General features: G+C 37.7%; 5 protein-coding genes across 6 annotated transcripts in view; 2 read left to right on the forward strand and 3 right to left on the reverse strand.

The window, feature by feature from the left end:
• Nucleotides 1-4,732: 4,732 nt before the first annotated feature.
• Nucleotides 4,733-15,456, reverse strand: LOC112050695 (uncharacterized). The gene is made up of 6 exons (XM_024089017.2): nt 15,254-15,456; nt 13,263-13,493; nt 12,386-12,534; nt 11,779-11,935; nt 9,123-9,387; nt 4,733-5,916 (listed from the first exon to the last, which is right to left on the reverse strand). Exons 1-6 carry the CDS (start codon nt 15,273-15,275, stop codon nt 5,745-5,747), a joined length of 996 nt encoding a protein of 331 aa, XP_023944785.2. The 5' UTR covers nt 15,276-15,456; the 3' UTR covers nt 4,733-5,744.
• Nucleotides 15,457-16,119: 663 nt separating this feature from the next.
• LOC112050696 (PBAN-type neuropeptides-like) lies at nt 16,120-22,033 on the reverse strand. 2 transcript variants are annotated; one of them, XM_024089022.2, is made up of 6 exons: nt 21,870-22,033; nt 20,098-20,198; nt 19,237-19,334; nt 17,723-17,864; nt 16,856-16,956; nt 16,120-16,283 (listed from the first exon to the last, which is right to left on the reverse strand). In XM_024089022.2, exons 1-6 carry the CDS (start codon nt 21,945-21,947, stop codon nt 16,222-16,224), a joined length of 582 nt encoding a protein of 193 aa, XP_023944790.1. In that variant the 5' UTR covers nt 21,948-22,033; the 3' UTR covers nt 16,120-16,221. The 2 variants fall into 2 exon arrangements, with proteins under 2 accessions (XP_023944790.1, XP_023944789.1); XM_024089021.2 differs by having other exon boundaries at nt 16,856-16,962; nt 21,870-22,032.
• A 10,590-nt stretch (nt 22,034-32,623) lies between these two features.
• Nucleotides 32,624-35,503, forward strand: LOC112050694 (uncharacterized). Its single transcript, XM_024089015.2, has 2 exons — nt 32,624-32,726; nt 34,304-35,503. The coding sequence occupies exons 1-2, from the start codon at nt 32,720-32,722 to the stop codon at nt 34,816-34,818; spliced, it is 522 nt and encodes a 173-aa protein (XP_023944783.2). The 5' UTR covers nt 32,624-32,719; the 3' UTR covers nt 34,819-35,503.
• Nucleotides 35,504-36,699: 1,196 nt separating this feature from the next.
• On the reverse strand, nt 36,700-64,456 carry LOC112050682 (filaggrin). Its single transcript, XM_052890048.1, has 8 exons — nt 64,417-64,456; nt 64,306-64,335; nt 63,272-63,304; nt 60,184-60,216; nt 59,216-59,248; nt 56,353-57,726; nt 48,862-55,047; nt 36,700-38,520 (listed from the first exon to the last, which is right to left on the reverse strand). The coding sequence occupies exons 1-8, from the start codon at nt 64,454-64,456 to the stop codon at nt 38,396-38,398; spliced, it is 7,854 nt and encodes a 2,617-aa protein (XP_052746008.1). The 3' UTR covers nt 36,700-38,395.
• A 65,868-nt stretch (nt 64,457-130,324) lies between these two features.
• The window catches only part of LOC128199673 (uncharacterized), a 40,587-nt gene continuing 26,732 nt past the window's right edge, over nt 130,325-144,179 (forward strand). Inside the window, exon 1 of the mRNA XM_052890178.1 lies at nt 130,325-130,590. The gene's annotated coding sequence lies outside the window, so the exon portion shown is untranslated. The remainder of the gene's footprint in view (nt 130,591-144,179) is intronic.

The following is a 144,179-nucleotide window of genomic DNA, read 5'->3' on the forward strand; positions in this document are numbered from 1 at the left end:
ATAAGTTTTTCCGTTACCAAATTAGGATCTTCTGAGTAGAGAAGTATATTCAAGTTCTTTTCCATGATAAGTTTTACGGCTTTGTCATAATCTAAGTAAAGTTTAGTTTTCTGACATTTATTCTTACTACATAATTTAGATAAGGTTAAAAATATCATAGAATGGTCAGTAATCGAGGTATTGAGAATTGCTATGAACGGAGAGACATTCCTAGTCTGTAATTTTAAAATGAAATGATCGAGGCAGCTGCTGCCTCGGGTTGGAAGTGTGTGACCTGGTACTAAGCCATGAATAGATAACATGTTTAGGTAGTTAGACCTATTGTTACATTCATTATTTGATTCATTTTGTTTCGGTATAAGGTTGATATTTATGTTTCCTGTAATTATAATGTTTTTATGTGATCGGATAGTTTCAAGGTGCGTGCTAAGTGAATTAATGAAGTTAGTAGCATTAATATTTGAAGGCGATCGGTAGATTCCTAGAATAATATATTCGTCAGCTTCTAACTGTATACACGATGCATGATCTAATTTAATTTCGTTTGTTTTAGTCAAAAAAGTATTTCTGGCATAAATAACTACGCCATCATTTTGATTAAGGTGCAAAGATGTAGAAAATGAGTTATAGTTTTTAAGTGATGGAATAGTTTTTAGGGGACTTAATCTACATTCTGTCAGAACTAAAATGTCTATGGTATACTTTAATTCAGCTAGTGAAATTTGTAATATTGTATATATTCGAGTAAATACTACGTATATTTTATGATATAATTTTTAGGTCGTTTTTATTTATTGTTTTTATTTCATTAAGGTCCGCTACATCACACTGTTTTGAGAACGAAGCTACATTATCTATTTCGTCTATAGTTGTAAGCGAGTGATTCATAGTGAGAGTTGATTTGTAATTATACAGGGTGCTCGAATAACGTAGTTTCTATTTTGAAATGGAAAATTTAATCCTGAAGTGACGTTGACTGACCCGAAAGTTTGGCGATAGCCGTAATGCAACTTATAACAATTATAACCTGTCGTTTCTATTTTACTTATATTATGTTTGTGAATGTGGATTACAGTTGTCATTATTAGTAGGTAATTTATGAATATATGGCGAGTGAGAACAGTAGAAATGTAGAAAGTATTGTAAGTTAGTAAAAGTGTGTGTGGTAAGTGTATCATTGTGAAATTTGAATAAAAATTACAAAAATCTTTAACACGGTAGATAAAATTAAAACATAACAATAAACTTAAAGCTAATACAATTAATGAACAATATATTTGAAGAATGGATACATTTAAAAAGTCATTTTCATTGTTTAAGATTGTCCAGATCAGATTCACATTTGATGAGATTGACTGGGGCACCTTCTTTTCTTCGCAAGTAAATTTTACCACTGGATGTCCAACAGTATTGATACTGATTAGTATTTGCAAAGTCTTTGGCAAGAAAAAACAACTTTTTAGTTTTCAGCGATAGACTTTCTGAAATAAAAATCCGCTTAGAGGGCCCGGCTAACCTTAGTTTTTCTGTAGTAGGTGGGTTATTTTCCTTATTTGATTTTCTGTACATACGAATAACTTTCTCCTTAGTTAGTAAGCTATTAAAATCCACAAGCACAGTCTTATATGTCGGATCACGTGAGCTAAAACGGAAGACATCTTTGACTTCATGTGGCTGGATATTCATATTTAGGATTTTTCCAGTCGCTATGATGGTGTTGAGCAGGCTGTCTTTAGTTTCCGATTTAACTGTCGGTATATTTTTTATTTCAATGCAAGTTGATCTAGACAGTCTTTCGTAGTTATCCAATTTATCCTGTAGGAGCTCCAAGCTTTGAAGGTATGACTGTCTTTCAGATTCCATTTTATTTATTTCAATGGTAATTGTGTCATATTTTGCCGACAAGAAATCAATCGAACTCTGGATTTCACTACCTTGCTTTCTTATTTCATCTACTGCTAAGAACATTTTTTCAAGTTTATCAAACTTTGAACTTTGCTCTTTTTTAAAACTTTCAAAGATGTCCTTGATCTCAACCATGAAGGAAGCGAGTCGATCGCCGACTTCATCTGAACGCCGCCGTTTGTTTCTAAACCCTTGTTTCGCTCTAGGGGTTTCCGTCATAGGACATTCTTTGGTGGCATATTCATTCGAATTGATATGTGTTGTATGAGTAAGTTGCTTTGATGGAGATAATGATTTGGTGGAAGGTGGGGTGCGATTTAGGGGCATTTTTTTAAAATTAAGTTCGATAAATATAAAATATTAAAAAATAATTATAATAAATAATTAAATATACAAAATAATCATAAAATAATAAATAATAAATAATTATACAAAATAAACATAGAATAATAAATAAATAAATATACAAAATAATCTTATAATAATAATAAATAAATATACAAAATAATCATAAAATAAATAAATAATATATAAGTAATAAATGAATAAATAATATATAAGTAAATAAAAAAATAAAAAGTCACGCCCTGAAATTCGAACCTCCACCACTCCTTTCTCTTCAGCAGTCGATGTCGCCGGTAGTTGCCACTAGGCTATCGTATCTGTGCAAAGTAATCTATACTAATATTATAAAGAGGTAAAGTTTGTAAGTTTGTAAGTTTGTAAGTTTGTAACAATTTTTTGAAATGGGGTAATCTTCGAAACTACTGGTCCGATTTTAAAAATTCTTTCACCAGTAGAATGCTACGTTATCGGGGAGTGCTATAGGCTATATTTTATATTTCTATCATATATAACTACTGAGATATCGCGGGTTTTCTCTTACAGGTCAGACCGAAAAACTTACTTATTCGCATGCGCTGCCTCAACCATTGCGTATAACTGAAATAATTGTATGGAGGCTTTTTGAACCTTTAAAAGTTCTACAAAAAAGTCCGCGACACCATATATCTATCTTTTATATTTTAGCAGATATAGTACCTTTAGTACTTTAATAAATTATTTAAATTTTAAACTAAGGTTTACGTCATTATTTACACAACTAAACTTAAATCCTTATCAAAATGAATTATTTAATAATCACAAGGATATTATAGAGATAAGATTTGCCCTTTACAGTATGTTAATTAGTTATATAGTTTCGGAGATAATGCAAAATTTCTGAAAGTTGCAGAAATGCCGCTATATGACGCCCCGCGGTTTCAATTACGTGGTTCCCGTTCCCGTATGAATATGAGGACCAAACATAGCCTATGACACTTGCAAATAATGTAGCTTTCTATTGGTAAAAGAATTTTCCAAATCGGTCCAGTAGATCCAGAGATTACCCCCGACAACCACACAAACTTTACCTCTTTATAGTATTAGCATAGAAGTCGCTTGGGAAATTATAGTTTTTTGGTCATTGCACCAAAAGGCTGGACCAATTTTGCTGAGGGTAGGGATAGGATAGAGGTAGGGAAGGGGTAGGATAGAGGTAGGGTAGGGGTAATTTAGGGAAAGTGTAGGGTAGGGTAGGGTAGGGTACGGATAAGGTAGGGGTAGTGTAGGGTAGGCGCAAGGTAGAGGTAGGGGAAGGATATGGAACGTATAGGGTAGGGGAGGAGTAGGATAGGGGTAGGGTAGGGTAGGGTAGGGTAGGGGTAGGGTACGGGTAAGGTAGGGAAGGGTTAGGGTTAGCGGTAGGGTAGGAGTAAGGTAGGGGTAGGGTAGGGGTAGATTAGGGGTAGGGTAGGATAGGTTACGGGTAGGCTTAGGGTAGGGTAAGGTGGGGGGAGGGAAGGGTTAGCGTTAGCGGTATGGTAGGAGTAAGGTAGGGGTAGGGTAGGGTAGGGTAGGGTTGGGTAGGTTTACGAGCAGGGTAAGGTAGAGGTAGAGAAGTTTACATAATTTTTTACGCGGACGAAGTCGCGGGCGTCCGCTAGTTGTCAAATAATCGAACTGTATCCCGTACGGCGTATGTTACTTCACAATGATGACGACACGGGTCACTGAACCGTGTTACCGCTGTGAGCGTTTCATCGATGCACATAAAATGTCAAATGTTTTGAATTCACAAACGGTTACAAGCAATGCAGTTTTATTGAAACAAATCGGTTTTTTGGTTTATTATGCACTTTTCTTTAGTTATGTTTACTAATAAAATAATATATTGTAGCTGCTTCCTTACTGTAGCTCTCGCCTTCGGCTCGAGCTTGCAATATCGCCTCGGCTGCAATTTCAACTTACCTCACTTATATCATAATAATATAATAAAATTAAACAGCAAAAATAGATTTTCATCATCATTATCATCTACTCCCACCCTACCTCTACCCTACCCTACAAAAATCTCTCTGTAAAAAACATCGTACCCCAAGGAATGTTTTAAAAAAGAATTAGCCAAATCAAACGTTCAAACGGTCTCGAGATTTGTGCATTCATTTTTATATATCAAATTTAAAATATTGAAAAACGAGATTTCTTTTGTATAATAATACTAGCTGACGCCGCGCGGTTTCACCCGCGTGGTTCTCGTTCCCGTAGGAATACGGGGATGAAATATAGCCTATAGCCTTCCTCGATAAATGGGCTATCTAACACTGAAAGAATTTTTCAAATCGGACCAGTAGTTCCAGAGATTAGCGCGTTCAATCAAACAAACAAACTCTTCAGCTTTATTATATTAGTATAGATGAAAGGACAAAATAATATGAAAAAAAGACTCATAAATTATAATAACTAACGCATAAAACAAGTTTTACATGTTTCAATTAAAACAACAAAATCAATTGTAATTAAATTATGTATTTTCTTTAATCTTAGAAATCAAATTAAACATTATAAGGTACATCATCAATATTTAGTTAATTAATCAAAAAAGGTACATCAATTCAGTTAATTAATAGGTAATTAATTTATATACACAAATATACAGTCCTTAAAATAGTTTCAAATCGTCCCCAGATCTAGGAGTGGAGCAAACCTGCCAAGGATACCCGCCCTAAGCCAAAATGATAATAATATTATGTTTTGAAGAATAGATAAATATATTTTTAAAAGTCCAAAAGTCCAAGGAATGCCCATCCCTGGCCCAGGCCTAACCGTCAACAATTTACTTATGTCCAAAATAATTTTGTTAATTCTACTTTAATAATGAAATAATTACTTTATCAAAACTAATTACCTACGGCCCTACATATTATTATAAATATAAAATATAGTACGGTTGGCAATCATATTTTCCATTCTGGATTATTAAGGCCCAAAAATATTATGGTTGGCAACCCTATTTTCTGTCCGGATTAACGAGGATGTAAAATAGTACAGTTCCCAACCCTATTTCCTGTCCAAATTAAATAGGATGTAAAATAGTACACTTGACAACCATATTTCCTGTCCGGATTAACGAGGCTATAAAATACTGCCGTTGGCAACCCTATTATCTGTCCAGATTAATGGGGGTGTAAAATAGTATAGTTCATAACCATATTTCCTGTCCGGTTTAATGAGGTTCTATTGTAATCAAAAAAAGAAATAGATCTATTAATCGTCACTGCTCTACGAGAACTGTATCTGGTTGCTCTTGAGAGTGTGGAAGGCGTTGAATATTTCTGACGTGGGCTGTATGACGCGATCCTCCACCCATTGCTGCAGTACCTTGAACGCGTCTTGTCCGGATTAACGAGGCTCTAAAATAATACGGTTGGCAACTCTATTTCCTGTGTAGATTAATGAGGCTCTGGAATAGTACAGTAGACAACCATATTCCCTGTCCGGATTAGCGAGGTTCTATTGTTCTATTCGTCATCACTGTTCTGTGAGAACTGTATCTGATTGCTCTTGAGGGTATGGAAGGCGTGGAATATTTCTGACGTGGGCTGTATGACGCGATCCTCCACCCATTGCTGAAGTACCTTGAACGTGTCGTCTGCTTTGATTTTGAGTGTCACTTTCATTTTTTTGTTTAATCTGCAAAATGAGTGAAAAATAAATCACTTAATAGTAAGTTAGCAATCCTATTTGCTGTCCGGATTAACGAGGCCCTAAAATAGTACAGTTGGCAACCCTAATAATATATCTAACTAACATATCGTCCCTTAGCTTACAACACCGCTCAAGTCATTTTTACAAACTTTACAGGAGACGTAAAAAACTGTATATTTTAAAAAATCTCTGGTTTTTTTCTAGTTCTACTCAATACATTCTTTAGTTACCGGTTAAGAAATAATTATTTATACTTATTTTAACAAATTACTTTATTTTAACTTTAATTTTATGACTTGAGCGGTGTTGACTGATATTTTATTAGATTTAGGCGGTGTTGTTTGTGAAAATGTTATGGATTAAGGTATTAAAAGATGATTTGCAAATAAAAGTTTTTATTAAGAAATATTTCAAGAAAATTAACATTCTTTATAACAAAGGCATCTTAACTTAAATCTAAAGAATCACATTGTTGAAATAACCTTAAGCAATTGGCTTAAGGTTATTTTCAGCTTTATGACTGCAACAAACGTCGCATTGATCTTTCTTTGGGTGGAATAGGCTCAGATTGAGTTTCAAAAATAATGTCAGTAATGCGACGGCATCTTTGGAAGATCTGCTAAAAACTTTTCAACATGTTTGATGACATGGTCTTAAATTTTTCCTGGAACCTGCGATTACTGGTTGAAGTAGACACACCGGGAGAGGCATAGCACAATCGGTTTTTGTCGACCAATATCTTATAAACCAATCTTTAATTCCAAGAGTGGCCAAGAACATTTTTACAGACTTGGCGACGTACATTATCAATCGTCAAAACGTAAGTTCGACTATCAGTTCTTTTGGATTGGATTCTGGATTTTTTGTAACTTTCTTTAGTACTTTGTTAACGTGAGAAGTTATAAATGATCTTCGCTGCTCCCAGTTCATGTTCTTCCAGAAATTTTCAAACAAATGTTTTCGCTGTTGCTCGTTTATGTTGTCACATGACCTGAGCTTTGACGGCCTCCGTGGCGCAGTGGTATGCGCGGTAGATTTACAAAACGGAGGTCCTGGGTTCGATCCCCGGCTGGGCAGATTGAGATTTTCTTAATTTGTCCAGGTCTGGCTGGTGGGAGGCTTCAGCTGTGGCTAGTTACCACCCTACCGGCAAAGACGTACCGCCAAGCGATTTAGCGTTCCGGTACGATGCCGTGTAGAAACCGAAAGGGGTGTGGATTTTCATCCTCCTCCTAGCAAGTTAGCCCGCTTCCATCTTAGACTGCATCATCACTTACCGTCAGGTGAGATTGTAGTCAAGGGCTAACTTGTAAAGAATAAAATAAACAAAAAGAGTTTGGATTTCTTGCAAAACGCAGAAGTGCACGGTGGTTTTATGTATCTTGCATATGACCACTTTGTTAGTGATGGAATAGCAGAGACACTGGATTGCTGTATATTGTTTTGGGTTGTTTTATCTGTATCTGTGTTAATTACTATATCCGAAATTGGGTCTTGAGTATTCCTAGGGAAAGCTTTGATGTCAATATTTTGTAGCTCTTGTACAATGTTCTCACTATCTACCGAGATATTGGCTACATTCAATGCAGAAGGCTGAAGATACTCGATGGTTACTGTAGCAAATTCGGGTGGTATATTTTGCAGATCAAAGAAGTCATCACCGACTTTTTCTACAACTTGTAGATTGTGAATGTCAATGTTTTCAATATTAATCATAATTAGTAATAATAGTCTATGTTCTGGTCAAATATGTGTTTACATTATCCTGGCTACTTATAATACTTTTTATGGACTCCCCAAAGTTTTGATTATTTATTGGTGTTGCAATAGTTTCATATTTAGTAAGAGAATTGCATACTTTGGTGTCAGAAGAACTAGTGTTATTTTTTTTATTCAAAATCTAAAATAAATAATTGGAATTATTGCATTAAAGTATTTTCGCGCGAAAAGTATGCCAGACTAACGACTTGTGCGGTGTTGCGACGCCAACCGACTTGAGCGCTGTTACTATTTTTTGAATTACGGCTTCTGATTTTCTGAAATCTATTTCATGAGACCAATGGTTCGACGCGCAATGCGCAGCTTCATCCAATGGCATCAAAATGTAAATACCGCCAATTTTCGACTTGAGCGGTGTTGTTAGCTAAGGGACGATATCCGCTATGACGGTTTATAGTTTAATTGTTTCATGACGTCACGTTAACACTAAACCAACCTAAACAACGTTAATAGTTAATAATTAGATTGACGTTTATTCCTTTAGCGACATCAATTAACATTGTGACGTCACAAAACAGCGTTTTTGACGTTTTGAAAAATTTATCTATACTAATATTATAAAGAGGAAAACTTTGTTTGTATGTTTGTTTGATTGTAAAGAACAGGCTCAAAAACTACTGGACCGATTTAAAATATTCTTTCACCATTCGAAAGCTAACATTATCCACAAGTAACATAGGCTAAATTTTATTTTGGAAAAAAATAGGGTTCCGTAAGATATTTGGGACACAAGGTGGAAAAAATCAACCAGAAAAGTAGGGTAGGGGTAGGTAGGAGAAGGGTAGAGGTAGGGGTAGGCTAGGGGTAGGATAGGGGTAGTTGAAAGTTTACATCGAGTTTCACGCGGACGAAGTCGCGGGCGTCGGCTAGTTAAGTATATAATTTTTAAATTAAGTTTTCTGAAATCCTAAACTTTTATTAATTAAAATTAATATTGTTTATATTAAAGGAGATGGTCCATTTCAGGTCCATTCTTGTACCCCGTATCATTGAAATTTAAAAAAATACAAGGATTTTATTAAAATCTAAATAAGTGAATAAATATAATTAGATAAAAAGAAATAAATAAAATAAAAACGCAAGTTTTTGATTTATAACAAGATGGCGCTTTTAAAGCAGCTATGACATGACAATTGACAGCAAACGTCAAATCGACTACTGCATTGAAAACGTCATCAATCCACCATTATTACCCATAATAGTGTTGCATTTCTTGGGAGAGAATGGATATTATTTTAAAACAATTAAAGTGAATTCATAGAATTGTATAATTAAAAATAGTTAATATAAAAACTTTTTTTTTTTTTCACTAGGGTACATACATCGTGGGCTACATACAATTATGGACCATCTTCTTTGGAACGAGCCAACTATTAGACTATACTAAAAAAAAAAAAAAACTGAATACATACATTGCAGGGTCATAGAAGTCCGACTCCGATTGGAGAGTCAACGTGTCCAATATTGGCATGCTTGGTCCAAACATTTGCGACAAGTATTCCCTGGACGCGTGGCGGTTGGTGAAGTCGTACCCGCCTCGTACTACACAGGGTACTCCAACGTACTCGGGCATGTTGGCAATGTTGGCCGTGTTGGTACCACTGTCTATGATGTTGAGTAAGGACGGTATGTCTTTGCCGTTCAACTGAGCGTCCTCAAACTTTCTGTAGCCTAGACCTGGAAAACAAAAGCAATGTTATATATGTTATGTTTTTGAGTTCCCGGGTTTGATCCCGAATGAGGTTGTCTTAATTGGTCCAGGTCTGGTTACCACCCTACTGACAAAGACGTACCCATAAGCAATTTAGTATCCCTGTACGATGTCGTTTAAAAGCAGAAAAGGGTGTGGTGTTTCATTCTCCTCAGAACAAGTTAGCCCGCTTCCATCTTAGATTGCATCATCACTTACCATCAGGTGAGATTGCAGTCAAGGTCTAAGCTTCTGGAGCGAGCTCGGTTGGCTGGAGTTACCAGTTGTGATCAGTACCAAATGGAAAAGGCCCAGGAAAGAAGAAGAAGATCATATATTTGTTTTTTTTGTATATGTATTGTATACTAGCGTTTGCATAATATAATGTTTTTACAAATTCCGCAGGATTTTCCATGGATTTTTCCGTAATAAAATAGTTTTTTATGCCACTGTCATGTAAAGGCCATTGTACGAGTGCTACAATGGCTAATTACGTGCAGTGGCAAACAATTTTTTTACAACCATGATAAAAGAAATAATAAAACTAAAATAAATAATATATAATTATAGTTGGGCATGGCCAGGCAGACTGGCCACATACACGTACTTGGTCACAATTATTATCATAAATAACTATCTATACTGATATTATAAAGCTGAAGAGTTTGTTTGTTTGATTGAACGCACTAATCTCAGGAACTACTGGTCCGATTTGAAAAATTATCTCAGTGTTAGCCCATTTATCGAGGACGGCTATAGGCTATATATTATTCCCGTATTCCTACGGGAACGTGAACCACACAGGTGAAATGGGTTAGCTAGTAATTGATATTATTCAACACATATTGGACAGTTAGTCGCAGCATGGTGGAGTGCAATGTGCTGACCAACGCCACATCCTGGCCAGGCGGACTGGCCACATACACATACTTGGTCACAATTATTATCATATATGTGGATATCTATAGTCGGTCTATAGATATCCACATAGACTCACCAAGAACATATCGCAAGTTAATTTTACTAGATTTAAACTAATTTTTCTTTTTGTTTATACCAATTTTTTGTATTATATAGTATATTCAAATAGTAGTTGTAAAATGTTTCTTTTTCTTGTTACTGTATGTAAATGTATTTTATTTATGTAAACTGATTTTATGTAATCGTTAATTTATTTCAATATTAAGGAAATGTGCATGCCATGTCTACCTTCATTTGATTGTGCAGAGCCTTGTGTTTGTGTTTTTTAAATTGTGATTGTGTAAATGCTGCAACAGTCACTGGTGGACCAAATAAATAAATATATAACTATAACTGATATTTATAGTTTAATAAGCCGTTAGTTAAGTTAGTTAGTATTAATAAGCCGTGATAGCCGAGTGGATATGACCTCTGCCTCCGATTCCGGAGGGTGTGGGTTCGAATCCGGTCCGGGGCATGCACCTCCAACTTTTCAGTTGTGTGCATTTAAAGAAATTAAATATCACGTGTCTCAATCGGTGAAGGAAAACATCGTGAGGAAACCTGCATACCAGAGAATCATCTTAATTCTCTGCGCGTGTGAAGTCTGCCAATCCGCATTGGGCCAGCGTGGTGGACTATTGGCCTTATCCCTCTCATTCTGAGAAGAGACTCGTGCTCAGCAGTGAGTCGAATATGGGTTGATGACGACGAACTGATATTATTCAACACACCTTGGACAGTGGGTCGCAGCATGGTGGAATGCAATGTGCTGACCAACGCCACATCCTGGCCAGGCGGACTGGCCACATACATGTACTTGGTCACAATTATTATCATATATGTGGATATCTATAGTCGGTCTATAGATATCCACATAGACTCACCAAGAACATATCGCAAGTTAATTTTACTAGATTTAAACTAATTTTTCTTTTTGTTTATACCAATTTTTTGTATTATATAGTATATTCAAATAGTAGTTGTAAAATGTTTCTTTTTCTTGTAACTGTTAAATGTATACTTATGTAAACTGATTTTATGTAATTAATTTATTTTAATATTACGGAATTGTGCATGCCGTGTCTAACTTCATTTGATTGTGCAGAGCCTTGTGTTTGTGTTTTTTACATTGTAATTGTGTAAATGCTGCAACAGTCACTGGTGGACCAAATAAATAAATATATAACTATCTATACTAATATTATAAAGCTGAAGAGTTTGTTTCTTTGTTTGTTTGTTTGAACGCGCTAATCTCAGGAACTACTGGTCTGACATGAAATTTTTTTTCTGTATTAGATAGCCCATTTATCGAGGAAGGATATAGGCTATATATTATCTCCGTATTCCTACAGGAACGGGAACCACGCGGGTGAAACCGCGCGACGTCAGCTAGTAACTGATATTATTCAACACACCTTGGACAGTGGGTCGCAGCATGGTGGAATGCAATGTGCTGACCAACGCCACATCCTGGCCAGGCGGACTGGCCACATACAATATGCCGCTTTGATGAGCACTCGTTGCCATCTGTACACTGATAAAGATGAGGCCATCTACTTTTATAGAATGCACCTGAAATGTAAAGTTTATTTTTTAATTGACAAGTAATTTAGTCAACATACATATACATAAGACATGCCGTGATAGCCCAGTGGATATGACCGCTGCCTTTGATTCGGAGGGTGTAGGTTCAAATCCGGTCTAGGACATGCACCTCCAACTATTCAATTGTGTGCATTTTAAGAAATTAAATATCACGTGTCTCAAAACAGTAAAGGAAAACATCATGAGGAAACCTGCACATCTGAGAATTTTCCAAAAATAGTTCAGACAAACAGACAAAAATTATAAAAAATCTTGTTTGTGATTTGGTACCTTTGTATTTGACCCTTTAAACCTACTAATTTCCAAAGTCACTACAATCCAAACTTCACAATTGGCTCCTCCTTTTTTTGCAGTCGGTTGATGAATAAAAAATCACAAATTACCAAGGCACAGTATTAAAGAAGAGGAATGAATTACCTGTGGTTTTTTATTAGCATTGGCCACATTTGCCTTCAGAGCATGAGCGATCCGGCCAGGTATCTTTCTCACAAGTGTATTCACAGGTTCATCTGTATCCTTGTCTGATAGAGTGATCACATACCAAGTCCTGGCTCTGATGGCTACAGCTGGAAAGTATACAAACATTTCAAATTTTAGTAATACTAGGAGACTAACATTCAAAGTTAAAATTCAAAATTCATTAATTTCAAGTAGGTAGGTACTTTTGAAACGTCAGTTGACTATTTATTATGATTCTACCACCAGTTCAGGAGGCAGGTTCTGCTAAAATAATCATACACCATTATAATTGACAATTGATAACATCATTATAATTTTTTATAGTTTTACTTCCTGTGTGTAGGTGGAAGCTGATCCAACGGCCTCCAAGTACCTTTATCATGAAGCATATCATGGTGTATTAACCTAAGTAACTAAGAAAATGAATTCCGAAGGACCACAATATAAAAGCGAATAAATATTATGACCTAACAAATGAACTAACTAAATATGGCTATGTGGCTAGTCTGTACGTTGTAGCAATAGGTGCAAGAGGATTACCAGCAATATCTCTCTATAACTTGCTTAACCTTGGCCTCTCTAGAAGTGCAGCTAGTTCTATATTAGAACGAGTATCCAAAACTGCTCTAATAGGATCTTACCAAGTTCGGCTAGGCAGAGAGAATAATACGAGCAAAGAAAAGGGAGTGTTGATCGATCGTCAAAATTTCCTTAACCCTAAATGCTGTAGTCACAAGTTCAGGACTCTGCTCGGAGTTTTTCTCTCTACCACGCGATGGACCCGGCACCCACACGCTGAACCCATGGAATGCTAAGATATTTGTCTCATACTTACATTTTAGTCTCAACCGTGCAGTAATGTCTGCAACTTCGTTATTAGTGAGGGCTTTGGTGGCATGCTTTTTCAGTACACTGGCAACACTGGCGGGTGTCATCGGCAGCCGGGCATTCCTCACCGCTCGGGACACGGCGCTCCAGTTCAGACCAAACTCCGGCAGAACCAGAGTGTAGCAGCCTTGCAGCGGCATTTTACTTATTAATATTTGTAGTTCATTTAAGTGATATTCTGGAAAATATATAAAAATATCAGATTGTTATCATAGACCAGGGTCCCCAAACTTCAGCTCCACGAACACCTGTTAAAATTTCCAAGTGACAGTGAACCTTACTAACTAATGCCCCACCCCCACCCCATCCCCAAAGAAAACAGCTAATTTGACTGTTGAAGAAACTAAGGTTTTTATTTGAATAAAAGGTAACACATAAAGTACCAAAACAAATGTGTTTGTAATATTAATGTGATGGGTGTGCTTGTTCCTTGTGGCAAATATATTCAATGTTAGGAGTAATTTTGGACAATTTTAATCTTAATTTTGACTTGGTATCAGTTACCAAGCTACCATTACGTAAATCAATAAACCCCCTACCGTCAAATGGCGAACCCCTAGGGGTTCTCATACCCCACTTTGAGAAACATTGTCATAGACCACTACAAACTCAGCCTTTTTACATTTTTATTGATTGAAGCATTTGTGTGTACTTGTATGTATTTACAATGCAATAATAAATACATGGGTCTTCTTCTTTTTCTCAACTAATTTTTTTTTTTAAATAAATATACTTAAACAATACACATCACTATCTAGCCCCAAAGTAAGCATACAGAGCAGCTTGTGTTATGGGTGCTAAGATAGTTGATATTATAATATTAATATACTTTTATATACTACATATAAATACTTATATAATGTATAAATACACACAGACACTGGAAAAAACCCACGCTCCTTCACAAATATTTTCCAGTTGCGGGAATGGAACCCACAGCCGTGGATGCAGAGAGCAGGGTCACTACCCACTGAGCCATGCAGCCGTCAATTCTTTTTTAATTTCATGTAGTTAATATTTAAGTAGTTTTAATGTAATATAAATAATGTTTTATGTAATTTCAACAAATATAAGAAAAAAATATAAAAAAGTAGGCTTTTAATGTTACTAATGGACGCCCACAACTTCATCCATGTGAAACCCTACCCCTACCCTACTCCCACCCTACACCTACCCAACCATACCCCTACCCATACCCCTAAGCATTCTAAATCCATCTCCTGGTTCTAAGCTACCTCTCCACCAATTTTCAGCAAAATTGGTCCAGCAATTTTTGAGTTATAAATAGTGCTAACACATCTTTCTTTTATATAGAACTAAATGATTTTTCTTTACTTTAATTTCTGATATGGTGTTGTAGGTTATTGTAAATTTTTTATTTATATATTGAATCAGAAATGAGAAGAACCGTCACCGACATAGCTCAACGAGTCACAAACCAAAAGTGGCATTAGACATAGTTCAAATGGACATTGGGGTTCCAAGGTTTGAGATGGAGACCGGAAAACACAGTGTTGATTGGTGAAGATATCGAGTGGACTTCCGGTAGCTTGATGCAGGCAGCTCAAAACCTTGTTATTTGGGAGTCCATAAGAGAGGTCAGCAGTGGATGTCCATGTTGATGATGATGAGCTATGAACCATTAATCCAAAGTTATCACCAACAAGGGAATTTCCAAGATGTTATCCAAACATTGTGTCGATTGTAATGGTGTAATTAAGCTAAACTGTAACCACTTTCTGACATTTTTTTGATTGAGATTGGGCTCAAACTTGGCTTACTTCTTAATGTACCATTTCGATCAAATTATGGCTCATTTTGGTTTGGACAACACCCTAATGCTACATATTAGAGCGTTAAAAGGATGTATATGATTTATTTTTCTTTAAATTTTGTGTATTACTATAAAATATAAAGTATAAAATTGTTTGTACTTACTGCTTACAGAAGTGCTCTGCATCGTGAATGTTTACACTTTAACTGGTAAATTCGTTAATATTTTTAATAAATATTTATTTTAAGTCAATATTGTCACAGGATTTCTCAAGTTATTTTTATTTTTATAATAATTACATATTTTATTCTTTTCGCAAATCAACCGTTTCCGTTGTTCCACGATTTGAAAATTCACCACAGACAATAAAAATTAGAACTGTCATATAAGACCAGTGACGCCAGTGACAGTGATGTTGCCAGGGCTAAATACATTATTTTTACTGTTACGCTTAGCACACATTAACATTTCCAACAGAAAAAAACCGGTAAAATGGAAAATCGTAATAATTATTTACTTCTCAGTCCTCAGACCAATTAATGTATAGAACCTGCCTAGCTAAACGTTACTTTTCTGTCAAAGCATATGAACAACGATCTTATGCGATTATAAAAACTGTCTCTATAGTATCGATGTTTCATAGTTGTAATCGTGTTCGTTGGTTAAAGAGCTCCGTAAAAATACCTTTTTGTATAGTGGAATGTCCCAATCTGAATCTTTGATCTGAATAAAGTATGTTCACGTGATATCGTGGGGGCCGGGCGTCTAAGTAAAACGGTGAGGAGGAGCGGGATTTATTAGGTGTAGTGGGTGTGGGTCTCAGACCACCTACATCGGTATAAATTGTTTGGGTTTTCTCATCTTGTTAACATTAACGGCGTTCGCCGTTAATGTTATGTTATGTTACAACAAGATATTTTACTGATAGCTTGCTCCTCAATATGGCCATTGGCTCTAACGATTCAAAATGACCAGAGAGAGTGTATAGAGGAATAATTTAGGAAAAAAGTCAAAAGTAATTCAATGAGATCATTTTAATTTATTTACTTAACACCTCAGTAAAGAACTTACAAATAAACAACTTTGTCCAAAACATTTTTTAAAGTGTTAGTTCATTTTAATTACATATTATTTAAGTCTCTTTTGTCTTGTTAATGCTTCTTGCCACTCTTAACTGGGTTTCTGGGTAGTAATCTGAAACAATATTAACAGGTATTTTTTAAGAACAATGCACATTCATAAACATAAATGAATTATTAAACATTGGGCGGAAAATATAAAACAATAACTGGTATAATAATGGAAAAATAAGTAATTAAAAAACAAAATCGTACCTTAAACAAGAATTTATTAAAAATAAACCAGTGTGCTACTACACAAATAAAATTAAACTTCTAAAAATGAACTGTTAAGCCTAGTTCGGACTACTTTAGTATTTTAGTCGAGTACGAACAATTTTTGTATTTACCGCCCAAAAATTGTTCGTACTCGACTAAGATACTAACTATATTCAATGTACTCTATGATACTAACGTAGCCTGTACGATTTATTACAGTCGAATAAAAAATTAAGCGCCATCTATGAGCCTCAAGTTTAACTGCATCGCAAGAGGTTCTTGAAATATACAAAATGGGATTGTTTCATAGTTCTCAAAACCGCCATCTACTGGTAGTTTAAAATAACAAACACTGCTTTACTATCCCTGTAGATGGCAGCACGCATCGCTTGATTACTTCGTAAAGAATTTTTTTCACAAAAATCTTACCATAGACAAGTTGTCTGCCAAGTCTTGGCTGGAAGTTGAATGTTCTGCCAAGTCTGGGCGAAAAGTAGTTAGTCCTGGGGTTCACCATCACTGGGTCGGGCCTGAAACTGAACTGTATTATGAGTGTTAATATCAGCTTTGCCAGACGTTCCCATTTTAGCGGGACGGCGCAATTTTAAACTCAAAATTAAATGTCCCGCGCGGCAAAGGGCTCAGTCCCGCTTTTGAGGAATAACTCGACCGTGCACGTGCAGAGTAATAAGGCAGAGTGCAAGGGCAGGTTGCACACAGATTACCTATTGTTTGAAACGCCATATTTTTCTTATAAATAAAACTTTTTTGATTTTGATTTTTGTTTATTTTATTTATTATTTCAGAAGACACAACTATTTGACAATAAGGTAAATCTGATTTAAATTTTTAGTAAAATAATTAGTTAAGAGAATTCTCAGTTATGCAGGTTTCCTCACGATGTTTTTCCTTCACCGTTTGAGACACGTGATATTTAATTTCTTAAAATGCACACAACTGAAAAGTTGGAGTTGGAGTCGAAAAGGCTACCCCTGTCTTTTCTCTTTACGTACTTGTTAAAAAAAAGTAATATTTTTTTATTCCTTACAAGTTAGCCCTTCAACACAATCTCACCTGATGGTAAGTGATGATGCAATTAGGATGGAAGCGGGCTAAAATGTTAGGAATAGGATGACAATCCACATCCCTTTCGGTTTCTACCCATCGCACCATTTTGACCTCATACTAAAACTTTGTAGTGTGGTACGAGGTCGATCGACCTCGTAACTCTTAAAGACGCTAAGTGTACGAGGTCAATTGACCTCGTACCGCAGCGGAGGTGTTAAAATGACTCACATGTCCTCATCAGAAGTCGTAGAGGGGCTACGCTCTGGCAGCTTTCTGCCCAAACGAGGAGTGAACTCTACGTTGTCGTATCTTTTCTCTTGATTGTCTGTGGCGCGTCCGAGCTTCGGTGTGAATATAACCTTCTTTGATACTGAAAAATGTAATATTTTTATAACAATACCCTTTCAACTGAATTTTAGGGCAAGACGACCATTCTCATGTTGAGTTCGATGTAATCTTTACAAGTTAGCCCTTGACTACAATCTCACCTGGTAAGTGATAATGCAGTCTAAGATGGAAGCGGGCTAACTTGTTAGGAGGAGGATGAAAATCCACACCCCTTTCGGTTTCTACACGGCATCGTACCGGAACGCTAAATCGCTCGGCGGTACGTTTTTGCCGGTAGGGTGGTAACTAGCCAACGCCGAAGCCTCCCACCAGCCAGACCTGGACAAATTAAGAAAATCTCAATCTGCCCAGCCGGGGATCGAGCCCAGGACCTCCGTTTTGTAAATCCACCGCGCATACCACTGCGCCACGGAGGCCGTCAAAAAGGTACAAATGAAGGGTAAAGATTTCTCAGACACAAAAATTCTTTAAATTAATATGACAGTGACTTAAGCTATGTTGAATGTTTGGGCGAGCGCAGAAGCATCGCCTGATGTGACCCGAAGACTGAAAGAAAGATAGAGGACGGAACGGCTCTCTAAGGGCGTCTCCTATTAGACTCGGACCTCGGCTTAGAGGGCCATTCTGGAGGAGGTAACCGTGACCTGAGTGAATCAGTCCGGACGCCCCCAAGATCGTGAGTTAGAAAACCCACGTCCGGGTGACGTTAGATATCGGGGACCTCGTCTTCGCCGGCGAAGACGCTGTGCAGCTTGTGATTGTGTTGCCTGGGAAGCGTTGTCGGTTGTTATGTCATCGTCTGGATCGTAAAGGACGTTCTTGTTTGTCATTTTGCTATAAAATGAAACTCTATAGACAGATTTTTGTTTTTTTTTCCCGAAACCACTAGATTTAGTGAGATTGTAGAATACATTACTTTCATGCGTAAGTGGCCCCTGCAGTCTGGAGCCCCGTATCATTAATATGGCTGATACGGCGGTAGCGCCCCTGAGTAAACCCTTTCATTTGATACCCATATCATGGGTTGCATTTCAAATAGCCAATCCGCCATCTTGAATGTTCGCCACGTTGGATTTAAGTCACGTGACTATTTTTTTCGTATTCCTGACAGCAAACCCTTTCATTAGATATCCATATCATGGGGTGGATTTCAAACAGCCAGTCCGCCATCTTGGGTAGACCGCCATATTGGATTTGTAATGATGTTTCTTAGCTAGTCATGTGTCATCAAAACTCATAGCATGTGCAGAAAATTTTCATCCTAATCGAAAACCGGGAAGTGGATCAATTAATATTCCAAGATGTTCTTACATACATAGTGAAGCTAATGTAAACGTGTTAAAAAAGCGATTCGGTAGGGAGGTAGTTAGATTATTATAATAATTCCCACTTACTTTTAGTCTGTGGTGCGTCTGCCTGCATTTCGTACGGCATTTGGTTATAGTAATACCTCATTGCATCGGCCGCTTCTAGCAGCTTGAGGAAGGCTTGACTGAAATTATACAACTAATTCAGTATCGTCGTTCGTTATCAACTCATATTCGGCTCACTGCTGAGGTTGAGTCTCCTCTCAGAATGAGAGAGTTTAGGCCAATAAATAAATCAGAGGGGTTAGGCCAATAGTACACGCTGGCCCGATGCGGATTGGCAGACTTCACACACGCAGAGAATTAAGAAAATTCTCTGGTATGCAGGTTTCCTCACGATGTTTTCCTTCACCGTTTGAGACACGTGATATTTAATTTTATAAAAGGCACACAACTGAAAAGTTGGAGGTGCATGATAATTAAATTTAAAAAAAAAGCTATTATGACATTCAAGATTATATTATGGACATGAACATTTTGTAACTTATTATTTTGTAATTGTGACATTGTATTAATTTAGTTTTATTTTTTCGTTCAAATGTATTTAATTATTTAAGATAATTCATACACCAGTTATGGTAAAATGTATAAAGGCTCAAATCTATAAATGTACCATCATGTTAATTAAACCTACATTTTCATGAATAAAATATCATTAATTCATATCATTCATTCATTCATTCATTCATTCATTCATTCATTCATTCATGCCCCGGACCGGTTTCGAACCCGAACTAGCCAATTGACAAAATCGTGGCGCTTGCTCGTTTTGCAGGCAAAGCAGGGCAATTGCCACCCAGGGAAAATGTGGCAATTGCCCTGCTTTCCCCATATCACGCATCTGCTTGCCCTACTCAGGATCACTGCACGCCGCATGTAGGTACCCACCTGTTGTCCTCGCCCAGATACTGCAGTGACCTCTTTCCGAGCCGGGGACCGAACCACAGACCCCCGCGGTCACTGTGTGCGCCGCTATCCAAGTTCTCATCCTAAACACAAACAAACACACATATAACACAAATTAAAACAACTTATTCTTTATTTAGAACTAACAGATGTACATGACACTGTCTCAAAATCCATTAACTTAGTGTGCAATAGGGTAGTTGACTCATATCAAATTTAATATATACAATATTCCGAAATATATCGATATCAATTAATAAAAGTTAAGGATTTATTTTTATAAATTATTAATAAAAAAAAAGTTAGGGATTTCTTGTAAAACTTAATTTAAAAATCTTGTATTTTTTCAAACGTCAAAAACGCTATAGTATATTTTGTGACGTCACAATGTTATTTGTTGTACTAAACGTCAAACTAATTGAATATTGGATAGAAGCGGGCGTTTCTTTGCGGAAGTTCATCATGATTATATAATGATTTATTTATTTTGCTATCATCCGCGAAAATTCGGCGAACCCATGCGACAACGTCACCCAGGTCCGACAAAATACAACGTGCAATTGCAAAGTTGCAATTGCACGTTGTAGAGTCAACATCTCCTGAGGATGCTCCGGTTTCGGGGTGAAACGTACGTAGAGAGTATTATGTCGGACCTGGGTGACGTTGTCGCATGGGTTCGCCGAATTTTCGCGGATGATAGCAAAATAAATAAATCATTATATAGTCAAACTAATTGATAACTAATACTTTTGTCAAACGCTCCGTTTTATGGGATTTGTTAAAGTGACGTCATGAAACATTTGAATAGACTGTCATGGCCGACAGGTGTTTTAGCTTGTATTGTCAAAAACAAAATTATTCGAAATGGTGTATAACATCATTTCAATTTAAGACCATTTAAAAAAAGTGTCATCTAACCTATTAATTCCCAAGCCTCTGTGGCGCAGTGGTATGCGCGGTGGATATACAAGACGGAGGTCCTGGGTTCGACCCCGGTTGGGCCGATTGAGGTTTTCTTAATTGGTCCAGGTATGGCTGGTGGTCGGCCGTGGCTAGTTACCACCCTACCCGGAAAAGACGTACCGCCAAGCGATTTAGCGTTCCGGTACGATGTCGTGTACAAACCGAAAGGGGTGTGGATTTTCATCCTCCTCCTAACAAGTTAGCCCGCTTTCATCTTTGATTGCATCATCATTTGCCATCAGGTGAGATTGTAGTCAAGGGCTAACTTGTAAGAAATTTAAAAAATATATAAAACCTAACCTAACAGCAGTTTTCGACTAGTAGAGGTTGGGGAGGGGAATGCGAATATTAATATTATAAAGCTGAAGAGTTTGTTTGAACGCGCTAATCTCAGGAACTACTGGTCCGATTTGAAAAATTCATTCAGTGTTAGATAGCCCATTTATCGAGGAAGGCTATAGGCTATAAATTATCCCCGTATTACTACGGGAACGGGAACCACGCGGGTGAAACCGCGCGGCGTCAGCTAATTTTAAATATAATAATAATAATAATAATAAAGTCTTTATTTATTTCATACAAATTAGTAATACAATTTTTTTTTTTTTTTTAATAGATTTTTTTTTTCTTTTTATATTACGTTTGCATGAATCCCATTGTATTGGGTATAGGCCTCCTCCAGCAATTTCCACTTTCGTCTGTCCCGTCCTGACCTCAACCAATCCCCACCAGCCACTTGAGCAATGCATTTTTCACATTGCTCAATTTTAAATATATGTAAAAAAAATTACCTTCACAATATCTCTGGCAGCCATCCCATGAATGCAAAAAACAAACAAAACAACTGAAAATCTATATAAATTATACATGGTGTTTTAAAAAAGATTGAAATGTATTTTCATTGAATTTTCCCGATTTTCGCTCGAAAACCTTTGGATCACTGATGTTTGTATCGGCGAGGGGATGTTTTTATAGGTGCTCTGATTGGAAATCTATGGTAATAGAAAGGGGAGTTCGGAGTAAGATGGACTACTTGGGCAAATATGTGTAGGCGTCGAGTATAAAAAAATAAAAAAAAAAGCCTGTGTTAACTCCGACGCACGAATGGAGTTTACCTACTCTTTCAGATCGACTGTCTAAATGTGTATTTTGCCCCGCATCATACACTGTGTAGGTCTCAATACTTACACCTGAAAAGTGAAAGGTGCGCATGCGAGGAGCAGCAGGCCGCGGCGTGCGCGCTCGCCAACAGCGTGCACATGTACACGCTATTGGTGGCAGCGCACGGTGAAAGGTGCGCAGCATAGGTTGCGCACAAAAACGTAACGCTGCCATTCGTTCATCGAATTTTACTGCCTATATTTTTTTCATACCGGGGGCTATATATGAAAAATCGATACTTATGGAGTAAACTCCAAAAGTAGGTAGTTAATTCTTTTAATATGGTAACAGGTATTATAAGCTCGAGTCTTATTTTAAGAGTAATAATTACTTTTGTGTCTAAATCTAAATCAGTTTAACCGACTACATACTTTAAAGAATTATTTGTCTTAAAATAAAAGATAGCCATGACCACGTGATCCATAGACAAACCAAGGTTTCCCAACTTTTTTTTTCTCGTAGACCACTTTCTAATTTAACCGGTTTTGGTGGACCCCCTGCTAAATTTCTATCCCAAACTCGACAAACCAAAATTTCCATATGTGAATCTAATCACTTAGATTAGATTCACATATGGAAATTTTCGTTGCAGCTGAATCAACAGCCACCACGAAATAACAGTTTAAAAATAATAATGAGAATTGATTAATTCAGATTAAGAGCAGTGATAGCCCAGTGGATATGACCTCTGCCTCCGATTCCGGAGGGTGTGGGTTCGAATCCGGTCCGGGGCATGCACCTCCAACTTTTCAGTTGTGTGCATTTTAAGAAATTAAATATCACGTGTCTCAATCGGTGAAGGAAAACATCGTGAGGAAACCTGCATACCGGAGAATTATCTTCATTCTCTGCGTGTGTGAAGTCTGCCAATCCGCACTGGGCCAGCGTGGTGGACTATTGGCCTAACCCCTCTCATTCTGAGAGGAGACTCGAGCTCAGCAGTGAGCCGAATATGGGTTGATGACGACTGTAAATGGATGACAAAAAGTGAAATTGTCCTAGGAAAAGTTATTACAGTCAATTTTAATTTTTGATATCTACTCACAGCACATGCAAGCAATCAATTTACAAATTATTTTATTTAGTAAACTCCCTATTTGTTATGAAACCAGATAAATTTTCGTGGACCCCCGCTTAGGAAACGTGCACCCCCATTTTGTCTCGTCCACATTATGTCACGTCAACGTAGACCCCCGCCGAGTCTTCCGTAAACCCCTGGGGGGAATCGGACCACTTTGGAAATCAATGGGCTAACCTCTGGACCAACGAGGTAATTATTGACTAAATATTTTTTTAATGTTTTTTATTATAATCTGATCATAATTATGGTCCTGTTTGCTCCTATTTGGAAATCAATGAGCTAACCTCTGGACCAACGAGGTAATTATTGACTGAATATTTTTTTAATGTTTTTTATTATAATCTGATCATAATTATGGTCCTTTTTGCCCCTATTTGGAAATCAATGGGCTAACCTCTGGACCAACAAGGTAATTGTTTGAATATGTTTTTAATGTTTTTTTATTCTAATCCGATCACATGGTCCTGTTTGCCCCTACTTCCCCCAAGGCTTAAAGTGTTAGTATTGTAAATTGATACAAATGTTCCGAACAGCAATTATCTAGGGTGTCTCTTGATCCAATACGGGTTTTATTTTATTTGCTCTATTTATAAATGTACGTATACTCTATACTCGTATGTAGGTACACCGGTGTATATAAACTATGCTCGGAGTTTTCTTTTATATGTATAACTAGCTGACGCCGCGCGGTTTCACCCGCGTGGTTCCCGTTCCTCGATAAATGGGCTATCTAAGACTGAAAGAATTTTTCAAATCGGACCAGTAGTTCCTGAGATTAGCGCGTTCAATCAAACAAACAAACAAACAAACTCTTCAGCTTGATAATATTAGTATAGATATATGTATGGTTTATATTTATATGTATAATAAAATCCATTAAATAGATGTCTCCGCGATGGTATATGTCTATCTCGTATGGATATATAACCCAAAATGTTTTTTTTGTCTGTAAATGGCTAATTTTTAGCACAACATTTTATTTAAAGGAGTGCAGTCGTGTTTTCTATACTAATATTATAAAGAGGTAAAGTTTGTAAGTTTGTAACAGTTCTTTGAAATGGGGTAATCTTCGGACCTACTTGTCCGATTTTAAAAATTCTTTCACCAGTAGAATGCTACATTATCGGGGAGTGCTATAGGCTATATTTTATATTTCTATCATATATAACTACTGAGTTATCGCGGGTTTTCTCTTACAGGTCGGACCGAAAGACTTACTTATTCGCATGCGCTGCCTCAACCATTGCGTATAACTGAAATAAATGTATGGAGGCTTTTTAAACCTTTAAAAGTTCTACAAAAAAGTCCGCGACACCATATATCTATCTTTTATATTTTAGCAGATATAGTACCTTTAATACTTTAATAAATTATTTAAATTTTAAACTAAGGTTTACGTCATTATTTACACAACTAAACTTAAATCCTTATCAAAATAAATTATTTAATAATCACAAGGATATTATGGAGATAAGATTTGCCCTTTACAGTATGTTAATTAGTTATATAGTTTCGGAGATAATACAAAATTTCTGAAAGTCGCAGAAATGCCGCTATATGACGCCCCCGCGGTTTCAACTACGTGGTTCCCGTTCCCGTGTGAATATGAGGACCAAATGGAAAAAAAGGAGCCTATGACACTCGCAAATAATGTAGCTTTCTATTGGTAAAAGAATTTTCCAAATCGGTCCAGTAGATCCAGAGATCACTCCCGACAACCACACAAACTTTACCTCTTTATAGTATTAGCATAGAAGTCGCTTGGGAAATTATAGTCTTTTGGTCATTGCACCACGCACAAAAGGCTGGACCAATTTTGCTGAGGGTAGGGATAGGATAGAGGTAGAGGTAGGGGAAGGATATGAAACGTATAGGGTAGGGGAGGAGTAGGATAGGGGGAGGGTAGGGTAAGGTAGGGTAGGGGTAGGGTAGGGTTAGGGTAGGGTAGGAGTAAGGTAGGGGTAGATTAGGGGTAGGGTAGGAAAGGGTATGGATAGGTTACGGGTAGGGTTAGGGTAGGGGTAAGGTGGGGGGAGGGTAGGGTTAGCGTTAGCGGTAGGGTAGGAGTAAGATAGGGGTAGGGCAGGGTAAGGTTGGGTAGGTTTATGAGGAGGGTAAGGTAGAGGTAGAGAAGTTTACATCAATTTTTACGCGGACGAAGTCGCGGGCGTCCGCTAGTTAGTTATATATTAATTTTAAGTTAATTTAGTTTTAACTACTTCTGTCCAGTCTTAAGCTGAATAGTTTTATTATTATTATTATTATAATTTTCGAAGCGATTTTAACCAATACAGCATTAATCCTTATCCAGTTACTTTAAATACATTGTTGATTTAATATACAGGGTGATTCGGTCTTTAGTGCGGATATTTTTTTTCGTGGTTCTGTATCATTAATAGAATATAAATCTACAAACAGTTCGATACATTTTATGTAATTTTTTTTTTAATTTATGTCTCTAAAATAACAAAATAATGTACATATTATTACTAAACAAGATATATTCAGCTTAAAAGTGATCTGGTGACGTCCTTTAGGTATCAAACGAAAATAAAATAAACGCACAATAGGGTGACCCTAAAATTCTGTTCAAAAGTAAATAACTTTAGCTAACGATAATTTTGTTATTTTTGAGTTAAAAAAAAAAAGAAAAAATACGTGATCATTAAATTTTGTTTATGTACAAAATATAAAAATATCCGCACTAAAAAAATTTTCTTCCTGTATATCTATATGGCCCTTTACAGTATATTATTTAAATGAATATTTTCAAGGATATTTCAGACTAGCGGACGCCCACGACTTCGTTCGCATCGAAATCAATGTAAACTTTCAAGCCTTATTTCACCACTTTAAAGTTTGAATTAAAAAAAAATTTGAATCCCATTATAATTCGTATTTTTTTCATGATTTATGAACAAATTTTTAAAACTGTAACTCTAAAAATGAAGGACTTTCCATACAAACTTCCTACCCCTATTTCACCCCCTTTTTATTTTATTTTCGCAATAAAAAGTATGTTATAACCTTCTTCGTATTATGGTCTTAAACAGTGCCAAGTTTCATTTGAATTCATTCAGTAGTTCCAGCGTGATGAGCGAATAATAAAAAAACAAAGCGAAAGCGAAAGACAAAAATCGAAAAAAAATATTTTTAGTATCGATTATATAATAAACAATTTTCAAAATATCTTCAATGTACAGAATGTACAAAATGTACAGAATTAGTATTATAAGTATAGATTCTAGATGGCGCTGGCGTCAGTTATGCCACGGTAACGTTTGTTGTTACAAATGGTATAAGTAAAATCTCTAATTGCGAATAAATGTATAGAATTTGACCAGTTTTATTAAAAGTGACCAGTTTTGTTAAAAGTGACCAGTTTTATTATAAGTAGATATAGATATAGATTTAAAAATTGCGGGACGTAGCATTTGCGACGGTACCGGCCGGCGGGAGCGTCCTATAAATGGAGCCTTATTGCACCCGAGCGAAGCTGGGGCCGGTCGCTAGTATAGTTATATAATCATCATCATCCTCATCATCATCATCATATCAGCCGATGGACGTCCACTGCAAGACATAGGCCTTTTGTAGGCACTTCCAAACATCACGATACTGAGCCGCCTGCGTCCAGCGAATGTCTGCGACTTGCTTGATGTCGTCAGTCCACCTGGTGGGGGGTCGACCAACACTGCACTGTCTAGTGCGGGGTCGCCATTCCAGCACCTTGGGACCCCAACGTCCATCGGCTCTTCGAACTATGTGCCCCGCCCATTGCCACTTCAGCTTCGCAACTCGTTGAGCTATGTCGGTGACTTTGGTTCTTCTGCGGATTTCCTCATTAAATAATACTATATAATAACGCTTATATTAAATTTCTTTATGCATAAATTACTTATATGTGAAATTTTAAATTAATAATTTTTCACGCCGTCTGGTTTTTGTTTTTCACCAAAATGCCGAACAAAGCCTGTGAGAGTCACATATTCCTCATTTTATGAAGGATGAAACGTTGTTAGTACCCTTTTAGGGTTCCATAGTTCACAAGGAACCCTTATAGTTTCAGTATGTCCGTCCGTCCGTCCGCGGTTTAGCACAGAGACTATTACTACTAGAAAGCTGTGAATTAGCATGAGTATGTACCTACATTAAAAATGTGAACAAAATCGTATAATAAAATTAAAAAAAAAATTATCGTCTATCCCATGGTATGGGGTATAGTTATCGGTATTTTTGTGCATTACTTTTTTTATTTTTATTCTGTACAAGTTAGCCCTTGACTACAATCTCACCTGATGGTAAGTGATAATGCAATCTAACATGGAAGCGGGCTAACTTGTTAGGAATAGGATGACAATCTACACCCCTTTTAGGTTTTTACACGACGAGTGAAAAGCTAGGAGCGATTGACGCGCGACGCAAATTTTATGACGTGAGCGCCAAAACCATTTTTACCTAATTGCAAGTAAATTAAACAACATAACGAAAAACAAAATGGCCATGTTCATGGCCAAAAATTTAAGAAAATAAGTTTGCTTTTCCTGAGATTGAAAGCAAAATGTGAGCAAAACATGTATTTTTCAAAAAAATAAACTATCGAGAAAAGTTTTACAAATTGTGTATTTTGTATAGTCATAACGAAGCTAACACTTTGAAATATCATTTACCCAAATATCAGATTCAGAACCATTTGTAACCACCAAAATACATTTTTTTTTTATTCTTTACAAGTTAGCCCTTGACTACAATCTCACCTGATGGTAAGTGATGATGGAGTCTAAGATGGAAGCGGACTAACTTGTTAGGAGGAGGATGAAAATCCCTTTCGGTTTCTACACGGCATCGTACCGGAACGCTAAATTGCTTGGCGGTACGTCTTTGCCGGTAGGGTGGTAACTAGCCACGGCCGAAGTCTCCCACCAGCCAGACCTGGACAAATTAAGAAAATCTCAATCTGCCCAGCCGGGGATCGAACCCAGGACCTCCGTTTTGTAAATCCACCGCACATACCACTGCGCCACGGAGGCCGTTAAAACGATAGCAAATGTCATTCCCATACACCTTTCTAGTTTTAGAAGCGTTAGCGATGGTAGAAAGAGAATTAACTTGCCACTTGGCTAGGGGGGCTGTATACTAACCTCTGGACCAACGAGGTAATTATTATCGGAATAGTTTTTTAATATTTTTAACAAGCTAATATTAGCTTCACTTGTACCTAACTATGTACGTAAGAAAATCTTGGAACCTTATTAACTCGGAATTTTGCGGAAAATGTAAATGTACTAAAAATATAAAATTTTTAAATAATTGTTTTTTATTAAACCATTTTTACTGTTAAACTCCGGAATAAAAATCTGCCAAAAAAAGTAATTCAATCCATTACGGCATTTCTTCGTAACACACATTGTTTACTTTTTTTTTAAAAACCTTATTTCGACTTTGGGTTCGAGCCCTTTAAAGCGTTTTTTTTTTCCATTTTAATCACTTTAGGTTCAAAATGGCTAGAATCCAGAGCTGCGAAGTCTGATAAAAATGTAAAAATAACTGTCATAACACTGCACATACTTAAAATTAAAAAAATATCCAAAATATGTAATATACTATACATAAATATGTAATATTTATACTACAAATGTAATAAAGGGTATATCTGGCTAACACAGCCTCTAAATGTTTCATATCTCTTTGCTAGGTATGTAGAGATATTTCTTGCATGTCAATAGGATGCAGCTGCAATGACTTAAAGCCAATTCTTTTCTCATGTAAATTATATTGTTTTCCGGATATGCATCTGTTTCAATATTAGCTGTTAAAATACACAGTTTCATTGCCAAATTAACAGTGAATATACAGTAAATAGATTACTCCTGCATGTTAATTATCACCTATTAATATTAATTAATCCTAATAGGGATGATGACAGTTTTTTAAATTGTATATAATTAAGAGTATACTCATATAAATTTTCATCTAATTACGATAAAATATTTTTAATAGTTTTTGAAATTTTATAATCTCATTTATTTTGCAAATATCCAGACAATCTTTGCTTTTTATGTATAAATTAGTTAACATTGACCCTATTTACCCGAATGTATCATAAAAATCAATATATTCAAACCTAGTCATCATCCCCATTGCCACAAAATGTTGGAACAACATCCCCCCACCTATTCGGCAGGTAAAATCTAAATTTACTTTTAAGAAAATATTTCGCTTGTATTTGTTAGATTGCCAAAAAGCAGACTGTGGCAATTATTAATTAATAATAAACAATTAATAAAGTAAATAACATTTTGTCAATTAATTTAATGTTTTTTTTTATTCTATAAAAGTTAGCCCTTGACAATCTCACCTGATGGTAAGTGATGATGCAATCTAAGATGGAAGCGGGCTAACTTGTTAGGAGGAGGATGAAGTGAAGTCTGCTAATCCGCAATGGGCCAGCGTGGTGAACTATTGGCCTAACTCTCATTCTGAGAGGAGACGCGAGCTCAGCAGTGAGCCGAATATGGGTTGATAACGATGTAGTTAAATATGTTTAAGAGTTATTTATAGAGTTAAGAGGTAAATCTACTGTAATATGATGCCTACTTATGTGTTATGAGCATTACAAGTAATTTAGTTATCAACTAAGCAAGCGTCAATTGAAGGGACGGCATTATGCAACAGCTCTTCATGAAGGAGACGGACCATTTTTTACCCCCAACGCAAAATAAATAAATTAATTAATTAAACAAATAAAAAAACCCGACTGCTTAAAGTATAAAAAAACTGAAAAGAAATAAAACAAGCTCAGTCCAAAAGTGTAGAAAGCAATTAGAAAACAGTCGGGACCTTAGATATTGGATAGAATGATTTTCTTCTACAATATTTAATAGGTCCCGACTGTTTTCTAATTGCTTTCTACACTTCTGGACCGAGCTTGTTTTATTTCTTTTCAGTTTTTTTATACTTTAAGCAGTCGGGTTTTTTTATTTGTTTAATTAATTAATTTATTTTACACTTTTTAGTTACGATAGATGGTTAATTTCGGATTTATTTGTTACGTTTATTACAAAGTACGATAATTTATACGTCCAATCGAGGTTAAGCAAATATTAAAAAAATTCTACGGAACGCTCGGCTTGGACTCGCACTTAGCCGATTATTTAATTTAGACTATTTTATAACTTCACTTCACAAACCTGCTTGCATCTATAGTCATCCGCCTCGCGTATTTTGTACCTATAGACAACTAATAAATAACGTTTTTCTAATTGTAGTTTTTTTTAACATGGCCACGATATACCATTTTAGAATCCTTACAAAAAGCTCTTTAATTTGATACCCATATTGCAATATTAAAAAAAAGAAATTTTTTAAATACCCATATTGCAATATTAAAAAAAAGAAAAGCACCAAGAAAAGAAAGAAAATATATTTATTACTACATTATGCCACACATCACAATTATTTAAGAATAATATGTGGTATAACCTAGAAAAAGGTCCCAGCTCAGCATATTACTGTAAGCTCCTCATAAACAAAGAACATACAGCGCTGATTTTCAGCTGAGTTTCACTGGCACCATAGCTCCCGAATAGATAAAGCGATTACAATTTTGTTTTTTTTTTGTATGAAAGGTGAGTGATGGGTGAGTTCTTAGATATGTTTTATGAAAATCGGTTGAGCCGTTTAAATGTTCTGGGGGTTGAAAGTGGGGAAAAATAGGCGAATGTTGTATACTCAAATGAAAGCGCACAGAAAGAGAATATTGATGACTTGATCGAGAGTGTAATTAATAATTTCAAGACCTTCTGGAGTTTTTCAAAATTTCCGTACTTTAAGGAATATTCTAAAAAAAGAATTACCCAAATCGGTTCTGCCGTTCTCGAGATTTGCGTTTAGAAACACATTTAGCGTTTCATTTTTATATTATAGATAGATCTATCATTAAAATACAACTTTATGCAGCAATAAGCCCTAAGTGAAACGTAGCCTTTATGAATGACGTCACTTGTCTAATTGTTGTGGCAAAAATTTTACGTAGATATTTTTTTATTTATAGTATATTTTTTTCTGGTTATTATTGACGGGATAAATTAAAATATTTTGACGGCCTCCGTGGCGCATTGGTATGCGCGGTGGATATACATGACGGAGGTCCTGGGTTCGATCCTCGGCTGGGCAGACTGAGATTTTCTTAATTTGTCCAGGTCTGGCTGGTGGGAGGCTTCGGCCGTGGCTAGTTACCACCCTACCGGCAAAGACGTACCGCCAAGCGATTTAGCGTTCCTGTACGATGCCGTGTAGAAACTGAAAGGGGTGAGGATTTTCATCCTCCTCCTAACAAGTTAGCCCGCTTCCATCTTAGACTGCATCATCACTTACCATCAGGTTAGATTGTAGTCAAGGGCTAACTTGTAAAAAATAAAAAAAAAAATATATAACATAAAATACTTCAATAATTAAGTTTAAACACTATTTAAAAAACAGACAAGTAACCTGTAATATATTTAAAGGAGATCTACCATTTCAGTCGTTTTTTACTAAATCTCTAATTTTAGATACTTTAGTAATGGCAGGAATTCTTAATTAGATTCCCTAATTAAGTTAATTTAGATAAACTGTTTACACCCACACATTATTTAGAAATTCAATTGATTTCACCAACCACTAGCAAAGCGCTCCGGCTTTTCTTATTTTACTTATGTATGAGTTACGCAACATTTATTTTTTTTAATTTATTATAAACTAGCGGGCGCCCGCGACTTCGTCCGTCCTTAAACCTCTTTAATCCAGCCCATACAGTAGTATCGCTGTAAAAATGGAGTAACTTCTGCCGTTTTCCCAACATTTCCCTTCCCTGCTCTGCTCCTATTGATCGTAGCGTGATGTAAAGTATACTATAACCAGCCCAGGAGTATGAAGAATAATTGTACCAAGTTTCGTCAAAATCCGTCGAGTAGTTTTTGTTTCTATAACGAACATACAGACAAACAGACAAAAATTTTACTGATTGCATTTGTGGCATCAGTATCGACAAGATGGAAGCGGGCTAACTTGTTAGGAGGAGAATGAAAATCCACACCCCTTTCGGTTTCTACACGGCATCGTACCGGAACGCTAAATCGCTTGGCCGTACGTCTTTGCCGGTAGGGTGGTAACTAGTCACGGCCGATGTCTCCCACCAGCCAGACCTGGACCAATTAAGAAAATCTCAATCTGCCCAGCCGGGGATCGAACCCAGGACCTCCGTTTTAAATCCACCGCGCATACCACTGCGCCACGGAGGCCGTAACACTGGACACTGGCTCGCTATTGCATAAACAAGTCCTTCACAAATGGGTATGATTCTGATAAATCATTTCATTGTGGACTCGACTGCAAGTAACAAGAACACAGCAGACCAAAATGATGTGTAAGTACTAAGTATATTATTATTGTTCAAAGATCAAAAAGTGTGTGTCATCTCCGACGCACGACGACTGTCTAAATAGTGTATGTTGTCCTGTAGCATATACTATTGTACGTCTCAATACTCGCGTGAAAAGTGAAAGGTGCGCAATCGAGGTGCAGCAAGCCGCGGTGAAAGGTGCGCAGAATAGGTTGCGCACAAAAAACGTAATGCTATCATTCGTTCATCGAATTTTACTGTCCATATTTTTTTCATACCGGGGCTATATATGAAAAATCGATTCTGAAGGAGTAAACTCCAAAAACTGGACAAGTGCGTGTCGGGCCACGCGCTGTGTTGGGTTCCGTAGATTAAATTTTATTTATTTATTTATTTATTTATTTAATATCAAGCAATACCACACATTACATTACACAATATAATAATAATTATACAACCTGTTGGCAAATAGCAGTGTCTATGAGGAGAAGTTCCTTTGTACCACGAGACCGGGCCTTACATCCATTCTGTGTTGGGGCCAAAATATTATACAAAATACATTTTTTTTAAATGAGCACATTAAACCCTTATTTAATGTACAAAAATACCGATAACGATATCACCCTAGACGGGGTAGACGATAAAAAAATCATCCTCACTTTGTACGCTTTGAACCCCAGTTTTTTTTTTAATTTTCTTTTTTTTTGGGTTTATAATATTTATTATTTCACAAAGAATTCACTCATTCACTTATGTGAACCTTACAGCCTAGTACATTTCAGTTTAAGCGTACAAGAATAGTAAAAAGTAGTAATGCTAACAAATAAACTATAAACAATAATATAATAACAAATAAACAATAAGAATTTGACGGCCTCCGTGGCGCAGTGGTATGCGCGGTGGATTTACAAGACGGAGGTCCTGGGTTCGATCCCCGGCTGGGCAGATTGAGATTTTCTCAATTTGTCCAGGTCAGGCTGGTGGGAGGCTTCGGCTGTGGCTAGTTACCACCCTACCGGCAAAGACGTACTGCCAAGCGATTTAGCGTTCCGGTACGATGCCGTGTAGAAACCGAAAGGGGTGTGGATTTTCATCCTCCTCCTAACAAGTTAGCCCGCTTCCATCTTAGACTGCATCATCACTTACCATCAGGTGAGATTGTAGTCAAGGGCTAACTTGTAAAGAATAAAAAAAAAAAAAAAAAAAAAATTATAACGTGATAAACACAAATTCATAATATTTCAATATTTGAATAACTATTTTTGTCGGTCGGCCGGTCGACATTACATTTACATTTATTTTTACACTTTATAGACGTAATTAATATACGTACCCATACCAAAATATTAGCTTTCTAGTTTTAACTAGGTAGGTAAGAATCCGATCCGGGGCATACACCGCCTTTTTTTTCAAAAAAACAACTGAGTTGAGTTTCTTGCCGAACCGGTGGTAGTGTCTTTACAAATAGTCAAACTTGACGTTTCAAAAGTGCTTGTAAACTAAGCGTACTTGAAAGAAATGAATTTTGAATTTTTCGGTTATGTGCATATTAAGAAATTCAAAATACGTATGTATTGATTAATGTTATATATTATTTTCAGTGCGATCATTTATAATTGGTCTTCTCATACTGGCAGTGAAAAGTTTCCCCATCAACGAAGAAATCAACCAGAACATCGAGGCAAATACACCAATAGAAAACGATTTAAACACGAAAAATGTCGAGGAAATAAAAAAAGCACTCGACGACGTAACTTACGTACAAAACTTCAAAAACATGATGGCGGATTACGTCAAAAGTCAATACAACAACTTGACTCACCACGAAATGGATTCAATAAAAGAATATCTAGAGGAATTCTGCATTAAATTCGCATCTGATCTTAAAGATATTATAGAAAATGGAGTCACATTTGAACGGGATACAATAAATGATGGTCTGCCAGATTCTACATTCGAAAATGTTAGAGATTGTATCAAAACCGAGTTACCCGGAATGGATGAGAATACAGCTGACAGGATTACTTACGTTTTGAGGAAAAATTTGTTTCTTACAAGACAGAAGATAGACAGAATAATCAATGACTCTAAATTCTCTGCTATAGAGAATTCATAGTTCTTTTTACACCACTTCGTCAGAAAGAGGAATATGTTTTTCATTTTATGTATGTATGTCCATTTCTTTGGCTAAAATTACGTTCAAAATTTAAAAAATATGATGGCCGAAAAATGACAAAAATCAATACAACAACTTAACTCATGACATTACGGATAAAAAAAAAGAATAATTAGAAGAATTCTGACAGACGTCAGAAGGAGGATAATGTTCATTTCTTTGTCACGTTCTAAAGTCCAAACGGCTGGACGGTTTTTGACAAAGACCTAATGTGTCATCAAATTCGTTAAATTAATTATTTATTTATTCATTAGAAAGTTTAGAATTTAAACTCAAGTGTTATTTATATTAATTGATACACAGCTTTATGAAACACATCTAAAATTCTCGTGATAAAACTTCGGAGTATGCCCAACTAGTTTTGAACCCATGGGCCCTTCGTCAAACGTTACAAAAACCAGCTCATGACTAAGGGCCCCACTCCCGTAAGGGTTCGAAACTTTAAGCCGTGTTCCATAATCAATTAATTAGGAAGCAGGCTTACAAAAGGTTTTAGCTAGATATAATTAGACCTTGTTACTTCCTACCACAATAATTAGGTGTACGAAAAAAATTGTAATAGTGACTTAAGCCATATAAATTATTAAAATAAATTTTCAAAATGCAGCCCGCAAATGAAAAATGGGGTGTGGGTTTGCTTTTTCTTTCATCATCATCATCATCATCATCATCATTATCATCATTATTAACTCATATTCGGCTCATTGTTGAGCACCAGTCTCCTCTCATATTAAGTGGGGTTTGGCTAATAGTTCACCACGCTGGCCCGATGCGGATTGGCAGACTTCACACACGCAGAGAATTATGATATTCTCTGGCGTGCAGGTTTCCTCACGATGTTTTCCTTCACCGTTTGAGGCACATGATATTTAATTTCTTAAAATGCACACAACTGAAAAGTTGGAGTTGGATTCGAACCTACGCCCTCCGACTCACAGGCCGAGGTCATATCCACTGGACTATCACGGCTCTCTCTTTCCTTAACGTGCTATGCCATAAATGGTCGCTCTCCTATCTTAAGAGTAAAAAAAAATATTTTCTCATAATCCGACTCGGGAATCGAACCCAGGACCTTGTAAACCAAGCCGATGCAATTGTCTACACTTATATTATAAAAAGGAAAGATTTGTAAAAAAATACTTTAGGAATTGTACATTCAATAAACGTATTTTCAAAAAAAGTTCTGAATAGTAATACTCAGTTTTATTTTTTTTTTTGTTATTTTTTTACAAGTTAGCCCTTGACTACAATCTCACCTGATGGTAAGTGATGATGCAATCTAAGATGAAAGCGGGCTAACTTGTTCGGTGGAGGATGAAAATCCACACCCCTTTCAGATTCTACGCGGCATCGTACTGGAACGCTAAATCGCTTGGCGATATTTGCCGGTAGGGTGGTGACTAGCCACGGCTGAAGCCTCTCACCAGCCAGAGCTGGACCAATTAAGAAAATCTCAAATGCCCAGCCGGGGATCGAACCCAGGACCTCCGTTTTGTAAATCCACCGCGCATACCACTGCGCCACGGAGGCCGTCAAAATTTATGCAATTAATGTATTTTCAAATAAAAGTTCTGAATTGTACTACTTACTTAGTTTAATTTCCGCGCATTATTTGAGATAAATACTACACAAGCCTTGGCCGCAACTAGGCATTGATGGACTTACGTATGTGTGCCTCGGCTTCGCCTCGGCCCACATTCAATGTTTGCAATGTTTGAGCCTTTCTAACTTATACTCTCCTAAAACAGTAGACCCCAACTGTTTTAGGAGAGTATATGTTAGAAATGTATAAACAATGCCTCTGTCTACACATTACTCTGTATTATTTGACAGAACATCTAATGTCTGTGCAACCTCTGTCATTTTGCCTGCGTACTCATAGCGACACACAGCGTTCTCTAAGTTCAATAAATTCTTTTCTTTTGTACTCGTGCTCCCAATATATTGAATATGATTCTATTTTTACAAAGTCGTCGTCGTCATCAACCCATATTCGGCTCACTGCTGAGCTCGAGTCTCCTCTCAGAAAGAGAGGGATAAGGCCAATAGTCCACCACGCTGGCCCAATGCGCATTGGCAGACTTCACACACGCAGAGAATTAAGATAATTCTCTGGTATGCAGGTTTCCTCACGATGTTTTCCTTCACCAATTGAGACACGTGATATTTAATTTCTTAAAATGCACACAACTGAAAAGTTGGAGGTGCATGCCCTGGACCGGATTCGAACCCACACCCTCCGGAATCGGAGGCAGAGGTCATATCCACTGGGCTATCACGGCACAAAGTACCTAGTGAGTTTCATTATTACCATAACCTATCAGTATACGGGAAGAAAAAAGAAACAAAGTTTTTTTTATATTCAATTAATCATTTTTTTTTATCAATTTATTAAAAAATTGAAATTTTTTATAATGCTCCTTACAAATACTAAGTAATCTAAATTATTTTTACCGGAAATTCACACATTGCGTAGACAGAAAAGTAAATAGACAATAGTAAGAGTAAAACACATCCTCTCAAGAAGATGCGTAAGTAAACATGACAAGGCAATTCTATACTTGGTGTGTCGATGCATGTACAACATAGGTATATAACGTACGCGAACAAATTATTATTTAACCAAACTGGGAATCAAATCAAATCAATCAAACATGAAATCTTTGTTGAAAATCAGCGGCCAACACAGTGTGTGTATGATAGGTGTCATAAATTGCTCTTGACATACTATGACACAAATTGTTAAGGTCTAAGATTGGGTACGTTAGAAATTGCCTATTCACTCTTGCCTTGAAGTTCTTTAATAGGCATGAAAATACTAATGCTGGAATGTGTTAAAGACTCAGTAAAAATAATTTTAGCATGAACAGAAAAATAAAAATAACTTTTCTACTGGCATCGTAGACAGAAAAATTAGTAGACCTATAGATAGTATCTATCGTATTCCATACAAAAATGAGAACAAGTTATGCGTGTACTCTTTAGAAATAAGACAAGGAGATTCGATATTCAGTGTCATGACGCGTGCTATTTTAGATATACTTTTAAGGACCTATGTATGAATATATCTACACGTAAAATATTTTGGCAAAATAAAAGAATAATGAATTACTAAATTATTAGGTCCAACAAGTTTGACTATTGTCATTCAGTAATAATTTTATATACTTTTATTTAAAATATGTAAAATAAACATAGAGTGAACACAAAAAACAGCCTCACAACACTTTTTTTTGTAAATTTAAGTAAGTAGTTATAGCTTAAAATATAGGTAAAAAAAACTTCAATGTAGTGTGTTGTGATGTGAATATCTTTTGTCTGACACCGGTACGTCAATCAATCGTCTATTTCTCTCTATGTCTACGACTAATTGCACTGACAGAGAGTTTTTTTTTAATTTTTCTGTTCAAGCTATACAAAATATATTTTATAATCGACATAACCAAGATATAAACCTATAAAGTGTGTGTTTAAAGGTCGTATCAATCGATCCAGTTGCCATTTCCATAATCAAATGTTAGTAATAGTTGTTGAATTGTTTTCGCAACTCTGCGGGCATCTCGCTGATGCTCGAGAAGCAGATACATATCCTGCTTGTAGCTGGTCTACGGGAAAATATTTCTGGTAAGAAGCGCTTCCAACCTGTCAAGAGGAAAACAATATATTAATTCATGTTGACGTGACAACGTCTTATAATTCGATGGAGTCGGCTGCACGAACCTTCGACCATTAAATAACAGGATCTGCCTCGCTAACCATTACCCCTCTGGCAAAGATCATAAATCAATGATCTAACGCGTTTATAAAAACTGTTGCTACAGAATCGATGTTTCATTGTTGTAATCGTTTTCGTCGTGTAAAGAGCTCCCTAAAAATGCCGATTTTACACAAACCGGAATGCCATAAAAAACGGCCAAAAACTTCTAGTTTAGTAACAGATGGAGTAACGTTCATTTGTAAGTATCGTACCTTAATTTTATCAAATTTGTAATAAAAACAATTTCTAAAAAGAATCGATTCTTTTGACGAAACAGCAAAAAATCGATGAGTAATCGAATAATAAATGTATTTAATCTGTGGATAGTCTAAGCAATGTGTTTGTTAGTCTGTGAAAAATTACGCGTGTGTGTATTGTGGGTCAAATTTATAGTTGTGTGGAATGGACACAGAATACATTTAATGGTGTTAAATATTTTCGATGTGTGAGTTTACCTCGTCCCTTTCAAAAAACGACAGACTTTTTTGTTGGTGAATTTGGGTGCTAAACAGGTCCATAGTCTGAATAGTCAAAGGCACGGCAACATGACTCATGCGGCGTTACCTCGCTCTGAGGCGTTCTATTTAACGCTTGAAGTGCAAGCGAGAGCGCGGAACGAGCGACAAAGAGGCACAATCGGCCTCCGCGTTCGACAGCGTTCATAATTGTATTTATGCGTACAAACAAATGTAACTTGATCAATTCAATTATGATTTCCATTAACTTCCTTCTCTATATCCATACAAAATGTCTGTCAAACAAATAAAATTAAAAAAATTTCTTTTGAAATATGCAATGCATGTCACGTTCAACTATCGTAAGTAAACCGACTTTACAGACAACCGATTTTTTAATATTTTTTCTTTATATTGGTCCAGGATCCGTGGAGCATTCTTACAATGGGGATGATGACTAGGTTTGAATATATTGATTTTTATGATACATTCGGGTAAGGTCAATGTTAACTAATTTATACGTAAAAAGCAAAGATTGACTGGATATTTTTGCAAAATAAATGAGATCATAAAATTTCGAAATCTATTAAATGTCGTAATTAGATGAAAATTCATTCAGTTTTCTTACATTAAATGTGACATTTTTTAATATGTGAACTATAAACATAAACGCACAAATAACAAAGATATTAATAATTTTGTTTAAACGTACATACAAATCTAACGATCATTGCATTACCTACGACGTCATTAATTCGTATCATTTTGTATGGGGCGTTTTTCAGGGATCCGCGGCAGCACCGCAAAGCTGACCCTTTAAATCCCTGTAGCTCCGAAAGTAATGATCGCAGATACCCTGTTACTTTTACAAAATTGCTTTACTATTAGCAATCTCTTAATTTATATACAATTTAAAAAACTGTCATCATCCCTATTGATTACTATCAAGTTAATTTTCCGTGAGTAGCTTCATTTTGATGAGATGCTCAACTTTCATAACTACGAAAATAAACGTACCACGCAATTAGAATGACAATGTGGCTGAAAAGTTAAGCATATATAAAAATAACAGTTGGTTAGAAACAATTTTTGATGATGTTGTCGATACAAGTTGGGAGGAGGGGAGTTGTTCAAAAATTATTACTAACGCGACTAGCAGCGTGACGGTGTTCACGCTGCCTAACAAACAACTGAGCATTATTTTTTTTTTTTTATAATAATAAATATACTTCAACAATACACATCCAAAAGTAAGCATACAGAGTAGCTTGTGTTATGGGTGTAGGAAAACTTACAGTTTTGGCGGATCGCTGGGTTTCACCTTCAGTTAAATACTAATTATTATCACATGCTTCGTGTCACGTTTTTTCTTGCGCCGGCCGGCTTCTTCGCGGGTTGGTAGATACACTTCTTGCGGTTTGTATATTGTAAGTTTGTAAGATAGGTTTAGGCGATCAGCGGATATGGAGCTCCAAGTGAAATAAAAAGGACAATTTGCGGATTAATCTGATAGAGGTTGTTGAACTTGTGTAGGTGACGCGGAAGTGAATCAAAGAGAGTGCGTAGTGATTTCATAGACTAAATGTCAATGTTTCATAGACTTTGTTTTTTTTTTTTTTTTGATGGACTCGTGGTCGAGCTCTTTGATATTAAGAATCTTACAACTCCCCCGGGCGTAGAGGTACCCTCTACATAAATTAATAACTGAATTATAAGGTTTGAGCGTTGAGCTTGAAGTATATGTGAAAAAATATTTATAACTATAATGTACTAAATAAATGAATTATCTTTAATTAAAACAATTTGAATGAAATTAAATATTATTGCAAAGGTAAGGGACTAATCCGTACAACAGGACGGATATAGCTTCCGGAGTGCGTTCTAACTTTGACTGCTCTGACTATATTATCCTTCCCTGGATACAATTGTTCTACTATTCCTAAAGGCCAACATAAAGGATGAGTATTAGAATCTTTGATCAATACAACAGTTCCAGTAGTAATAGGATTAGAAGGTGTATTCCATTTCTGTCTCTGTTGTAAAGAAGTTAAGTACTCTTGACTCCACCGTTTCCAAAAGGAATGAGTGATCTTTTTTAATAATTGATAGCGTGATAACCGAGTGTCAGGTATGTCAGTCAAGTCTTCTGATGGTAAATACTTCATAGGAGTGATGTTGAGAAAATGATTTGGAGTTAAAGCAGATAGGTCTGAAGGATCAGCACTCAAGACGCACAATGGTCTACTATTTAACAGATTTTCAATTTGAACTAAAACTGTATTTAATTCTTCATAAGTTAGAATTTGTGTACCTATAACTTTATACAAATGAGTTTTTATACAGCGGACGTTAATTTCACTTAGTCCATTAAAGTGTGGACCATATGGTGGGCTATGCTTAAATTGAATTCGATGCTCTGCTAGTTTGTTTTCAATATAATTTTGATGAGCTTTGGACTGTATAAGAGAATAAATTTCATTTAACTTGCGCTTTGAACCTAAAAAATTTGTAGCTCCATCACTGTAAATTAAGCTAACAGGTCCCTTTCGTGATATTAATCTTAAAAAGGCTGCTAAAAATAAATCTGAACTTAAATCAGAGACCAATTCTATATGTATTGCCTTAGTAGTTAGGCAAGTGAATACACAAACATATGCTTTTTGGCTTTTTATGCCTCTACGGCGTATATGAGTAACGAAATAAGGTCCCATGTAATCTACAGAGCAAAAAACGAAAGCTTTGACTTGTGCTACTCTAAATGCGGGCAACTCTCCCATTTTAGGGTAGGTAAATTTAGGATTAATGCGATGGCAAATGTTGCATTTGTGTACACGATTACGAATCAAATTTCTAGCACCAATTATCCAGTATTTCTGTCTAATTAGTGCAAGTAAAAGAGCCGGTCCTGTGTGCAAGTTAGTTATATGATAAAAATCAACAATGAGATGAGTAATTCGTTCCTTTGCAGGTAAAATAAAAGGATGTTTTTGACCAAACTCTAATTGTGAGTTGGACAAACGACCACCAACTCGAATGAGGTCATTATCCATAAAGGGGTTGAGATTTAGTATAGCTTTAGAGCAAATTTTGTTAGTATTAAGAGCGCAAATGTCACTTGAAAAATGTTTATTTTGAATGTAACGTATAATATAAACTTCAGCAAATTCCAAATCTGAAACTGAGACGAGTCCTCGAGAGCTAAGACGTTTTGAAAATCTTAGAATATATACTGTAATGCGGAGTAATTTAGACCAGCTTGAAGAGCGTTCGGCTAAATTTTCAATAGGATGTTGAGAGTTGGGAAGAGAAACTTCAACTTTTAAAACTGTTGTTTTTGATTCCTCAAGGTTTTCATCATTACTTCCAACAATGAACGTTTTTACAGGCCATTGAGAATTAGGGTAAGTAATCCATTGTGGACCTTTAAACCAAAGGTTGCGTTTCAACAACTCTTTTGGTGTTATAGGGCGAGAAATTATATCGGCGGGGTTTTCGCGACCATCTATATGAAACCAATGTTTAGAATGTAATTTAGAATTTATTTCTGTTATTCTATTAGCAACGAATGTATGAAATTTATAAGCGGGTGAATGTATCCATGTAAGCGTTACTGTTGAATCTGTAAATGCATATATTTCATTTAATTTACAGCGTTTAGTTAGAACCTCTCGTACAGAGTTAATTAAATTAGCTAAGAGTAAAGCGGCGCAAAGTTCTAAACGGGCGAGAGATATTTTCTTAAGCGGTGCTACTCTTGATTTGGAAGTGAGTAAATGAACACATCCCTGAGATTGTTCATTAGAGCTTACACGTAGGTATACCGCGGCTCCGTAGCATTTCTCACTAGCGTCAGAAAATCCTAATAGTGTGATGTGTACATCAGAATATATACCTACATGACGTGGAATTTGAATTTTTTCTAAATATGAGAGTTCATTACAGAATTGAGTAAATTGGTGGGAGATTGAGATGGGTACTGGAGTATCCCAGTCAAGATTTAACTTCCAACACTCTTGTATAAGAAGTTTCATGAAAGTTATAACAGGGCCTATAAAACCTAAGGGGTCAAATAAACGCGCGGTTATAGAAAGAATTAAGCGTTTAGTGTACTGTGAGTTTGAGTAAGTGTCATTATTTAAACTAATTTTAAAGTTGAATGTATCTGACTTAGGATGCCATTGCATACCTATAATCTTTGTAACATCTTGAGAGTCTGAGTCGAAATTGATAAAATTTTCATTTTTATGAGCAGAAGGAATTTTAGCTAAGAGTTCAGTGTTATTAGAGATCCACTTTACTAGATTAAAACCACCGGAGTTGAACATTTTAACCATTTCTTGATAAGTTTCAAAAGCTTTATCCAAGCTATTGACTGAATTTATGTAATCATCCATGTACATATTATTATTAGCTTCAATTGATGCAAGTGGATATTTGTCTTTACTATCTTCAGCTAACTGACGTACAACTCTCATAGCAAGGTACGGTGAGCTTGACACTCCAAATGACACAACTGTAAAATTATAAGTATCTATTGGTTGTGTAGAATCAAATCTAAAAAGAATGCGTTGATAAGCGTGATGTGCGGGTGTGAGATTTAGTTGAAAATAATGTTTTTCGATATCTGCTGTCAAGGCGACAGAGAATAAACGTAAATTTATCAATAATTCAAATATGCTATTTTGTAAATTGGGTCCTGTATATAATAAGTCATTGAGTGATTTTCCTGATGTTGTTTTTCTTGAAGCATTGAGTACAATGCGAGTTTTAGAAGTTTTTTTATCTGGGCGATAAACAGCTCTATGCGGAATGTAATAACAATTAGTGGTGCGTGATGGATCCTTTACTTTTGTGAGATAACCTTTGTCAATGTATGACTGAATAGTTGCGTTATAGTCTGCGCGAAGAGCGGGTGTAGAGTCTAACTTTCTTTCCAAGTTTGTCAGAGAGCGTTTAGCGTTTATGAATGAATCACCTAGTTTCGCGGGATCTTCTTTGAAGGGTAAGTGTACAGTATATCTACCTGTTTTATCGCGTGAATATGTATGTTTAAATATGCGCTCACAAGTCTCCTCATCTGGGCTTACATGGTTTCTTTGAGGAACATTTTCTAATGACCAAAAGCGTTCTGTTAATTTTTCAAGTAATAGTGGTTCTGTGTTGCAAAAAAATGCTTTACTGTTAGATTGGTAATGATCGTTCATGACACAATTAGCTTTCCCCATAAGGATATAGCCGAGCGTTGATTGAATTGCAACAACAGAAGAATGCGGTGAAATAATTTTATTACTCCCAATTAAAAATGGAAACAATTCATTTCCAACCAAACAATCAATTGGGCCAGGAATATGATAGTTATCATCTGCCAACGGCAAAGAGTGCAAGTGATTTAATTCTGAGACATTAATATGGGCATTAGGCAAGTGGTCAGTTATTGTGTCAATGACCCTAGCATTAATTGTGTAAGAACAACGGTTATCAAAACGAGAGTGAATTTTAAATGTAACGAAACCTAATGAAGTACTTTCGGTTTGACCAATACCCTTTATGGTAGTGGGAGCAAACTTAATTTTCAAATTGAGCCTTTGACAGCAGTCTTTACTTATGAAATTGGTCATCGACCCAGTATCTAAAAATAGGCGTATATAATGGTGTTCATTATTATTGTAAACACTAACAGCGGCTGTGGGAAGCAATACTGTTGTATGATTAATGTTACTGTAAGTACAAGCTGATGTTGTGACAGAGAGAGCTAAATCATTTGACTTTTGAGGTGGATTTTGATTTTCAGAAGTATGTTGAGTTTGAAAACTTGATGCTAATGGTTGAGCTATTGAATGTTTATCAGATAAGTGAGTTGAAGTGTTATTAGTTGATGTGTCCCTATGGTTCAGTGAGTGAGAAGCGGTATAAGAACGTGAAGTGCCAGGTTTAGCAAATGAGTCACATAACAGAGAGTGATGTAAATTGGAGCACTTCATACATCTATTTTGACTGCGGCATTGGAACGTCTTATGAGATCCTAAACAATTTTTAAAATATCCTGTCTTATTTACTATGTCAAGTCTGTTTCTAGGATCTTGATTTATGAAGAAATCACATTTATATAATGGATAAAAATCCTTACTTTTACATACTAAACAAGAGCGTTGATTAATTTGAGAATTTGAAGAATAAGTATTACCACACACTGTACTTGTGAACGTTTGAGGCTTAGGCTTGTAAGTAGTGTTGGGTTTTCTGTTATAGTTTTCAGTCTTAGCATATGACTGAGTAGTTTGTGCGCGCAATGTAATTATTTTAACCTGTTCTTTAAGAAACTTATTTAAATCTGAAAATTTAGGAATTTTAATGTCCTTGTGAGTTTGTTCAAATAAGATTACAGTGTCTTTATTTAACTTTGAGAGAGCGATATGAGTTATTATAAAATCTGCTAAATCATCTATATTTAAACGTCTAAGAGCAGCTTCTGCTGAACAAAACTGTTCTAAAAATGATTCTAAAGAAAATGTATTTTGTTTGTAATGTAGTAGGGATTCTACATATTGAGACGCCAAGACCCTTGTATCCTGATACTTTTCTACAAGAGAATTAAAGATTATGTGGTAATTTTCGCCAGTTGGCCTTATACTGGCACAAATATGCAAAGCCTTCCCAGTTAAGCATCCTGTCAGATACTGGACCTTTTGCATATCTGAGATTTGATTATTGTTGTGAATTAAACTTAGGAAATTTTCATAAAAGACGGGCCAAGCACTGGGACTCCCATCGAACTTCTGAAGTTGTATGGGTGGCAATTTTGAATTCAACAAGTTATATTGCTCTAGTCCTTGAGATTTGCTTTTTACATTGGATAAAGCTTGTTGAATTTCACAATATAATTGATCAAATGCTTCAAGCGCAGCATAATTTGGTCTGATGTTCTCATCTTCCTTGAGTTGCTCAGTGACTAGCTCATCTACCGTGTTTATAAATTGTTGCCTAGTACTTTCTATTGAAATGACTCTAGTTAAAAATCTACTTCTGTTTTGATCATCGTCTAAGCAGCGGCTCAAATCGTATAATTGTTGTATTATATTAAACAGGCTTTCTTTGCGTGCTTCTAGTTTTAATATATTTTTATTTAGCTTCGACATGTTGTAAGCTCAGGAGTTGTAAGAAATGAATTAAATTGTTTATAGATATGCAAGTGTAATATTTTAAGGTTAAGTAACTAATTCTTCTTGTTAATAGATATATGTATGAGAAAAGTAAGCGGTAATTTTTAGAAAAATGTATTAAAATGCGTGTATTGCGTTATAATCTGTAGGATGCGATTGGATTACGAAAGATGTGAAAATAAGAACCGGTCGAATGCAAGATGGCGCGTGTTGTCTTTGTGTAATTGTGTGATTAAGAAGGAATTTAGATTGAGATTACGGGATCCGGGAACTCGAATGGACCAGAAAGGTTGTAGGAAAACTTACAGTTTTGGCGGATCGCTGGGTTTCACCTTCAGTTAAATACTAATTATTATCACATGCTTCGTGTCACGTTTTTTCTTGCGCCGGCCGGCTTCTTCGCGGGTTGGTAGATACACTTCTTGCGGTTTGTATATTGTAAGTTTGTAAGATAGGTTTAGGCGATCAGCGGATATGGAGCTCCAAGTGAAATAAAAAGGACAATTTGCGGATTAATCTGATAGAGGTTGTTGAACTTGTGTAGGTGACGCGGAAGTGAATCAAAGAGAGTGCGTAGTGATTTCATAGACTAAATGTCAATGTTTCATAGACTTTGTTTTTTTTTTTTTTTTTTTGATGGACTCGTGGTCGAGCTCTTTGATATTAAGAATCTTACAATGGGTGCTAAGATAGTTGATATTATAATATTCATATACAATTATATACTACATATAAATACTTATATAATGTACAAATACACACAGACACTGGAAAACACTCATGTTCATCACACAAATATTTTCCAGTTGTGGGAATCGAACCCACGGCCTCCACAATAACAATAACTAATTTTTATTATTCCGGATCTTAGACCATCCACAAATATATTCATAAATCGCCGAGGGAGATAATTTAGTTAAACAAATAATTAAAAAAACTAACCGAAGAATTGATACAACCGGAAAACATTGCTCAGTGATGTTAGCACCCTCCTGTCGACAATCAATGTTTGACCATCAAAATATGATCATCAATGTATGACCATTAATATATGATCATGCAATTTTGACCTTAAAAATACGATCATCAATGTATGACCATCAATGTTTGATCATCAAAATATGATCATCAATGTATGACCATCAATGTATGACAATCACTGTTTGACCATCAAAATGTGATCATCAATGTGTGACCATTAATTTATGATCATGAAATTTTTATCTTAAAAATACGATCATGAATGTATGACCATCAATGTTTGATCATCAAAATATGATCATCAATGTATGACCATCAATGTATGACAATCACTGTTTGACCATCAAAATGTGATCATCAATGTGTGACCATTAATTTATGATCATGAAATTTTTATCTTAAAAATACGATCATCAATGTATGACCATCAATGTTTGATCATCAAAATATGATCATCAATGTATAACCATCAATGTATGACAATCACTGTTTGACCATCAAAATGTGATCATCAATGTATGACCATTAATATATGATCATGAAATTTTTACCTTAAAAATACGATCATCAATGTATGACCATCAATGTTTGATCATCAATGTTTGATCATCAAAATAATATGATCATCAATGTAAAATCATATTTTTGTGTTGGAAGTCAGTTGAATTTTTTCATTAAAATTTTTATTTTTTAATTTTTAGTGTTAGGTAGCATACTGAGTGTGAACAAAAATTAATAAGCTATTAGCTGAAACTTTATTTTCTAATGACCTAAGTCCTACAATCCCAATTTTAAATTAGCACTTTAACTCATATACAAAATCTCACTCCCCCTTTATCCACACGTAATATGAATATCCAAAAAACATAGTTAATGAGGAGTTTTCTTAACCAGACCCCTAATGCAGTCATAACCCATACGGGTGGAAAGTTCTCATCAACACAAATTTATCAAGTCCAAACACGAGGTAGCTACTGTGAACCGTCGAGGAGTTTCCTAAACTGTCCTTCGTCTTCATCGAAAGTTCTCATCAATACAAATTAATCAAGCCCAAACAAAAGGTAACTGCTGTAAATCGTTGACGAGTTCCATCATCATCAGACCAACTTCATTAAATTGTAGTAGTTTATAAAATACCTAATAAAAAACCAACAAACGCACAGGCCGTCTCTACGATATTTACGAAAGTTTCCTTCAATTTCTCCAGGATGCCATGAAAGATCAGTTATGAAGGATCAGATTGACATGAAAAAAATGGGATCACCTTGACAGTATACCCTTCCAAACAAAAAAAGAATTTTCAAAATCGGTAAGCAAATGACGGAAATATCGCTGGACATGAAAATAACATACATACAGCCGAACGTAAAACCTTCTCCTTTTTGGAAGTCGGTTAATAAAATCTTTGGTGCCCCCCCCAAATTATTTTGAAACAGGCACACCACACCACTTGGCAGTATTTTTTCTACTCCTATTCCTATCGGACGAAGGCGCGAGTATCAGTTAGTATAATATATATTTGCTTTTTTTTTTTTCTGTCTGAGTAGGTGCCGATAGCTCCCTGCGGAACCACTACGGCGTCACCGGGGGGGTATATATTTGCATAAAAAAATTAATATCTATAACTTACCAGCAGAAGGTTTCCTTGATTTGGGTTTGCTGTCTGGAGTTTCAGGTTTCCTTACTGGAGTTTCTTCTTGTGGTTTTTCTTTCTGAGGGTTTTCTCGTTGAGGATTTTCTTTATTATCTGGTTTTGCAGTGTTGGACTCTTCTGTCGTCTTTGTATTCTTGTATTCTGTATTGGTAGAGTACGATGTAGCAGAGGCGCCAGAAGATGAAGTGGCACCTTGATTTGTTTCTGTAGTGACTTTTTTATTGCCTGGTTGGCCTTGCGGGCTTTTTTCTTGTGGATTATCTTTTGAATCTGGTTTACCATCTTTACGATCATCGTCTTGTGGTTTTCCTGTGTTGGACTCTTCTGTCGTCTTTGTATTCTTGTATTCTGTATTGGTAGAGTACGATGTAGCAGAGGCGCCAGAAGATGAAGTGGCACCTTGATTTGTTTCTGTAGTGACTTTTTTATTGCCTGGTTGGCCTTGCGGGCTTTTTTCTTGTGGATTATCTTTTGAATCTGGTTTACCATCTTTACGATCATCGTCTCGTGGTTTTTGGTCATCTTGCTGTTGTTCTCCAGTGTTGGACTCTTCTGTCGTCTTTGTATTCTTGTATTCTGTATTGGTAGAGTACGATGTAGCAGAGGCGCCAGAAGATGAAGTGGCACCTTGATTTGTTTCTGTAGTGACTTTTTTATTGCCTGGTTGGCCTTGCGGGCTTTTTTCTTGTGGATTATCTTTTAAATCTGGTTCACCATCTTTACGATCATCGTCTCGTGGTTTTTGGTCATCATGCTGTTGTTCTCCAGTGTTGGACTCTTCTGTCGTCTTTGTATTCTTGTATTCTGTATTGGTAGAGTACGATGTAGCAGAGGCGCCAGAAGATGAAGTGGCACCTTGATTTGTTTCTGTAGTGACTTTTTTATTGCCTGGTTGGCCTTGCGGGCTTTTTTCTTGTGGATTATCTTTTGAATCTGGTTTACCATCTTTACGATCATCGTCTTGTGGTTTTCCTGTGTTGGACTCTTCTGTCGTCTTTGTATTCTTGTATTCTGTATTGGTAGAGTACGATGTAGCAGAGGCGCCAGAAGATGAAGTGGCACCTTGATTTGTTTCTGTAGTGACTTTTTTATTGCCTGGTTGGCCTTGCGGGCTTTTTTCTTGTGGATTATCTTTTAAATCTGGTTCACCATCTTTACGATCATCGTCTCGTGGTTTTTGGTCATCTTGCTGTTGTTCTCCAGTGTTGGACTCTTCTGTCGTCTTTGTATTCTTGTATTCTGTATTGGTAGAGTACGAAGTAGCAGAGGCGCCAGAAGATGAAGTGGCACCTTGATTTGTTTCTGTAGTGACTTTTTTATTGCCTGGTTGGCCTTGCGGGCTTTTTTCTTGTGGATTATCTTTTAAATCTGGTTCACCATCTTTACGATCATCGTCTCGTGGTTTTTGGTCATCTTGCTGTTGTTCTCCAGTGTTGGACTCTTCTGTCGTCTTTGTATTCGTGTATTCTGTATTGGTAGAGTACGATGTAGCAGAGGCGCCAGAAGATGAAGTGGCACCTTGATTTGTTTCTGTAGTGACTTTTTTATTGCCTGGTTGGCCTTGCGGGCTTTTTTCTTGTGGATTATCTTTTAAATCTGGTTCACCATCTTTACGATCATCGTCTCGTGGTTTTTGGTCATCTTGCTGTTGTTCTCCAGTGTTGGACTCTTCTGTCGTCTTTGTATTCTTGTATTCTGTATTGGTAGAGTACGATGTAGCAGAGGCGCCAGAAGATGAAGTGGCACCTTCATTTGTTTCTGTAGTGACTTTTTTATTGCCTGGTTTGCCTTGCGGGCTTTTTTCTTGTGGATTATCTTTTAAATCTGGTTCACCATCTTTACGATCATCGTCTCGTGGTTTTTGGTCATCTTGCTGTTGTTCTCCAGTGTTGGACTCTTCTGTCGTCTTTGTATTCTTGTATTCTGTATTGGTAGAGTACGATGTAGCAGAGGCGCCAGACGATGAAGTGGCACCTTGATTTGTTTCTGTAGTGACTTTTTTATTGCCTGGTTGGCCTTGCGGGCTTTTTTCTTGTGGATTATCTTTTAAATCTGGTTCACCATCTTTACGATCATCGTCTCGTGGTTTTTGGTCATCTTGCTGTTGTTCTCCAGTGTTGGACTCTTCTGTCGTCTTTGTATTCGTGTATTCTGTATTGGTAGAGTACGATGTAGCAGAGGCGCCAGAAGATGAAGTGGCACCTTCATTTGTTTCTGTAGTGACTTTTTTATTGCCTGGTTGGCCTTGCGGGCTTTTTTCTTGTGGATTATCTTTTGAATCTGGTTTACCATCTTTACGATCATCGTCTCGTGGTTTTTGGTCATCATGCTGTTGTTCTCCAGTGTTGGACTCTTCTGTCGTCTTTGTATTCTTGTATTCTGTATTGGTAGAGTACGATTTAGCAGAGGCGCCAGAAGATGAAGTGGCACCTTGATTTGTTTCTGTAGTGACTTTTTTATTGCCTGGTTGGCCTTGCGGGCTTTTTTCTTGTGGATTATCTTTTAAATCTGGTTCACCATCTTTACGATCATCGTCTCGTGGTTTTTGGTCATCTTGCTGTTGTTCTCCAGTGTTGGACTCTTCTGTCGTCTTTGTATTCTTGTATTCTTTATTGGTAGAGTACGATGTAGCAGAGGCGCCAGAAGATGAAGTGGCACCTTGATTTGTTTCTGTAGTGACTTTTTTATTGCCTGGTTGGCCTTGCGGGCTTTTTTCTTGTGGATTATCTTTTAAATCTGGTTCACCATCTTTACGATCATCGTCTCGTGGTTTTTGGTCATCTTGCTGTTGTTCTCCAGTGTTGGACTCTTCTGTCGTCTTTGTATTCTTGTATTCTTTATTGGTAGAGTACGATGTAGCAGAGGCGCCAGAAGATGAAGTGGCACCTTGATTTGTTTCTGTAGTGACTTTTTTATTGCCTGGTTGGCCTTGCGGGCTTTTTTCTTGTGGATTATCTTTTAAATCTGGTTCACCATCTTTACGATCATCGTCTCGTGGTTTTTGGTCATCTTGCTGTTGTTCTCCAGTGTTGGACTCTTCTGTCGTCTTTGTATTCTTGTATTCTGTATTGGTAGAGTACGATGTAGCAGAGGCGCCAGAAGATGAAGTGGCACCTTGATTTGTTTCTGTAGTGACTTTTTTATTGCCTGGTTGGCCTTGCGGGCTTTTTTCTTGTGGATTATCTTTTGAATCTGGTTTACCATCTTTACGATCATCGTCTCGTGGTTTTTGGTCATCATGCTGTTGTTCTCCAGTGTTGGACTCTTCTGTCGTCTTTGTATTCTTGTATTCTGTATTGGTAGAGTACGATTTAGCAGAGGCGCCAGAAGATGAAGTGGCACCTTGATTTGTTTCTGTAGTGACTTTTTTATTGCCTGGTTGGCCTTGCGGGCTTTTTTCTTGTGGATTATCTTTTAAATCTGGTTCACCATCTTTACGATCATCGTCTCGTGGTTTTTGGTCATCTTGCTGTTGTTCTCCAGTGTTGGACTCTTCTGTCGTCTTTGTATTCTTGTATTCTTTATTGGTAGAGTACGATGTAGCAGAGGCGCCAGAAGATGAAGTGGCACCTTGATTTGTTTCTGTAGTGACTTTTTTATTGCCTGGTTGGCCTTGCGGGCTTTTTTCTTGTGGATTATCTTTTAAATCTGGTTCACCATCTTTACGATCATCGTCTCGTGGTTTTTGGTCATCTTGCTGTTGTTCTCCAGTGTTGGACTCTTCTGTCGTCTTTGTATTCTTGTATTCTTTATTGGTAGAGTACGATGTAGCAGAGGCGCCAGAAGATGAAGTGGCACCTTGATTTGTTTCTGTAGTGACTTTTTTATTGCCTGGTTGGCCTTGCGGGCTTTTTTCTTGTGGATTATCTTTTAAATCTGGTTCACCATCTTTACGATCATCGTCTCGTGGTTTTTGGTCATCTTGCTGTTGTTCTCCAGTGTTGGACTCTTCTGTCGTCTTTGTATTCTTGTATTCTGTATTGGTAGAGTACGATGTAGCAGAGGCGCCAGAAGATGAAGTGGCACCTTCATTTGTTTCTGTAGTGACTTTTTTATTGCCTGGTTGGCCTTGCGGGCTTTTTTCTTGTGGATTATCTTTTGAATCTGGTTTACCATCTTTACGATCATCGTCTCGTGGTTTTTGGTCATCATGCTGTTGTTCTCCAGTGTTGGACTCTTCTGTCGTCTTTGTATTTTTGTATTCTGTATTGGTAGAGTACGATTTAGCAGAGGCGCCAGAAGATGAAGTGGCACCTTGATTTGTTTCTGTAGTGACTTTTTTATTGCCTGGTTGGCCTTGCGGGCTTTTTTCTTGTGGATTATCTTTTAAATCTGGTTCACCATCTTTACGATCATCGTCTCGTGGTTTTTGGTCATCTTGCTGTTGTTCTCCAGTGTTGGACTCTTCTGTCGTCTTTGTATTCTTGTATTCTTTATTGGTAGAGTACGATGTAGCAGAGGCGCCAGAAGATGAAGTGGCACCTTGATTTGTTTCTGTAGTGACTTTTTTATTGCCTGGTTGGCCTTGCGGGCTTTTTTCTTGTGGATTATCTTTTAAATCTGGTTCACCATCTTTACGATCATCGTCTCGTGGTTTTTGGTCATCTTGCTGTTGTTCTCCAGTGTTGGACTCTTCTGTCGTCTTTGTATTCTTGTATTCTTTATTGGTAGAGTACGATGTAGCAGAGGCGCCAGAAGATGAAGTGGCACCTTGATTTGTTTCTGTAGTGACTTTTTTATTGCCTGGTTGGCCTTGCGGGCTTTTTTCTTGTGGATTATCTTTTAAATCTGGTTCACCATCTTTACGATCATCGTCTCGTGGTTTTTGGTCATCTTGCTGTTGTTCTCCAGTGTTGGACTCTTCTGTCGTCTTTGTATTCTTGTATTCTGTATTGGTAGAGTACGATGTAGCAGAGGCGCCAGAAGATGAAGTGGCACCTTCATTTGTTTCTGTAGTGACTTTTTTATTGCCTGGTTGGCCTTGCGGGCTTTTTTCTTGTGGATTATCTTTTGAATCTGGTTTACCATCTTTACGATCATCGTCTCGTGGTTTTTGGTCATCATGCTGTTGTTCTCCAGTGTTGGACTCTTCTGTCGTCTTTGTATTCTTGTATTCTGTATTGGTAGAGTACGATTTAGCAGAGGCGCCAGAAGATGAAGTGGCACCTTGATTTGTTTCTGTAGTGACTTTTTTATTGCCTGGTTGGCCTTGCGGGCTTTTTTCTTGTGGATTATCTTTTAAATCTGGTTCACCATCTTTACGATTATCGTCTCGTGGTTTTTGGTCATCTTGCTGTTGTTCTCCAGTGTTGGACTCTTCTGTCGTCTTTGTATTCTTGTATTCTGTATTGGTAGAGTACGATGTAGCAGAGGCGCCAGAAGATGAAGTGGCACCTTGATTTGTTTCTGTAGTGACTTTTTTATTGCCTGGTTGGCCTTGCGGGCTTTTTTCTTGTGGATTATCTTTTGAATCTGGTTTACCATCTTTACGATCATCGTCTTGTGGTTTTCCTGTGTTGGACTCTTCTGTCGTCTTTGTATTCTTGTATTCTGTATTGGTAGAGTACGATGTAGCAGAGGCGCCAGCAGATGAAGTGGCACCTTGATTTGTTTCTGTAGTGACTTTTTTATTGCCTGGTTGGCCTTGCGGGCTTTTTTCTTGTGGATTATCTTTTAAATCTGGTTTGCCATATTCAGGATTATTAGTTTTTGGTTGTTGGCCTTCTGAGCCCGGTGTTTCATTTGTATTGCCTTGTTGATTTTGTGGATTTTCAGTTTGTGGTTTCTGTTGTTTAGGATTTTCTTTTGTGCTTGGTTTGACATCTGTAGGATTTTCTACCTGGGGGTGTTGGTTGTTTGGACCTGGGTTGTCATTTGTATTGCCTGGTTTATTTTGTGGAAGTTCAGTTTGTGGATTTTGTTTTTGTGGTTTTTCATTAGGTTTTGTGTGTGGTTTACTATGTTTTGGCCATTTTATTTCTTTTCCTTGTTCCTTTGGTTCCTCGTGTTTCTTAGTTGCTCTTTTCTCGTGATTTTTTTCACTGTCATGCTTCTTCGTATTTTTTTCATCTACAGACTTGTCGTTTTGGGTTTTTGGGGTTTTTTCATGTGGCTTAATATGTTTTTTATCCTCTTTTTTTGGCTTCACTGGATTTGTTTTTCCTGTAAAATGACGACAAGGTTACTTTAAAAATATATAACAATGAAAATATATATACTATACAGGAAAGTACTTGAAATTGCGACGGTTGCGAGGTGGTTGTGCATATCGTACGCACATTCGTGATGAGTGATTCATGCAAGGTACTAAATTAAAATGAAGTCTCCTGAAATTTACATTTTTATAATGCAGTGTTATCACGATCCTTCTAAATTATTATACAAAGGAAAGAAATCCTTTCAGCAGTAGGTTGTCAACCAGGTTGCTAGGTCCATCTATATTTAGTTTGGCAATAAATTATATTATCCATTCAAAATTAAATGTATGGTACCTTGACGATGGCACCTTGGTTTGGTGATTTACAGACAGTTCAGACAGATTTATTACTTTTCAATTTTAGAGATATTGGCCTTGAACTGAAGTTAATAAATGCGAGTAGTACAGTTGTTACGTAGTTATAGTCTTTGACTCTGTAAATTCTTATCTGGCATCACAAATTTATCAAAATTTTAGTAACATTGCTTCCAATTAAGACCAATATCTATGATACCCAATAATATATTTTCAGCAGACGTAAAAGTGGATTACAAAAATAAGAATACCAATGTCGAACAAAGGTTATCACAACATTTGTCAGGACAACTTAATTAACAAATCAAACTGTAACCAAAATAAAACCCTACAATGGCAGAGAATGACCTTGAGTGAAGTCACGCACTTGTGAACGTTGTGTGTAGGGTTAAAGGATCCTTTGATACCACTTGTTAACGGTAGGATCAAAGAATTGGCTAGTTGACACCTTTTAATGGTCTTAAATATTTTAAACATTATCGTTCTACTAAAAGTTTTTGCATATTTTTTGAGAGGTTTTACATGAAAAGGAGATGGTCGAAAATGTCCCTGGCGGAAATAAAAGAACATATTTTTTTTAACTATTTTTGATTATACAAATCTACGAATTTACTTTAATTCTTTCGAAATAATATTCATTCACTCCCAAGAAAAGCAACGCTATTGGTAATAATGGCGGATTGATGATGTTTTCAATGCAGTAGTCGATTTGACGTTTGCTGTCAATTGTCATGTCATAGTTGCTCTATGGGCGCCACCTTGATATAACTCAGAAACTTGGTGCTTTTATTTTATTTATTTCTTTTTATTTAGTTAGATTTATTCATGTATTTAGATTTTAATAAAATCCTTATATTTTTAAAATTTTAATGATACGGGGTACACGAGTGGACTTGAAACGGACCGTCTCTTTTTAGTTTTTAATTATGTTTTATGTTTAAAAAAATGTAGCTTACCTTTGTGCGGTTTATGATCATCATGTTTCTTGTTTTCTTTTTTTGGTTGTAAGTGAGTGTTTTTATCAGATTTGGGATGATGTTTTGGATTCTTTGGCTTTTTGTCCTTATGTTTTGGTTCCTTGGGTTTCTTGCTATGTTTGGATGGGTTCTTTGGGGTTTTTTCATAGGGTTTCGTTTTTGGTTTGACCTCAGATGGCTTATGTTTTGGATGTATTTTGGATGGGTGTTCAACACTCATATCATCTTGCTTCTTGGGTACGTTTTCACTTGGTTGATGGTTCTTAGGTTCAACGTCATTTTTGATATCGCTTTTTTTTTCTTTTTTCTCTTTCCTTACATTATCCTTTTTGTGTTTTTTTTCATTGTGTTTCTTTGGATGTTCTCTGTTGTTGATATCTGGATGACCTTTTGTTTTTTTACTTTTAGATGGTTTGTTATGTTTCTTGTCTTTCTTGTCTTTCTTAAATATATCCTTCTTGGGTTTACCATCACGAGATTTAGGTGTTTTACTTTTTGGTTTTCTGTCTAATGGCTTAGGCTTTATTTCAACGTCTTTCTTTGATTTTTCAGGATGTTTCCCTTTAGATTTGTCACAAGGCTTTTTACTTTTACTTGGCTCTGAAATTGGTTTCTTATGTTTTTGTTTTTCGTCTTTCTTTTCTTTTTTATGAACGTCTTTTTTGGGTTTCTTTGCGTGTTTTGGTTTGTGGTCTACAGGCTTTAGATCTTTTTCTTCTTTCTTTTTTGGATGATCTTTATGATGAACATCCTTTTTATGTCTTACTCCATCAGACTTGGGCTTTTTATCTCCCTCTATTTTCGGTTGTTGTTGTTGTTGTTGTTGTTTATCGTGTTTGCTTGTTGGTTTACCTTTAGACTTGCTACAAGGCTTTTTACTCTTGGATGGTACTGAAATTGGTTTACTATGTTTTTTGTCTTTCTTATTAACAGCCTTCTTGGATTTTTCATCGTCAGACTTTGGTTTTTTATGTATAGGCTTAGTTTTTATATTCACGTCTTTTTTCGGTTGTTTATCGTGTTTGTTTGGTAAACAATTTCCTTTAGCTTTGTCACAAGGTTTTTTATCTTTAGCTGGCGTTGAAATAGGCTTAATATGTTTCTGGTTTTCTTTATCCTTTCCATTGTCTTTCTTGTCTTTTTTATCTGCAGATTTAGAGCATGGTTTCTTCACGTGCTTTGGTTTGTGGTCTACTGACTTCGGTTTGGTTTCTTCTTTCTTTTGTGGGTGATCTTTAGGTTTGCTAAGTTGTTTCTTGGACTTGTCACATGGTTTTTTGCTCGGCGCTTGTGCTGGAGCGGGTTTGTGTTCTTGGCCACCCTTGGATTTTGAGCAAGGTTTTTTGTTTCCAGCTAATAAACGGTAAATGAGAGTGGTTAGGTTTTCTTTTATTTTACAGGAATTCTTATATATTTATCATAATTATTATTAATTAACGATCCACTACGTCCCTCCTTATAGGTTTGGCGGGATTAGGTTGATTATGTTAATTTACACATAATTTGACTGCCTCTGTGGCGCAGCGGTATGCGCGGTGGATTTACAAGACGGAGGTCCTGGGTTCGAACCCCGGCTGGGTCAATTGAGGTTTACATAATTTGTTCCATTTCTGGCTGGTGGGAGGCTTCGGCCGTGGCCAAGCGATTTAGCGTTCCGGTACGATGTCGTGTAGAAACCGAAAGGGGTGTTGGATTTTATCCTCCTCCTAACAAGTTAGCCCGCTTCCATCTTAGATTGCATCATTATTTACCGTCAGGTGATTTTAGTCAAGGGCTAACTTGTAAAGAATAAAAAAAAACATCTGTCTAATAATACAAAGAGGAAATATTCGATGCTAAAAAGTATATTACTAGTAGGTTGCCTATAAAATCTCCTGCATTTATATCCTGTATCTAGTATCTATAGTTGACATATACGAAATTGAGATTCTATGTAACAAATGTCATATATGTAACAAATAGCAAATCGATTACGATCTGGACACATTCCATCAAATAAATTTTCATTTTTAATGAAGAAATCGGAATCGCTAAATTGCGAAATATGTGGAGTAATTGACGATGTTCAGCATTTATTGATGGAATGTGTTCAAAATGGTCAGGAAAGAGAAGACTTAATCAGTGATTTAAACTTAAATAGGAAAGATGTAGGTTTGTTTAATACCATCATGGCTTTTCCAATGTCTGGGGAAGCCAGAATGGTGTATGATCTTTGTTTAAAAAAGTAGATTTAAAATTAAGTAGTTTAATATATAATTCTTTTAAGTTATACTGATTAGGGTACGATAGGGCTGACATATTTTTTGTAAAATAAAAGTCCTTAAAAAATTCAAGATTAAAAAAAAAAAACTATTCAAATGTAGTTTTGTCAATTGATTTGATGTTTATTTTAATAGATTGATAATAAATACCAAAATAGTGAATAAGCCAGCTGGAAAAACTATTAATTAGCCATCATGATTTATAGGTATAGGATATAGGAGTAATATATATATATATATATAGGAGTTATCTAAGCATTCTGCTCGCAACATATTTTTAAACATCCAAATCCATGCTAATATTATAAAGCTGGAGAGTTTGTTTGTTTGTTTGATTGAACGCGATAATCTCAGGTACTACTGGTCCGATTTGAAAAATTATTTCAGTGTTAGATAGCCCATTTATCGAGGAAGGCTATAGGCTATATTTTATCCCGTATTCCTACGGGAACGGGAACCATACGGGTAAAACCGCGCGGCGGCAGCTAGTTTTGATATAAAACACTTTCATTCATTAAACAGATGGGTGAAGTTCGTTTCTTCGGATGTTCTAGTATTTATAATTGAAGGAAATTACGTACTTGGAACCACTTTTTCTATCAGCTTCTTTTTATCTGAAAACAAAAGCACAAAGAATAGAATATTTTTTTTTTAATTGAAAACTTTTTTCAGTGTTTTTTTTTTTTGGGATGGGTAAATCGGATGAAGAGCCGATGGACGTTGGGGTCCCAAAGTGCTGGAATGGCGACCCCGCACTAGTAAGCGCAGTGTTGGTCGACCCCCCACCAGGTGGACTGACGACATCAAGCGAGTCGCAGGGATTCGCTGGATGCAGGTGGCTCAGTATCGTGATGTTTGGAAGAACCTACAAAAGGCCTATGTCCTGCAGTGGACGTCCATTGGCTGATATGATGAAATCGGATGCGTTCGATACGTACAATGCGAATATCTGGGCGCCTTTCTCTTGCAGTCCTCTCACGAAATCCGTCTTTAGCAGACGTTTATTAACTATAAACTACCTCCCTGTCAAATTTCAACTATGTACGTCAAGTGGTCTTCGATATTTCGGGATGAATGACCTTTTATAAATATACGAGTAAATAAAGTTGTACTTTATGATATAAGCGTGGTAAGTTGAAAATTACAGCCGAGGCAATATTGCAGCTCGAGCCACAGGCGAGAGCTATAGTAAGGAAGCAGAATGAGAGGGGTTAGGCCATTAGTCCACCCCGCTGGCCCAATGCGGATTGGCAGGCTTTACACACGCAGAGAATTAAAAAAACAGGTATGCAGGTTTCCTCACGATGTATTTCTTCACTATTTGAGACACGTGATATTTAATTTCTTATTTTTATCTTTAATTTCTGAAAAGTTGGAGGTGCGTGCCCCGGATTCGAACCTACGCCCTCCTGAATCGAAGGCAGAGGTCAATGCAATCTACTCGCAACATATTTATAACATCCTTAAAACACTTTTCGTCCATTAAACAGATGGGTGAAGTTCGTTTCTTCGGATGTTCTAGTATTTATATTTGAAGGAGATTACATACCTGGAACCACTTTTTCTACCAGCTTCTTTTTATCTGAAAACAAAAAGACAAAGAATATATAAGTTTTTGGCTGGTGGGAGGCTTCGGCTAGTTGCCACCCTACCGGCAAAGACGTACCGCCAAGCGATTTAGCGTTCCGGTACGATGCCATGTAGAAACCGAAAGGATTGTGGATTTTCATCCTCATCCTAACAAGTTAGTCCGCTTCCATCTTAGACTGCATCATCACTTATTTATCATCAAGTGAGATTGTAGTCAAGGGCTAACTTGTAAAGAATAAAAAAAAAAGTGTGTGTCAGCTCCGACGCACGGATGGAGTTTACTCTTTTCAATAGCAACGCCTGAAAAGTGAAAGGTGCGCAAGCGAGGTGCAGCGCTGCGTGCGCGCCCGCCAACAGCGTGCACGTGCGTGCGGACGCGCTAGGCATGTGAACGCTGTTGGCGGCAGCGCACGGTGAAAGGTGCGCAGAATAGGTAAACAGTGCACATCGAGTAGGGCTTTAGTAATGCTTATGTTAAAGAAGACTAAATTTATAGAATTGTAAAATAACTAATAGACTTTATAATATACTTCACATTATATATTTTACTCTTACAATGATATAATCATTAAAATAAATTAGAAAGTTGCGCACTAAAGGTGCGCACCAAAAACGTGACACTTTTTCGTTAGTTCAGTTGGTTTTACCCCTCGGATTTTTCTCATACCGGGCGCCTTATATATAAAAAATCGATTCTTAAGGAGTAAACTCCAATAAACTCCAAAAACAAAAAAAAAGCGACTTTGATAACTCTGTCTTTTGTTCTGCAAATGTTTGCTCACCTTTTGCGCAGTTATATGGAATAATATTATTTGCTATTCAGAACACCTGGGTAATTACTAATTAGTCATTTGCTGTTTTTCAATGTAACAACTGTATCAATATATATTGTTTTTTATTTCTACTCGTTATAGAAAGAGAACAAAACCCTACAGAGAGAAAAAATGTTTAATGTAACGCGTGTTTTTAATTGCGGTATCCAATGATAATTTTATACTATAATAATAATAATAATAATATGCTCCCGACCGACTTTTCGGCCACGGCGGCTAATCTCATGGTGAAATTAACCATGTACGCAGGAGATATTATAGTGCACAAGTGTATGCGCAAGTACAGGTGCACTCTCTCTTCCCTCACTCTCGAAATCCGATGGGACGGCAGACCGACACGATGAGAGATCAGGCGCAGGACCGACGGGTTTACGTGCTCTCCGAGGCACGGGGGTGTAGTAACACCGCCAACTTCCCAACTCCAGGCTGCTATTAAGATTTTCCTTGTAAGAAAAATCCCAATAACCTATATTGTTTTTTGTTGGCCTGACCCGGGATTCGAACCCTGGACCTCATTGTCCGTAACTGAACCAGCTAACCACGGGACCAATGAGGCAGTTTTATACTATAGATCGGTTACGTCCATACAAAATGTTAAAGTGAATCTGACATTTGGAACGCTCATGTCATGTGTCACTGTCAAATGTAATGTCTAATGCTCTTCTCTCTTCTGCCATCGCATCGGACGGGTTCCATTCCAAATCGCATCTCTGTTTTGTTATACTAAATTACTGATCTTAATTTTGCTAATTAAAGTGTTTATTCATACATCTTTTGTATTTATTTCACAAATAGTTTTCATTACAAAATCACCGCACTCATAGTCACGAACAAAATTCTCTGTCATTTTCTGAGGAAAACGAGCTTAGATTTGGTATATATCTTATACTCTTATACTAAACTAGAAGTTTTGCCCGTTTTTTACACAATTCAATTACACAAAAAGGTATTTTACGGAGCTCTTTAACCGACGAACACGATTACAACTATTTAACATCGATTCTATAGAGACAGTTTTTATAATCGCATTAGATCGTTGATCATATACTATGACAAAAAAGTAACGTCTAGCTTGGCAGGTCCTATACAATAATAAGTGTCTGAGGCAAAAAGTGATCCAATTAATAGGCTACAACACTGAGCGCACAGATGCACAATTGCACAATTTTGTCTTTAATTCCATTATATATTTATGTACTCGTGAGACGTGCTAGCCCAGTGGATATGACCTCTGCCTCCAATTCCGGAGGGTGTGGGTTCGAATCCGGTCCGGGACATTCACCTCTAACTTTTCAGTTATGTGCATTTTAATTTTTAAATCTCGTGTTTCAAACGGTGAAGGAAAAACATCGTGGAAACCTTAATCTTAATTCTCTGTGTGTGTGAAGTCTGCCAACCCGCATTGGGCCAGCGTGGTGGACTATTGGCCTAACTCCTCTCATTCTGAGAGGAGACTCGAGCTCAGCAGTGAGTCGAATATGGGTTGATAACTATAGATCGGTTACGTCCCTACAAAATCACCGCAATAATTGATCCAATTAATAGGCTACAATACTAAGCGCACACATGCAGATTTTTTTCTTTAATTCCATTATATATTTATGTATATATAGTTTTTACACTTCCTGAACACACAACTCGACATTGTAGACGATATTTAGGTATTATTTGTTTAAATAACGTTCGTTGTTGACCACAACTTTTTTTTTGACGGCATCCGTGGCGCAGTGGTATACGCGGTGGATTTACAAGACTGAGGTCCTGGGTTCGATCCCCGGCTGGGCCGATTGAGGTTTTCTCAATTGGTCCAGGTCTGGCTGGTGGGCTTCGGCCGTGGCTAGTTACCACCCTGCCGACAAAGACGTACCGCCAAGTTCCGGTACGATGTCGTGTACAAACCGAAAGGAGTGTGGATTTTCATCCTCCTCCTAACAAGTTAGCCCGCTTCCATCTTAGATTGCATCATCACTTACCATCAGGTGAGATTGTAGTCAAGGGCTAACTTGTAAACAATAAAAAAAAACAACTAACATTGATATGTGGAAATTTCCTCTTTTTTCATGCGCTAGTAACACATCTAACAGTATTTAATATCATTGGCAGTATCAGTATTTAAAACTGTTTCCCAGATGTTGATTGGTCTAATAAACGCCTTTTTGTGTGATTGTAAATTGTAGTTAGTACATTTTTTGACAATTAAGTTAATGTACTTACCCTTGACAACATGGTGAAGAAAGTCCTTTTTACCTGAAACATAATATTTTTGTTAATTAAATAATCACAAGTGTGTGTCTGTGTTTTAATTAATTATTATTTTTTATATTGAAAGTTTCTTAAATATTTTCCCGTTATATATTCCGTTCCCCTCGAGAAATTATGTTAGGAACTTAAGAGTGGGCATCGAACCCACGATCTCTAGGTGTTGAGTCCTTTTACTATCGAGCTATCGAGGCTTAAAAGCCAATGAGTATAATCTATACTTATAATAAATCTGTAGAGAGGTCAATTCTGTACATGAAATATATTTCCAAATAACTATCAGCGGGTGATTATTGATCGATACTGATGCCAAAAATGCAATCAGTAAAATTTTTGTCTGTCTGTATGTTCGTTATATAAACAAAAACTACTCGACGGATTTTAACGAAACTTGGTACAATTATTTTTCATACTCCTGGGCAGGTTATAGTATACTTTTCATCACGCTACGATCAATAGGAGCAGAGCAGTGAAGGGAAATGTTGGGAAAACGGGAGTAGTTACTCCATTCACCCGTTCACCCGCGTTATAGCCGTTTCAGTGGGAATACGGAAATAAAATATAGCCTATAACACTCGCAAATAACGTGGCTTTCTATTGGTGAAAGAATTTTTAAAATCGGTTCAGCAGATCCTGAGATTACTCCTCATCTTCCTTATATGCGATTGGTCATTCATTCATCACGAATACTCGAAAACCGCTTCACATAGAAAGATAAAATTTGGCAGGGAGGTAGTTTATAGTTAATAGATGTCCGCTAAGAACGGATTTTGCGACAGGGCCGGATTGAGGAGGTCTAAGGGCGGGCGAAGTAACGGAATAATATACACCAGTTATGGTAAAATGTATAAAGGCCCAATTCATTCAATGTCCCATCATGTTAAACCTACATTTTCATGAATAAAATATCATTCATATCATTCATTCATTCATTCATTCATAAAAAAACGAATTTTTCACCCTGACCTAAAAATAATATTATGACTTACCTGCTACATTATGAAGGAGTTCCTTTTTTCCTGCAAGCATAGAAACATACATTAGTACATATCGAGGTTTTGGAAAATGTAATTTCTGTTTTTTTTTTTATTTATGCTTACCTGCAACCTTGTCAACTAGACTTGCTTTCGCTGAAAACATAATTAGTGAGTTAATAAAATGTTAAATTAATAAAAACCTAGCGGTTGCCCCCTATTTTACACGCTTATATTAGCTTAACTTGTAATGTATGTAAGAAAACCTTGGAATCTCAATTTGACCCACTTCCCGGTCTTCGATTAGGATGAAATTTTGCACACGCTCTGAGTTCTGATGACATACATGACTAGCTAAGAAACGTCATTACAAATCCAATATGCCTCCCCAAGATGTCGGACTGGCTGTTTGAAATCCACCCCCATGATATGGATATCAAATGAAAGTGCTGTCAGGAATACGAAATAGTCACGTGACTTAAATCCAATATTTGTAATTTTTAGTGCGTGTTTTTTAATTTTTTAAACTATTAAAGTTATTAATTATTAATAAGGCCCGTTTATATCTACAGACACAGTGCGTCACAGACAAGTAGCGTGACAGACACCCACAGACATCGTCTATTCACACTGCCCAGCAAGTAGCTAGAGACACTTACAGTGGTATTCATAGACACTGTAGGGGCAACCCCAGGGGATCATTTTTTAAACTATTAAAGTTATTAATTATTACTTTAAACTTAAAATATCCTCACTATAAGATTTCAAGTCCGTACCGATTCTTTAAGGATTGTTCTATTTAGCGATTTTGGATGATCATTATCATTATTAATCCATCGGCTCACTGCTGAGCTCGAGTCTCCTCTATGAAAGGACAATAGTCCACCACGCTGGACTAATGCGGATTAGCAGACTTCAAGGAAGCGGCGGCAAGCACTTTGATTTTGTCAATTGAAAATAAAAAAAATGAAAATCTATATAACCATCCCATCATCATGATCATCATTATCAACCTATATTCAGCTCACTACAGAGCACGGGTCTCCTCGGAGCGCTACGCTAATGTCCCCCTTTTCCCACCATATCGCTACGCCACAGCCCTTTTCCCCCCTATCGCTTCCCCACTGCACCCTTTCCTCCATATAGCTACTCCACTGACCCCCCTTCCCCCCTATCGATACGCCACTGCCCCTCTTTCTCCCTATCACTACGTCACTGCCCCCATTTTGCCCCCTATCGCTACGCCACTTTCCGTCTTTCCCGCTTATCGCTACGCCACTGCCCCCTTTTCCCCCCTATCGCTACGCCGCTACCCTTCTTTCCCCCAATCGCTACGCCACTGTCCTCTTCTGTATTGTGTTAATAACTTACACTTTGCGAGGCCATGAAGTAAGTTCTTTTCTAAAACAAAAAAAAAAAATATTATTGTATGTGTGTACATGTCATTGGCTTATTTTTATTTATTAATTCTTTTCTAAAGAAAAAAACAAAAATAATGTCACTTTTAAATATAAAAAGAAAAAGTATAAATAAATAAATAACGTCGAGCTGGAATCGAACTCTGGTTCAATAAGTTTTGCCCCTAAATTTCACACCACTTGTCCAGTTGAGTCGATATGACAACGTCGAAATGTGTTAACTTGATGCACGGGTGTTAGGTTTATTTTCGTTACGGAATTTCTTGATTCGGTCGCCGCGCTCAAAGCCCGCGATAAAAGCTATTTTCCCGATTATTGGAAACATCCCACATAAGTTCAGTCACTGATATTTTAAGCAAGCATTTTTGTATTGGATAGAAGCAGGCGTTACTTTGCGGAAGTTCATCATGATTATATAATGATTTATTTATTTTGCTATCATCCGCGGAAAGTCGACGAACCCATGCGACAACGTCACCCAGGTCCGGCAAAATACTCTCTACGTACGTTTCACCCCGAAACCGGAGCATCCTCAGGAGATGTTGACTCTACAACGTGCAATTGCAAAGTGTCAAAGGTCGAAAACGACACTTTGCAATCTTTACCCCCCAATTTCATTAATCAAACCCCAACAATTTTTTCTCCATAGCACGCTACGCCACAATCATTTAATAAGGTCCGTTTATATCTACAGACACAGTGCGTCACAGACAAGTAGCGCGACAGACACCCACAGACACCGTCTATTCACACTGCCTAGCAGGAAGCTAGAGACTGTCACTGTAGGGGCACCCCCAGGGGATCATTTATTCGCTGAGTGTCAAATTCTCAAACAAATAAGAGGCTAAATTCGACACTCAACGGCTGAATGATCTCCTGGGGATGCCCCTACAACCTCTATGAATTCCACTGTTAAAGTCCTTTTCATGAAAGAAGTCCACCAGACGTGGCGCTAATGTCTTACTTACGCTCATTGTCATTCCTATAAGGCGCTGACAAGAGGATATACGCTGTATAGAAGATTATTATTTTGTCTGGCACGCTTAACGTCTGTAGGTATAAACTTATATATATATATAGATTTACTTACTGTCGTGTGGAGCTGCATGCGTACTTAGTACCTGGAAATACAAATAACATCCGATAAGTATAATTGAAAAAAGCCGTTATAACCCAGTGGATATGACCTCTGCCTCCGATTCCGGAGGGCGTGGGTTCGAATCCGATCCGCGACATGCACCTCCAACATTTCAGTTGTGTGCATTTTAAGAAATTAAATATCACGTGTCTCAATCGGTGAAGGAAAACATCGTGAGGAAACCTGCATACCACAGAATTTTCTTAGTTCTCTGCGTGTGTGAAGTCTGCCAATCCGCATTGGGCCATCGCGGTGGATTATTGGCCTCTCTCATTCTAAAGAGGAGACTCGAGCCCAGCAGTGAGCCAAATATGGGTTGATGATGATAATGAAGTATAAATACTCAAATATTGGTGCGGTCTAAGCTCCATATACTCTCTTCTATAAGAAGAGGCCACATATGGAGGAAAGAGAATCCAAATTTCAATATCGATTTTATAATTTTACGTGGATACAAAATCACTTTTTTTTATTTTTTACAAGTTAGCCCTTGACTACAATCTCACCTGATGGTAAGTGATGATGCAGTCTAAGATGGAAGCGGGCTAACTTGTTAGAAGGAGGATGAAAAACCACACCCCCTTCGGTTTCTACACGACATCGTACCGGTACGCTAAATCGCTTGGCGGTACGTCTTTGCCGGTGGTAACTAGCTACGGCCGAAGCCTCCCACCAGCCAGACCTGGACAAATTAAGAAAATCTCAATCTGCCCAGCCGGGGATCGAACCCTGGACCTCCGTCATACCACACCGCGCATACCACTGCGTCACTGCAAAAACTGATCCGAATTTAGCACTCTACTGAGCGCACACATGCACAGTTTCGAGCTAACTTACATTATACAGGGTGCTCGGTATTTCCCATAACTTCAAGGTGTTGACAAGTCAACTTATAGGAACGAAACTGGGTAACTAATTTTTTTTTTAACTAAAAAATTAAAACTTTGTTCTCATAAAAAGTAATTCAAATAATGGGGATGATGACTAGGTTTAAATATATTGATTTTTATGATACATTCGGGTCAATGTTAACTAATCTATACATAAAAAGCAAAGACTGGATATTTGCAAAATAAATAACATTATAAAATTTCAAAATCTATTAAAAATCTTTTATCGTAATTAGATGAAAATTCATACAGTTTTAGCTTCCTTACATTAAATGTGACATTTTTTAATATATGAACTGTAAACATAAACGCACAAATAACAAAGATATTGGTAATTTTGTTTGAACGCGCATACAAATCTAACGATCAATAGACCTACGACGTCATTAATTCGTATTATTTTTTATGGGGCGTTTTTCAGGACTCTTTAAATCCCTGTAGCTCCGAAAGTAATGATCGCAGATACCCTGTTACTTTTACAAAATTGCTTTACTATTAGCGTACTCTTAATTTATATACAATTTAAAAAAAAACTATCATCATCCCTATTAGGCTTAGTTCACAAGCGCTTTTAGAACCTCAAGTTAATTCAACTTAATGGTGATAATTAAAGTTGAAAACTTAAAAGTAAAGTTACGAGGGTCCAAATCTTGGTCCGGGAGTACCTTGTACCCCGCCTTGGTCCGGGAAACCCTTGTCATAAACCTAATTACATGAAATAATTGCATAACCCTCCCATGCGTTAAAAAATAAAGAAGGTACTTACGACCAGCAAACAGGTGAACAGTAGAATTTGAAGATTCATCTCTGATGGTCTCAGGATATAATCCTTCTAGACCAAATGAACCAACTATGAGCGAAAACGTACCCCTGGACTATTTATACCCCCCACTGTTCTAGAACAAATATCATAAATTTTCCATAAATAAATTTACTCAATAAAGCTAATAAAATATCATTTGCATCTGTGTAAATAGTTTTATTGTTAAAATTAGTTTTATTATGGAGAAATGTTAAATTTTCACAAAAGTATTGCGTAGGTTGTTAACAAGTCACATTTATTGTAACAATGATCTTGGAACAGTGACGTAGCTAGGTGACCAAATTAAAAAAAAATGGGCCCACTACCATCTAAACTGGTAAGGTTTTATAATGTAATTAGCTGATGCCACGCGGTTTCACTCGCGTAGTTCCCGTTCCCGTAGGAATACGGGGATAATATATAGCCTACAAGAGACGAGCGGACAGTTTCTGAGTGGTCTCAGTAAACGTGGCATTAATCATCAATTTTTCTGGTGGAAGACTTCGGCCGTGGCTAGTTACCACCCTACCACCACCGGGGAAGTCGTACCGCCAAGCGATTTAGCGTTCCGGTACGATGGCGTGTGGAAACCGAAAGGGGTGTGGTTTGTATTTCTACTCCTAACAAGTTAGCCCGCTTCCATCTTAGATTACATCATCAATTACCATCAGGCGAGATTGTAGTCAAGAGTTAGTTGTTGAAAATAGAAAAAATGTGTAGAAAATAGAAAAAAAGGCGTATAAAATAAATTACAATAGTATGTTAGGTGGATATATGGATTTTTAAAAGGTAACTCGGTGGGAATCGTGTTGTTAGAACAAGACGAGCGAGCCAGGTCCCTAATCTAAATAGTCTAAGGATGTATCGCATACTCGTAGCTCGAGCTACGCACCTTTCTCTCTCAGCTACTTTGTGGCGGCGTATCTTCCTCGCACAGCTACGAGGACATAGCTTAGTATTAGTTTTTTATTTTTTCTTTACAAGTTAGCCCTTGACTACAATCTCACCTGATGGTAAGTGATGATGCAATCTAAGATGGAATCGGGCTAACGTGTTAGGAGGAGGATGAAATCCACACCCCTTTCGGTTTCTACACGACGTCGTACCGGAACGCTAAATCGCTTGGCGGTCTTTGTCGGTAGGGTGGTAACTAACTATGGCCAAAGCCTCCCACCAGCCAAAACTAATCTAAACTAGTAAGGTTTCAAATCAAATCAAAATTCATTTATTTTAAAAAGGCTTAGCTTACAAGCTACGTCGAAACGTAACTTAAGATAATGGTGATAATAATTATTCGAAAACTTAAAATTAAAGTTACGAGGGTTCCAAACGCGGCTTGGTCCGAGAAGAGCCCACAACAAACTCAGCCAGGTTTATCCTTTTTAAGTTTATCACCATTTAACAATAGGTATATAAGTAGCCTGTCATGTAATATATTTCATTTGCAAGCAATTTTGTCGTTTACATAATCATTAACACTATAATACTTTTCTATAAGCTTATGTTTAATAAAAACTTTAAACTTATTAAATTTGTTTTATAAAGTAGCTGATGCTACGCGGTTTCACTCGCGTGGTTCCCGTTCCCGTAGGAATACGAGGATAATATATAGCCTATAGCCTTCCTCCATAAATGGGCTATTGAAACTGAAAGAATTTTTCAAATCGGACCAGTAGTTCCTGAGATTAGCGCGTTCAATCAAACAAACTCTTATCAGCTTTATAATATTAGTAGGAGTATAGATAAAATTGAAAATTTTCCCTGGAGGTCATGAATTTATTATTTAATGACACTCTCGATCAAGTCATCAATATTCTCTTTCAGTACGCTTTCATTTGAGACCCCACTCGAGTATATTTGCAGACATTCGGTTGGTCTTCCCCATTTTCACCCTTACAATTTTTAAACGGCTTAGACATGTTTGACAAATCGGTTGAGCCGTTACGACTCATTTATTTACGTAATTAGGTAAAATAAATTTTCATATTTAGAAAGATTTTTAGTTTGGTTTGATGAAAAAAAAGGCAGAAAAAAGGTTTGTGACAACTGAAATTTCAAAAGTGACCGACAAATGGAACCGGAAATAGAAATGTCATATAACTACACAAACCAGCATTTTTAGGGAGCTCTTTACACGACGAAAACGATTACAACAATGAAACATCGATTCTATAGCAACAGTTTTTATAAACGCGTTAGATCATTGATTCTTGATCATTGCCAGAGGGGTAACGTATAGCGAGCCAGGTCCCTAATCTAAATAGTCAAAGGATGTATCGTATACTCGTAGCTCGAGCTACGCACAGCTACGAGGACATAGCTTAGTATTATAGTATGCGCGTTATCATCTGAGTCGTCCGGTCATAAAAGTCAAAAAAGATAGGAATGTGCAGCGCGCCTACCTGCGCACCCTAATTATCGATAAACGGCTACCTGCGCACGTGCTAATGATGAGTCAATAATGATTTGGACGATTCTGATTGGTCGGTTTCTAATGTAATTGCATTGCGTATTTTTTTTGCTATAAATGTGTTTACTGCAATTAAATAAATACATTCATGTGTTACTCGTTGCGCACTATGGATACTTTATTTTCTAACGTTGATCTGAAGAAATTACATGGCGATATTAGCCCTCAAGCTCGAACACTGATTCACAACGTATTCCTGTTTCTCAATGAATTGAAAAGTGATCCGAATAAAGTGGCTTCTCTAAATTTCAACAAACCACGTGAAATGGCCGCATTTGTTTGTGGTGTGAGCAGAGCGACAGTGGACCGAATCAAGACGGAAGTATCACAATCAGGCAGTACCTGTATACCAAGAACAAATTTTAAGAAACCACAAACCGTCACTAATATTGACGATTTTGATAAAAGTGTGTTGAAGCGAACTGTAGCTTCATTTTATGAGAATGGAGAGTATCCATCCGTGGCGAAAATTTTAGAAAAATTCCGTGAACAATTACCCGATTTTAAATGCGGCAACACTTCAATGAGAATACTACTGAAGGAGGTTGGGTTCCAGTATAAGAAAAATAGCGAAGGACGTAAATATTTAATGGAAAGAACTGATATTGTTTGTGCTAGAATGGACTTTTTAAGGAAATTGGATTTACTTAGAAGAACTAACGATCAGCGACCACGTTTCTATCTAGACGAAACATGGATTAATCAAAACCATGCAAGAAAGAGGATGTGGCTTGGAAGCAACGATGAAGGAGGTTTCAAGAATCAGCCTGTGGGAAAAGGCCAAAGATTAATAGTTTGCCATGCGGGTTCTGCAAGGACTGGCTTCGTTCCAGATGCGAAGCTAATATTTAAAGCGGTGAAATCAAAGGATGCTGATTACCACACAGAAATGGATGGCGAAACATATATGGCATGGTTTTCCGAATTCCTGAATCTACTTGAAGAGCCCTCAGTTATAATTGTCGATAACGCAAGCTATCATTCGATACAGTTGGAAAAGATACCCACAAGAAACACGAGGAAAGCTGAAATTCAAGAATGGTTGACAAAGAAAAAGATTCCATATTCCAGCAACGAAATTATTGAAGAATTAATAAGAAAAGTAAAAGCCAGTAACCCGCAGAAGGTCTACGCTTTAGACCATCTGGCAAATGAACGAGGTCATGAAGTAATAAGGCTCCCTCCATATCACTGTCAATATAACCCAATAGAATTAATTTGGGCACAAGTAAAGGGAGAAGTTGCGAAGAATAATAATACCTTCAAGATAGCAGATGTCGAAAATCACCTCCACCGAGCCATAGAAAATGTCACACGAGAAGACTGGGCCAAATGTGTTAGGCATGCCGAAGAACTTCAAAACAAAGATTTACAAAAAGCTCTAATTAGAGATCACGCGCCGCTTATAATAAATTTGGCAGAAGACGAAGATTCTGATGATGAAGACTCAGATGAAGATTAATTTTATTTAGTTAATAATTATATAATATGAAATATGTATTATATTAAATCAAATATTGTTAATTTTTTTAATTTTGTGAACAAGATACGATAATAAACTTTACTTATCGATAATATGTCTTTCATTGTTACACCCTTCACTAGACGGCTCCATAAGACCCATAAGTGCAAGCGAGATAGATATAGAGAAATGATTTATGGCCCTAAGACTCAGTTGTTAACGCGCGTACTATAGTAAATAGATTGAGCTTTATAAATAATCACTTCATGCTTATGCAAACTAAAATATTAATTATTTACTTAACAAAATAAAATATTTTAATTATACTTTAAAGCGTGCTTTATTTGGAATTTGCTTATTTAAATTACTAAACATTTATTCTTGATCGTTAGTAGCCCGAGCTACGCACCTTTCTCTCGCAGCTACGAGGACATAGCTTAGTACTGGTGGAAACGGTCACATATTTTCGTAGCGTAGATTTCACATCTTTGCAGCATAGCTGCATAGCACATCTCTGGTGGAAAAGCACCCTTAGGGTCGGATTGTTTATTCCGAAGGAGATGGTCCGTCCAGGTCCATTCTTGTACCCCGTATCATTAAAATTAAAAAAATACAAGAATTCTATTAAAATCTAACGAAATAAAAAGAAATAAAGAAAATCAATACCTCAGTTTTTGAGATATATCAAGATGGCGTCTATATTACAACTATGACATGACAGTTGACAGCAAACGTCAAATTGACTACTGCATTGAAAACGTCATCAATCCGCCATTATTACCCATATTAGTGATGCATTTCTTAGGAGAGAATGAATATTATTTCGAAAGAGTTAAAGTGAATTCGTAGATTTGTATTATCAAAAATAAAAATATTTTCTTTTATTTCCGCCAGGGTACAATGACTGATCCTGGGCTCCATACAATTTTGGACCATCATTTTGGCTGGTGGGAGGCTTCAGCCGTGGCTAGTTACCACCCTACCGGCAAAGAAGTACCGCCAAGCGATTTAGCGTTCCGGTACGATGCCGCGTAGAAACCGAAAGGGGTGTAGATTTTCATCCTCCTCCTAACAGGTTAGCCCGCTTCCATCTTAGACTGCATCATCACTTACCATCAGGTAAGGATTGTAGTCAAGGGCTAACTTCTGAAGAATAAAAAAAAATCTCCTTTAAATGGGGCCCAGTGGCGTAGCGTGCCTTGAAGGGGCCCTGTATCAAAATTGTAGGGGCCCCAAATGAAAAGTGAATATCTCACAAAAGATACAAAAATGCTTGCTTAAAATAAATATGACAAACCTTTTAACTTAGGTAGGATGTTTTTAACTTTTGGGTGTATACATGACATGTCGATATTTTTTTTTGTTAAGTAATCTAGTTTACTTATCAATTTTAATAAGCTCAAAGACCTATTGCAAAACTTGCTGTCGAGTGATCGATTATTACAACAAAAATAAACTATGATTTTTTTTATTTATTATACAAGTTGAAAGACTAATCTATTCATATATTGCTTACCCAAGTAAGAAAATCTTTCTTAAGATAGTAATTTTGGAACTTGAAAATCCGCGATTTCGGGCCGAAACGGTGAACCAGCTCTTAACACGGGAAACAAATCGGTTGTCTGTAAAGTCGGTTTACTGACGACAGTTGAAAGTGACAACGTCATAAGAAAATACTGATGGAATGGTTGTATTTTACAAAAGAAAATGTTCGTTTTTCTAAAACACTGTTTAATAATCTTCATAGGGAGTCAGTGATAGCCCAGTGGATATTACCTCTGCCTCCGTTTCCGGAAGATATGGGTTCGAATCCGGTCCGGGGCATGCACCTCCAACTTTTCAGTTGTGTGCATTTTAAGAAATTAAATATCACGCGTCTCAAACGGTGAAGGAAAAACATCGTGAGGAAACCTGCATACCTGAGAATCTTTTCAATTCTTTGTGTGTGAAGTCTGCCAATCCGCTTTGGGCCAGCGTAGTGGACTTTGGCCTAACCCCTCTCATTCTGAGAGACTCGAGCTCAGAAGTGAGCCGAATATGGGTTGATAACGATCGATCGAATCTTCATAGACCAAAATATACTTTATTTCTTGTAAAAAAGTTGGCAACCCTAGAGCGAGGGAACGACGCATGACGTCATCTTTTTTCGAGTGTGCAGCCAGCTCCATCGAATTATAAGACGTTGTCACGTCAAAAAAGAGATTGCTTTTTTTACTTTTGTCATTTCTGGAGTGAAACTCCAAAGGTAGTTTTTCGGAAAGCACCAGATTCAGTGTTATTCTGGATTAAATTTTACAAATTTTTGTTTTGACATGTAAGGGGCCCCCTGTACTCTGGGGGTATCATTGATACGGCGGTAGATACGCCCCTGATGGGCCCTTTCTATTTCTTCTTCTTAGGATGCCTCTCCGACTAGCGAAGGTTGGCAGTCAGTTTCTTGAACTCGTCTCTATCCTTCGCGAGGCGAAATAATAGGGATCATCCCTATTATTTAGACAGTTTTTTAAATTGTATATAAATTAAGAGTATGCTAATAGTAAAGCAATTTTGTAAAAGTAACAGGATATCTGCGATCATTACTTTCGGAGCTACAGGGATTTAAAAAGTCAGATTTGCGGCGCTGCCGCGGATCCCTGAAAAACGCCCCATACAAAATGGCACGAACTTATGACGTCGTAGGCAATTAATGATCGTTAGATTTCTATGGGCGTTTAAACAAAATTTGTTTGTTTTTTCTGCGTTTATGTTTACAGTTCAATTATTGAAAAATGTCACATTTAATGTAAGGAAGCTAAAACTGTATGAATTTTCATCTAATTACGATAAAAGATTTTTAATAGATTTTGAAATTTTATTATCTTATTTATGTTGCAAATATCCAGACAATCTTTGCTTTTTATGTATAAATTAGTTAACATTGACCTTATTTACCCGAATGTATTATAAAAATCAATATATTCAAACCTAGTCATCATCCCCATTGTGCGGCGCTCGCGATCCCGGTCCACTCTCTGATATTTCTCAGCCAAGACTTCTTCCAGCAACCAACGCCTCTTCTACCAGCAACCTTTCCCATCAAGATGAGCTGTAGAAGCTCGTATCTCTCGTGTCGAAGCACGTGCTAGACACGCGACTTTTCTCGTCTTGACGGTCTGCAAAAGTTCACGCTTCTGATTGACGCGTCGCAGAACTTCGGCATTCGTCACTTAATATTTTTTTTTTTTTTATTCTTTACAAGTTAGCCCTTGACTACAATCTCACCTGATGGTAAGTGATGATGCAGTCTAAAATGGAAGCGGGCTAACTTGTTAGGAGGAAGATGAAAATCCACACCCCTTTCGGTTTCTACACGGCATCGTACCGGAACGCTAAATCGCTTGGCGGTACGTCTTTGCCGGTAGGGTGGTAACTAGCCACGGCCGAAGCCTCCCACAAGCCAGACCTGGACAAATTAAGAAAATCTCAATCTGCCCAGCCGAGGATCGAACCCAGGACCTCCATCTTGTAAATCCACCGCGCATACCACTGCGCCTCGGAGGCCGTCAAAATTTTAAATTTTTCAAATCGGACTTTTCATTTAAAAGTTATATAGTCCGTGGAACATTTTTACAATTGATTACTATCAAGTTAATGGAGAATGTTTTTATATGTTAGCTTTCTGTATTCTCCGTTGAAAATAAAAAATACTCGTGAAAGAATTATTTCGATACTTTAATTAGTTCCCGAGATCAGCCCGCGTTTAACGCCGTGACGTCATCGCCCGACATTTGTTCGGCCGTTATAGGCAATTTCGTACTTCTGCCTTACTAACTAATGGTTAGAAAAAAAAAATATTTTTGTGTTGAAAAGCCCACTTATCAAGGAAGGCTATAAGCTACATAACACCACGCTACGACCAATAGCAGCAAAGCACCGATCAAAAATGTGGCCAAAACGGGGAAAATAATGTTCGGTCGGCTAGTCTTCATAATATATAATGCGAAAGATATCACGAAATCTCGAAAACCGCTTGACAAAAATGAAATTTGGCAGGGAGGTAGTCTATAGTTAGTAGGTAGGCTTTTCAATACAAAAAAAAAAATCAATTTTATCCATTAGTTCGTCAGTAGGTAGGCAGAAGTACCAAATTGTCTATAACAGGTGAGCAAATGTTATGTGATGACGTCACGTACAATGTCGCGACAGTTAGCGGGAGTCGATATTTATGCGAACTTTGAATGCATGTAAAATCATAACTTTAAGGTATTTTTATAAAACTAAATAAAACAAACACAGCCTTTCTTGATGAGTACTGTTTACCAACAAAGAAATTACAAATGAAGGTAGAAAACGCATGCCATTTCATAACTTATTTATTTTGAGTTATGTGTGGTCTGTTTATAAAATGTTATATAAAATATATTACCTATATCTAATTGTTTAAAGCTTATTAAGCAGAATTATTTTCATTAATTTAAGACCAAGTTAATTATAATTATTATTAGGTGTGAAAAGACTAGTGATTTATACCCTCATTTTTAATTTGTTTGTTGGTAAACAGTACTCATCAAGAAATATATATAGCGTATTTGTTTACAAAAGCTCTAATGTAACGAAGTTTCAAATGATTACCTAGTAAATAAAATTTTTTTTAATATAAATTTATTCTTTTGACAATATGATGTAAATTGATTTTTGATTCATTTATTTTTTATTTGTATTTTCTTTTTTTCAAATTAATTAATATTGTTCTTCTATTCATTATTAAAAGTAATTTCTGGAATGACATAATATTTACTGTAAATGTAACTAATATAATATTTTGCATGCCAATCGGGCGTGATACAGAATAGATTATATTTATTTGTTAAGACCTTGTAAACCGTATCAGCAAATAAAGAATTGTATTTGTATTTTGTATTTGTATTTGTAACATTCTTTATTTTCAGTGAGTAGTTTCATCTTGATGGTAAGTGATGATGCAATCTAAGATGGAAGCGGGCTGACTTGTTAGGAGGAGGATGAAAATCCACACCCCCTTCGGTTTCTACACGGCATCGTACCGTCGATCGTATCGGTGGTACGTCTTTGTCGGTAGGGTGGTAACTAGCCACGGCTAAAGCCTCCCACCAGCCAGACCTGGACCAATTAAGAAACCTCAATCGACCCAGCCGGGGATCGAACCCAGGACCTCCGTCTTGTAAATCCACCGCGCATACCACTGCGCCACGGAGGTCGTCGATTTACGAAATTTTTTGATTCTGCTAGCTAAATGGGTCACGAGGTAATAAAAATTTCTGAGCGTCAGAACGAGATTTGTAGTACCACGCAATTTGTAGGACATTGAGGCTGTTCAGTTGTATAACTAACTAGCCGGCGCCCGCGACTTCGTCCGCGTGAAACTCTATGTAAACTTTAAACTACCCCTATACTACCCCTACCCTACCCCTACCTACCCCTACCCTACTTTTCTGGTTGATTTTTTACACTTTGTGTCCGAAAAACCCAAATACCTTACGGAACCCTATTTTTTTCCAAAATAAAATTAAGCCTATGTTACTTGTGCATAATGTAGCTTTCGAATGGTGAAAGAATTTTTAAAATCGGTCAAATAGTTTTTGAGCCTATTCATTACAATCAAACAAACAAACAAACAAACATACAAACAAAGTTTTCCTCTTTATAATATTAGTATAGATTATTAAGCAACAGTAAAAAAAACATCTGGATGGTAACTTTTAGTAAACTACCCTCCTCCTAACTTGTATCTATGACGAGGTTATTCAAAATTGTTACTAACCAGCTGTTTTTACCATTTCTTCACTAATAAAACTTATCAGGCACAATGTCCTACAAATTCTATGCCAGATACATTCCAGACTAACGAACGTCCGCGTGGAATTCAGTTCTTCACAAATCCCGCGGGATCTATGGATTTTCCGGGACGTAAAGTAGTCTATATGTTAATCCAGATTAAAATCTATATTCATTCCAAATTTCAGCCAAATCGCTTCAGTAGCCGCAGCGTAAAAGATGAACAAATACACACTTACACACACAAACTTTCGCTTTCGCTGTGTAGCTTGTGTTTGTGTTGCCTGGGTAGCGTCGTCGTTCGTTATTGCCGAAGGCAATCATAGACTAATGAGTGAACAAAGAGTCTATGGATGCAGTACATACCAAAGACAAAATACGTAGCTATGTTGACATCCGTCAGATAGTTGAATAACCCACACAGTACAAAGGTATAAAAGACGAACGCCAAGCAGAGCCTAGTTTAGGGCCCTCCCCCCTCATCTTCCATGCCTCACACTCGGGGCTATCTCAAAAACACCACCGCAGGACCTCCTACAAGCAGGACCAACCCAGCGGCGGTGTTTTCAACAACTCATTTCTAGCCTGCAAGGCTTTATCTCTTTAAATAGATGTATACAGCCAGCGCCGGACCGAGGTAAATTTTAGAATGGAGCGAGATCCAATTATGGCGCCTTTCCTGTTTGCTTCTAACTTTATATACTAGGGACGTTTGAAAAGTTCGTAGCCTAATTTATATCGGAATGTCATACATTTTTAACCGACTTCAAAAAAAAGAGGAGGTTTCTCAATTCGACCGTTCGATTTCAATTCGATTCAAGCCGTTTAAATCATAAAGATTTTAACTGGATTTTCAGATACTTCTTTCAGATACGGCTTTAATTAACACAGCACTAACTTGGTACCGCCTTCAAACTGATCAGAAGGTAGCACATACGATGTTATGTTTCGCTTTTAATTTAATGGAAACTTTTTTTATGATTTTAAGGTCGGTTGTTTTTTTGCGCTTGGGTAAAATGCCCAGCCATAGTCACAGACAGAAGCCCTATTACAAACCCCTGGCCGAAGGCCGGTGTAAAATAAAATTCGCGGCCGAAGGCCACGCGTTTTTTGCGCTTGGGTAAAATGCCCAGCCATAGTCACAGACAGAAGCCCTATTACAAACCCCTGGCCGAAGGCCGGTGTAAAATAAACTTCGCGGCCGAAGGCCGCGCGTTTTTTGCGCTTGGGTAAAATGCCCAGCCATAGTCACAGACAGAAGCCCTATTACAAAACCCCCAGCCGAAGGCCGTTGTAGAATAGAGTTCGCGGCCGAAGGCCGCGCGTTTTTTTCGCTTAGGTAAAATGCCCAGCCATGGCTACAGTCGAAAGTCCTATTACAAACCCCCGGCCGAAGGCCGGTCCGATCTTAATGAAACAAAGCCTATATGTTGCTTAATCTATTGGTGAAAACCGCATCAAAATCCGTTCAGTAGAACCAGAGAATAGCGCGAAAATACAGACAGAAGGACAGACAGACAAGAAAATGAAAAAAAATGTTTTCGTATTCAATTGCTCATTTCTAATTGCCCTAACTTGATTTTAGTTAAATTTGGGAAAAGTACAGACACTCGATTTCTACTCTTTTATTATAGTAATAGATAGATAGATAGATAGATTGACTTTTAGGAAGATAGCTGACACTATTGGCATCTCAACAGCAATCGGCAAACATCACATAATCGCCTTGGCTTCTTTGAGTTGAACAAATACGCGATCGACTGACGAATTTTCGCAACTGCTTGGAGTTGTTTGAGGCAGATACTTTTTTGTATATTTTGTGACCATGGTTAAAACCTGAGTATATTACTTTACTCCAGAAACAAAAGTACAGTCTAAAAAGTGGACAAGACCAGGATCCAATGTTCCAAAAAGGCAGAAGCGGTTTTGCGTATTGGAAAAGTAGTGGCCTTAGTTTTTTGAGATGTAATTACGGGATGTAATTACGGTGGATTACTAAGAAAATATAAACTCTGCTTAATAGTGAAATCTGCTGCGATGTTTCAGAGGACAAATTAAAGAAAAATGGCCATGGTCATTGAGAAGAAAAGTTTTGTTTCATCAAGATAATTTGCGAGTTTCTGTTCTGTTTTATGCTTTTAACAAACGTGTGAAACGTTTGTTAAAAGCATAGCAGAAATTCATCAGTATAATTTAGGATTCTTACCTTACCACCACATTCGTATGATCTAGTCTCGTCTCCATCAGACTTTTATCTATTTCCGAAGCTAGAAAAAGCATTTATCAAGTTCTAAATTTTTATGAAAGTGGTCTATGCATTTCCTACGAGTTTAAAGAAAAAAAATAGCTGGTATAGAAAAGTTTCCAGGCCAACAAAATAAGTGTATTGAGCTCTAAATAAAGTAAAAAAATAAATTAACTAAAAAATTATAGCTTTGTAGTTTCCTGGTTTACTTAGGCTACGAACTTATGGAAGAGCCATAGATTTTGACCATACTTAGACCAATTGAAAATCAGGCACAATACCGTCTCTCGATCACGTAGTGCCCGGGTGCAATCATCACCCTAGCGCCCCCTAGTACCTATAGAACCCGCGCGGCGAGTGGCGTTTGGGCGCCCCTGAGATCGCGACATCCGGGTGTAACGCACCCCCTGCACTATAGGTAAAGACTCTCTAGCTCACGTAGCGCCCGGGTGCAATCATCACCCTAGCGCCCTCTATTACCTGTATATACCCGGGTTAAAATCAACGCACTCCCTGCACCATAGGTAAAGAAAGACGCCTCTATTAGAAGTAAATTCGCGCACGTCGCGTTTATCTCTTCGCTTTAAATATAGACGATCGAAAAGAATAATCTTGAGAAAAATAAATTTCTTTTCGATCTTGTCTTTACCATTTCGGCGCCCCCTAGGATTTGGCGCCTGGAGCGACCGCTCCGTTCGCCGTATGGACGGTCCGGCCCTGTATACAGCTAATCCAATGACGCAACTATATTCATAGCTGCCGTACGATCCCACGCGCATAAGGCTCAGCCTTGGTCGCGCTTCCTCCCGAGCCTTGCTGCCCGGAGAGAAGACATATTAGCGAGCCGAGTTTAGTCTGAGTGAGAGTTATGATCGTAAAAGACGTTTTTTGGGCGTTTAGATCTACAATCGGCGTTGTCTCTTAGCATAGGCAAATACGGCAGATACAGTTTATGTCTCTTATACGCATATATGTTATTCTCTGGGAGAAATTCTACAAATCTCAGGTCCGAAGAGAAATTGTTGCCCTGTTAGGTTACTGGTACGGTAACCGAACGAATACTGTAAAACCGGGCGACTCCATCTCTAGTTTTTATAAATTAGAATGCGGTGTTCGTCAAGGGGGACTAACATCACCGGACCTCTTCAATATTTCTTATTTTGGTTTTAATTGGAAGGAAATTTTTAAATCTATTTAAAGACCTAACCGAAGCAAAAATTTTACGACTTACCTCTCCCACTTGTGATGACCAAGACAGAGTTTCATCAATAAATATACCAAGGTTCTTGACACAAGTGCTAAATTCTAAATCAGTATTATTAAAACGAACAGGTGGCAAGGAGTTTATGCTTACTTTAGCCAACTGTATACGGCTGCCAATCACTATCACTTTTGACTTAAGTGGATTAACACATAATCCATAAGAATGACTCCATGTATAAATCCGTTGTAAGTCTATATTCAACTTGGAAATGGCGTCAGAAATACTTACTGCTGGAGCAGCAACATATAGTTGTAGGTCATCTGCATAGAGGTGAAAGGAAGAAGAAAGGTACGAAGAGACTGTGTTAATAAAAATAAAAATAAAAGAAGAGGAGAGAGAATACCACCTTGAGGAACCCCAGCTATAAGCGATGAATATGAGGAGATCTTATTGTTATTAAGCACACACTGCTGGCGTCCATTCAAGTAACCGTGGAACCAATTTAATGGAACTTGAGCCATGTTGAGGGATTTTAATATAGCAAGAAGGATGTCCAAGTCAACCGTATTAAAGGCATTACTAAAATCTAAAAGAACAAGAACAGACAGAAGTTGATTATCCATACTAGATTATCTATACTGAAAAGTTGGAGGAGCATGCCGCGGACCGGATTCGAATCCACATTTTCGGGAATTGGAGGCAGACGTCATATCCACTGGTCTATCATGGCTAACCCATGGATATGACCTTTTAGACACTCTTAGATAATATGCCTTTGATTTTTGACGATCCCCGGCCGGACCGATCTGGCTGGTGGGAGGCTTCGGCTGTGGCTAGTTACAACTCTACCGGCAAAGACGTACCGCCAAGCGATTTAGCGTTCGGGTGTGATTGTCTTCCTAATCCTAACAAGTTAGCTCGCTACCACCTTGGGTTACATCATCACTTACCATCAGGTGAGATTGTGGTCAAAGATTGTTGTAAAGAATAAAAAAAATGCGCCGTTGTAGATAGTATGGTGGCATAGAAATAAAACGAAAAAAATTAATGCTAAACTTTATTTTTTTTTTTCAATTTTTACAAATTGAGATTTTTTATCATGCTCGCTTAATATATAATATAAAATCTAAAAGGTTATATCGTCTTCGTCCTTTCGTCCTTATGCGCCGAGCCGCGGTATCAGTTGTATGAGATGTATTGGGAATTTTTGAACTGCTTCCTGAGTTCTGGTGGCATATCCCAGTAACTGGAGAAGCATACGCAAATCTTGCTCCTGCCTCCCGACAGGAATGGATGGCGTCCTGGAAATAAAACAAATACATTTTTCAACACTAACATTATAAAGAGGTAAAGTTTGTGGTGTATTTAATCTCTGGATCAGGTATAACATAAAATTGAAAGTTTTAAAAGTGCAGCTAGTATATTAGAATGAGTATCCAAAGCTGCTCTAATAGGATATTACCAAATTTGAGCACGAGCAGAGAACGCAAAGGAATCCCTTAACCCTACATCCTATAGTCACAAGCTCAGGACTCTGCTCGGAGTTTTTGGCCCCTACCAAGCGATGGACCCGGCACCCGCACGGTGACTCCATGGAATGCTAAGATATTCGTCTTGTATATTCGTCATGTCATGAAATTATTAATTACACTCTCGATCAAGTCATCAATATTCTCTTTCAGTGCGCTTTCATTTGAGACCCGAGTATATTTGCAGACATTTGCTTATCCTTTCCCACTTTTACTCGTCAACTCATTATCCACGTCCTCTTTCACACACTCCAGCCATCTTTACTTTGGCCTTCCACTCCTCTTGTTTATTTCCACTTGCATATTCAATATTTTTCTAATATGACTTCGGCATAATAGGGCAGTGAAAGTCACATATACGGAATATTGGACAATAACGATTACTTGATTACGATAACGGAAGGCTCTACAAACGAGTCTCTACGAACTATGTAAACACTCATAATCTATGCATGAAGTGCAAATAGTTGAGTAAGCTAATTCAAAATTATTTGTTGTACTTACCAATTGGTCGTTTTGTAGCAGATGGACGGCATGGCTTTCTAGGTCTGATTCTTGCTGGTTTATCACCGCCTGCTGGTTTATCTCCGCCTGCTGGTTTATCTCCGCCTGCTGGTTTATCTCCGCCTGCTGGTTTATCTCCGCCTGCTGGTTTATCTCCACCTGCTGGCTTGTCTCCACCTGCTGGTTTATCTCCGCCTGCTGGTTTACCACCGCCTGCTGGTTTATCACCGCCTGCTGGCTTATCTCCGCCTGCTGGTTTATCACCGCCTGCTGGTTTATCTCCACCTGCTGGTTTATCTCCGCCTGCTGGTTTATCACCGCCTGCTGGTTTATCTCCACCTGCTGGCTTGTCTCCACCTGCTGGTTTATCTCCGCCTGCTGGTTTATCACCGCCTGCTGGTTTATCACCGCCTGCTGGTTTATCTCCGCCTGCTGGTTTATCTCCGCCTGCTGGTTTATCACCGCCTGCTGGTTTATCTCCGCCTGCTGGTTTATCTCCGCCTGCTGGTTTATCACCGCCTGCTGGTTTATCTCCGCCTGCTGGTTTATCTCCGCCTGCTGGCTTATCTCCGCCTGTTGGTTTATCACCGCCTGCTGGTTTATCTCCGCCTGCTGGTTTATCACCGCCTGCTGGTTTATCTCCGCCTGCTGGTTTATCTCCGCCTGCTGGCTTGTCTCCGCCTGCTGGTTTATCTCCGCCTGCTGGCTTATCTCCGCCTGCTGGTTTATCTCCGCCTGCTGGTTTATCTCCGCCGGCTGGCTTGTCTCCGCCTGCTGGTTTATCTCCGCCTGCTGGTTTATCTCCGCCTGCTGGTTTATCACCACCTGCTGGTTTATCTCCGCCTGCTGGCTTGTCTCCGCCTGCTGGTTTATCTCCGCCTGCTGGTTTATCTCCGCCTGCTGGCTTGTCTCCGCCTGCTGGTTTATCTCCGCCTGCTGGCTTATCTCCGCCTGCTGGCTTATCTCCGCCTGCTGGATAATCTCCGCCTGTTGGTTTATTTCCGCCTGCTGGTTTATCTCCGCCTGCTGGCTTATCTCCGCCTGCTGGTTTATCACCGCCTGCTGGTTTATCTCCGCCTGCTGGTTTATCACCACCTGCTGGTTTATCTCCGCCTGCTGGTTTATCTCCGCCTGCTGGCTTGTCTCCGCCTGCTGGTTTATCTCCGCCTGCTGGTTTATCTCCGCCTGCTGGTTTATCACCGCCTGCTGGTTTATCACCGCCTGCTGGTTTATCTCCGCCTGCTGGCTTGTCTCCGCCTGCTGGTTTATCTCCGCCTGCTGGTTTATCACCGCCTGCTGGTTTATCTCCGCCTGCTGGTTTATCTCCGCCTGCTGGTTTATCTCCACCTGCTGGTTTATCTCCGCCTGCTGGATAATCTCCGCCTGCTGGCTTGTCTCCGCCTGCTGGTTTATCTCCGCCTGCTGGCTTATCTCCGCCTGCTGGTTTATCACCGCCTGCTGGTTTATCTCCGCCTGCTGGTTTATCACCGCCTGCTGGTTTATCTCCGCCTGCTGGCTTATCTCCGCCTGCTGGTTTATCACCGCCTGCTGGTTTATCTCCGCCTGCTGGTTTATCACCGCCTGCTGGTTTATCTCCGCCTGCTGGTTTATCACCGCCTGCTGGTTTATTTCCGCCTGTTGGTTTATATCCGCTGATTGTCTCAGTTGTTTTTGTTTCAGAGGTTGTTTCTTTGTTGTTTTCATATTTTGTAAACTGTTCACCAGAGAAAGAATCTTTTGTTGTTTTAGTTACTGTAGTGGTTTTTTTATCTTCATTTTGGGGTTCTGTAATACAAAGAAGTGTTTATAAATTTCAATTAAACGTTTAATACTACAATAGGAGATTTTTGGAAATTAATCGGGCGCGGCTGTTGCACTGTTGTATAGTACATTGTTTAGTATCTTTACCATGTATTAGTCTAATATTGGTGGGTACGTTTAGGATAACCAATACAAAACTAACTTCAGAAATACTCAACCAGCAGGCTAATTCACTATCGTAGACGTATGTTAGTTGACATGTACGAAATTGAGATTATATATAGCAAATTGCATCTGGTGCCTTCTGGTGGATATCATACAGTAGGTAAATGACATTTGTCAATTGATTCAATGTTTATTTTAAAAGGTTGACAATGAAGAGCAAAATAGTGAATAGGCCAACAAATATATGATAGATTACTGACTAAACTTTAAAAAAGAGTTTTTGTTTTTATAACGGACGTACAGACAGACAGACAAAAATTTCACTGATTGCATTTTTGGCATCAGTATCGATCACTAATCACCCGCTGGTAGTTATTTATTAGGAAATATATTACATGTACATTATTGAGTACAGTACAGATTTATTATAAGTATAGATGTAGATTTCGTTTATTTTTCCTATTGTTAGTGATTTTCGAAAGAACACCTCACACTAATGGCCAGTTTCTTCATCGCAAGTAACAGTCAAAGTAACGTCATAAATCAAAAGTGACGGTCTTATTCGCTGAAAAATAAAGTCTTCTTTACTACTTACTACTTTTACTGTTACTTTAGCTTCACATGAAGAAACTGGCTGTTAGAGTAATTTAAGTGCCTACTTATGGCCTACTTCCAAGTATTTTTACTGTACCTGGTTGCTGATTATCTGGTACTGGCGCTGGGCCTGTTTCTGGTTGCTGTTTGCCTTTATCGTGTTTTGGTTTTTTGTGTTTTATTGTTTCGGTTGTTTCTTCAACAGTCTCGCTCTCTCTGTCTTCTCTGCTTCTCTGAATGCTTTCATTGTAGGAAGTATCTTTAGTTTTTTTAATTTTTGTAGTGGTTCTTGTTTCATCGTAATATTCTGGTTCATCGTCTGTTGGTGATTTATTTAAAAAATTTAATTAAACGTTTAACACATAATAATTTTTTATTGTTTAACTAACGGACGCGACTTAGTCCGCGTGGAATTTAGTTTTTCACAAATCCCTCGGGAACCATGGATTTTTCCGGAATAAAAAGTAGCCTATGTTTTAATCCAGGCTATAATATATCTTAATACCAAATTTTAGCTAATTCGGTTCAGTAGTCGAAGCGTGAAAGAGTAACAAACATTCATATCATCAAAATCATCAGTTTTGGCAAATCTTGGGAAACCATGGATTTTTCGGAATAAAAAGTAACCTATGTGTCAATCCAGAGTAAAATCTATTTCCATTCCAAATTTCAGCCAAATCGCTTCAGTAGTAGCGGCGTTAAAGAGTAACAAACATCCAAACATCCTTACAAACTTTCGCGTTTAACACATAATCGGTATACAGTACGCAGTGCATTTTTGCATATATGAAGTGCACATGATAATAATGAATACTACTTTACGAACATGAGTGTTCTTTCCATTTTCCTTAAGTTAGTAATAAAGAATGTATACCGTACCTTGAGGATTGCTTGGCTGTTGATCTGGCTTGCTAGGTTTTGGTGCAGGTTTTACTGGAGTAGGTTTTGGTTTAGGAGCTGGGTATGGTTCTACTGGATTAGGTTTTGGTTTAGGTGTTACTGGAGTAGGTTTGGGGTGAGGAGCTGGGTATGGTTCTACTGGATTAGGTTTTGGTTTAGGTGTTACTGGAGTAGGTTTGGGGTGAGGAGCTGGGTATGGTTCTACTGGATTAGGTTTTGGTTTAGGTGTTACTGGAGTAGGTTTGGGGTGAGGAGCTGGGTATGGTTCTACTGGATTAGGTTTTGGTTTAGGTGTTACTGGAGTAGGTTTGGGGTGAGGAGCTGGGTATGGTTCTACTGGATTAGGTTTTGGTTTAGGTGTTACTGGAGTAGGTTTTGGTTTAGGACCTGGATGTGGTCTTGGTTTAGGTGTTACTGGAGTAGGTTTTGGTTTAGGACCTGGATGTGGTCTTGGTTTAGGTGTTACTGGAGTAGGTTTTGGTTTAGGACCTGGATGTGGTCTTGGTTTAGGTGTTACTGGAGTAGGTTTTGGTTTAGGACCTGGATGTGGTCTTGGTTTAGGTGTTACTGGAGTAGGTTTTGGTTTAGGACCTGGATGTGGTCTTGGTTTAGGTGTTACTGGAGTAGGTTTTGGTTTAGGACCTGGATGTGGTCTTGGTTTAGGTGTTACTGGAGTAGGTTTTGGCTTAGGAGCTGGGGTGGGTGGTTTCGGAGGATTGTTTGGCTTGGGACGATTTTCTGGTTTTCCTTTTGGTTCTCCTTCGGTTGGTGTATCGTTTCCTGGTTTGTCTCCTTTCGTTGGTTTTTTATCTTTTGGATATTCAACTGTCTCGGTTGTTTTTGTTTCTGATGTTGACTCTTTGGTGTCTTTATGTTTTGAAATGTATTCACCAGAGGTAGTGTCTTTTGTTTTTGTAACAACTGTAGTAGATTTTGTCGTCTCTGTGTCCAACGGTGCTTTATTTTGGGGTTCTGTAATATGCAGAATTTTATGTATTCATTAATGTGGATTCTGAATATGAGGTCCATCTGCAGGCTAATTCATTATGTTTATCTTTTGACGGCCTCTGTGGTGGTATGCGCGGAGGATTTACATGACGGAGTTTCTGGGTGCGATCCCCGGCTGGGCCGATTGAGGTTTTTTTTAATTGGTCCAGTTCTTGGCTTTCATTTCATTTCAACTTTATTTAGCGTTCCGGTACGATGTCGTGTAGAAACCGAAAGGATTGTGGATTTTCATCCTCCACCTAACAAGTTAGCCCGCTTCCATTTTAGATTGCATCATCACTGACTATCAGGTGAGATTGTCATCTAGGGATAACTTGTAAAAAATAATGAAAAATAAAAAAAAAAATTGACATATGATTGACATTTATACGTAAATGAAATTCTATTGTAACAACTGTTATCTCGTGCTTATGATGGATGCCATCATTATAGTAGGGGAGCTAAAGAGGAGATTTTTGCAGTTACTCGAGCGCGGCAGATGAACATAGGGGATTATACCTTGCATGTTATTCAGTACCTCCACCAAGTATGAATGGGACATTAATATTGGTGGGTTCGTTTAGGGCAACCAAAAAAAATCTAACTTCAGAAATACTCAACCAGCACGTCAGATAATTATAAGGTGAGTTGATTTGAGCGTAAAGGAATGGGAGGGTTCCAAAGTTACAAAATAAAACCCTTATATTTCTGCTATCGAGCCACGAGCGCGGTTATTTTTTTACTTATTTCGAATGAACTAATCTCCTGAATAATCGCTCATTTTTTCTTACGATTTCAATAAGCCGAAATAATAAAAATTCTTTAAAGTCTGTAGTTTTTTTCCCCACCTTCACTTAAATCTAAACTTTAATTTAAACGCAAACTACAGAATTGGTTTACATGAAAAGTAAATGGGAGCAATCTTTCAATGAAGAAGGCTTAGAGTCACACAGCGGGCGATGGAACGAGCTATGTTAGGAGTATCTCTGCGTGATCGAATCAGAAATGAGGAGATCCGCAGAAGAACCAAAGTCACTGACATAGCTCAACGAGTTGTGAAGCTGAAGTGGCAATAACCGGGGCATGGTTCGAAGAGCCGATGGCCGTTAGGGTCCCAAGGTGCTGGAATGGCGACCCCGCACTAGAAAGCACAGTGTTGGTCGACCCCCCACCAGGTGGACTGACGACATCAAGCGAGTCGCAGGTATTCGCTGGATGCAGGCGGCTCATTATTGTGATGTTTGGAAGTCCCTACAAAAGGCTTATGTCCTGCAGTGGACGTCCATCGGTTGACATGATGATGAAATAAATAAATAAATGATGAATCTTTCAATGAAAACAACAAAAACTGTTGTGAAAAAGTCTGTTAAAAATAGGTCTTTATGTATTTTTTAACTACCTACTCCCACTTCTTGTAACAAAGAAAAGATACCGCCTCTCTAGACGGTGGTTGAGAATCCATGCAAGAGAACTATGTCCAACAGTAGGAGTCTATCAGCTATTGATGGTGATGACAAAAATTATTACAACTTAACTAAAATGTGCGTGTTTTCTCCATTTTCCTTAAATTAGTAATAAAGAATTTATACTGTACCTTGAGGATTGCTTGGCTTCGTTCCAGGAGTTGGAGGCTTGTTTGTAGGTGTTACTGGAGTAGGGTTTGGTTGAGGAGCTGGATTTGGTTTTGGTTTTGGTGTTACTGGAGTAGGTTTTGGTTTAGGACCTGGATATGGTCTTGGTTTAGGTGTTACTGGAGTAGGTTTTGGCTTAGGAGCTGGGGTGGGTGGTTTCGGAGGATTGTTTGGCTTGGGATTATTTTCTGGTTTTCCTTTTGGTTTTCCTTCGGTTGGTGTATCTTTTCCTGGTTTGTCTCCTTTCGTTGGTTTTTTATCTTTTGGATATTCGACTGTCTCGGTTGTTTTTGTTTCTGAGGTTGACTCTTTGGTGTCTTTATGTTTTGAAATGTATTCACCAGAGGTAGTGTCTTTTGTTTTTGTAACAACTGTAGTAGATTTTGTCGTCTCTTTGTCCAACGGTGCTTTATTTTGGGGTTCTGTAATGTCCAGAAGTGTGTATTTTCATATAATGTAAAACAAAATCAAGTGGTTAGCGATTGTGGCTTCTGATACGAAGTCCATCTGCAGCTATTCTCTATTTTGTTTATTATCAACCTATTAAAATAAACAACAAATCTATTGACAAAATGTCATCTACATACTATGGATAACATGTTGAAGAGAAAAAGGAGGAATTAAAACTAAAGTACAAGGAATTGACCTGCTTGTTGTTTTCGAGAAACTCTAAACTATCATTGATCAATAAACTTATCTATACTAATATTATAAAGAGGTAAAGTTTGTATGTTTGTAACATTCTTTAAAAGGGATAATCTTCGGAACTGATCCGATTTTAAAATTTATTTCGCCAGTAGAATGCTACGTTATCGAGGAGTGCTATAAGCTATTTTATATTGATATAACATATATTAGCAGAGTTATCATAGTTTTTGTCATACAGGTCGGACCGAAACTCCTCTTAAACAGACCTAATTGCATTTTTTATACCTGACTAAATCAACCATGATGCTATAACATATATTTGTATTAGCTTACTGTACCTGGTTGCTGTTTCTCTGGTACTGGCGCTGGGCTTGGTTCTGGTTTCCAGTCCTTTGGTACTGGCGCTGGGCTTGGTTCTGGTTGCGATTCCTTTGGCACTGGTGCTGGGCTTGGTTCTGGTTTCCATCCCTCTGGCACTGGCGCTGGGCTTGGTTCTGGTTGCTGTTTGCCTTTATCCTGTTTTGGTTTTTTGTGTTTAATTGTTTCGGTTGTTTCTTCAAGGGTCTCGGTCTCTTTGTCTTTTTTGCTTCTCCAAATGTTTTCATCATAGGTAGTATCTTTAGTTTTATTAATTACTGTAGTGGTTTTCGTTTCATCTTTCTCTGGTATATCATTTGATGGTGATTCATTTTGAGGTTCTGGAATTTTAAATTGTGTTTCAAAGTTAATATATACGTATGGGTATATAATATGGTTTTCAGAAATTGAGAAGAAGATTAAAAACAGTCAACAAAACAGTCCAGGACACGGGGAGCATTGTTCCAATTGATTAAAACCAAGTTTATAGTAGAGGAGCCGAAGAGGGAATATCTGCAGTTACTCGAGCGCGGTAGATGAACATAAGGGACTGTACCTTGCACGTTGTTCAGTACCTCCACCTATGAGCCCTTAATATTTGGTAGGTACGTTTAAGGCAACCAAAAAGAAATTAACTTTCGAAATACTCAACCAGCACGTCAGATTAAGATAAGGAAGGTATTTCGAAAATCTGACAATTTGAGCGTAAAGGAATGGGTTCCAAAGTTACAAAATAAAACCCTTATATTTCGGTTATATCGAGACACGAGCGTGGTTAATTTTTTAACATGTTTTCTGATGATTTCGTAAGTCAAAGTAATAAAAATTGTTTTTAAAGTCTTTAGTTTTTTTCCCCACCGCTAAAATCGAAAAATGTATATACATATACATACAACCATTGTTCTATCATCTAATCTACCAAATTTAATCGATTCCAATGGCGCTTAAGTAACTGCAAATTTAACATTTCGGGCTCCCCTAGTACTATTATTTTCCGCGAGTAGCTCCATCTTGATCAGACGCTCAACATATTTTTTTTTTGTGAATAATAACAGGGTTACTAGGTAATGAAAATTTCTGAGCGTAGAAACCATGAAAATTGTAGGACAACGTGGCTGAAACGTGCGTAATTCCCGTTCTCATGAGAATACGTGTAAAGAACACTCGTAAATAACCTGGCTTTCTAATGGTAAAAGTTTTTTTTAAATCGGTTCAGATATAAATCTCCAACGATATTTAATCCTATAGATGTGTTACGTGCCTACAAAATCATCGCAAACAGTGATCCGAATTCAGCTACTCCACAATGCACAATTTTATGTTTACTTACATTATATATTTAATACACTCGTATACAGTTTTTACAGGTCCTGAACAGAGCTCGACATTGTATACAATATTTAAGGTAAATAACTTTCAGGTTTTACTATTCGACACAATGAAATAGGCTACTTGCCTCTTTTGAAAACAGTGTTGAAACTGAATTATAGATTTTTTTTTATTTTTTATTCTTTTCAAGTAAGCCCTTGACTACAATCTCACCTGATGGTAAGTGATTATGCAGTCTAAGATGGAAGCGGGCTAACTTGTTTAGGAGAAGGATGAAAATCCACACCCCTTTCGGTTTCTACACGGCATCGTACCGGAACGCTAAATCGCTTGGCGGTACGTCTTTGCCGGTAGAGTGGTAACTAGCCACGGCCGAAGCCTCCCACCAGCCAGACCTGAACAAATTTAGAAAATCTTAATCTGCCCAGCCGGGGATCGAACCCAGGACCTCCGTTTTGTAAATCCACCGCGCAAACCACTGCGCCACGGAGGCCGTAAAAAAGAAGTATTATAAGCTATATTTTACTTTGTCCCGTCAATAATAAACCAGTAAACAAATTGATATAAATGAAAAAATAACTACGTAAAATTTTTGTGTTTCACAACACATTAGCAAGTGACGTCATTCATAGAGATAACAGCGTGATTGGCGTTTGCAGTGATGTGATATATCACGTCACCGCAAGCTCCAATCACAAACCGATGCCTTGTAGTGAATGACGTCACAGTTTATGATTGGCGTTTGCGGTGCCGTGATAAAAATACTTCTTAGTTTAGTACAGCAGGCGAGTAGCCTATTAGCCGCTTTTTTTCTCCTCAGTTTTGAGGCGCTAGTGACATAGTGCTTACTTTAATTTAATTTAGTTAATGTCAATTTATATGTACAATTATAAGCTGTGACGTCACACGGGTCTCAGCTGAAAATCAGCGCCGTGTGTTATGCTTGTATGTAGTACACGACATATGCTGAGCTGTACACCCTTTCGTTTTAAGGGTTACAGACAGACATGCTGTCATAAGGATAGGGTACTGACTGTCTGTAACTTTTAGATTTGAATAAATTTATTTTCTTTCTTCTTTCTTTCTTTCTATATCTCTATTATTACAAAATCTTTGGTAATCTCTGAATCTACTATACTTAGATAAAATAATCAGTTTATGTGTGAGAATTCCTTTCCAATATAAAAATCTCGTGTCATATTATTTGTGGTTGCAGTCCTCCGAAATGGTTAAATCGATTTTAATGATTTTTCTTCTATAAAAACATATAATTTTAGGTTAGGTTTAAAGATATTTTCTCTTAGATTACATATGTCACTAACAATTATTACATAACCAACATAATTTTGCTATTACTTGTTTATTGTGTCTAGTGGGAGTTTACAATATTTTCATACTGATACTAGCGCGTTAACGTAAACGCGTTTTTTTTTTATTCTGTAAAAGTTAGCCCTTGACTACAATCTCACCTGACGGTAAGTGATGATGCAATCTGAGACGTAAGCGGGCTACCTTGTCCTACTCCTAGTAGTACAATCCACACCCCTTTCGGTTTCTACACGACATCGTACCGGAACGCTAAATCTCTTAGCGGTACGTCTTTGTCGGTAGGGTGGTAACTAGCCACGACCGAAGCGTCCCACCATAATATTAGTATAGATTTTTAATATTAGTATAGATATGTGAAATCATCATCCTAATCAAACTTCAAACATATGACGTCACTGTAAAAAATATCTATTATCTATATTTATATTAGCTTACTGTACCTTGTGGTGTAGGTTTGACTGGGCTTGGTCCTGGTTTCTGGCTGTCAGCTCCTTCCGTTGGGTTTGGTCCTGGTTGCTGTTTGTTTGGTCCTTCCGTTGGGTTTGGTCCTGGTTTTTGGCTGTCAGGTCCTTCCGTTGGGTTTGGTCCTGGTTGCTGTTTGTTTGGTCCTTCCGTTGGGTTTGGTCCTGGTTTCTGGCTGTCAGGTCCTTCCGTTGGGTTTGGTCCTGGTTTCTGGCTGTCAGGTCCTTCTGTTGGTTTTGGTCCTGGTTGCTGGTTGTTTGGTCCTTCCGTTGGGTTTGGTCCTGGTTTCTGGCTGTCAGGTCCTTCTGTTGGTTTTGGTCCTGGTTGCTGGTTGTTTGGTCCTTCCGTTGGGTTTGGTCCTGGTTTCTGGCTGTCAGATCCTTCTGTTGGTTTTGGTCCTGGTTGCTGGTTGTTTGGTCCTGGTTTCTGGCTGTCAGGTCCTTCTGTTGGTTTTGGTCCTGGTTGCTGGTTGTTTGGTCCTTCCGTTGGGTTTGGTCCTGGTTTCTGGCTGTCAGGTCCTTCTGTTGGTTTTGGTCCTGGTTGCTGGTTGTTTGGTCCTGGTTTCTGGCTGTCAGGTCCTTCTGTTGGTTTTGGTCCTGGTTGCTGGTTGTTTGGTCCTTCCGTTGGGTTTGGTCCTGGTTTCTGGCTGTCAGGTCCTTCTGTTGGTTTTGGTCCTGGTTGCTGGTTGTTTGGTCCTGGTTTCTGGCTGTCAGGTCCTTCTGTTGGTTTTGGTCCTGGTTTCTGGCTGTCAGGTCCTTCGGTTGGGTTTGGTCCTGGTTGCTGTTTGTTTGGTCCTTCCGTTGGGTTTGGTCCTGGTTTCTGACTGGCAGGTCCTTCCGTTGGTTTTGGTCCTGGTTGCTGGCTGTCAGGTCCTTCCGTTGGTTTTGGTCCTGGTTGCTGGTTGTTTGGTCCTGGTTGCTGGTTGTTTGGTCCTGGTTGCTGGTTGTTTGGTCCTGGTTTCTGGCTGTCAGGTCCTTCCGTTGGGTTTGGCCCTGGTTTTTGACTGGCAGGGCCTTCCGTTGGTTTTGGTCCTGGTTGCTGGTTGTTTGGACCTGGTTGCTGGCTGTCAGGTCCTTCCGTTGGTTTTGGTCCTGGTTGCTGGTTGTTTGGTCCTTCCGTTGGGTTTGGTCCTGGTTTCTGACTGGCAGGTCCTTCCGTTGGTTTTGGTCCTGGTTGCTGGTTGTTTGGTCCTTCCGTTGGGTTTGGTCCTGGTTTCTGACTGGCAGGTCCTTCCGTTGGTTTTGGTCCTGGTTGCTGGTTGTTTGGTCCTTCCGTTGGGTTTGGTCCTGGTTTCTGACTGGCAGGTCCTTCCGTTGGTTTTGGTCCTGGTTGCTGGTTGTTTGGTCCTTCCGTTGGGTTTGGTCCTGGTTTCTGGCTGTCAGGTCCTTCCGTTGGTTTTGGTCCTGGTTGATGGCTGTCAGGTCCTTCCGTTGGGTTTGGTCCTGGTTTCTGGCTGTCAGGTCCTTCCGTTGGTTTTGGTCCTGGTTGCTGGTTGTTTGGTCCTTCCGTTGGGTTTGGTCCTGGTTGCTGGTTGTTTGGTCCTGGTTTCTGGCTGTCAGGTCCTTCTGTTGGTTTTGGTCCTGGTTGCTGGTTGTTTGGTCCTGGTTTCTGGCTGTCAGGTCCTTCCGTTGGTTTTGGTCCTGGTTGCTGGTTGTTTGGTCCTTCCGTTGGTTTTGGTCCTGGTTGCTGGTTGTTTGGTCCTTCTGTTGGGTTTGGTCCTGGTTTCTGGCTGTCAGGTCCTTCCGTTGGTTTTGGTCCTGGTTGCTGGTTGTTTGGTCCTGGTTTCTGGCTGTCAGGTCCTTCCGTTGGTTTTGGTCCTGGTTGCTGGTTGTTTGGTCCTTCTGTTGGGTTTGGTCCTGGTTTCTGGCTGTCAGGTCCTTCCGTTGGTTTTGGTCCTGGTTGCTGGTTGTTTGGTCCTTCCGTTGGGTTTGGTCCCGGTTTCTGGCTGGCAGGTCCTTCCGTTGGTTTTGGTCCTGGTTGCTGGTTGTTTGGTCCTGGTTTCTGGCTGTCAGGTCCTTCGGTTGGGTTTGGTCCTGGTTGCTGTTTGTTTGGTCCTTCCGTTGGGTTTGGTCCTGGTTTCTGACTGGCAGGTCCTTCCGTTGGTTTTGGTCCTGGTTGCTGGCCGTCAGGTCCTTCCGTTGGTTTCGGTCCTGGTTGCTGGTTGTTTGGTCCTTCCGTTGGTTTTGGTCCTGGTTGCTGGTTGTTTGGTCCTTCCGTTGGGTTTGGTCCTGGTTGCTGGTTGTTTGGTCCTTCCGTTGGGTTTGGTCCTGGTTTCTGGCTGTCAGGTCCTTCCGTTGGTTTTGGTCCTGGTTGCTGGTTGTTTGGTCCTTCCGTTGGGTTTGGTCCTGGTTTCTGGCTGTCAGGTCCTTCCGTTGGTTTTGGTCCTGGTTGCTGGTTGTTTGGTCCTTCCGTTGGGTTTGGTCCTGGTTTCTGACTGGCAGGTCCTTCCGTTGGTTTTGGTCCTGTTTGCTGGTTGTTTGGTCCTTCCGTTGGTTTTGGTCCTGGTTGCTGGTTGTTTGGTCCTTCTGTTGGGTTTGGTCCTGGTTTCTGGCTGTCAGGTCCTTCCGTTGGTTTTGGTCCTGGTTGCTGGTTGTTTGGTCCTTCCGTTGGGTTTGGTCCTGGTTTCTGGCTGGCAGGTCCTTCCGTTGGTTTTGGTCCTGGTTGCTGGTTGTTTGGTCCTGGGTGCTGGTTGTTTGGTCCTTCCGTTGGGTTTGGTCCTGGTTTCTGGCCGTCAGGTCTGTCCGTTGGTTTTGGTCCTGGTTGCTGGTTGTTTGGTCCTGGTTGCTGGTTGTTTGGTCCTTCTGTTGGGTTTGGTCCTGGTTTCTGGCCGTCAGGTCCTTCCGTTGGTTTCGGTCCTGGTTGCTGGTTGTTTGGTCCTGGTTTCTGGCCGTCAGGTCCTTGTGTTGGGTTTGGTCCTGGTTGCTGTTTGCCTTCATCACCTATTGGTTTTCCTTGTTCAGTTGATCCTGGATTTGGTTTAGGGTTTTCTTTTTGTGGAGGATTTCCATTACCTTGATGTGGTGTTAGTACTGGTGTTCCTGGCAGTGGTATATGTGTACTTGGATTTGGGTACCATCCATGTCTTGGGGGACGTGGCAAACTTGGTTGCGGCCTCACTGGTTGCGGCCAATTTTTCGGTCGTTTATAAGTCGGAATAGGTTGGGGGTTATAAATTGGACCTGTTGATATAAACAGATCAATTATGATCGAGACTTATGATAATTTTCAGTAGTAGCGGAGCCCATGGTGTTTTATAATAATTCATAATTCATAATTTGCAAATTGTTAAATACAGATCTTGATATAAATGTTGGCATACAATTTGCTACAAAATAGCATGCAAATTTTAAAAAAATAATCTTATAACTAAATTACATTGTCTATATTACACTATAATTATTGAAATTTTAATGAAAATGACTATTATGTTAAAATTATTAATTTATTATTATGTCCGTTATTCGTTAATTATTATTGTTTGTCAGTTAAATAGTCTTCGATAGTGTAATACCGTTTTTTTAACAATAGCTCTTTGATTTTAATTTTAAATAAAGCAACACTTAAATTTCTATCAGCTAATTTTGCTGGTAATTTGTTGTAAATGTTTTATTAGGATTTACTCGAGTACAGTGTCGCGGGACATTATAGTAGAGTGGCAGGAAGAATAAATGGTTATCCTCACGGTAAAGAAGTCGAAAGGTACCGAGTGGTTGTGGTTCGATCTAGTTGGACTATTGCCTTATCCACTCCTAATACAGTATTTTATACTGGTTGGAGGAGGTATTTTATTAAAATGTTTTATTAAATGTCATTTACCTACTGTGTGATATCCAGCAATAAGCACCGGATGATATTTGTTACTATGTCGAATATGCCTGCGGGAACATTGGTAATATTTAAAAGATGATGATGATGAGATTACCACCGGTGGTAGAATTGTGCAAACCAAGAGGGCGCCGCGATACGCATAATAACAAAAGCGATGTCGTGAGTGTGGTTTGCCTAAACAGCCAAAAACGCGAGGTCGTTGAAAAAAGAAAAAGAACAAGAAAGAGGGTAGATCGATTCTGCCCCTAACTTCTCATCTCGCAACTTCAGTTCCGTCGTGACCACGATCCATGCAACTGGTTCAAAATATCGACATTAAAAATCTCGTCGTTTTATCGTGGTATGTACCCGTTTAAATAACATTCGTTATGCCAACTGTTTGTCTTTGTAGTGATGAGACAAAAAACGAGGCAAAAGTTGGATATGTGTTTCCCATTCGAAACGCAATCCTTGAGCGGCCGGACGCAGTCGAATTTGCGGAGATTCCGGTAGTAATAATATATAAGGTACATACCTTTAGAAGGCCTTGGTGGATACCGCGGTCTAGGTGCCGGACGTTGAGGTGTTACTTTTGGTGTCGGACGTTGAGGTGGAACTTGTGGTGTCGGACGCGCTGGTATTGAGTGGGGCGGGCGGTTTGGCGTCGGGTGTGGTTTTGGCGGATTCGGTCTTGCCTGCGGTTGTGGTTTTGGGATTGGTATTCTGGGGGTTTTAGGTGTTTTGGGTTTTTTGTGGGCGGGCCTTTTTGCTGGCTGTGTGTGCGGCCTGGTTGGTATTGGACTTGGTAGGATGAATGGGTTTTGTTGGTAGTCGGGCACTATTTCTGTTTGTGGAATGACCACAGGTAGAATTTCTGCGTCCGGTTGGTAGACGGGGTTGCTGTAGACAGGCTGGATTTGTGGACTGTAATATACCTGTGGGAGAATGTTTATAACTTTAGGGGATGATGACTAGGTTTGCCGCGCGGTTTCACCCGCGTGGTTTCCGTTCCCGTAGGAATACGGGGATAATATACAGGAAGAAAATTTTTTTAGTGCGGATATTTTTATATTTTGTACATAAACAAAATTTAATGATCACGTATTTTTTCTTTTTTTTTTTAACTCAAAAATAACAAAATTATCGTTAGCTAAAGTTATTTACTTTTGAACAGAATTTTAGGGTCACCCTATTGTGCGTTTATTTTATTTTCGTTTGATACCTAAAGAACGTCACCAGATCACTTTTAAGCTGAATATATCTTGTTTAGTAATAATATGTACATTATTTTGTTATTTTAGAGACATAAATTAAAAAAAAAAATTACATAAAATGTATCGAACTGTTTGTAGATTTATATTCTATTAATGATACAGAACCACGAAAAAAAATATCCGCACTAAAGACCGAATCACCCTGTATAGCTTATAGCCTTCCTCGATAAATGGGATATCTAACTTTGAAAGAATTTTTCAAATCGGATCAGTAGTTCCTGAGATTAGCGCGTTCAATCAAACAAACTCTTCAGCTTTATAATATTAGTATAGATTCGGGTAAATAAGGTCAATGTTAACTAATTTATACATAAAAAGCAAATATTGTCTGGATATTTGCAAAATAAATGAGATTATAAAATTTCAAAATCTGTTAAAAATCGTAATTAGATGAAAATTCATACAGTTTTAGCTTCCTTACATCAAATGTGTAATTTTTTAATACGTGAACTATAAACATAAACGCACAAATAACAAAGATATTAATAATTATGTTTGCACGCCCATATAAATCTAACGATCATTATGTACCTACGACGTCATTAATTCGTACCATTTTGTATGGGGCGTTTTAAAACTAAAAAAATAAGATGGAGTATTTTTGTTGGTAACTATAGAAGGAGGATGAAAATCCACACTCCTTTCGGTATCTATATTGCCGGGTTGTAACGAAGCCAGCCTAATGATTCTCTTAATCTCTCTTTTAATCTCTTAACACGTTCTCTGCGGTACGAGGTCGATTGACCTCGTGCACCTAGCGTATTCAATGATTACGAGGTCGTTTGACCTCGTACACCTAGCGTATTCAATGATTACGAGGTCGATTGACCTCGTACGCCAAGCATATTCGATTGTTACGAGGTCAATTGACCTCGTACGCCTGGCGTATTCAATGATTACGAGGTCGATTGACCTCGTACGCCTAGCGTATTCAATGGTTACGAGGTCGATTGACCTCGTACCGCAGCGATCGTGTTAATGATTAATGATCTTACTTCATCGGGGATTGGCACCATGACAGGCACTTGTTGGTAGTGTGGCTGATGCCTGGGGTACATGCCGTAGATGACAGGCACCAAGTTCTCGTTCGTTGTTGTAGATCCTGCGAAAACAATTTTTGGTTAAGCGTTTTCAAAAAAAGGGGGGGGGGACTCTCAGATCAAATACACAGGAAGAATTTTTTTTAGTACGGATATTTTTATATTCTGTCGTTATCAACCCATATTCGGCTCACTGCTGAGCTCGATTCTCCTTTAAGAATGAGAGGGGTTAGGCCAATAGTCCACCACGCTGGCCCAATGCGGATTGGCAGACTTCACACACGCAGAGAATTAAGAAAATTCTCTGGTATGCAGGTTTCCTCACGATGTTTTCCTTCACCGTTTGTGACACGTGATATTTAATTTCTTAAAATGCACACAACTGAATAGTTGGAGGTGTATGCCCCGGACCGAATCGGAAACCACACCTTCCGGAATCGGCAGATTTCATAATCACTGGGCTATCACGGCATTTAATTTGAAATGATTAATTTTCATGAAAATAAAATGGGACTAATCTAGAAGTATAATACTCTTTCAAACAAAAAAAATATTTTTTAAAATTGACGATTCTCTGGTAAAAAAAAGTTTTTTCACTATTAACGTTATCAAAATAGATTAAGTAATAATCAATATTTATTTATGATGTAAAGTGACTTCATCTGCTTTCTTTTTATTTTGTGAACTGTTTTTACAATTTTTAAAAACACAAAACGGCATTTTTCTTATTCAATCGCCGAAATTGCCGTGACGTTATCGCTTCTGGTGGTACTGATTTGCGTACGTATCCTCTTTTGAATTTCGTATCCTTTCGAGGTACGACACTGAATATATTGATTAATCTGTGATATTATTAAAACAAACTTGAAGCAGGGTTCCCAACTTAGGGGTTTTCCCTCCAGATTTATGGGGCAAATAAGTGAAATGGGATTTTTGTAGGGGTCTGAAATTTTTAGGGGTATTTTCAGGGATTTATTTGACTCTTTAATATTTTTAAATTGATGATAATTTTAATATTTCTTTCTTGACCTAGCGACTTATAACGACATATAATACGTTCTACAACCACTCTGAGGCAACTGGCGGCAATTTTCATCGAATAAAAAAAAATTGTTAAATTTATTCATTGTCAACATGTATGATTTCAAAAAATCTGAATCTTCAGATAAATACGTAATATTTTGTCTATATATGTTATAGACTTTTGAAACTTATTACAGCATATTATTTCTAAATTATTATGACTTTATATTTTTTAGGGGGACAACTCAATAATTATGGCGATTTTAGGGGTTTTTGACACAAACTTCAGGGATAAATATTTTGGAGAGTTGGTAACACTGACTTGAAGTAGTACCTGAATTGTAAGAGTAATTGTCCGAGGAGCTGGACGACGTGGACTCCTCGTTAGTAGTGCCTGTCCATGTGGTCACTCTACCGTTACCATCGTCAGTTGTGCCGGAGAAACTGTCGACATTCTTGTTAGAATCTTGAGTACTGTCCTTATTGCTGTTGACATTCTCATAGGTCTGGGAGAAGTGCTTCTGACCGTCCGCTGTTGTGTATGAGATTATGTCATCTGCAATTAACACACACAATGTTAATAAAAATATTTAAAAAAAAAAACTAAAAAACACGTTTTACACACTAAAAATTACAAATATTGGGTTCAAGTCACGTGATTATCGTATTCCTGATAGCAAATCTTTTCATTTGATACCCATATTGTAGGGATGGATTTCAAACAGCCTGTCCACCATCTTGGGGAGACCGCTATATTGGGTTTAAGTCATTACTATTTTTTTCGTATTCCTAACAGCATTTGATACCCATATTATAGGGGTGGATTTCAAACAGCCATTCCACCATCTTGGAGAGACCGATATATTGGATTTAAGTCACGCGACTATATTTTTCGTGTTCCTAACACCAATCTCTTTCATTTGATATCCATATCATGGGGGTAGGTAGATTTCAAACAGCCAGTCCGCCATCTTGGGGAAGCCGCTATATTGGATTAAGGTCACGTGACTATTTTTTTCGCATTCCTGACAGCAAACCCTTTCATTTGATATCCATATTATGGGGGTGGATATCAAACAGCTAGTCCGCCATCTTGGGGAAGCCGCCATATTGGATTTAAGTCAAATCTTGATTTTAAATGGACTTATTTAGAAAACTCAATAAACGTTATTGTCATGAAGTATTTGTTTTACATGCATTTAAATTTGACCAAAACGCTTAGACGTTCATCTTTTGGTGCCACTACCCTAATCAAACGGGAATCCCCACTTTGATACGATCGGCGTCCAATTTATTGGTTGCGGCGATTTAGTTGCTGTAGATGTGCAGGCTGCCATAAATCACTATACCTGTATACTCGGCAACTAACGCCCGAAATTAATAATCAATCCTAATCCGTTTTTTCCCGTCTAAGATCGATATTTCAATCCATTTCTTATATAGCATGCCAATAAGCGATCCTCGAATCGAGTTTGCAATCTTAAAAATCAATCTATCATTGGGAGGACGGATCACAGATTAGAGATGGCCTCTGTATGAAAATGTAAATTTTTGCGTGTCAATAACCTATCCGACCATTTTGACATATCCATAGATCGGTGTAAACAAAACGAACTTCTGTACTCAAACTACAAAAACTGTGTTCAAGTTGTCAAAAATTTTCCGTTCCATTTTCGGTAGTGCGTTCTTCGTGTAGTGTGTAGTGTATTTGATAATAAAATGAATTTTTTACGTGTTTTGAAATGTAAAGTCATATTTAGCTTAAAACATATTTCAAGTAGGTATTCCGTTTTTAATTTAAAGATTTGTTACATTTATAAAACGTTGAATAAAAAGTATTATTGAATTAAGCACTGTGCTAAGAACGGAACGACAAGGAGGGAATAGATCGCTTGCGATCCGTCAGAAAAACATATTTAGATTGCAGACAGTTTGGCACGAAGATTAGAGATCAATCGGGCGATTGGCAACAATCTAAGATTTATTTGAATCTTAGATTGGAGATACATTATTAATTTCGGGCGTAAGTCGGCCAACTAAAAGTTGCCAGTGAGCGGGGGCTCTAAAAATTTAAAATCTAAAAACGTACTCTTAGCTGAGTTGTAACTGTCGCTATCTTTGGCAGAATTCGATTGCTTGTCATTGTATAGGTTCCATGTTGTCTTGGAGTCGCCATCTTGCACAGAGCCGGACTGTGAGTTCTTGGTCCTTTTGTTGTCGTGCTCACTGCTCTGGTCACGGTTGACCCCGTCATAGTTCGATGCGTAGTATTCGTCGCCGTCTTTCGTTCTGTAAGACGTGGTGTCACCTGAAACAATGAAATAACTTTAAATCAGTGATTCCCAAAGTGGTCTATATCGACCCCTAGGGGTCTATGACAACCTGCAACGTCAGCGAAAAAAGATTTGGGGTCCACGAAATAAAAATAGGGGTCCACAATAGTGGTTCTTAACACATACACTGATAGTATCTATTTACTTACATCGTACTTTATCTTTAAAGCATCATATCTTTATTTTCAAAGCATCAGGTTCATCCTTCTCACTAAAAATATTGACTTAATGCTTATGTTATTTTATTTATAGTTTATTTTATGTTTATTTAATGTTACGTATATTTTACATAACATATACAAAACATGTTTTTGAATAGTTTTAATTTAAAATCAATTAATAAATATATAAATTAACATGTGTTTTTATTTTAAGTTTTTAACACTAAACTTCACTACAGTTAAAAATTTGCAGGAAATCAATATCAGATAAGTAGGGGGTTTACCCAACGCGGAAAAACATGGCAAGGGGTTTACGACACAAAAAAGTTTGGGAAACTCTGCTTTAAATAGTTAAAAAAAAAACTAATAACAAGCTTTTATTATTTACAAATATTGGGTTTAAGTCACGCGACAATTTTTCGTGTTTTCATTTGATAGCCATATCATGGGGGTGGATTTTAAACAGCCAGTCCGCCATCTTGGGGAGGCCGTATTGGATTTATAATGACGTTTCATAGCTAGTCATGTATTGTCATCAGAACTCAGAGCGTGTGCAAAATTCATCCTAATCGAAGACCGGGAAGTGGGTCAAATTAAGATTCCAAGATTTGATTTTCTTACATACAATATAGTTACAACTGACGCCAATTTAAATATACGCGTGTTAAGATTAAAAATTTTGTAAATCTCCCAAATGTCATGAAATTATTAATTACACTCTCGATCAAGTATTTCTATCGAGGAAGGCTATATGCTATATATTATCCCCGTATTTCTACTGGAACGGGAACCACGTGAGTGAAACGCGGTGTCAGCTAGTGGCAAATATATATTTTTTTTAATTTAAAAAGTTCTCACCTTTCGCATAGTTGAAGTTCTGGTTACTGTTTCCGTTGTCATACTGGTTTTCTTGGGCAGAGTTCCACTTGGTCTTCTTGTTGCCGTCGACCACGTAGCCGGAGTTGTAGTCACTGTTGCTGCCGGCGTCGTGGGCGCTGTTCTTGTTGTTGTTCAGATATTCATAGTCGTTGTCATAGAACTGGGAGCCGTCGTTTGATGTGAATGACGTCACATCGCCTGTAACAATGAGTTACATTCATCAGAGGAACAACCATATAGAGAACTTATCCCCGGCCCTGTTATACTACGCCCGGCAAAACACTTTTACCTAAAAAATCTTGATAATTTTACTTAATCTATACTAATATTATACCTGAAGACCTGAAGAGTTTGTTTGTTTGTTTGTTTGTTTCTTTGATTGAACGCGCTAATCTCAGGAACTAATGGTCCAATTTGAAAAATTCTTTCGGTGTTAGATAGCCCATTTATCGAGGAAGGCTATAGGCTATATATAATCGCCGTATTCCTACAGGAACGCGAACCAGGCGGGTGAACCGCGGCGTCAGCTAGTTATATATATAATTTGTTCCCAACGGGGAAAGCAAAGATCATATACCATACAGCCTGAGATTTACGACATTATTTAAAAACATGATTAGTTTTTTTGTTTGTTAGGCTTAACAGCTTAAGTTAAACAGAAAAACAATAAAAAAAAAATATAGCTTCAAATATAACTTCGCCGTTTTGGTACACCGGCAAACTTTTTAAGCAAAAAGAGTGATTTAAATGAGTTTTTTTCTTCAAGAGACATACTTTTATTAAACTAATTATGAAACAAGATCCTTTGTTGAACGCTTAATTCATTTTAGCTACATTTACATACAAATAATATAAGTCACAAATTAAATGTCATTATAATGATTACAATGGAACCCTGTGAGAGTGTTGTAACTAGTAGAGAGGCGGATTTAAAAAACCACTTATTTAAAAGTAAACTTTATCAAGCAAAAAGTTTTTAATGATATCAAAACCTCATTTTTGACCGCCTTGGGCCTCTTAGACTAATGTTTTAGGTACCTACCTTTTGAGAAACCGTAGTTGTCACTGTCTCTTCTAGTGTCAGAGTCAGATTTGGACTTGGACTTCCATTGGCCAGTTGTGTCGCCGTCAGTGATTTGCTGCACGTTTTCACTGTAGTCACTGCTTGTGTCGTGGGCACTATCCCTATTGTTATAGACGTTGTCGTATTGGTCCTTGTACAAAGTATTGCCATTGGCTGATATGTAGGTCGTGTCTCCTGTAGAATAAAAATTAATATTTTTAATCGCGGCGACCGAATCAAAAAATTCCGTAACGAAAATAAACCTAACACCCAACCCGTGCATCAAGTTAACACATTTCGTTGTGATATCGGCACAGCTGGACAAGTAGAGTGAAACTAAGGGGCAAAGTTCGATTCCAACTCAACGTAAAGACATGTTTTATTTTTCAATATGACCAATATTCCTGTTCTCTGAACTATTCGGAAAAGACTGTGTTAAGAGTGGTGACGACAAAAGTCCAGCGAGCGGGAATCGAACCAATCTCTCGTTGGTGAATCCGGCCCTTTACCACTCAGCTAATAAGGCTTTTAAGCACAATTTGTCGTCTGCCCCAAAGTAAGCGTTAACCTTGTTAACTTAACCTGGTTTCAAGTCGTCCGTCGGTCAGCTTTACGCCTGACGCGATCGGGTGATTAAAATGGTGACTCAAAGCGGCAATGGGCGGGGCGCATAGTTCGAAAAGCTGATGGACGTTGGGGTCCCAAGATGCTGGAATGCACCAGAAAGCACACATCTCCTGAGGATGCTCCGGTTTCGGGGTGAAACGTACGTAGAGAGTGTTTTGTCGGACCAGGGTGACGTGGCATGAGTTCGTCGGCTTTCCGCGGATGATAGCAAAATAAATTATTATCTATTTATGATGAACTTCCGCAAAGTAACGCCTGCTTCTATCCAGGAATGATTACATCAAGCGGGTTGCAGGGAGCGGCTCGATGCTGGCGACTCGAGACCGTTTGGAAGTCCATGCAAGAGGCCCATGTCTAGCAGAGGACTCCATCGACTATTAATGATGATGATGAGAGATGAGACCTTTCGGTTTCTACAGGATATTGCACCGGAACGCTAAATCTGTTGGCGGTACTTCTTTGCCAGTAGGTAACTAGCATCGGGTGAAGCATCCCACTAGCCAAAACTTCTGACGCAGTTGGGTAATTAAAAGGAGCCGATAATGAAGAAAATTTCGAGAATGAGGTGAACCGCGGAATCCAACTCGGCTGGGCTGCATTCGAGAAACTTCGCGACATCTTTTCGCCCGAAATTCCTCAGTGCCTGAAGACAAGAGTCTTCGAACAGTGCGTGTTGCCAGTGATGACCTATGTTTCCGAGACTTGGTCGCTAACTATGGGCCTCATAAAAAGCACAAAGTCACACAGCGGGCGATGGAACGAGCTGTGTTAGGAGTATCTCTGAGTGATCGAATCAGAAATGAGGAGATGAAGAAGAACGCAGAAAAACCAAAGTCATCGACATAGCTCAATGAGTTGCGAAAGTGGCAATGGGCGGGGCACTAATTCGAAGTGCCGATGGACGTTGGGGTCCCAAAGTGCTGAAATGGCGACCCCGCACTAGTAAGTGCAGTTTTGGCCGAACCCCCACCAAGTGGACTGACGACATCAAGGGAGTCGCAGACATTCGCTATATGCAGGTGGCTCAGTATCGTGATGTTTGGAAGTGCCTACAAAAGGCCTATGTCCTGCAGTGGACGTCCATCGGCTGATATGATGATGACAATGATGACTCACCCTCAGATTGTGAGTAGCCACTGTTCTGGTTGTCTGATGTCGCCTTCTTGTCGTTGACACTGCTCCAGTAGCCTTTGTTCTTGCCGTCGTTGATCTCCTGACGGTACTCCTGACGTTTGTTGTTGGAGGACTGGTCACTGTTGTCGTAACCGCCACCGTATTGCTGTTCGTTTGTGTAAACTACAGTGCCGTCGGGGTTGCTGACGTAATTACTGCCTTTTCCTGTTGGATGAATGTCTATCATTATTATCTATTATTATATGTCTTTGATCGCTAACTATGGGCCTCATAAGAAGGCTCAGAGTCACACAGCGGGCGATGGAACGAGCTATGTTAGGAGTATCTCTGCGTGATCGAATCAGAAATGAGGAGATCCGCCGAAGAACCAAAGTCACCGACATAGCTCAACGAGTTGCGAAGCTGAAGTGGCAATGGGCGGGGCACATAGTGCGAAGAGCCGATGGACGTTGGGGTTCCAAAGAGCTGGAATGGCGACCCCGCACTACTAAGCGCAGTGTTGGCCGACCCCCCACCAGGTGGACTGACGACATTAAGCGAGTCGCAGGGATTCGCTGGATGCAGGTGGCTCAGTATCGTGATGTTTGGAAGTCCCTACAAAAGGCCTATGTCCTGCAGTGGACGTCCATCGGCTGATATGATGATGATGATGATTATATGTCTTTTGTGTACTTCTTCCTTCTGATTCGACTGCTTTATGTTAACCACTTTCCTTGTCTTGTAAATGTCATTTGTAGGTATGTTTTGTGACGCCCTAATTTTTTAATTTGTGTAATTCGTGGATAGTGTTGCTGTTTACATATTTAATAACCCCTTGCCATGGTAACTTAAGCCTTTACTAACCTCTAATATGTAAATGTTTTCGGTCCCAAATAAATAAAAATAAAAAAATATTTTTAACCCCCGAGGCAAAAAGAGAGGTGTTATTAGTTTGACGTGTCTGTACGAATGAAGTGATTTCATTTTGGTTTTTTTTTTGTATTAAAGGTAAGTTATGTGTGAGTGTTTTTAACCATGTTTGATGAAAATCGGTTGTGCCGTTTAAAAGTTGTGGGGGGTGAAAAAATGTTTATGTTATATATTTACTTACCTCTGCCTCCGATTCCGGAGGGTGTGGGTTCGAATCCAATCCGGGACATGCACCAACTTTACAGTTGTGTGCATTTTAAGAAATTAAATATCACGTGTCTCTAACGGTGAAGGAAAACATCGTGAGGAAACCTGCATACCAGAGAATTTTCTTAATTCTCTGCGTGTGTGAAGTCTGCCAATCCGCAATGGGCCAGCGTGGTGGACTATTGGCCTAACCCCTCTCGTTCTAAGAGGAGACTCGAGCTCAGCAGTCAGCCGAATATGGGTTGATAACGACGACTACACCTTACATAATTAATCTGAGGGTTAAAATGTAATATTACAACGGTGAATACTAACCTTTAGAATAACTATAACCCTGAGCAGAGTTCTGATCGTTGTTGTTAACGCCATCAAAAGAGCTCCACTCTTGGCCGTTAGTTTTACCGGTCAAGCGGTTCTGTTTCTTGTTGCCCTTTTGGTTTTTGTTGTTGTAACTGTCGTAGCTGTTGTGGTTGTTGTTGTTGTCGTATTGTTGTGCTACGCCGTGGGTTAGACCGCCTCTCCTGACGGTGAGCTTTTCTGTAAATAATAATAAGATTTTTTAACGCAGAGTAACCAGAGTTAATTTTTTACAAACTGGGTGATGAAACCAGTGAAACCAATAAAAAAAAACAAAAGTCACGCGTCTAAATACCCCAAGCGTTCTTAGATAGGTAAAGTTAAAAAAACCAACGATTTTTTTTTTATTCTTTACAAGTTAGCCCTTGACTACAATCTCACCATGGTAAGTGATGATGCAATCTAAGATGGAAGCGGGCTAACTTGTTAGGAGGAGGAAAATCCACACCCCTTTCGGTTTCTACACGGCATCGTACCGGAACGCTAAATCGCTTGGCGGTACGTCTTTGCCGGTAACGATTAATTAATAGTTATACAATTTAACAGGACGGGATTTAAAAAAAAAAACAATATGGCGTCTAATAAGTAATTAATAATATTGTAATTCAACTTACTCTTTGCATTCGGAACTTTTCTCTCTGAAAAAAAAACTAACGATTAATACCAGTTCTGAAATAAATATTTCCATTATTTCTTCCATAGAATGGACCTGCCCACCATAGGATCTGGGTTACCGTTGAATTCTATTATGATGCTAATAATAAGAACCGTGATAGCCCAGTGGATATGACCTCTGCCTCCGATTCCGGAGAGTGTGGGTTCGAATCCGGTCCGGGGCATGCACCTCCAACTGTTCAGTTGTGTGCATTTTAAGAAATTAAATATCACGTGTCTAAAACGGTGAAAGAAAACATCGCGAGGCAACCTGCATACCAGAATTTTTTTTAATTATCCAAGTGAAGTATGCCAATCCGCATTGGGCCAGCGTGGTGGACTATTGGCCTAACCCCTCTCATTCTGAGAGGAGACTCGAGCTCAGCAGTAAGCCGAATATGAGTTGATATTGATATTGATGACTAGTAATCTCAGACTAATTAGATAAAGACCTGCCTCGCAAGACATTATTTTTCTGTCAACGTATATGATCAACGATCTTATGCGATTATAAACACTGTCTCTAAAGAATCGATGTTTCATAGTTTACAATCGTGTCCGTCGGTTAAAAACCTCCGTAAAAATACCTTTTTGTGTGGTTATATGGTGTAAAAAACGAACAAAAACTGCTAGTTTAGTATAAAATATGTATGAAATCTAAGCACGTTTTCCTTAGAAAATGGCAGAAAATTTTGTTCGTGAATTTGGGTGCGATACTAGTCCTTATGTATTTAGTCTGAGCTAGTAATGGACTTGATGACGGGATGAAATAGGGAAGTTCTGGTCATTGCGTGCTGAAGTCCTACAAAAGTCTAAACTTACCTTCGTTTGGTGCTGCTGTACTCAGAGCCTGAAAAAAAAAAGTTTTTTTTTAATAATAGGTAATTTAGAATAACTATATAATACAACGAACAACTCGTATGCATGTACATTGTACAAATACATATATACAGTGGCGTATACTTCATAGATTCATTAATGTACTGCCTACCCTAAGGGTTATTTTCTTAAAGCTTATTTTATGAAGATTTTCCCAGTTAGGTAATTTTCTTACTAGTGCATACCCTTATCGATGAGCTTATGCCACTGCATATGCAACATCTGTGACTGTATGATTTTGATTTATTAATATATCCAGTGTAAGCAATACTGATAGCCCAGTGGATATGACATCTGGCTTCGATTCGGAGGGCGTAGGTTCGAATCCATATGTGCATTTTAAGAAATTAAATATCACGTGTCTCAAACGGTGAAGGAAAACATTGTGAAGAAACTTGCATACATGAAAATTTTCTTAATTTTCTACGTGTGTGAAGTCTGCCAATCCGCATTGGTCCAGCGTGGTGGATTAGCCTAGCCCCTCTCATTCTGAGGGAGACTCGTGCTCAATAGTGAGCCGAAAACGGGTTGTTGATGATGTTGTACATTCGCGTGGAAATTACTACACCACGACATTTTTTTATACTACGTATAAGTTTAAAGACCTTCTTATTGAATCAATTATTAATATTTAACATTTAGTTACAAAATCAAACATTATTATCCTAACTCCTGTATTGTAAGAGGGAGACCCGATTCTGTAGTAAATAAGTTAACAGGGTGATTGTAATACCTATAAAAAGCGGTCTACCAGGTTTGTTGCAAAATAGGGGTCCTACAAGGATCTATACTGAGGCCACTTCTTTTTCTTACTTATACTAATGACCTTCTTGATAAAGATAAACATGAGATAGTTCTGTTTGTTATTTATTTATTAGATACAATTAAATACATAATTAGAACACATAACATTATAAACGCTATAATTGTTCACCAATGGGTTATAAGGTACTTTGTATGTACCAATGCTCTGGGGCTATTACCCCTGTGGATAGCAAGGCTTATAGTTTGGGAAAAAAAACCAGCTCTTGGGTTATGATACATGATCCAATATGCACGGACCAATTTGTCAGACACCATATTGAAAACAATAAGAGAAATTATATCAACGATATGTTAAATAAGTATGTATAAATAGACCCTGAGAACCTTTTAAATAGGGTGAGTGATGGTAATAAAAAAAATAATACTCACGAGTACGCAGAGAAAGAGTATGAAGCTAAGATTCATGTTGATGGTCCAAGGACTATACATCCGTTCTAGACCAATGAATCAACTATGCCCAATTCACTTAATTTCCACCATTTTATACTTTTCACGGTGTCAACGCAAATATCATTAATTTTCCAAAAGTAAATTTGTTTTATTGGCAATAAATTATTTAACAACATCTGCACAAATAGAGTTATTGTCAAATATCAGTGTGAGTGCTGTCACGGAAAAGGAACGTCGGTGATCGAACTGCGTAGATATAATTCTTCTTCTTAATCGTACACTCTTAGCAGAGTGGTCGTGGTTGCAACGATGAGCGACGCCTTCTGTGCAATGCTCCGCCACTTTTAGCGATTGACTGCATTTTGAGTACACTCCGCCAAAGATGACTGTGTAGCAGCCTTAACTAAATTCGTCCAGCGGGTTGGAGATCGGCCTCTGGATCTTTTGCCTTGGACTTGCCCTTGCATTACCAACCTCGTGATTCAATAGACATATAATTATTAGGTATTTAGTAACTAAGCGGCGCTTTGCTTTTTTAAGCTGTTGCATAGCTTTTAACATGGGCTTTGAGCGCGGTGAGCGAATCAAGAAATTCCGTAACGAAAATAAACCTAACACCCGAGCTTTGCAACAAGTAACACATTTTGACGTTATCATATCGACTCAACTGGACAAGTGGTGTGAAACTAAGGGATAAACTTATTAAACAAGAGATTTATTCCAGCTCAACGTAAAAATATTTTTTTTATTATTTTTTCTAAAGAAAAAAAAATACTGCATAAATAAAAATTTATAATTGCCTAAGTTAATAAAAAATGCTATGCAATAGACTTATTTCTTTAAAAAACCACATACCGATTCGCTCACCAAGGTTTCTATACAAATCATTCTTCGTAATAAATCAAAAATATGAAAATAATTAAAAAAATGTGTAAGTTTGTGCCAATAATGCCTGACATGATAAAAATAACTCAAATCAAAAACTTACACCGTTAGCCTTGTATAAAGACCCGGTTTTTTTGGTTTGGTATAGATTGCTTCAGCAAGGCAAGTTAAAGAGAAGAAAAAAATCTTTTAGAAAGAGTAAAAAAAATCTTTTGTAGGTTTGGGTGCCAATGCATAGCTTTAAGCAATGTGTTAAAAAACATTTACTTAGTCGAGGGTACTACAACATTGATGAGTTCCTTAATGATAAAGTTTGGAGGCCGTTGGATCAGCTTCCACCTTCACACAGGAAGTAAAACTATAAGAAATGTAAACAGTAATTGTTATCAATTGTAAATTATAATACTGTATGACTTTTTCAAAAGAGCAACTGTTGAGTTTCTTGCCGGTATCTTCTCAGCAGAACCTGCCTTCCGAACCGGTGGTAGAATCTTTACAAATAGTCAACTGACGTGTCAAAAGTGCTTGTAAACTGAGCCTACTTGAAATAAATGATTTTTTGATTTGATTTGATTTGATTTTGAGCAATAAGGGCGCCTTCGGCACATTTGTGTTATTCATACTCATCATTAACAATTGAGAAATTTCTCAGGTATGCCGGTTTCCTGACCGTCACGTGATATTTCTTAAAATTAACATACTGTAAAGTAGGAGGTGTATGCCTCGAACCAGATTCGAATAAATAAATATAAATCGATATAATCTGTATAGTGCCTAAGCGTTAACTTTAGCGTTTTCTGTTCGGTGGTACCCTCGTTGAAAACCTTGTGCATAATCTCACTTTTAGGCACTGCAACTTTGTGATATGTCGTTTAATAAAATACCTTATAAAATGTGTTAATTATTTTATTATATATAAAGTGCTCTGTTTTCGTGACTCGACTTATACCTGAAACTTACATATATAATTTTAAAACGAATGCAACTTTAAGAAGCTATGTACTTACGTGGAAATTTATTGTTAAGTATTTACCTACTTCATGATGTTAGCCTTGGAATATATATATTTACTAGCGGACGCCCACGACTTCGTCGGCATGGAAATATATGTAAACTTTCAACCCCTATTTCACCACTTTAGAGTTTGAATTTTAAAATTTTTTGAATCACATTACATTTTGTATATTTTTTATGATTTATGAACAAATTTTTAAAACTGTAACTCTAAAAATGAAGGACTTTCCATACAAACTTTCAACCCCTGTTTCACCCCCTTCTGATTAAATTTTTCCAACAAAAAGTATTCTATAACCTTCTCGGTACTATGGTCTCAAATAGTGCTAAGTTTCATTTGAATACATTCAGTAGTTTCAGCGTGATGCCAGGCCAACAAAAACACGGACAGACAGACAGACAAGACAGACGAGAAATCGAAAAAAAATATCGTTGACTTCAGTATCGATTATATGTTATAATGCCCTTCAGTAAAAATTTTAAAATATCTTCAATGTACAGATGTAACAGTATTAATAAAAGTATAGACAGACTAGCTGACGCCGTGCGGTTTCACCCGCGTGGTTCCCGTTCCCGTAGAAACACAGGAATAATATATAGCCTATAGCCTTCCTCGATAAATGGGCTATCTAACACTGAAAGAATTTTTCAAACCAGACCAGTGGTTCCTGAGATTATCGCGTTCAATCAAACAAACAAACAAACAAACTCTTCAGCTTTATAATATTAGTATAGATTAGTATAGATAAAGAAGATATTCGTAGCTTACTAGTGGACTCGCGTTAAAGTCGATAAAAAGAATAAAATCTATTACACAAAAAAAATTAAACCTAATTTAAAGTAGTAAAAGCAAAAATTACATCATACCTATGTCATTTCTATTGATTTAATAGAAAGGAATATCATATCATATCATCACTAATCATACGCAACGAATGAGAACCTCCTCCTATTTTTGAAGTCAGTTAAAAAGAAGAAGAAGAAATACTTTCCACACAAAAATACAAAAATAATTAAAAAAAAAAGTGTGTCAGCTCCGACGCACGAATGGAGTTTACTCTTTTCAATAGCAACGCCTGAAAAGTGAAAGGTGCACAACCGAGGTGCAGCGCTGCGTGCGCGCCCGCCAACAGCGTGCACGTGCGTGCGGACGCGCTAGGCATGTGCACGCTATGGCGGCTACGTACGGTGAAAGGTGCGCAGAATAGGTTGCGCACAAAAAACGTACCGAGGGGTATAAATGAAAAATCGATTGTTAAGGAGTAAACTCCAATAAGTTATGAAATGACATGCGTTACGTTTTTTGTGCGCAACCTATTCTGCGCACCTTTCACCGTGCGCTGTGCCGCCAACAACTTGCACATCGCACCCATGTGCACGCTGTAGGCGGGTGCGCACGCCGCGGCCTGCTGCACCTCGGTTGCGCACCTTTCACTTATAAGGCGCGAGTATTGAGACGTGCTTCGAGCTAACTTTTTGTTTTTTTTAACATACACACTTTTTTTTGTTGGTAAACAGTGCACATCGAGTAGGGCTTTAGTAATACTTATGTTAAAGAAGACTAAATGTATAGAATTGTAAAATAACTAATAGACTTTATAATATACTTCACATTATATATTTTACTCTTACAATGATATAATCATTAAACAAACAAGCCCAATAACATAACATAGTATATAGGTATAGTCGCCTATACAGCATACCCTATGTACGTCTCAATACACTCACAGCTAAATTAGAAAGTTGCGCACAAAAGGTGCGCACCAAAAACGTGACACTTTTTCGTTAGTTCAGTTGGTTTTACCCCTCGGATTTTTCTCATACCGGGCGCCTTATATATAAAAAATCGATTCTTAAGGAGTAAACTCCAAAAAAGAAATATTAAAAAATTATAATTTAAACTTAGCATCCAAAGGCGGCCTTATTACTTAATCGATGTAAACTTTCAATACTTATTTCACCCCCTTCTATTTATAATTTCGCATGGTTTATATATGAAGAATACATAGTCAACTCATTATTTTACAAAAATATAACTTGAAAAAATTATTTAAAAAAATTTCAACCTGTTTTTAACTCTATAGGGGTAGAATTTTAGTGTTAGAATTTTCGAATTAGGGTAGGGGTATTGTAGGGCTTGGATAGTGGTAGGTTTGGATACGGTAGGGTAGGGGTAGGATAGTGTAGGGTAGGTGTAGTGTGGGAATTAGAAGAGGGTAGGGTAGGGGTAGCGAATGAGTTAAAGCGAAGTTTGACAGGGTCCACTAGTATTATAAAGAAGTAGGATGGTATTGCAGGGGCTCTGGATCTACTGAACCGATTTTGAAAATTCTTTAACCGATAGAAAGCCACGTTATCTGTGAGTGTCTTAAGCTACATACCTATTATCCCCCTATTCCCACTTGCGCGAATTCCGAAATCACAGAGCGTCTTCTATTCAAATAACTTTAAATAGTTTTAAAAACTAAAAAAAACATGCTTTTAGCACGCACTAAAAACTACAAACTAAAAATATTGGATTTAAGTCTACTATTTTTTTTCGTATTCTTAATACAGATTTCATTTGATATCCATATCATGGGGGTGGATTTCAAACAGCCAGTTCGCCGTCTTGGGGAGGCCGCCATATTGGATTTGTAGTGACGTTTCATAGCTAGTCTTGTATTGTCATCAGAACTCAGAGCGTGTGCAAAATTTCATCCTAATCGAAGACCGGGAAGCGGGTCAAATTAAGATTCCAAGATTTTATTACATACATAGTTACAAATGATTGGGGAGGACGCCATATTGGATATGTATTGACGTTTCTTAGCTAGACATGTATTGTCATCAGAACTCAGAGCGTGTGCAAAATTTCATCCTAATCGAAGACCGGGAAGTGGGTCAAATAATGATTCCAAGATTTTATTATATACATAGTTACAAGTGATTAGGGAGGCCGCCATATTGGATTTATAATGACGTTTCTTAGCTAGTCATGTATTGTTATCAGAACTCAGAGCGTGTGCAAAATTTCATCCTAATCGAAGACCGGAAAAGGGGTCAAATTAAGATTCCAAGATTTTATTACATACATAGTGACAAGTGATTGGAGAGGCCTCCATATTGGATTTGTAATGATGTTTCTTAGCTAGTCATGTATTGTCATCAGTACTCAGAGCGTGTGCAAAATTTCATCCTAATCGAAGACCGGGAAGTGGGTCAAATTAAGATTCTAAGATTTTCTTACATACATAGTTACAAGTGATTGGGGAGGACGCCATATTGGATTTATAATGACGTTTCTTAGCTAGTCATGTATTGTCATCAGAACTCAGAGCGTGTGCAAATTTTCATCCTAATCGAATACCGGGAAGTGGGTCAGATTAAGATTCCAAGATTTGATTTTCATACATACATAGTTAAGTTAGTCAAGTGAAGTATAATCTTGTTAAAATAAGTGCCATAGAGAAAAAATATTCTAGAAAAGACAAAGGTGTCTACGTCAGGACATCTTCAAACACAATAACAACCCATTTATTCAATTTGACAAGCTTTACACAAGTGCTTCGATTACATATGTACTTAGTGGTTAAATACAATGATATATTGCAGGTGTGTTTATCTTCTTTTGCGTATATGTACTGTTAATATATACTTTATATTATATATACACTTTATATTATATATGTATTTCGGAGGACTGAATAGGTATGGGTCAACTATGATGGAATCTTGGAAATAATATTGCCAGTAAATAATCACTTTAATGTAATCACAAAATTATTTAACAATAACAATTAATTATCAATAATAAATTGGATGGAAACGCGGTAAGTTTTATGCCATGAGGCCGTTCGTCCCATTTTTCTTATGACAGTTCTACTTTTTCATTCCATATTCCATATTCTTTTTCTTCTTCTTTTAAAAACGTCCAACGACATTTCAACTGGCCATGTTACACATGTACAGGCCTTCATGGCATAAACCTCACCCAAGTGCAGTACTTGACGTTTCCTACTGCCGCCATAAGATGGTACTATTATTATCTAATCTCCGACATGTATATATTATATATATACTTTCAACAGCCACGAAATTATAAACTTTGAGAAAACTTTTAAAGTATTTAAACGGGTACATACCACGATAAAACGACGAGATTTTTGGTTGTTTGGACGAGGTTGTTGAAAAAAGAAAAAGAACGAGAAAGAGGGTAGATCGATTCTGCCCCTAACAGCTGACTTCATTTCTCATCTCGCAACTTCAGTTCCGTCGTGACCACGATCCATGCAACTGGGTCGAAATATCGACAATAAAAATCTCGTCGTTTTATCGTGGTATGTACCCGTTTAAATAGGATTCTGTTATCGCCGTTTAGTGTTGGAAATAGTAGTCTGTGACGGATATGACGTCGCTCGATCTCGTGTTGGCTTCAGTGTGATCGTGGCGTTCGAGCCGTCCACATCTCTTGTTGTGTAATTCTTTATGGATTACTTGGGATAGGCGGGGAGAGTGACTTGAGTGGAAAAGGGGAGTGTTTGATATCAGTCAAAGGTACCTTTAACCCTACACACATCGTTCACAAGTACGTGACTCCACTTAAGGTCATTCTCTGCCATTCTAGGCTCTTTTTGGTTACAGTTTGATTTGCTAATTAAGTTGTCCTGACAAGTGTTGTGAATCATAACCTTTGTTCGACATTAGTTTTCTTATATTTGTAATCACCTTTAGAGTCCAATAATAATTCATAATGAACAACCACGAAATTAGTTTAAAATCATTAACTTTTAAGGTGTGTTACAAGAACGATTTCACCATTAATATGAATAAATAGTGATGACCTACGGATCCGAGACTTGGTCGCTGACTATGACCCTTATTAGAAGGCTCAAAGTCACTCAGCGGGCGATGGAGCGAGCTATACTTGGAGTATCTCTGCGTGATCGAATCAGGAATGAGGAGATCCGCAGACGAACCAAAGTCACTGACATAGCTCAGCGAGTCGTGAAGCTGAAGTGGGCAGGTCACATAGTTCGAAGAGCCGATGGACGTTGGGGTCCCAATGTACTGGAATGCGACTCCGCACCGGAAAGCGCAGTGTTGGTCGACCCCCCACTAGATGGACAGAGGATATCAAGCGAGTTGTAGGGAGCCGCTGGATGCTGGCGGCTCGAGACCGTTGTGTTTGGAGGTTCATGCAAGAGGCCTATGTCCAGCAGTGGACGTACATCGGCTGATTAGGTATGAATATATAAAAAAAACCCCGAATGTCATGATATTATTAATTACACTCTCGATCAAGTCCTCAAGTGCGCTTTCATTTGAGTATATTTGCAGACATTCGGTTGTCCTTCCCCACTTTCACCCCCACAACTTTTAAACAGCTCAACCGATTTTCATCAAACGTCTAAGAACATGGATTTTTCCCTTCCCTTTCCCTTGTAAAGAAAAAAAAAACTTGGAAAGGTGTGAAGGCACACCCGGATGGAACGAAGTTCCCTATCTTAATTGCTATCGCAATCGCTATCACAATCGCTATCACAATCGCAATTGCAATCGCTATCGCTATAGCTACCCTGGAGCTCACAAGCTTTCATCAGGTCACGGCTTACTACTATAGTAAAAACATTGCCCTCCTTACGCGGTCGGGTAAAAAGTGTCGTTACAAGTTTTGGTCTTATTTTTTTCCGTCTAGCCCCCTTTCGCAACACGCGATAAGGAACTTCGTTCCGAAAGAATTAGCAAGCAAAGGCGGCCTTATCTTCCAGGCAACCCCTGACGACAGGACTTAGGAAGAAAAAGAAATGTTCAATATGTAAGTTGGAGTAGTAGATACAGGTCGTCTTGTGCAGGTGGTTACGTGGCGCAGTGGTATGCGCGGTGGATTTACAAGACGGAGGTCCTGGGTACGATCCCCGGCTGGGCAGATTGAGGTTTTCTTAATTGGTCCAGGCTGGTGGGGAGACTTCGGCCGTGGCTAGTTACCACCCTACCGACAAAGACGTACCGCCAAGCGATTTAGCGTTCCGGTACGATGTCGTGTAGAAACCGAAAGGGGTGTGGATTTTCATCCTCCTCCTAACAAGTTAGCCCGCTTCCATCTTAGATTGCATCATCACTTACCATCAAGTGAGGTTGTAATCAAGGGCTAACTTGTAAAGAATAAAAAAAAACAAAAGGGATAGTAGAGTAGCCGAATAGGGAATTTTTGCAGTTACTCGAGCTCGTCAAATGAACATAGGGGAGCATACCTTGCATGTTGTTCAGTACCTCCAACAAGTATGAGCCCTTAATATTGGTACGTTTAGGACAACCAAAAAAAACTAACTTCTGAAATACTCAACCAGCACGTCAGATTAAGATAAGGTGAGTTGATAGCTAAAAGGTGTGCGTTTCGAAAATCTGATGATTTGAGCGTAAAGGAATGGGAGGGTTTCAAAGTTACAAAATAAAACCCTTATATTTCTGTTATCGAGCCACGAGTGCGATTAATTTTTTACTTATTTTTAATTGACCTAATCTCCTGAATAATCGCTCATGTTTTCTGATGGTTTTAGTAAGCCGAAGTAATAAAATTGTCTGTAAAAGTCTGTAGTTTTTTCCCCATCGCTAAAAGCGAAAAAAGTATATAACCATTTATTATTTCTATCATCTAATCTACCAATTCTAATCGATTCCAATGACGCTTTAGTAACTGCAAAGGGAAATGGCCATCCCCGGCCCAGGCCTATCCTAACCACCCAACAGTATACTTATCTATACTTATAATAAATCTGTAGAGAGGTCAATTCTGTACATGAAATATATTTCCAAAATAACTATCAGGGGGTGATTAGTGATCGATACTGATGCCAAAAATGCAATCAGTAAAATTTTTGTCTGTCTGTCTGTCTGTCTGTCTGTCTGTATGTTCTTTATAGAAACAAAAACTACTCGACGGATTTTAACGAAACTTGGTACAATTATTCTACATACTCCTGGGCAGGTTATAGTATACTTTTCATTAGCTACGATCAATAGGAGCAGAGCAGTGAAGAGAAATGTTGAGAAAACGGGAGAAGTTACTCAATTTTTCAAGCTTCCGTCGCGTGTACAGCCTTAATGGTTAAAGCTACATAGAAATCATGTATGACGGAAATGTTCTCCTTAAAATTATCTATAAAAACACAACAGCATATATATGTCTATTTTTTATGGTTGACTCACAATAACACGTGTAACTCCCGATAGCTTAGCAGTTCGGAGCTTTCTAATTATATTTGTCTACTCTTATGTTTATAACACTCATCACTCATCCCTAACTAAAAAAGTTAACATTATTATCTATGCAATAAAAAGAATCATAAAAATCGGTAAAGAAACACCAAAGTTATACAAGAAATACGCTAAGCCATCGCGCGTCAATACTAATTCATGCTATATGGATTATTTTTGTGTAACGGTTGCCGCGCTCGACGCGACTCGCGGGGGGGGGGGGATAAATAAAGAAGTGCAGCCTTAATGAGTAGGGTAGGGGTAGGGTAGGGGTAGGGTAGGGTAGGAGTAGTGTAGTGTAGGGGTAGGGCAGGGGTAGGGTAGGGTAGGGATAGGGTAGTGGTAGGGTAGGGGTAGTTGAAAGTTTACAACGAATTTCACGCGGACGAAGTCGCGGGCGTCCGCTAGTATTTAAAAAATCCTAATAATTCTGCTTTAATAATGAAATCATTACTTTATCAAAAAATGTTTGCTACAACGTTTTACGACATTTTTAATTTATCTTTAACTAGCGGACGCCCGCGACTTCGTCCGCGTGAAACTCGATGTAAACTTTCAACTACCCCTACCCTACCCTACCCTACCCTACCCCTACCCTACCCCTACCATACCCCTACCCTACCCTTACCCTACCCCTACCCTACGTTAAAATTTTTTCTAAATTTTCTTAGCTATAAACCTCACGGAGTCCGAGACCTTTTCAACGAATGCAAAACCGTGGAATTCGGTTCGTGCGTTCTGGAGTTATAGCGGCAGGAAGGAAAACCCGACTTTTATTTTTTTTATAAAAAGTATCCTATGTCCTTCTCCTGGCTCTAAACTACCTCCCTGCGAATTTTCAGCTAAATCGGTTCAGCCGTTCTTGAGTTATAAGTGGAGTAACTAACACGACTTTCTTTTATATATATAGATTTGTCTACAACGGGGACAAGCTAAGATCGTTGACCATACAGCCTGAGTTTCACGATAATTTTTGAAGGCTTATGATTGGTTTATTGGTAAAAAAAAATTAAACAAAAATCGAGTAACTGCAAAAAAATTGATTGGGTTATGGGGGTCTTTTGGGGTCGGGGGGCCTTTTGTGGTCGGGGGACCTTCTGAGGACCCTGAAGCTCACCAGCTGTCTTCAAGTCACGGTTTACAACTATAGCAAAAACATTACCCTCCTTCTTACGCAGTCGGGTAAAAAGTGTCGTTACAACTTTTGGTCTTAATATTTTCCGTTCCCTTTTGCAACGCGCGATAAGGAACTTCGTTCCAAAAAAAATAGTAGGTACACCTAGGTACCCACTTTTGTATTTAAAAAGTGAATACGGAAGCAACTGAAAAGAAACCATTTTAACAAAGTGTAAGCAGCTGTCGTGAGGTAAACAGTATAATTCATTACAATATATTGCCATGAAATATTTGAACACTTATTACGCATGTGTCTAGATAAATATTGATATTTTTTTTAATTACAGACGCCCGCTTCGTTGGCGTGGAAAACTTATAGAAAAAAAAAACAACCGACTCCAAAAACATAAAAACGCTCTCACTAAACTAAAAAACGAAAAATAACATTATATCATGTTCTACATGATGATCGGTTTGAAGGTGGTGCTAAACCAGTGATGTATTAATTCTAGCCATGTATATTAACACGACACGATAGGCCTCATAAATACAAATACATTAAACCTAATCACAAGGTACTATCCATGCAAGTAAAGTTGATTTCGGAGAAATGACATTTACAATATAAGCTTTTAGGAACTTTTTGTTAGAGTCAAGTGTCCGCACCCTCTACAAGCTAAACTTATTCTTACTGTGTTTTAATTAAATTCTTTAAATTTAATTATTAAAGCATTTGCAATTGACTTTATTTTTCTTTGTTTACAATATATTTCGTTTAAGACCTGAACAAAAATAAATGGTCAGTAATCAGTATTTGTCAATACGTCAGCATTTTTGGTTCCAAAAGTAACTCTCTTAGTACAAGAATTATAAAATAGATGGCGCCAATCAATAGAAAGGAACAATATTAATATCGACTTTTTTATGGCTATTGCGATAATGACGTGAAAATTCTGCAATTTATTGATTAATTATAGGCCACATAAATAGCTCTTCTCCCGCGGGGTGGGGTATGTTGCTTCTGATCACAAAAACTTCGCCAAAACCTACATTTTTCTGCTCACAGTCTGTGGAATGATCGCATGAGACTAACAGAAGATAAAAAAAACTTATTCATATTCAAAAAAATTATGATGTCTCTGCTGTTTGTTTCATTAAAGCACCTAAAGAATAATAGAATTAATCAATTTGTATTACTATCTAAGCAAGCAGCGCCATCTACAATTTAACTTCACGTACTATATGTATTCTTACTATGTTAAAAATTCTTTAAATCCTAATAAATAAAACAACTGGTCTGCATCTGCAATTGTCTTTATTTTTCGTTAATTACAATAGATTTCTTAAAAGAACTGAGTTAAAATAAATGGTCAGTAATTTTGTCAATAATTCAACATTTACGGTTCTAAGTGAGTTAGTAAAAGGATTTTATAATAGATGGCGCTAATCAAAAGAAACGAACAATATTAATATCTACTTTTTTATTGCTATTGCGATATTGACGTGAAAAGACGGAAAACTCTTATTTAATTAAAAGCCACATAATTAGTTGCTTCTAATTGCCAAATTTTCCTACGACATCTTTGCTTTCCTGCAACATCAACACTCTGCCAACTGATCGCATGAGACTAACAGACCGAAAAATAAAATACTTAGTCATATTGAAAAAATCTTTGATCTCTCTGCTGTTTTTTAAGAGCACGTATAAAATAATAAAATTAAACAATTCATATTAATATTCTACAGCAGCGCCATCTACATTTAGTTTCACGTACTATATTCTTTTATGTACTTATATAAAATTATTGTATAAAAATTGTGTAAAAGCTCGTAAGATTTAGTATATAACATGACTGCACTGTATCTGTAATTTAATATATATTTAAAAATAATTAAAATTTTTTATAGAAGATCTGCTAATAAATGGTCAGTATTTGTCAAAGTCTTCAGCGTTTGTGGTTTCCAATAATACACTGTAATCTTTGGTCATTACTTGGACGTCGGGTCTTCTCCGACCCGTGGTACACGGGGCGGGGGTACGGGCCTCGAGGCAATGCCTCCTTGCCCGGGCATGTCGCGGGGGAACTTTCTCCCCCGGTGATTTCTTCCAACCCCTCCCGGGGTTGAGGCTTTTCAGCCTAGGGGATTGGGCTTTGGACCCGTTGGCCCCGCGCGGACTGCGATTCCTCGCTATCCTGCGTCGGGGCAGCGCCGGGTTCAATGGGGGTCCCTGCGCGGACTGCGATGTCGTCGCTATCCTGCGCAAGGACGGTGTCATGTCCGGTGGTTGCGTCGTCCTCGTCATTACTTCTACGTCCTTAAAGATAGTACAAGTATTTTGCAATAGATGGCGCCAATCAGAAAAAACGAACAACAATATCGACTGCTGTATGGCCAATTTCATATAACATCATTTTGTTGAGTTATTGACTGTTTGTTTTTTAAGTTTGCTCAGAATCGAAGACAAGACCTCTCTATTGAGAACCACAACGCTACCAAGCACCAGAGAGGTCTTCAAAGTATCGATTTAACTGTACTTTACTTATACATAAGTAGGTGTCTACTAGGGTTGCCAACCGTACTATAATATATAGTATTGTACTATGATGCTATGTACTATATTTAGGGTCTGCGTACTATATACTGTTGAAGAAATATACAGTACGCAGAAATATATACTAATATTATAAAGCTGAAGAGTTTGTTTGTTTGATTGATTGAACGCGCTAATCTCAGGAACTACTGGTCCGATTTGAAAAATTCTTTCAGTGTTAGATAGCCCATTTATCAAGGAAGGCTATAGGCTATATATTATCCCCATATTCCTACAGAACAGGAACCACGCGGGTGAAACTGCGCGGCGTCAGTTAGTACTATATGCTTTTAAATAAATTTTCGACAGAAGCAATTTCGTGTAGCGTATTCGAACGTGTCTATCATGTTGGCCGTACAGACTATTTTAGTATTTTAGTCGAGTGCGAACAAATTTTGGATTTACCGCCCAATAATCGCAATCAAAAAAGCAGTCCGAACTAGACCTTTTGAGGTTGGTTTTGAATTATTTAAAAATTACTAAAATGTAAACACCATGTCTCTTACTTTAGACAAAAAAATCTTGTAAAATGCAAGAAGTGCTAAAAAATATAGTTTTTATAAAAATACATAAATAGGCAACAAATTGTTAAATTTTAAATTATCTTCCTATATTATTTGCTTATTCCATAAAACACAATTTTTTTTATAGCTTAATCTGAAAAATACTATATTTTTCTAAAAAAAAAATGTTGGCAACCCTAGTGTTCGTAACTCGGCGCTAGCTTGCGTTTAAAAACCAGTATATCTACAATTCAACAACTTCTAGGAACAACTTGTTGAATGAGTCAACACAAAAAAAGTTATCCATGTTTACTTACGTATGCGTCTAAAGTAAAACTTGCGATGTGGTTAGGTACTAAATACCTATTATGATCTATACTTTTAATAAAACCGCAACAGGTCAAATTTTGTACAACTAATAGGGATGATGACAGTTTTTTAAATTGTATATAAATTAAGAGTACGCTAATAGTAAAGCAATTTTGTAAAAGTAACAGGGTATCTGCGATCATTACTTTCGGAGCTACAGGGATTTAAAGGGTCAGATTTGCGGCGCTGCCGCGGATCCCTGAACAACGCCCCTTACAAAATGGCACGAACTAATGTAGTCAGCAATGTAATGATCGTTAGATTTGTATGTGCGTACAAACAAAATTACTAATATCTTTGTTATTTGTGCGTTTATGTTTATAGTTCACGTATAAAAAAATATCACATTTAATATAAGGAAGCTAAAACTGTATGAATTTTAATCTAATTACGAAAAAATATTTTTAATAGATTTTAAAATTTTATAATCTTATTTATTTTGCAAATATCCAGACAATCTTTGCTTTTTATGTATAAATTAGTTAACATTGACCTTATTTACCCGAATGTATCATAAAAATCAATATATTCAAACCTAGTCATCATCCCCATTATAAGCAACAATTTTTTACTGATGTAATGGCAGATAGTTCTCAAAGTTGTACTTTTTCAAAGGAATTGTGTTATAATATGATCTGTATGGAACTACAGATACCTGGATACCTTTATGGAAATTAAACAATCTAATTTACAATGTTGTAGAGCTGTGATAGCCCAGTGGATATGACCTCTGCCTCCGATTCCGGAGGGTGTGGGTTCGAATCCGGGGCATGCACCTCCAACTTTTCAGTTGTGTGCATTTTAAGAAATTAAATATCACGTGTCTCAATCGGTGAAGGAAAACATCGTGAGGAAACCTGCATACCAGAGAATTATCTTAATTCTCTGTGTGTGTGAAGTCTACCAATCCGCATTGTGCCAGTGTGGTGGACTATTGGCCTTACCCCTCTCATTCTGAGAGGAGACTCGAGCTCAACAGTGAGCCGAATATGGGTTGATGACGAACGAATTTACAATTTCCATTGTTGACTGTCACGAGTGACCCTTTTTTAAAATAAAACAATGTATAATTATGAAAAGTATTGTTATTAATTATTCCATTTTTCGTTCATATTTTATGTACATAATTTAGATTTTTAATACATATTTATCCGGACCCTAATGATGATGATTTACTCTCCAATCCAGTTTAAGTATCAGTTCTCGCTTGGAAATTTTTAATTGACTGGAATACCTAGAAACCTACTTTAAACCGGATAAATTATGTAATAATTAACTACTTACTTGTTGTAAACTAAGAAAAGGTACCTACAATTTGCAAAAACTAACATTATACAGTGAAAGCTCCTTATTCACGCTTCCTTTATTCACGTTTTCACTATTCGCGGATTAAAAAATTGCGTCCCAATTCCTATATTCGCGGCTAAATATTTCGTTATTCGCAGATCTGACTGACGTAACTGACGTAATATCTGCAAATTTAAACTTTAACTTGCAAATACCTATTGCCGAAATTGCGAATGGATGGTTTAAGAATGCCACTGTTTAAAATCACTCTGAATAGAAGCTTTTAAAAATGTCAAGAACGAAAAAATTACAAAATACTTCAAATCATTGTCTAAGACTGAAAAGATAATAGTTAATCCATAACTTCAGTTTTTTTTTATTCTTTACAAGTTAGCCCTTGACTACAATCTCATCTGATGGTAAGTGATGATGCAGTCTAAGATGGAATCTAAGATGGAAGCGGGCTAACTTGTTAGGAGGAGGATGAAAATCCACACCCCTTTCGGTTTCTACACGGCATCGTACCGGAACGCTAAATCGCTTGGCGGTAAGTCTTTGCCGGTAGGCCAGATAACTAGCCACGGCTGAAGCCTCCCACCAGCCAGACTTGGACTAATTAAGAACATCTCAATCTGCCCAGCCGGGGATCGAACCCAGGACCTCCGTTTTGTAAATCCACCGCGCATACCACTGCGCCACGGAGGCCGTCAAATAATTGTTTTTTCTTTATATATCTGTTATTTATTTTGTCACCTAAGAACGTATCCCTTAAAATCCCATATATAATACCATTCCATATTCGCGGTGTCTGTATTCGCGACACATTTAGAGAATAATGAGCTTTTGTTTTACTGTACCTCAATCCATATTCGGCTCACTGCTGAGCTCGAGTCTCCACTCAGAATGAGAGGGGTTAGGCCAACAGTCCACCACGCTGGCCCAATGCGGATTGGCAGACTTCACACACGCAGAGAATTGAGAAAGTTCTCTGGTATGCAGGTTTCCTCACGACGTTTTTCCTTCACACGCGATGTTTCACGATTTTGTAGGGACGTAACCGATCTATAGTTTAAAATTATCATTGCTCGTACTTATTTGTATGCGGTATTTCCCTGCTACCAGTTTAGCAAGGACCAAAAGTCCTTGACTTTAAATGGCATGCTTCTTAGTAGGTAAGTTATGAACCTACACGAGCTGAATACTAAATTGACGTGATTGGCAGCTAGATATTAACTAGGTATTTCTATAGGCTATAATAAACATTGTAAAGAGTTCCATTTTTTTATTATTTACAAGTTATTATTTTATTTTACTTTAGCGGACTCCCCTTAGATCTCTTTAATCCGGCCCTTTCAGTAGTATCGCTGTAAAAATGGAGTAACTTCTCCCGATTTCCCAACATTTCCCTTCACTGTTCTGCTCCTATTGATCGTAGCGTGATGAAAAGTATACTATAACCAGCCCAGGAGTATCAAGAATTATTGTACCAAGTTTCGTTAAAATCCGTCGAGTAGTTTTTGTTTTTATAACGAACATACAGACAGACAGACAAAAATTTTACTGATTGCAATTTTGGCATCAGTATCGATCACCAATCACCCCCTGATAGTTATTTTGGAAATATATTTCATGTACAGAATTGACTTCTCTACAGATTTATTATAAGTATAGATATAAATTTAGAAGTAAGTTATTTAAGTGATGATACAATCTAAGATGAAAGTGTGATAACGTAAAATCCCTTTCGATTTATACACGACATCGTACCGGAACGCTAAATCGCTTGACGGTTCTTCTTTGTCGGTAGCTTGGACAAATTATACGAGTACCTACCTATATCTATATGTTCCTCATAAATTCTTTATATTGGTGTAAACCACATGAAAATACGTTCAGTACTTACCTACTTTTTGAAGTTATCGTGAACATAGAATAGGGATGATGACAGTTTTTTAAATTGTATATAAATTAAGAGTATGCTAATAGTAAAGCAATTTTGTAAAAGCGATCATTACTTTCAGAGCTACAGGGATTTAAAGGGTCAGATTTGCGGCGCTGCCGCGGATCCCTGAAAAACGCCCCATACAAAATGGCACGAACTAATGACGTCGTAGGTAAAGTAGTGATCGTTAGATTTGTATGACCGTTCAAACAAAATGACTAATATCTTTGTTATTTGTGCGTTTATGTTTATAGTTCATTTAATAAAAAATGTCACATTTAATATAAGGAAGCTAAAACTGTATGAAATTTCATCTAATTACGATAAAATATTTTAAATAGATTATGAAATTTAATAATCTTATTTATTTTGCAAATATCCAGTAAATCTTTGCTTTTTATGTATAAATTAGTTAACATTGACCTTATTTACCCGAATGTATCATAAAAATCAATATATTCAAACCTAGTCATCATCCCCATTTCTTTGTAGCATCTTTAAACCTAGACGCTGCAAAGAAATAATAGTATTATTTTATTTTATTGTAGAGGGTAATCTCTGGATCTTCCGAACGCATTTTGAATATTCTTTCAACACTAAAAACCACGTTATTTGTGAGTGTCATAAGCTATATTTTATCCCCATATTCTGAAGGGAACGAGAACTACGCGAGTACATCGGCTAGTAATATTAATATGTAAGTATAGGACCATGCAAAAACGTTATCTATATAAGTATGCAGGTCAAAGCAAAGTGTGCGATGTTGTGTATCGAGACAAAAATAAATAAACATGAGATAATGCAGTTATATCGATACACTTACGTGTATTGGCTACCTGCGATTTCTCAGAATTCAGTTTATTTTTTAGTGCTGGCAACAGTTTTTTGTGTATATTGCAACAGGTAACATTGAAAGTACGTTTTATACAGACCGATTTTTACGCTCCGATGTCGTGTTGTTTATCGTTACGATATCTGACGGTTGGCTTAAATGACAACTTGTCTGCCTGATTCATCGTTGTACGACTTTTATGATGCATAATATTTAGTCGAATCAATAGAGCTTTTTCCATCGACCTCCTCAGATACAGCTTCGATTTTGATGATTATTTTTTCGTTAAGTTTGTTTTTTGATATTATTTGAAATCAGAAACCTTTTGGAGTGGGGACGGAATGATTTATATTGTTTAAACAGTAGATATGCTATTAATATAATATATGATTAAAAAATAAAATACTACCAACTTGAAAAACACAAACGTATGCAGGAAACTATAGGATCTTAAGTAACAACCATACTATTAACATTAGGTCCTGGATTCGATCCTCGGCTGGGCTGATTGAGGTTTTGTTAATTGGTCTAGGTCTGGCTGGTGGAAGGCTTCAGCCGTGGCTAGTTACTACCCTACCGGCAAAGATTGTAGTCAAGGGCTAACTTGTGATAATAAAAAAGTGTGTGTCAGCTCCGACGCACGAATGGAGTTTACCCTTTCTGATCGAAGAGTGAGAGTGTCTAAATAGTGTATGTTGCCCCACAGCATACACTACGGACGTCTCAATACTGACGCCTGAAAAGTAAAAGATGCGCAACCAAGGAGCAGCAGGCCACGACGTGCGCGCCCGCTCGCATGATTACGCTGTTCGCGACAGCGCACGGTGAAAGGTGCGCAGTATAGAATTGCACACATAAAAGTAACGCTGTCATTCGTTCATCGAATTTAACTTACCATATTTTTTCCATACCAGGGGCTTTATATGAAAAATCGATTTATAAGGAGTAAACTCCAAAAAAAGCATAAGTATCGAACGAACATCGCATAATAATCGTGTCGTGTAAATGTATCTTTTTAAACGTCAACTCAACTTTAAAAACCTTCTGTCAATGTCACAAAGTGGCGGATTGAGAATGTCATTTCGCATTCCGTTGTTTTTTTTATCACAGCAGAGCAAGGTAGTAGGTACATTTACATTATGTAGACTCGTGCGCATAACGTCATAGCCTTCGATTGAACTATTGCAAATAAAAACAAGTTATCCAACAAAAAACTCTACTGTAAAGTGATTGTGATACGCTGTGATTTACAGGAGTGCAGTGAAAGTTCGTCTGTGCGCAAAACTTTTTGAATTTGGAACTGGGTTTTCAATTTTGTTTGTGCCAAGAAAATACTTAAGGTACGTGTTTTAGAAGTTAATTTATACGCAAATTTTTCCTTATCTCAAGTATATTGTTACTTATTAAGTTCGTGGTTAATTTTAGCGCTCATGTTATTATTGTTAGTAAAATAAACAATTTACATACTTATTCATCGTCATCAGCAACGATGATTTTTTATACCATAGATATGTTACGTGCCTACGGATTTAACGCACAATTTTGTATTTAATACCATTATACATTTGTGTATCGATAAGTATACAGTTAATAAAGTTCCTGAACTCAGGGTTCCCAACTTAGGGGTTTTCCCCCCAGATTTAGGGGGCAAATAAGTGAAATGGGAGTTTAATTTAGGGGTCTGAAATTTTTAGGGGTATTTTTAGGGATTTTTAAATTCATGATAATTTTAATATTTCTTTCTTGACCTAGTGACTTATAACGATATTTAGTACGTTTTTCTGCAACCACACTTTCATCGAATATAAAAAATTGTTAAATTAATTCATTGTCAACATGTATGATTTAAAAAAATCTGAATCTTCAGATAAAGACGTAGTATTTTGTCTGTATTAAATATAGACTTTTGAGACATATCACAGCGTATTATTTCTAAATTATTATGAATTTATATTTTTAGGGGGACAACTCAATAATTAAGGCGATTTTAGGGGTTTTTGACACAAACTTTAGGGATAAATATTTTGGAGAGTTGGTAACACTGCCTGAACTTACAATCTGCCATGGAACCAATATTTACTGGGGCATCATTAATTATTTATGTAACTTTCGTTGCTCTATGTAACTCAATGAAAATAAGTCAATTAGCTGTTATTGTTCGTGCTAGTGACATATCTCTTCTTCATTATCAACCCATATTCGGCTCACTGCTGAGCTTGAGTCTCCTCTCAGAATGAGAGGGGTTAGGCCAATTGTCCACCACGCTGGCCCAATGCGGATTGGCAGACTTCACACACGCAGAGAATTAAGAAAATTCTCTGGTATGCAGGTTTCCTCACGATGTTTTCCTTCACCGTTTGAGACACGTGATATTTAATTTCTTATATATATCTCTTCTATAAAACCTTTATTACTACTACATGGTATAGCAGTCTAATGAGAGAGGAATACACAGTATAGTGTTTTTTTTTTTATAAGGAATAAGCTTGCACTTGACCACAATCTCCCCTGATGGTAAGTGTAGATGTGGCCGAAGGTGATACATGCTTGCTAGAAGATGCCTATTCACTCTCATCTTAAAGATGCACAAGTTGTAAGAATTAGGAAATTTTATATTCTTTACAAGTTAGCCCTTGACTACAATCTCACCTGATGGTAAGCGATGATGCAGTTTAAGATGGAAGAGAGCCAGGACCTCCGTCTTGTAAATCCACCGCGCATACCACTGCACCACGGAGGCCGTCAAATACAATAGAGGAAAATACTGACTTCGAGAGAGAGTTTTATACCCTAGCCATGCGTATAAGAAACGAAGAAGCAAATCGCTTCATACAAGTTCTAGGAATGTCAATGACGTAGGGATGGAAACCTACCCGGTGTCTTGCAGTGCGATGGTAAAAAAGGTGACGGTGGTACAAGCTCAAATAGCTCCTGTGCACACTCTCCGAAATATCATCATCTCCTTACCCTTATCCCACTTAAGTGGGGTCGGAAAAATATGTCAATCTTTTCCATTCGTCTGTATTACTCGTCAACTCATCATCCACTCCTTTTACACACATGTCCTCTTTCACACAATCCAACCATCTCTTCTTTGGCCTTCCTCTCTTATGTCCTTCCACTTGCACATTCAAAATTTTTCTAGTAATATGACTTTATACTATATACTAACACACTCTGCGAAATATATTATGTAAAAAACCGAGTGACTAGCAACCTTCCTATGATGACCAGCACGTGATGTTTTACCCACCACATTGCTCTAATGGTGGTTATTTTTTTTTATTCTTTACAAGTTAGCCCTTGACTACAATCTCACCTGATGGTAAGTGATGATGCAATTTTTGGAAGTGAGCTAACTTGTTAGGAAGAGGATGAAAATTCACACTAATTTCAGTTTCCATACGACATTGTATCAGAATGCTAAATTACTTGGTGGTACCTCTTTGCTATTAGGGTCGTAACTAGTCACGCCAAAGCCTCCCACCAGTCCGACCTTGACCAATCTATACCAATATTATAAAACTGAAGAGTTTGTTTGTTTGTTTGATTGAATGCGCTAATCTCTGGAAATACTGGTCCGATTTGAAAAATTCTTTCAGTGTTAGATAGCCCATTTATCGAGGAAGGCTATAGGCTATATATTATCCCCGTATTCCTACGGGAACAGGAACCACGCGGGTGAAACCGCGCGGCGTAAGCTAGTTATATAATAATAATAAAGCCTTTTTATTAATCCTTTTTCAACATTCTTACAAAATTGTCTTAAACTTAATGTTAGTTTTGTTAGCTAGAAAAAAGTAAAAAATAAGATTATTACTAATTAATTATTTTAGTATGTTCCTAAGTTAATTTATAAGTTGTATTTTATTTTTTAATTCTTTATTAATTCTGAAATTGTAGTATTATTTCATTTGGGATCTATAGGTATTTTTATACACAATTATTAACGAAGTAACATTCCTTAACCCTACATCCAGTAGTCACAAGTCCTGGACTTTACAATAGTACTCCCAGATATAGTCACTTGTATAAAGGTCTGAGAATAAAATGCTAATATAATATTATCATAATGTATTCTTAATTCTTAGTATGGTAAACAGCTATACAATTGTTATCCGGTACTCAAAATTTAAGCCTTGACTAATGACGGCCTCCGTGGCGCAGTGGTATGCGCGGTGGATTTACAAGACAGAGGTCCTGGGTTCGATCCCCGGCTGGCCAGATTGAGATTTTCTTAATTGGTCCAGGTCTGGCTGGTGGGAGGCTTCGGCCGTGGCTAGTTACCACCCTATCGGCAAAGACGTACCGCCAAGCGATTTAGTGTTCCGGTATGATGCCGTGTAGAAACCGAAAGGGGTGTGGATTTTCATCCTCCTCTTAACAAGTTAGCCCGCTTCCATCTTAGACTGCATCATCACTTACCATCAGGTGAGATTGTAGTCAAGGGCTAACTTGTAAAGAATAAAAAAAAAATGACTATGATAAAATTACTATTTTATACAGTTACTATTTTATTCTCGTTCAAAATTTTCTGGTTTCGTAACTAATCATCACTTGCACTTACCGTTTTATTCTGTAGGGGTTTAATCTACAGATAAAAACGGTAAGTGCAGAGTAAAATATTGTATCCCGGTTAGACTGTACGGCAAATAAAATTGTAATTGACTCATCACCACTGTATTTCCAATATGCATATATATATTTTTTTTTTTTTAAATTTTCCCATTCGCCTCCAACTAGTTGAGATAGACTGTGCTAGGAGTGGGTACGACAATAGACCAACGGGGCTGGGATCGAACTACCACCCCTCGGTGATGAGTCCGACTGTTCTTACCGTTGACCTATTGAGGCTTAAGGAAATACAGTGATGTATTTGATTTTTTTTCTAGAAACATTTCATTTTTTAATTTATGACTTTATTATTATTTCTAGGCTTTTGTCAATGAAGCTTAACAAAATATATAAAAATTAGCTTTCATTTGAGCTTTCTCACTTTTATCTAAGTTTGTCAACAATCTCCAAAATTTGGTTTTTTATTTTTCCCGAAAAATTAGCTTTTTGTGATTATTATTTTATTCTCCGGTAATGGCCCAAAGTATATTATTATAAAGATTTTATTTTTATTTATTTATTTTCATCATAACTTAAATGGTTATTTATTAATAAATGGTTGGTTATTTCTTATCAGGGCAGTTCCACTATTTAAGATGTGGTTTTTCCCTCATACATTCCTGGAGGAATTATGAGATAAGTAGCCAATATGATAGAGTACTTGAAATTGTATGTTATTTATTTTTTTTCTTTTCTGGGTTTATCTTTTTTCTAATTTCCTATCAAATAGGGAAACTGACGTCATTATCATCATTATCAGCCAATGGATGTCCACTGCTGGATATAAGCCTCTTGCGTGGACCTCCAAACACAACGGTCTCGAGCTACCAGCATCCAGTGGCTCCCTGCAACCTGCTTAACATCCTCCGTCCACCTAGTAGGGGGTCGCCATTCTAGCACCTAGGTACCACTACATCCATCGGCTTTTCGAACTATGTGGCCTGCCCATTGCCACTTCAGCTTCGCGACTCGCTGAGCTATGTCAGTGACTTTGGTTCGTCTGCGGATCCTTTCATTTCTGATTCGATCACACATAGATACTCTAAGCATAGCTCGCTCCATCGCCCGCTGAGTGACTTTGAGCCTTCTAATAATGCCCATAGTTAGCGACCAAGTCTCGGATATGTAGGTCATCACTGGCAACACGCACTGTACAAAGACTTTTGTCTGCAGCAATTGAATAGTTAATAAGATCTAAGCGAATGTCGAGTCGTGATAGCCCAGTGGATATGACCTCTGCCTCCGATTCCGGAGGGTGTGGGTTCGAATCCGGTCCGGGGCATGCACCTCCAACTTTTTAGTTGTGTGCATTTTAAGAAATTGAATATCACGTGTCTCAAACGGTGGAGGAAAACATCGTGAGGAAACCTTTCCACCACAGAATTTCTTAATTCTCTGCGAGTGTGAAGTCTGCCAATCCGCATTGGGCCAGCGCGGTGGACTATTGGCCTAACCCTTCTCATTCTGAGAGGAGACTCGAGCTCAGCAGTGAGCCGTATATGGGTTGATAACGACGAAGCGAATGTCTATCTGAAGTGACTTAATTTTATACTTACTATGTATTGATATTGATATGGTTTGTAAGAAATACGAGCGGATCTGGTCAAGCCTCGCTTTGACTTTTGACTATACACTTCTTCCCTATCCCTACTCTATCCCTACCCTACCCCTACCCTACCCCTACCCCTTGACTCTTAACACGATCGCTGCAGCACTGATTTTTCTGTACTTAACTTTGGTGCGTTACGAGGTTTTTTGACCTCATACTAAAACTTTATGTGGTGTGGTACGAGGTCATGACCTCGTAACTCTTGAAGATACTCTACTTACGAGGTCAATTGACCTCGTAACGCAGCGAACGTCTTAAACATTTGTATGGGAAATAGAAGAGGGTTGTTATATGGTTTTCCCGAAAATTATTCTAATTTTTCTCACCTTTAAACCTTCACTATATTTTCACATTTCAAGACCAAGATAAGATAAATCCGTTCAGCCGTTCTCGAGTTTTAGCGAGACTAACTAACAGCAATTTATTTTTATATACGTACGTATAGACTAGTAGACGCCGCGCGGTTTCACCCGCGTGGTTCCCGTTACCGTAGGAATACGGTGATAAAATATAGCCTACAGCACTCTAGGATAGTGTAGCTTCCCAACAGCGAAAGAATGTTTTCAAATCGGTTCAGTAGTTTCAGAGCCTATTCAATGCAAACAAACAAACAAATCTTTCTCTTCATAATATTAGTATACTTGTAGATGTACAAATACAATACAAATAAGGAAGCTTTAGTAGTTAAAACATCGATATAAATTATTAGATGGGCCCCTCCTTATTAAAGGACGCTCAATGTCATGTCATTACTCAAAGACGTGCACACATCTTATCTTAGTACGCAACAGGCGCATGTGAGTGGACTTGGACCTAAAAAAATATTTTACTGTTTTTTCTTGTTTAATCTCTTTATTATGCCTTCGTGTTAATTTTGGAAGTGTAAAAACGCAAGCCGCAACACGAGTTAGTAGAGAAAGGTGTTACTTTTCATGCGTAAGTATTTGCAGAACTGCACTAGTAAGCGCAGTGTTGGCCGACCCCCCACCAGGTGGACTGACGACATCAAGCGAGTCGCAGGGATTCGCTGGATGCAGGTGGCTCAGTATCGTGATGTTTGGAAGTCCCTACAAAAGGCCTATGTCCTGCAGTGGACGTCCATCGGCTGATATGATGATGATGATGATGATTTGCAAAACTAATGACAATGGGGATGATGACTAGGTATGAATATATTGATTTTTATGATACATTCGGGTAAATAGGGTCAATGTTAACTAATTTATACATAAAAAGCAAAGAATGTCTGGATATTTGCAAAATAAATGAGATTATAAAATTTCAATATCTATTAAAAATCATTACCTTACATTAAATGTGACATTTTTTAATATGTGAACTATATAAACGCACAAATAACAAAGATATTAGTATTTTTGTTTGAACGCACAGGCAAATCTAATCATTACATTACCTACTACGTCATTAGTTCGTGCCATTTTGTATGGGGCGTTTTTCAGGGATCCGCGGCAGCGCCGCAAATCAGACCTTTTAAATCCTCCTTTAAAAGCTCTGAAAGTAATGATCGCAGATACCTTGTTCCTTTTACAAAATTGCTTTACTATTAGCATACTCTTAATTTATATACAATTTAAAAAGTGTCATCATCCCTATTCCGCTACGCTTCGGGGCCCATCTAACGATCTACGATCGATGGCTAAAAATAGGTTTGTTTTTATATTTTTTGTCTGCTCGTTTTTTAAGCCTGCCTTTTTTATGCCTACTTATATAAACGCCAAACTTTGTATGGATGTTTACTACTGAACCGTTTTTGCTAAAATTTAAAACGAAGGTAGTAAATACCCTGGATTAACACATAGGCTACCGTTTATCTCGAAAAAAGCCATGGTTTTTGCGAGATTTTCGAAAAACTGAACGGTCGAAGTCTCACTATGCTAGATGTATATACATCTCATAATAAACAGGTTGTATTTATCCCGTGCGTTGAAGAAATGCGTCATCGCCTTGTTATGTATCAGACATATGTGACTCAGCGGTTTCTTATCACCATCCTTAGTCTATACAATTGGTTACTAATTGACAGTTTTTATCTATACTTCTATACTAATATTATAAAGAGGTAAAGTTTGTAAGTTTGTAAGTTTGTAACAATTCTTTGAAATGGGGTAATCTTCGGAACTACTGGTCCGATTTAAAAAATTCTTTCACCAGTAGAATGCTACGTTATCGGGGAGTGCTATAGGCTATATTTTATATTTCTATATATAACTACTGAGTTATCGCGGGTTTTCTCTTACAGGTCGGATCGAAAAACTTACTTATTCGCATGCGCTGCCTCAACCATTGCGTATAACTGAAATAAACGTATAGAGGCTTTTTGAACCTTTAAAAGTTCTACAAAAAAGTCCGCGACACCATATATCTATCTTTTATATTTTAGCAGATATAGTACCTTTAGTACTTTAATAAATTATTTAAATTTTAAACTAAGGTTTACGTCATTATTTACACAACTAAACTTAAATCCTTATCAAAATAAATTATTTAATAATTACAAGGATATTATAGAGATAAGATTTGCCCTTTACAGTATGTTAATTAGTTATATAGTTTCGGAGATAATACAAAATTTCTGAAAGTCGCAGAAATTCCGCTATACGACGCCCCGCGGTTTTAATGACGTGGTTCCCGTTCCGGTGTGAATATGAGGACCAAACATAGCCTATGACACTAGCAAATAATGTAGCTTTCTATTGGTAAAAGAATTTTCCAAATCGGTCCAGTAGATCCAGAGATTACCCCCGACAACCACACAAACTTTACCTCTATATAGTATTAGCATAGAAGTCGCTTGGGAAATTATAGTCCTTTGGTCATTGCACCACGCACTAAAGGCTGGACCAATTTTGCTGAGGGTAGGGATAGGATAGGGGAAGGGAAGGGGTAGGATAGAGTTACGGTAGGGGTAATTTAGGGAAAGTGTAGGGTAGGGTATGGTAGGGTACGGATAAGGTAGGGGTAGTGTAGGGTAGGGGCAAGGTAGAGGTAGGGGAAGGATATGGAACGTATAGGGTAGGGGAGGAGTAGTATAGGGGTAGGGTAGGGTAAGGTAGGGTAGGGGTAGGATACGGGTAGGGTTAGGGTAGGGGTAAGGTAGGGGTAGGGAAGGGTTAGGGTTAGCGGTAGGGTAGGCGTAAGGTAGGGGTAGGGTAGGGGTAGATTAGGGGTAGGGTAGGATAGGGTATGGATAGGTTACGGGTAGGGTTAGGGTAGGGGTAAGGTGGGGGGAGGGTAGGGTTAGCGTTAGCGGTAGGGTATGAGTAAGGTAGGGTATGGTAGGGTTGGGTAGGTTTACGAGCAGGGTAAGGTAGAGGTAGAGAAGTTTACATAAATTTTTACGCGGACGAAGTCGCGGGCGTCCGCTAGTATATTATATTTTTACAAACATGTCAAATATTTTATAATACATTTTCTCGTAAAGTATCGCTTATTTCACTAATTTTAATATAATGATTATCATTACGCACATGTAAATAAAAAATAAAATAAAAATAAAAATAGCTTTATTTCCTTACAATTACAGATTTTTTTTTGAAAATTATTAATTAAGGTTTACAAGTTTTATAGATTGTTAGTGGGTCAGTTGATATTATCAAATTTCTTTTATATTATGTTAGTAATGTTAATTTTTCTTTTTTTTATTCTATTTTGTAAGGACTGCATAAAGCAGTGAAAGCCTCCTCCAATTGTAGCCATTGTATTCTGTCTCTGGCTGTGCGTTGCCATGTTTTACCTGCAACCCTGACTATATCGTCACTCCACCTTCTTAATGGTCTACCCCGTTTGCGTTTTGAGTCTCGTGGGTACCAGTTTGTACGCACACAGTTTGACGGCCTCCGTGGCGCAGTGGTGTGCGCGGTGGATTTACAAAACGGAGGTCCTGGGTTCGATCCCCAGCTGGGCAGACTGAGATTTTCTTAATTGGTTCAGGTCTGGCTGGTGGGAGGCTTCGGCCGTGGCTAGTTACCACCCTACAGGCAAAGACGTACCGCCAAGCGATTTAGCGTTCCGGTACGATGTCGTGTAAAAACCGAAAGGGGTGTGGATTTTCATCCTCCTCCTAACAAGTTAGCCCGCTTCCATCTTAGACTGCATCATCACTTACCATCAGGTGAGATTGTAGTTAAGGGCTAACTTGTCAAGAATAAAAAAAAAAAAAATAATAATAATAATAAACATGTACCGTAATGTAAAGTAAAATGCACATGTACCGTAAAGTAATATAAAACCTTTTTAAATCTTGGCAAAGAGTTTTTATGTCAGAAAAGTGCTCAACAATTTTTGTATAAAATTCAAGCGTATCAAAATGTATACTACTATAATATGGAAAACAGGCAAATATCATCCATTTTCAGAAAGTGTGTTTCCTCGCAAATGTGTTATAAAACGTCGTATGACATACGTGCGCTTTAATAATAGGGATGATGACAGTTTTTTAAATTGTATATAAATTAAGAGTATGCTAATAGTAAAGCAATTTTGTAAAAGTAACAGGGTATCTGCGATCATTACTTTCGGAGCTACAGGGATTTAAAGGGTCAGATTTGCGACGCTGTCGCGGATCCCTGAACAACGCCCCATACAAAATGGTACGAACTAATGACGTAGTAATGTAATGAGCGTTAGATTTGTATGTGCGTTAAAACAAAATTACTAATATCTTTGTTATTTGTGCGTTTATGTTTATAGTTCATATATTAAAAAATGTCACATTTGATATAAGGAATCTAAAACTGTATAAATTTTCATCTAATTACGATAAAATATTTTTAGTAGATTTTGAAATCTTACAGTCATATTTTGCATTAACTGAAACGGCTGTTTTCTAATTGCTTTCTACACTTCTGGACTGAGCTTGTTTTTTTATTTTCAGTTTTTTTATACTTTATGCAGTCGGTTTTTTTATTTGTTTAATTAATTTATTTATTTACCCGAATGTATCATAAAAATCAATATATTCAAACCTAGTCATCATCCCCATTGTGCATCTGTGCGCTCAGTGTTGTAGCTTATTATTCGGATCACTGTTTGCTGTGATTTTGTATGGACGTAACCGATCTATAGTATAAAATTATCATTGGTTACGGGACTTACGTTAGTTTCTATTAAGGGACATAAAATCAATGTCTTTAACAGGATAAATTCTGATTAAAACACCATAAGTAATAAGAATAGTAATCGGTTGTCATTATATTGTATTACGTAGATGGCGTCTTAAACGCTTAGTTGATCAAGGAAAATCATGGCTATATTATATATCTTAGATCTATATCTATACTTCGTCATTGACAACCCATATTCGGCTCACTGTTAAGCACAAGTCTCCTCTCAGAATGAGAGCGGTAAAGCCTTAGTTACGCTGGCCCAATGCGGATTGGCAGACTTCACACACGCAGAGAATTAAGAAAATTCTCCGGTATGCAGGTTTCCTCACGATGATTTCCTTCACCGTTTGAGACACGTGATATTTTTTTTTTTAAATGCACACAACTGAAAAGTTGAGGTGCATGTCCCGGACCGGATTCGAACCCACACCCTCCGGAATTATTTGAATCACTTTGTATGAAAACATAAAAAGGTTCTATTTTTAGTTGAAAAAATATTAGTTACTAGCGGACGCCCGCGACTTCGTCCGCGTTGAATTCAGTTTTTCACAAATCCAATGGAACCATGGATTTTTCCGGAATGAAAAGTAGCCTATATGTTAAATCAGAGCAAAATCTATTTCCATTCCAAATTTTAGCCAAATCGCTTTAGTCAACATCATCATTATCAACCCATATACGGCTCACTGCTGAGCTCGAGTCTCATCTCAAAATGAGCTGATGAGAAATCGCTTTAGCAGCGTAAAAGAGGAACAAACATACTTACACACACAAAAACTTTCGATTTTATAATATTAGTGTAGATTTTAAAATGTCGCTCATTTGCAACAAGATAGACACAACTCAAAATTTATGATAATTGAGTTATTGATACAGCTATGTAGAAAATTCGATTTTCTATTTGCTGCAAAAACATCATTTACCTAAGGTCTTTTATTAGAAAAGGAGCGCAAATTCTTTTTATAGTGTCGTTATAGCGCTGTCTCTTTAACTCTCGCGGCTCGCGACAACAGTGACACATGTTCAGTTGTGAATGAGGCAAAATAGCGGCCGGTTACACGGTACTCATGAAGGAAGACATCTTTTGAATTAGAATGTTCTTACAGGTAAGTTCAACACACTTTATTGATAAATGTTTTAAAGCATTTCGTCACAATATCTAATATGCCTTTCATGCAGATAAATATTTAAAATATCTGTACATACATATTTTGTGTTATGACGTTAGTGCAGAAAACATTATTATTACAACTAATAATAACAGTAATTATGTCGTTTTTGATAATAAGCAAAACATTTCATTCATTGAAATCATAAATATGTTTGTTATTAAGCCGTTATTGTATAAACTTAACAGTGAGTTTTTAATTAAATTTTAAGAATAAATTGTTATGCGTCGTTTTAGTTAATAATAAAAATGTAATTTTCAGACAGACAATGTCGTTTACAAGAAACTCGAGAGGTAAAAAAATCCTAGCGTTGCACGATAAAAGAAACACAACCAATGAAGAAGTTGTACAGAAATCAGTGAGTACCTTCTTCACTGTATTTATTTATGTTTTAAGTACTTAATACACAATAGTAATAGTAATTCATCACAGTAATTTACAATTTCCTTACTGGAACGGTTTTGTAGCCTGTAGTAATGGGACTGTAGGATACAATATTCTTTAACTAAAACTTGAAATTAACACAATTTTTAGTAATTTTCAGATAACGAAGAGAATAACGATGATTTGTCGTCCAGCTCATTATCAGATAGACTCTCATGATGATACTTATTGTGAGGGTTAGTGTTTTATATACTTGAAGTGATTTAAATAAGTAGTTTTTTAACCTATTATTACAGAATTTAATTGCAATTCCATCAACTTCATCACGAAATATTCCAAGTCCAAGCTAAAATAGAAAGAAAACATAAGCAAAATGAAGCTAGTTGGCGGAGAAATGTGATTAAAAAGCTAAACTGTTCGAAGACGTTTGTCTTCAGGCTATTGGCCAATTATATATTCGCTGATGATAACTGAGGTACACATAACAAGCACCCAAAACTGGACGATGTCATAAAGGGAGACAGCATACGAAATTATATAAAGGCCATACCAAAAATAAAGTCCCATTAAACGAGAGTCAATACAACAAGGGTTTTCATAGACGGAAGTAAGAAAATAAGTGATATTCACAGTAATTATGTTGAAGCAGAACCAGCCTTATGGGAATTATGTTAAATTTTATAAAACATTTACCCAGGAGTTTAAACGAAATAGAAAAGATGACCACGAGAACCATTTGAAAGAAAAACAATTATGTTGAGAATAAAAAGCTTAAGCAAGTTAGATGTTTTAAATTTTACCATTTGTGATTTAAAAACTAACAAGGTAGAATGCTATGTTTGGGACAAGTCGAACGCCAACAGAGGAGTTTATGACTTGGGAACTTGTGTCTCTTTACTTTGTGCCATTCCTGTAATAATAACGATAGTTAGAAGTAAGCCAATTGTTGATTTTACAGATTTAATACTTTAAACTACTATGTTCTTGATTTTCTGTATTCCAAACGTCAGTAAATATTTCTTTCTATATCGGCATTTTTTGTGATAATTACTAACTATCGACTCCAAAAGAAGAAAATTTTACCGTGTATAGCGTCATAAGCCTACATAATTAAAAAAAAATATCTTGTTTATCTGCAATAATGACACTAGTGATACCTGGTGTCACAAAAACCTTCGTATCACTTTGAATAAATATGAAACTTAAAGTTTTATACTTTTATTATATACAATGATAATCACATTGTCATGTTTAATCTATAAAAACAACAAAAATTAAGATTTTCTCCCGTAAATCGAATTATAAACATTGAAAATGCTCTCCTGTAAAACTGTAGTTTTTGAGAAATGTCAATGTTGTTGCAAATGAGCGATGTGTTCCTTATACGCATCTTTATAATTATGACGTAGCCAAGTTTTACGTATTATAAAATGCAAGGATACATTAAGGCGTGTGTTTTTATTTTATTTATTCATTTAATTATATATAATAATTACAATGACAAAAATTCAAAGGTGCAGACATAAACTTGTTAAAGTTTTTCTTCGCCGTTGACAATGCCGTAATTAAATCTTTTTTTTTTTTTTTTTTTTTTTTTTTTTATTCTTTACAAGTTAGCCCTTGACTACAATCTCACCTGATGCTAAGTGATGATGCAGTCTAAGATGGAAGCGGGCTAACTTGTTAGGAGAAGGATGAAAATCCACACCCCTTTCGGTTTCTACACGGCATCGTACCGGAACGCTAAATCGCTTGGCGGTACGTCTTTGCCGGTAGGGTGGTAACTAGCCACGGCCGAAGCCTCCCACCAGCCAGACCTGGACAAATTAAGAAAATCTCAATCTGCCCAGCCGGGGATCGAACCCAGGACCTCCGTCTTGTATATCCACCGCGCATACCACTGCGCCACGGAGGCCGTCAAAAAGAACTTAAATCTACTAAGAACTTAAAAATAATTAAAAATTAAAAAGAGAAATATAATTTTACAATTAAAACTACACATAATACATAAAAACACTACGTTTAAC

This window comes from Bicyclus anynana, chromosome 27 (assembly GCF_947172395.1).
Source record: "Bicyclus anynana chromosome 27, ilBicAnyn1.1, whole genome shotgun sequence".
NCBI lineage: Eukaryota > Metazoa > Arthropoda > Insecta > Lepidoptera > Nymphalidae > Bicyclus > Bicyclus anynana.

What these genes read in the sequence shown, in the direction of transcription:
- LOC112050695 (XM_024089017.2), bottom strand. Translation starts at nt 15,275, where the DNA reads ATGCAGAGCACTTCTGTAAGCA. An exon ending in TGCACGGTTGAGACTAAAAT is followed by an intron (nt 12,535 to 13,262) that starts GTAAGTATGAGA and finishes TATACTTTCCAG; the next exon opens with CTGTAGCCATCAGAGCCAGG. An exon ending in GCTGCGACCCACTGTCCAAG is followed by an intron (nt 9,388 to 11,778) that starts GTGTGTTGAATA and finishes TTTGTTTTCCAG; the next exon opens with GTCTAGGCTACAGAAAGTTT.
- LOC112050682 (XM_052890048.1), bottom strand. Translation starts at nt 64,456, where the DNA reads ATGTTTTCAGCGAAAGCAAGTCTAGTTGACAAGGTTGCAG. An exon ending in TCTAGTTGACAAGGTTGCAG is followed by an intron (nt 64,336 to 64,416) that starts GTAAGCATAAAT and finishes CTATGCTTGCAG; the next exon opens with GAAAAAAGGAACTCCTTCAT. An exon ending in TGATCATAAACCGCACAAAG is followed by an intron (nt 55,048 to 56,352) that starts GTAAGCTACATT and finishes GTCATTTTACAG; the next exon opens with GAAAAACAAATCCAGTGAAG.
- LOC112050696 (XM_024089021.2), bottom strand. Translation starts at nt 21,947, where the DNA reads ATGTATAATTTATATAGATTTTCAGTTGTTTTGTTTGTTTTTTGCATT. An exon ending in CTGCCAGAGATATTGTGAAG is followed by an intron (nt 20,199 to 21,869) that starts GTAATTTTTTTT and finishes GTTTGTGTTTAG; the next exon opens with GATGAGAACTTGGATAGCGG. An exon ending in AGACGCACCACAGACTAAAA is followed by an intron (nt 17,865 to 19,236) that starts GTAAGTGGGAAT and finishes TACATTTTTCAG; the next exon opens with TATCAAAGAAGGTTATATTC.